Below are 144,179 nucleotides of genomic sequence, written 5' to 3'. Positions count from 1 at the left end.
CAAAAAGGTAATAAAAGTGATCAAAAGAGTCGCATGTACGCCGAAATAGTACCAATCAAACCGTCACCATATCCCGCAAAAAATGAGCCCCTACATGAGACAATGGCCCAAAAAATAAAAAAACTATGGGGACACTATAACATGATTTTTTTTTTGTTTCAAAAATGATTGTCATGGTCTTACCTTCGTTTGACATGTGCTGGCGGCCATCTTGGTTTCTGGGTTTCTTGTAGCCTCCCACCCTGCGGCTTCTCCTTCCCACTGGGAGGAGCTGGATGCCTAGCTCATATATATAGAAGGTCTGTGGCTTCAGTTCCTTGCTTGGTCCTCCTGTGTTCACATGCTTCTAAGACTGCTGCTGCTTCTGGTTCCTGATCCTGGCCTCGTCTGACTACCCCGTTGGTTCCTGATCCTGGCTTCGTCTGACTACCCCGTTGGTTCCTGATCCTGGCTTCGTCTGACTACCCCGTTGGTTCCTGATCCTGGCTTCGTCTGACCACCCTCCTGGTTCCTGACCTCTGTCTATGCAAGACCCTGCTTCGGTTTAGCCATCCGTTTGGACTTTTGCTACGGCTTGATTTCCAATAAAGCCTTCTTATTTCCACTCATCTCTGTTGTACGTCTGGTTCATGGTTCCATGACATTAGGACCAAGCCATGAATTCTGACAGTACAGGGCCATCCTCGCTACCTACGCTGGTTGCCAGACTTGATCAGCAGGATCACCTGTTGGGTCGGTTCGCTGTGGCGTTGCAAACCCTGCTTGAACGCACGGCTCATTTCGCTTCCGTTGCCGATGGGTCGGTTGTCGCTCCTGGGCCCGCTCCTACTGCCGCCCCGGTTGTTGCGCCAGAGTCTACCCCGACACCTGTTGCTGCGCCTGCGGTGTCTCGGGGTATGACCGGTTCTGCCCCCCTTCCACAGCGCTTTGGGGGAGAGCCAACTCAGTGCCGAGGTTTCCTTAACCAGGTGGGCATTTATTTCGAGTTGCTGCCACATGCCTTTCCTACTGAGAGATCAAAGGTGGGCTTCTTGATCTCGCTGCTCTCGGACAAGGCCTTGGCCTGGGCCAGCCCTTTATGGGAGAACAACAATCCGGTGGTTGCCGAGTTTTCCGGTTTTGTTGCTTCTCTTCGGAGGGTATTCGATGTGCCGGCTCGTGCTGCCTCTGCTGCGAAGCTCCTTATGTCCATCAGACAAGGTTCACGATCCGTAGCTGAATACGCCATTGAGTTTCGTACCCTGGCAGCAGAGGTGGGCTGGAATAATGAGGCTCTGGTCGCTGCTTTCTCTCATGGTCTCTCGGATGCCTTGAAGGATGAGGTTGCAGCTAAGGACCTACCAGTGGAGCTCGAATCTCTTATTTCTTTCCTGATTTTGATTGACACCAGACTCAGGGAGAGACCTTCCTTTAAGGAGAGCCTGCGGAGGTCTCCTAACAGATTGGCGCCTACGTTTGCTGTCCCACCCGTGCCTCCCTCTCCTCCCACGCCTCCTGGGGATGACTTGTCTGGGGGTGAACCCATGCAGCGGGGGTTTGCTCGCCTGTCCGAGGGGGAGAGGGCACTCCGGAGACGCGAGGGCCGATGCATGTACTGTGGTCTCGGTGGGCATTTTCGGTTGGCATGTCCGAACCGTCCGGGAGAACGCTCGCACCTGAGGTCCTGTCGGGGGCAGATCTTGGGTGGAGTCTCCTCGTCCCCGGTTTCCCGTGTTGACAAACCACTGATCACGGTTGTCCTCTCCTGGGTCGGGGGCTCGGTGACGACCCAGGCGTTGGTGGACTCTGGTGCTGGTGGTTTGTTCATTGATAGAGTGTTCGTTGCCGCCAATTCCATTCCTCTGCAGCCTCGAGGTTCCCCACTGGCTCTTGAGGCGATAGACGGCAGACCCCTTCTGCCGCCACACGTGACTCATGAGACCCTTCCAGTGGGGATAGCCATTGGTGCCGTTCACAGAGAGTCGGTCTGTCTCCAGGTTATTTCGTCTCCACACTACTCGGTGGTCTTGGGGTACCCCTGGCTCCAGAAGCATAACCCGACTTTCGATTGGAGATCGGTCGAGATCCTCTCGTGGTCACCGCAGTGTGGGGTTAGTTGCATCCATGGGCCTGTCAAGTTGCTGTGTACTTCCTCGGACTCTCTGTTGCCTCCTGAATACGAAGAGTACCGGGATGTATTCGATAAGGTGCGCGCGGTTGCCCTACCTCCGCACCGCCCATACGATTGTGCCATAGAGTTACAATCCGGTGCCGTTCCTCCTCGTGGCAAAGTCTATCCACTGTCGGTAGCGGAGAATGAGGCCATGGAGGAGTACGTGAGGGAGGCGCTTTCACGCGGACACATTCGCAAATCCTCGTCCCCGGCAGGGGCTGGATTTTTCTTTGTGAAAAAGAAGGGCGGTGAGTTGAGGCCTTGCATCGATTACAGGGGTCTCAATCGCATCACGATCAAGAACGCTTACCCGATACCCTTGATTTCCGAGCTGTTCGATCGCCTCAAAGGGGCCACGGTCTTTACCAAACTCGACCTGAGGGCGGCATATAACCTGGTAAGGATCAAGGCGGGCGATGAGTGGAAGACCGCGTTTAACACCAGGACCGGTCATTATGAATCCTTGGTTATGCCCTTTGGGTTGTGCAATGCGCCCGCAGTCTTCCAGGAATTCATCAACGATGTTTTCCGTGACCTGTTGCAGCAGTGTGTGGTGGTCTATTTGGATGACATCTTGGTATATTCTGAATCCATGGAGGCCCACATTATGGATGTCAGACGAGTGTTGCAACGGTTACGAGAGAACAGGCTGTTCGGTAAGCTTGAGAAATGCGAATTTCACCGATCCCAGGTAACCTTCTTAGGTTACATCATTTCCGCTGAGGGGTTCTCCATGGATCCTGAGAAGGTTTCGGCTGTCTTACAGTGGCCCCAGCCCAGTGGTCTCCGTGCCCTGCAGCGCTTTTTGGGCTTCGCCAATTATTATCGGAAGTTCATCAGGGACTTTTCCATGCTAGCCAAGCCTCTCACGGATCTGACCAGGAAGGGCAGTAATTTCCAGGTCTGGCCGCTCGAGGCCATCCGAGCTTTTGAGGCTCTAAAGTCCGCCTTTGTGTCGGCTCCGATTCTGTCGCATCCCAACCCTGGGTTGCCCTTTGTCCTCGAGGTGGACGCGTCTGAGACGGGAGTAGGCGCCCTTCTGTCTCAGCGTAGAACACCAGAGGGTCCTCTGCTTCCCTGTGGGTTTTACTCCCGGAAACTGTCTTCCGCGGAGTGCAACTATCAGATTGGTGACAGGGAGTTATTGGCCATCGTGCAGGCCCTTAAAGAATGGAGGCACTTGCTCGAGGGCTCGGTGGTTCCGGTTCTCATCCTGACGGACCACAAGAGTCTGACCTACCTTTCTGAGGCCAAGAGATTGACACCACGTCAGGCCAGATGGGCTCTGTTCTTGTCACGTTTTAATTACGTGGTCTCCTACCTACCCGGTTCCAAGAACATCAGAGCGGATGCCTTATCACGGCAGTACTCCGAGCTGTCCGGGGAGGAGTCGATTCCGACTTCGGTCATACCTCCGAATCAGATCCTGGCCGCCATTCGCACCAGCCTGACCTCTCCCCTGGGTGAGCAGATTTTGGCGGCTCAATCTGGTGCTCCCTCTGGGAGACCCAACGGCAGGTGTTTTGTGCCTGAGGAGTTGCGCACTCGGTTGTTGCGAACCTACCATAACTCCAAGGCCGCGGGGCATCCTGGAAAGAACCAGCTGTCCTGGGCTGTTTCACGTCTGTTCTGGTGGCCTTCTCTACGTTCCGACATCGCCGCATATGTAGCGGCATGCTCCGTTTGTGCCCAGAGTAAGTCCCCTCGGCACCTTCCGTTGGGCCTTTTGCAACCCATAGCCACCGGGGAGCGCCCATGGTCACACCTGGGGATAGATTTCATTGTGGACCTCCCTGCATCCCGAGGCCATACGGTCATTCTCATGATTGTGGACCGGTTTTCCAAAATGTGCCACTGTGTTCCTCTCAAGAAGTTACCCTCTGCACAAGAGTTGGCCACGATTTTCGCCAGGGAGGTCTTCCGGTCGCACGGTTTGCCCAAGGAGATTGTGTCGGATCGGGGGAGTCAGTTTGTGTCCAGGTTCTGGCGCGCCTTTTGCTCCCAGTTGGGGATTCATCTCTCTTTCTCCTCGGCCTACCACCCTCAATCCAATGGGGCCGCAGAACGATCTAATCAGGCCTTGGAGCAATTCCTTCGTTGCTATGTCTCCGATCACCAAGACAATTGGGTTGACCTCCTGCCTTGGGCTGAGTTTGCCAGGAACACGGCGGTGAACTCTTCCTCTGGGACGTCTCCCTTCATGGCCAATTATGGGTTCCAACCTGCCGTGTTACCGGAGGTATTCTCTCCCCAGGATACTCCGGCTGTGGAGGATCACCTTTCCGTCCTACGTGCTTCTTGGGTACAGATCCAGAGGTCCCTTGAGGTCTCTGCGCAGCGCCAGAGACTCCAGGCTGATCGCAGACGAGCGCCCGCTCCTTCCTACCAGGTCGGAGACCGTGTATGGTTGTCCACCCGCAACCTCAACCTTCGAGTGCCCACTCCCAAGCTGGCGCCTCGCTTTGTTGGTCCCTTCCGAGTGCTTCGCAGGGTAAACCCGGTAGCCTATGCCCTTGCGCTTCCTCCTGGCATGCGGATCTCCAACGTGTTTCATGTCTCCCTGTTGAAGCCGTTGGTGTGTAATCGTTTCACTTCCTCGGTTCCTCGGCCCCGTCCGGTCCAAGTGGGCAATCGTGAGGAATATGAGGTGAGCAATATCCTGGACTCACGCCTGGTCCGCGGTCGGTTGCAGTTTTTGGTCCATTGGCGTGGTTATGGTCCAGAGGAGCGTTCCTGGGTTCCCTCCGCAGATGTCCATGCTCCTGCTTTGCTCCGAGCCTTCCACGCACGCTTCCCTCAGAAACCGGTCCTTACTCCGCGGAGGAGGGGCCCTTGAGAGGGAGGTACTGTCATGGTCTTACCTTCGTTTGACATGTGCTGGCGGCCATCTTGGTTTCTGGGTTTCTTGTAGCCTCCCACCCTGCGGCTTCTCCTTCCCACTGGGAGGAGCTGGATGCCTAGCTCATATATATAGAAGGTCTGTGGCTTCAGTTCCTTGCTTGGTCCTCCTGTGTTCACATGCTTCTAAGACTGCTGCTGCTTCTGGTTCCTGATCCTGGCCTTGTCTGACTACCCCGTTGGTTCCTGATCCTGGCTTCGTCTGACTACCCCGTTGGTTCCTGATCCTGGCTTCGTCTGACTACCCCGTTGGTTCCTGATCCTGGCTTCGTCTGACCACCCTCCTGGTTCCTGACCTCTGTCTACGCAAGACCCTGCTTCGATTTAGCCATTCGTTTGGACTTTTGCTACGGCTTGATTTCCAATAAAGCCTTCTTATTTCCACTCATCTCTGTTGTACGTCTGGTTCATGGTTCCATGACAATGATATTATTGTGTAAAACTTACATAAATAAAAAAATGTATACATATTAGGTATCGCCGCGTCCGTATCGACCAGCTCTATAATAATATCACATGAGCTAACCCCTCAGATGAACACTGTAAAAAATAAAAAATTAAAACTGCTAAATAAACAATTTTTTGTCACCTTACATCACAAAAAGTGTAATAGCAAGCGATCAAAAAGTCATATGCACCCCAAAATAGCGCCAATCAAACCGTCATCTCATCCCGCAAAAATCATACCCTACCCAAGTTAATCGCCCAAAAACTGAAAAAAACTATGGCTCTTAGACTATGGAAACACTAAAACATGATTTTTTTTTTGTTTCAAAAATGAAATAATTGTGTAAAACTTACATAAATAAAAAAAAAGTATACATATTAGGTATCGCCGCGTCCGTATCGACCGGCTCTATAAAAATATCACATGACCTAACCCCTCAGGTGAACACCGTAAAAAAATAAAAACGGTGTAAAAAAAGCAATTTTTTGTCATCTTATGTCACAAAAAGTGTAATAGCAAGCGATCAAAAAGTCATATGCACCCCAAAATAGTGCCAATAAAACAGTCATCTCATCCCACAAAAAATGAGACCCTACTTTAGATATTCGTCCAAAAACTGAAAAAACTATGGCTCTCAGACTATGGAGACACTAAAACATTTTTTTTGTTTCAAAATTGAAATCATTGTGTAAAACTTACATAAATTTAAAAATTTTATACATATTAGGTATCGCCGCGTCCGTGACAACCTGCTCTATAAAAATACCACATGATCTAACCTGTCAGATGAATGTTGTAAACAACCAAAAAAAAAAAACGGTGCCAAAAAAGCTATTTCTTGTTACCTTGCCTCACAAAAAGTGTAATATAGAGCAACCAAAAATCATATGTACCCTAAACTAGTACCAACAAAACTTCCACCCTATCCCGTAGTTTCTAAAATGGGGTCACTTTTTTGGAGTTTTTACTCTAGGGGTGCATCGGGGGGCTTCAAATGGGACATGGTGTCCAAAAAAACTGTCTAGCAAAATCTGCCTTCCAAAAACCATATGGCATTCCTTTCCTTCTGCGCCCTGCCGTGTGCCCGTACAGCGGTTTACGACCACATATGGGGTGTTTCTGTAAACTACAGAATCAGGGCCATAAATAATGAGTTTTGTTTGGCTGTTAACTCTTGCTTTGTAACTGGAAAAAAAATATTAAAATGGAAAATTTTCCCCAAAAAGTGAAATTTCGAAATTGTATCTGTATTTTCCATTAATTCTTGTGGAACACCTAAAGGGTTAACAAAGTTTGTAAAATCAGTTTTGAATACCTTGAGGGGTGTAGTTTCTAGAATGGTGTCATTTTTGGGTGGTTTCTATTATATAAGCCTCACAAAGTGACTTCAGACCTGAACTGGTCCCTAAAAATTGGGTTTTTGAAAAGTTCAGAACAATTTCAAGATTTGCTTCCAAACTTCTAAGCCTTGTAACATCCCCAAAATATAAAATATCATTCCCAAAATGATGCAAACATGAAATAGACATATGGGGAATGTAAAGTAATAAATATGTTTGGAGGTATTACTATGTATTATAGGAGTAGAGAAATTGAAACTTGGACATTTGCAATTTTTAAATTTTTTGGGGTAAATTTGGTATTTTTTTATAAATAAAATTATTATTTTTTTTACTTCATTTTACCAGTGTCATGAAGTACAATATGTGCCGAAAAAACAATCTCAAAATGGCCTGGATAAGTTAAAGCGTTTTAAAGTTATCACCACTTAAAGTGACACTGGTCAGATTTGAAAAAAATGGCCTGGTCCCTAAGGTGAAAATGAGCCGGGTCCTTAAATTGTTAATCACATTTATTTACATTTTAGGTCTGTATTACACCAACAGATTATCTGACCAATTTCTGTCAAATCAGACCAGTAGTTCGTGGTTATAACAAAGATCTGTGTGTCAACAGCCATCTGACCAATGATTACACAGCGTCCCAACTTTTTCGGAATTTGGATTGTAGACAATAGTCCACACACCGAGCACATACCACCATTGTTACAGCTATCCCTTTTATTACTAAATCCATTATATAGAAGGCAATCTGCCTAACCATGAAAATAGTACAGTACATCTCATGTCTGCAAAGCCAGTAACATCTGTTAAAACTAGGCCACACTCATTGGGTGTTATAAGATATATGTAGCCACTCTTTTCCCATTATGCCTGTAGAATTTCACACAGGCAGGATCTCGACACTAGCATATGTGACCTTCATGCTTCCAGCCGGTTATCTTATAATTAGTTAGATGTTCTCCCAGAAGATCATACGAATGGCCCAGCTTTCATCAAGTAATTAATGTAAATGTCCTGAGGTAATAAAATCAGAATATGACCATTTTTTCATATTAACAAGCAACCTTTTCCCACCTGAAAACAACTTACTCAGACAACGTCATCTGGCCGCTTTAACATTTCTTTCTTTGGAAAGGGTCAAATCCTGTACTGGTTTGTTATGGTGTGTTTGCATTTCAGATGGCCACAGCTTGGCAGCATGTTGATGCATGGCAGCATGGACTAGTGGCTCTGTGCTTTAAACCAAACATGGAAATCTACCAGTCTTTTCTTTTCTTACCCACTTGTCTACAATGCATTCTTATGATTTCTCTTTTGTTCTCTCTCTTCTCTTCTTTTTTACTCCACATTGCTACTTTTGGTTTACTTACATCGTCTTTATATGTATGTTTCCACTATTCTGTGACTTTCCTTTGATGCCTATGTTTTTTATGATTTGATTTGCTTTCTTCTCTCTCGCTCCTTTTTTTATTAACGTTCTGTGTGTGTGGTGTGGTTTTTATTTGGTCATCACGTTTTACTTTGCAATTCCAAACTATCCTCTTCACAGCATTGGAACTCGAGAAATAGTCACCCAGAAGAACTTGAGTGGCTTGGTTCCGATCCGAGATTTCAGGCTGGACCCCAGCCTCCTCTACTCTATCCCATTGTTAGCATTCAGCCCAAATTTGCTAATAGTGTGGTTGTTCCTCAGCATTGCATACTTGGTTTCCAGATTTCGTTGCAAATGAAGACGAGTCAGAAACATTCATGCCTGAACATGCACAGTCCAGTGGGGACTGAGAAAATAATTTTTCACACTGTCTGATGTCCGATATTATGCCTTACAGTTTTCATGTTACATGTGGAGCTTTTTTTTTTCTAAATCTAGGGCAGCTCATTGGAATTGGGCAGACCATTCTTGTGTGTGTGTGTATGTATGTATATACAGACGTGGACAAAATTGTTGGTACCCTTTGGTCAATGAAAGAAAAAGTCACAATGGTCACAGAAATAACTTTAATCTGACAAAAGTAATAATAAATTAAAATTCTATAAATGTTAACCAATGAAAGTCAGACATTGTTTTTCAACCATGCTTCAACAGAATTATGTAAAAAAATAAACTCATGAAACAGGCATGGACAAAAATGATGGTACCCCTAACTTAATATTTTGTTGCGCAACCTTTTGAGGCAATCACTGCAATCAAACGCTTCCTGTAACTGTCAATGAGACATCTGCACCTCTCAGCAGGTATTTTGGCCCACTCCTCATGAGCAAACTGCTCCAGTTGTGTCCGGTTTGAAGGGTGCCTTTTCCAGACTGCATGTTTCAGCTCCTTCCAAAGATGCTCAATAGGATTGAGGTCAGGGCTCATAGAAGGCCACTTTAGAATAGTCCAATTTTTTCCTCTTAGCCATTCTTGGGTGTTTTTAGCGGTGTGTTTTGGGTCATTGTCCTGTTGCAAGACCCATGACCTGCGACTGAGACCAAGCTTTCTGACACTGGCTAGTACATTTCTCTCTAGAATTCCTTGATAGTCTTGAGATTTCATTGTACCCTGCACAGATTCAAGACACCCTGTGCCAGACGCAGCAAAGCAGCCCCAGAACATAACAGAGCCTCCTCCATGTTTCACAGTAGGGACAGTGTTCTTTTCTTGATATGCTTCATTTTTTCGTCTGTGAACATACAGCTGATGTGCCTTGGCAAAAACTTCGATTTTTGTCTCATCTGTCCACAGGACATTCTCCCAGAAGCTTTGTGGCTTGTCAACATGTAGTTTGGCATATTCCAGTCTTGCTTTTTTATGATTCGTTTTCAACAATGGTGTCCTCCTTGGTCGTCTCCCATGTAGTCCACTTTGGCTCAAACAACGACGGATGGTGCGATCTGACACTGATGTTCCTTGAGCATGAAGTTCACCTTGAATCTCTTTAGAAGTCTTTCTAGGCTCTTTTGTTACCATTCGGATTATCCGTCTCTTAGATTTGTCATCAATTTTCCTCCTGCGGCCACGTCCAGGGAGGTTGGCTACAGTCCCATGGATCTTAAACTTATGAATAATATGTGCAACTGTACTCACAGGAACATCTAGTTGCTTGGAGATGGTCTTATAGCCTTTACCTTTAACATGCTTGTCTATAATTTTCTTTCTGATCTCTTGAGACAGCTCTTTCCTTTGCTTCCTCTGGTCCATGTCGAGTGTGGTACACACCATATCACCAAACAACACAGTGATTACCTGGAGCCATATATATAGGCCCAATGGCTGATTACAAGGTTGTAGACACCTGTGATGCTAATTAGTGGACACACCTTGAATTAACATGTCCCTTTGGTCACATTATGTTCTGTGTTTTCTAGGGGTACCATCATTTTTGTCCATGCCTGTTTCATGAGTTTATTTTTTTACATAATTCTGTTGAAGCATGGTTGAAAAACAATGTCTGACTTTCATTGGTTAACATTTATAGAATTTTAATTTATTATTACTTTTGTCAGATTAAAGTTATTTCTGTGACCATTGTGACTTTTTCTTTCATTGACCAAAGGGTACCAACAATTTTGTCCACGTCTGTATATGTGTATGTATATGTGTGTGTGTGTGTATATATATATATATATATATATATATGTGTGTGTGTATATATATATATATATATATATATATATACACATATACATTCTGCTTACGACTTACCTCATGTCCTTGATGCTGCTTTGTACCTATAGCACCATACATGCAATTGGCGCTATGTAGCTTCTATACCAACCTTCAGTATTCTATTGAATTTTGTACTATTCATGCTGCTTTCATCACATACTTTGTAAGATATAAGCTATCCACCGAACTCCTCCTCAGTGGCCAAGCCATAGATGCTGGTCTGCTCGAAGCCTCATCCTTTGGCAGGCATGATGGTAGCTGCACATTTGCTTTCGAAGTCTGTTGATCAGTATAAAGCTTGATTACTCAGATGCATGCACTTTTAAAATCTATATTTTTAAGTATATTTTTTTAAGTAAAAAACAATCTTCCACACTTTCTGCCTATTGTGCTTCCAGTATATAGAAATAGTCCCGCAATATAGCTTGTGCACCTTCTATATTTTCCATTGGTCTGGGCACCTGTGCTGTTTTTCGCTCCAGAAAAGTGCCTTTTGCACAGAACTGCCCAATCTAAAGTTTGCAGTTGGATTCTTTAATGTACTATGCCTCCATTTTCCTATAAAACTGTTATCAGTAATGGGTTTTACTTTAAGTGTAAAGTTAGTAGTTATCTTATTCTGTTGGTAACTTAGTGTTCCACATAATAAACCATATAATCTTATTTGTGCACTTTTATATATTTAGATTCTGGAAACCATTTTTGTGGTAAATTGTCATTGGATGCTGTTTTAGACCCATGTATTTGTATTATTTGATATTGCTTGGCATTATCTTTTAGCTGCACTCTTATCCTTGCCTTTAGAATAAGAAATGCCAACTTGCATGTCATTGTCTTCACAAGGTGGTAAGAAGACCACATTTTAATAGGGTTCTGTACCTTGGAGATGCTACTTACCTTTTATTCTGATAAGGTCCTCAGCTTTCTGTATAGCCATGCTACTGTTGTGTACACTAAAGTACCTTAAGGCTGGCAGTAAAGATAAGTGGTTGGAACAGTACATGGCCCTACCATACCAACCACTGCCCATTGACCTCTCCTTTGGGACCAAATAGGCTGACATGTAAACAACAAAATAGCATCTACCCTGACCAACAGATATAGGAACTATATAAATATGCTGACTAGATTACTTGACCACATTTTTTTAGACCTAGTGTTTCATTTTATACATACATTCTTCTCGCTGATCTATGCATATGATTTTCAGCTTTTATGTAGTAATTCATGTGTTTTTAAAGAGACCTTTCAGTTTATGTTTCTGCATTTATTTGATGTCTTTTAAAAGCTAAGCTTGCGTTTGCTAAATGACCATGCAATCAATGGCTACTTCAGCTGTGTGCTAAATATTTATGGGAATTTCTGACTTCTGTTTTATGCAATATATATTTTATATTATTTTTTTGGTAGACAAAAAGTGTAGACATGGGGTAATATCTGAAGTCAGTTTGGTTTGTGTCTGTGTTGGTGAACTTTGCGCCAGGTTTATGAGATATGAAATGTAACATGTTTTTTTGATAAATTTGGCGCATCCTTAAACCTAAAACTTTTGTCTAGAAATTGTACTCCCTACACGAGTTAACATATAGCTAACTAAACACAATTGAGTGAGTTTTGTAGAAATTCAAAAAGTCACAAAATGCTAACTTTTGTCTAGAAACGGTACTCCCTACAGAAATTAACATAGTTAACTAAACCCAAATGAGTGAATTTTGTAGAAATTCAAAAAGTCACAAAATGTTTGTGCAAGTAACTGCAAAAAGTCACAGAGCCCTATTTTTTTGTTAAAAAACAAAAATGTTGTACTAAGTAATGTCACGAGAAGATAACTCCTGTCCTATTCGGGCATATGAACGTCCTTGAAGGAAGGCCCCAACTTCTGGGTCAGAACTCACAGGTCTGGCATGGTCCTAAAGCTGATGAGTTTAGGAGACATGCCATGCTGTTAGTTGTAACTCACCATCAGTCCACATGTTGTGTACCTCTGGATTAGGGTTTTTATACATTGGAAGTGTTTGAAAGGAAGAATGAATTGTGTTTTGCTTTCTACCTATCCTAAATGCCTCCAGATACCTTTACACAAAATATGATTTGACCCTTTTTCTTTTCTCCTCTCCTCTCCTCTAAACATAGCTTCTATAGTCCAGTTGCTGTCATGCTTTACATCTCACAACACAAAATATAATAAATTCCGCTTTAAAAAAAAATATATATATATATTTTTATTCCACCAGGGAACAGCTGCTGGATATGTTAGCTTGCACATTCCACTTCCCTTAGCATATGTCCTCATTTAATATGCTGCACTTGCTACTGCCTTTGCCCATGCTTTTCCTTATTTTATTTTTTGTATAGGTTTTCTTTCGTTGTGCCTGTTTTATCTTTTGTTTTTCCATAGTGAGGGCTGTCGTCGAGAAAACACCATGAAGAATGTCGGATGTCGCAAATATGCCTTTAACAGTCTGCAACTGAAAGCTTTCCCAAAGCATTACAGGCCTCCTGAAGGGACCTACGGAAAAGTGGAAACTTAGGTTCTGCAATTTGGAGTTCCTCTTGCAATATCTGTAGATTTGCATTAATTCATGTGTGTATATATAGAAGATTATGTTCTGTAATGGTTTCTGGAGACACAGTTTATATAAGAGCATGAAGATCATCTTGAATAATGTGTTGGGTGCACCTCTCAGCAACAAGGCTCTTATGAGCTGAAAACGTCCTAAGCTTCCTAGGGCAGAATGAAGAAGCAGTATACTGTAGTTATGTCCATACCACAGAAGGTATTCCATGGTTTTACTATTATCCCACTCGGTTCTTCTGTAGAAAAAAGAAGTGACTGTTTTGTCATGTTGGGCTGCAGATTTCATAGGCAGAACAGAGTTTTTATGTGTTCAAGCAGTTGGCTTTAAATATTGTAACTGATTTTGAAATGTAGGCAGTGACTATTTTACTATGTAATAAGTAATTCAGTAATGACAAGGGATATAAACCTGTTGCTTAGAACACTGTGTTCAGGAGAAGAGTTTGAGGAAAGTATGTGTGCTTTGTATGCACATAGACTTTCCTTTTGTCTCTTTGGAGCAGTACTAAAAAGTCCCATAACCACTCATTAAATATAACCTTACATGTACTTTAGTCATATCAACTGACCAGCACAAATTTGTCAAGATTTTAGTTTGGTTGGAACACTTTCTCATGAGTAAATACAGATTCACAGACCTCACCAAGTTCCATAGTCTTTTTTTACTGCCATTCTGTGTCCTAAGATTATTTTAGTTATTGGTGCTCGGCAATGATACTTGGGATTTTCTAAATATGTATGTCTATACATTTTGTCTGAACTTCCATGATGTGGACAAAACCCTGCAATACCTCAGTTAGTTTGTAAATTTGTGCTGCTGTTGCCTACCATTGGTGTGCTAAGTTGAAGACTCCACATCATGGCTGCTTCGTAGAAACCCAGCCTTTCCTAATAGACCTCTAGTTAAGTCACACTCAGCAATTTTTCTAAGTTGACTGTAGAAGTTGAATGCATGCTATGGTAAAATTAATGCCAATAACTTAATAAATTCCCAATAAAATTTCAAATTAAGCATTTGGCAATTTTTCTAAATAAGTAGATTATCAAAGAGACAGAACCCCCACAATTTATTGTTCAACATTCTTATCCTTTCTAATTGTTAAAGTTGTTCTCTGGGCATTTTAGGTAATCTGTCCTTCCTGCTATCCTTTGGAAGGAAGATCGTTTAGTTAATGCTTGCCGGTCCCTCACGCCGTCGATGCTGCTGTCTCCACCGCACCCAGGCTCTTCCACCTGGGTCACGACCAAATGTATGCCCTTCTCTTCCTGGTCAGTTGCATTTACTATTACAGCTGAAAAGGAAAAATAGGGCACACATCCAGCCAGGACCTGGGTGGAAGAGTCCGCAGCCTGTGTTAGTGCAGTGGCGATGACAAAATTGGCGGCTAGGGATTAACAAAACAATCTTCCCTTTACAGTATAGCACAAATAATGGATTACCTACAGTGCCCAGAAAACCCCTTTAATCAAGTTCACAGTTACTAATATTTTATCTATTCATAACTTAATAAGCATGCTGCATCAACGTAGAGGTCTATGTGATAAAAACATCTGCAATTTGCTGCTTTTTACCATCTACCTTTTGCATCTTACCTTCCTCCATTTCCCTTTTCACATTACGATATAGCCTCCAATACACACAACATCTGAGCTCCGGTTTTAATCTACAATCTATGAGAAAGTTCACCTAATTCATCAGTTAGTGTCCTGTATGTTATTCTGAATCCAGAACTGGGAGCAGTCAAGATCCGAATATTAATGCCAAGTTGGAAGTATAAAAATTACTTATTTGCACCTATAATTATTCTACAATGTTCTTGGATCACCTAAATTTTTACTAGCTAGTATATCCTAAATACCAATGCCTAATATATGAGATATATTTATTTAAAGAATGATTACGGATAAGAGTGCCTTTATAGAATATGGCTGCGCCCTTGTTACTATGTAATAGAAAAGTACATTTAATTTTATTAATGCTTCTTTCTTTTAGAAACAATAAGTTGTGATTGGAAAACAAATGTTTAAAGTATAGAAATAAAAAAGTTTACTGGTGCTCTTACTTAAAGGGGTTGTCCGAGTTCAGAGCTGAATCCGGACATACCCAAAATTTCACCCAGGCAGCCCCCCCCTGACAAGAGCATAGGAGCAGTTCATGCCCCGATGCTGTCCTTTGCCCTGCGCTTGATCACGCAGGGCAAAGGTATTTTGTGGATTTCCGGTGACGTATCGGGCTGCCAGGCGGAGGCTTCCGCCCAGAAGTGAGGCCGGTGACGTCACCGGTACTGATGGGCGGGCTTTAGTGCTGCCCTAGCCTGTAAAACGGCTAGGGCAGCACTAAAGCCCACCCATCAGAGCCGGCAACGTCAATAAACACACTGCTGGGCAGAAGCTTCCGCCCCAGCAGCGTGTTATAGTAAATAAAAGAGCCCTTGTCCTGCGCGATCCTCTGCAGGGCAAGGGAGAGCATTGGAGCATGAACTGCTCCGATGCTCAAGTCAGGGGGGGCTGCCTGAGTAAAATTATGGGTATGTCGGGGTTCAGCTCTGAACCCGGACAACACCTTTAAAAATGTTGTGAGTATGCTGCAAGGAAGGTTAGTGCCGCAATGACAATTAGAAGAAGTATAAGAAGAATTTCTGCGCTTACTCTCTGACTGCACCTCAGTACCAGTGACTAGATCGGGGTTTACCACGTCTGCTGTCCTCTAATTAATAAGTATCTATATGTGACACTGTCACACCTACCTGAACTTCTAGAGGAGAGTCTGTGATGTTGATGTGTAGTGGCGAATACTTGATAGTTATCCCGATCCTCCAGTCCGGTCGAAGCAGTCAGGCTGTGTAGTTGTAAAACGTGCCCTAGCCGGCAGCACGTCTCCTATTCAAAAGAGCTTGCGCTCCTCATGAGAGCGCCGGTGACGTCACACTAGCTTACAGCTGTGACGGCTGAAGTGCGTTTTCGAACTTCAAAGCCTGATTGCTTCTACCGGACTGGAGGATCGGGACAACTATCAAGTATTCACCACTACACATCAACATCACGGACTTTCCTCTAGAAGTTCAGGTAGGTGTGATGGTGTCACATATAGATACTTATGACAACTTAGAGGACAGCAGACGTGGTAGAGCCCCGCTTCTAGTCTCTGGTACTTAGGTGCAGTCAGAGAGTAAGCGCAAGAATTATTCTTTTAAATGTTTAAAGGTGTTTTCTGGGAGTTTAATATTGATGGCCTGTCCTTAGGATAAGTCATCAATATCCAATTGGTGGGGGTCTGACTCCCATCACCCCCAACGATAAGGGAATAAATGGGAGCAGCAGTGCAGGACCAGGCATCAATATTAATCTCTTGGGAAAGAAAAAAATAAGCAGTTTTCAAGGGGAAAAAATATAAGTAAAATGATAGAAAAAAGGCACCCTCACCTAAACAATCTTCTGCCATTCCCGTTCCAAATATGCCTGATCTCCTGCCATTCTCTACCTCCTGCTGCAGCATTGACATCCCGACACAGGGACATGTGACCTCTGCAGCCAATTACTAGCTATGACAGCCATGCTGTTTCCGTTTTCAAAGACATCTTAATGAATCCTGGCATGTGTCATTGACATAATGTAGTCAGGTATCTGTTGCAGGAGGTCCTATTCTTGCTATCAAAACCCGTGGAACCCCAGACAGATTACTAAAAATGGTGGGAACTGATTACATGAGCAAAAAATATTCCCTCACAACCTGTGCAAAAACATAAGTGTAAAGTATAATACATGAGCTGAAAATCTGACTACATACAAGGGTGAAATCCTATTACTTGGAACAAGTCAGCACATTGGTAAGACAACTCATTTTTTTTGCTGCATATTAGGTAATACATACATATTCTGGTGAAGTGTCTCATAGCGCAGTGAGGGCAACAACACAAAATACTCTATACCAACATGAAAGGGAACCTGTCAGGTCCGTCATGTCGCCCTCTCTGAGGGCAACATGGCGAAGTGATTAGGGCTGCAGTAAATGATTATTTTAGAACTCGAGTATTCTTTTTATTATTTTTACGATTAATCGAGATCTCTAATAAGAAAAAAATTAATTAATAGACTGTTTTCCTTTATTAAAACTTATCAGACACCCTGCCATCAGTTCCCAACACCCTTCTTTCCCCCCTGTGTAATCAGCCCAAGTGCTTCAGTGCCATCGGCTCCAGTCCCCTAGTGCCTTCAGCTCTCCCCCACCCCAGAGCATCAGCTCTCCCCCACCCCAGAGCATCAGCTCTCCCCCACCCCAGAGCATCAGCTCTCCCCCACCCCAGAGCCATCAGCTCTCCCCCACCACAAAGCATCAGCTCTTCCCCACCCCAGAGCCATCAGCTCTCCCCCCTTGTGCCAGCAGCTCTTCCCCCCTTGTGCCAGCAGCTCTCCCCCCCCCTTGTGCCAGCAGCTTCCCCCCCCCTTGTGCCAGCAGCTCCCCCCCCTTGTGCCAGCAGCTCCCCCCCTTGTACCAGCAGCTCCCCCCCCTTGTACCAGCAGCTCTCGCCCCCTTGTGCCATCATCTCACCCACCTTGTGCCAGCAGCTCTTCCCCCTTGTGCCAGCAGCTCTCCCCCTTGTGAAATCATCTCCCCCACTGCTCCTCCTGACACCCGGAGTGCACAGCGTCATTGGTTGCTATGACGCTGTGCACTCCGAGTGCCCGGCCTTAGTCGCACAAACTTACCTTTCCAGCAGGGGCACTGCCGACACTCCATCGTTCCGCGCTGTTCTGCGTCTGACGTCACACAGCGCGTCAGGTCACAACGTGTGTACGTCAGTGCAGTGCGGGACCATGGATGTGCTGTGGAGTGTCCAGAGGCCCCCTGCTGGAAAGGTGAGTATTGCGGGCCAGCGGGAGATCACGGAGTGGGAGTATTAGCAAGCTTCACTACCGCTCTGTGGTCACGTTACACAAACGAATCTTCGATGCAAAAAATTTGATTTAATCGAGTAATCGTTTCAGCCCTAGAAGTGATAAATCCGCTAATTTAAAGAGGACCTGTGACAAAATGTAATTTTATCTGAAAGCACTATGTTATAGAATGGGGGGAGCTGAGCAGATTAATATTTATTTTTGTAAGAAAAGATTCCGTAAAACCTGGAATTTATCATTGATATGTCTGCTTTTTCACCTCCTGTGAATACCTATTGGAGGTGTTATCAGTGGGATGTTCTGTTCGGATCTCCAACACATATTCTGTCAAATTTGATGGAAAAAATACTGCAGTATGCTGCGCTAATTCCTCCATTAACATGATGGACACCATCCAGGGTGGACTGGGAGCTTAAAGTGGCCCTGGAATAAAAAACCTAAAAGAGGCCCCATGTTATGGGCAGGTCCAAAGTTAGAGAAGATGGGGCAACACAAGTAGACGCAGTCAGCAATATCATAGTGCAGCACAAAAACAAATACCACAGTGCAGCACAAAATACTGCCGCCCCGCTGTATCACCATCCTGAGGACGGAGAGGCAGTTAAATTCACAAGGGCACCTGTGGCCACCAGCCAGGCACATAAGTACTTATTAAGATATGTCTTAAATAGGTAAAAGCTTTAGTGATTAACCTGTTGTTGCAATCACCCCCTACATGCCTACCTTTTACCAAATGATTTTGCCCTGAACTAATATTTAAAGGTTTGTATGGGATTGGAAAAATGTTTTTATTTTTTTCTAGGAATAAACCTGGGCATACACTTCTGGCGGCAGTCTATCTCCCGGGAGAACAAAAGGATCAGGCAATAAAATGAATTACACCTGATCCTTCTCTCCGCCAACATTATCTGTTAGGGGAGCTCCCTAAGACCCTTGGCAGGTTCAGCCAATTATACAGTAATGTGTATGGGGGCATTAACTCTGCCCCCAAGACAAGAGTGGTGCTCTGTCTGGAAATAAAAATTGGAATGTACAATTGCCATGTTTGAAGAATATTTTAACATTTCATAGTAACAAGACTATTTTACCGTACTACCAATAACAATGGGGCAGGCTTCTGAATGTGACACAGGTGCGGATGTAACTCCAGAGATGAGCCATTTGTGACTAGTATAGTATATCACCATTTTCATAGTTTCCAACATACCCAGGGACATTTAAGCCCCAGGACCACCCCAAAGTGCCCAGGAAAACCCCTTAGTCCTGCTTTCGGGCAAATTTGCATAAACTCCACCCCTTCCATATCCTTTTGTGGTTTTCCTGACCAGTTCCCAGGGCAGATGGTAACTATGCATTTTCTGCCACTTGTTTTAGCCTGCAGGTTGCACCCTTCGCTGTACTTGGGACAGATTTGGTCCACGGCTTGCAGAGTTAAGAAAATGTCTTAACTTGTACTGTGATATACAAAAGATGAAATCTCTGGCCCAGAGGTAAAAAAATAATACAAGATTGCAGCAAGTTGTAATTAATTCAAATATATCTTGATGGGGCGGATGAATTTTTACCTTTTGGAATTTATTTCCATGTAAACCAAATCAAGTCCTACAATACTACATACTCGTTAACAGTCGGGTATTAGGTTCTCCAACTTCTTCTAGTACGTAGCCTTTGTACAAATCTGTTAGTTGCTGTTTCTGTAGTGGGCATAAACTAAATACCATGAGGTCATTTAAGAAAAAAGTTGAGATTAGAAGTGCTCACATGCTCGTCTTGACATTAGTATGGCCTTTCAGACGTTGTAGCTGCCTGAAGAAGCAGAATGCCTTGCTGCTAAAGAATTGCATGTGAATTCCATTCAACTGACCTTAAATGGTTGAGTAATGAAACATACTGTTAGAAAGCAATATGGTATAAAGAACCATTTCTGCAGCCTCCTTTTACTTACAGTAGTAACCCTGGTTGTATAATATAATGTCACACTTATCCCTGGTACATGAAGGCAATGCCTACTAACGCAGCTGGAAGATATGTTAATTTGGTCATGTTTGTAACCCTTGCACTTGTAAAAAAAAATATTGTATGATACTACACACTTTGTTGAGGCCTTTTAATTTGCCAAGCACTGTATACTTTTTTTTAAATATATTTAATTTGGCCAGTATTATGTATATGGTTATTGTTTTCTGTACTTGTTCTTCACTTGGTCGGTGTATCTGCTGTAAATGTGCTAGTCTTGAAATAAACAACTGACAAAGGGTGCCCAGGCTTCATGGTATTCCTTTAGGGTTTTTTAGTCTTGAGAATTACTCAAATATATTGTTAGTTTCCAATAGAAATGGGAATCTTACCTCTATAAATCCCTCGTAATGCCACATCTTAAATATGGGATTCAGTTTTCGGCCCCACATTCCAAAAAGGATATAGGAGAGCTAAAAAAGGGTTTTGAGACAGGTGACTAGATTACTAAATGGGATGGAAGGTCTCTCTTGGGCCTCATGCACACGACCGTTGTTGTGTTCCGTTCCGCAAAATGGGGTTCCGTTGTTCCATGATCCGTTTCCGTGTGTCAAAACGGACGCGGATGTCAATCTTGTGTGCCTCCGCGTTTTTTCACGGTCCCATTGACTTGAATGGTTCCGCAAACCGTTGTCCGTGAAAGAAATAGGACAGGTTATATTTTTTTGACGGACTGGAACCACGGATCACGTCCGCGGATGACAAACGGTTAATTAGTCAAGTTTTCAACGGACCCATTGAAAGTCAATGGGTCCGCAGAAAATCACGAAAAACTGAACAACTGACATGGAATGAAACAACGGTCGTGTGCATGAGGCCTTATAATCAGAGGCTTACAAAATTGGGCCTGCAAAGCTTTGAAAAATACATATTAGAGGTGATCTACATGTGTGATCAATAACTGGGACATGATTTATTCATTCCATGGACTTTACAAAGGACCAGGGGACATTCTTTATGTGTGCAGGAGAGTGTTCTTAAAAGGAGTCTGTAAAAAACAGCCTTTGTGTGCATTCAGTTTTCTGTTCACACCATTAATAATAAATATTTATTCTGATTTGCAAGAACGGACCAGAATAGGTCAGGTAGTGAGTTTCTCAGATTGGGCACATGGATTTGTGTAAAAAAAAAAAAAAGAATGGAAATATGGGCGTGTGGATAGCACTCAATGGTTCTTTATCTGATATGCAATACTAAGTTAATACTACTCTTACCGACTTGAAGACGCAGGACGAGAATACTTGTCCTAAACAGCGGGTCCCTGCTGCATTAGGACGAGCATTCTTGTCCTGCAGTTAACCCCTTCCCAACACATGTGCACGCAATCAGTGCTAGGGGCCCAGCTGTTACTGACAGCCAGGCCCTTGCTGTATCAGCCAGCACTGGTGAAAACACAGATGTCGGCAGAGTAACTCCTTATATTTCATGATTAATGCTGACAGCGGCATATAGGAGGTTGGCAGATGAAGGGGGCTCCCTCTCTCACCCTATCGTTCCCGATTGCAAGGTCCCGATGGTTGCCATGGCAGCCCCAAGCCTTGCAAAGGCCTCGAGACCAGGCAGCTACGGAGGCCTATGAGGCAAATTCGAACAAGCAATAGGTCAGGACAGGCGACACAGGTAAAGGGCAGGCAATCTAGGTCTGCAACAGGAGAGTTGAGGCAAGCAGACAGGGATCAAACAGGTAGCGGAGTCCAGAAACACAGGCACGGGTCAGATAAACAGAAACACAAGCAGAGATAACAGCAACCTTTGCATAACACAAGGACCTTGATGCTCAGGCACCTGGGAAGGGGGCTGAGCCACTTATATAGATGCAGAAGGGTTAGGATTGGTCAGCACGGTCACATGTGCTAACCCATAAATGACAGGAAGTGAAGTGCGCCGACCCTTACGGAAGTGCTACAGGGAACAAGCTGAAAGCATGCTGTGCCCAGGGCTGGAAGGAAACTGTGCTGCGCATTTCAGGACGGATAATGCCTGCAAGGACAGAGCCCAGGACTGCGATGGTAAATGGAGAAACACCAGCAGCAGATCACCACCCAACATGGAGTCTGGGACCGCAGCTGTAAGCAGGGGAACATCAGCAGACAGCAACTGTTACACATAGCAACATGGCACCTGTAAATGAATCTGTCAACATTTGTGTTGCAAAAGCCAAAAGGTGGTCTTTCCCTTCTGAACCCTGCAGCCCACCCAGACAGTAATGTAGGTTCACATTTATGGCATTTTAGTACCCAGTATAACCTGCCTAACATTTTAAAGGACATGGTGTGTCTCAGATGGCACACACTGGGGACAACATATTGGGCAGTGAAATGACATATCTGTAAATAAAACTTGCAATTTTCATGGTCCACTGTGCATTAATTTCTGCTAAATATCTGTGCCTCAAAATGCTCACTCCACGCCTCAATAAATACATTGAGGGGTGTAGTTTCCAAAATAGGGTCACTTAAAACCATTTATTATTTCACCCCAAAGTCTCTACAGTTCTCAGCACAAGCTGCATAAATCACCACATTGGGCTTCAAATGAGCTTGGTGTTCATTTACTCCTGAGGCCTGGTGTATGTCAAGGCAAAAGATTATAGGGCCACATGTAGGGTGTATATAAAACCAGGAATCACGGGATAATTATGAGTGGACTTACTTTTCACACTGGCATACACTAGGAACAATATATTGGGCACTGAGATGGCATATCTGTGTACAATTGCAATTTTCTCTTTGCACCATCTGCTGTGAATTAATGCAGAACATCTGTGGGGTCAAAATGTTAATTACACCCCTTGGTAAATTATGTCAGGGATGAGGTTTCTAAAATGGGGTCAATTCTTGGGGGTTTCTTCTTCCTCAGAACCTCTTCAGTTGTCAGCCAGTGCTCTTCCTCTCTTTCTATAGCACTTTACAACCACATATGGGGTATGGGGTGTTGCCATATTCAGGAAGAAGTGGGTAACAAATTTTGGGGTCTATTTTTTCCTGTAATCCCTTGAAGATGAAAAATATGGGCCTAAAGCAACATTTTCTTGTAAAAAATTTAATATTTCATTTTCACAGCCAAGTGTTTTTAAATTCTATTAAACACATATTAGGACAAAGTGTTCACTACACCCCTTAAAAAAATTCATTGGGGGTGTAGTTTCCAAAATGTGGTCACTTTTTGGGGGTTTCTACTGAAGGGTTACCTCTGGGTCTCCTCAAATGTGACATAGTGCCCAGAAACCATTTCAGCAAAATCTGTCCTCCAAAAGCATATAGCATCATTTCCCTTCAAGCGTACCCATACAGCAGTTTATGTCCACATATGAAAAAAAGATTTTTTTTATTTTTACAGCCACGTGTTTCTAAATTCTAAACGCCTGTCAGTACACCCTTCAATAAATTTAATGAGGGGTGTAATGGGGTCATTTTTGGGGGGTTTCCACTGCAGTAGTACATTAGGGTCTCTTCAAATGTGACATGGTATCCAAAAAACATTCCATCAAAATCTGCCCTCCCCAGAAAATAGCACTTCTTCCCTTCTGAGCCCTGCAGTGTCCCCACATAGCAGTTTACAACCAGATATTGGGTGTTTCTGAAAACTGCTTAGTCCGGGTAATAAATGGTGAGGTTTGTTTTACTGTTAACTCTTGCTGCCTTACAGGAAAAAAGGGATTAAAATGGAAAATCTTCAAAAAAAAGTTTGTTTATTTTTTCATTTCACCTCCATTTTTCTTCAATTCTTGTGAAACATGTAAAGGGTTAACAAAGTTGGTAAAATCAGTTTTGAATAATTTGAGGGGTGTTGTTTCTAAAATGGGGTCATTTATGGGTGGTTTCTACTATGTAAGTCCCATAAAGTGACTTTTTAACTGAATTAGTCATTAAAAAGTGGGTTTGGGAATTTTTTTAAAACAAAATAAAAAATTGCTTCTAAAATTTTAAGCCATCCTAAAGATGACATTTACAAAATGATGCCAACATAAAGTAGACATATGGTGAATGTTATAAAATAGTTATTAATTAAGCTGAAACATATGCTAAAAAAAAAGGCACACACTCTACATACATGCATACATACAATCACATCAGGCAGGCACACACATGGACATTAACTGTATACAGGCATGCTCACTAATGCACACTCACTACATACCATCACAAATGTATATACTCAGAATACACACATACTTGCACGGGGCAGATTTGGCATTGCTGGGGCCTCTCCAATACACCAATAAAGCCCCACTGTCAAGCTGTGCAGCCTGGGCACTTCTGCTACTGCTTTAGAGTTGGGAAGGGTCCCGTCCCCCCTTAGGACTATGTAGTTGCACAGCCGGTATGTCTGCCCCTTCAGTTGATATAAAATAGATCATTTTACCTTTATATTTTAGTTAACTATGCATTTCTGATTGTTACAGACAGTGGGTGTCAACCAATTGGTTTGACTTTAGGCTAAAACTAAGGGTGTTATCCTTGCAGTCTCCTAGTATTCACCATGTAAACTCACGAGGGTCAGAGACACTGGTGCAGAGAAGCGAAGGATCAGGCAAAACTCTTTGCCAGTAACAGGACAAGGTTGAGGCAGAGTTCATGCAAACACGTGACACAGGTACGAGGTCAAGGCTGGCAGCAGAGGATCACAATGGTAAACAGGCACAAGTTGGTACAGTACAATGGCAAACAACAGAGAACAACACCTTAGCAAAGAACTAGCACGCTAGGAACCTAGTTGCTCAGGCAAGGAAATTACGTCAGCAGTACAGTGTTATGGAAGAAGCTGATTAGCAAATTGGAAACAGCCTAGCAGTAGCAGCAGCAGCAAAGTCAAGAAGGCTTTTTAATCTTTGCAGCATTGCAGACGCAGTGAGTCAGTGAAGAGACACAAGGTGGAGCAACGCTCGTGCTTGTCTGACATGGCAGGGCAGTGGTTGGCACAAACTGCCAATGTAACAATGATTTTGGCTTAAAATTGCATCAAAACTGATATGTAGAGGTGCTATTTAAGGCATTTTTTGGAATGGATTTAAAATGAGAACTACTAAAGGCATCTGTCAGCAGATTTGTACCTATGACACTGACTGACCTGTTACATGTGCGCTTGGCAGCTGAAGGCATCTGTGTTGGTCCCATGTTCAGATGTGTCCTCATTGCTGAGAAAAATGTTTAAATATATGCAAATGAGCCTGCAGGAGCAACAGGGATGTTGCCTTTACTCCTAGAGGCTCATCTCTCTCTGCATCTGCAACACCTTCTCCACTTTGATTGACAGGACCACTGGCCCTGTCAATCAAAGTGGAGAGGGCGCAGCAGTTACAGAGAGAGTAGAACCTCTATGAGTAAAGGCAACACCCCCATTGCTCCTAGAGGCTAATTTGCATATATTATTATATTGCATTTATCATAAACAATGCGGGCACATATGAACATGGGACCAACACAGATACCTTCAGCTACCAACTGTACAGAAATTATGACACGTTGATCAGTATTTAGTATGTAACATTTCCGAATTGGTTTATGGACAGACTAAAGTGAACACTAGAGGGCACCAGAGCCATATTTCTTGAGAACAAAAGTGTTTCAATCTGTTATATCCTAACTATATCCTATAAAGCACAGCCTCTTTTTTTTGATGGAGATGTAAACATTTTTTACATTATTTATTTTACAGCCTTAGGGTCCATTCACACGTCCGTTGTTTCTTTCCTGATCTGTTCCGTTTTTGGACCAGTTCTGTACCCATTCATTTTCAATGGGTCCTGAAAAAAATGCAGCTCAATGTCAGATTTTTTTTTTCAGGACCCATTGAAAATGAATGGGTACAGAACTGGTCCAGATCTGTTCCGCAAAAAACGGACGTGTGAATGGACCCTTAAGGCACATTTACTGCTCAGTTTCTAGAACTTAATTTCTATAAAATGTTTAGGGTGACCAGATGTTACAGCGCTCCCTGTAGTAGCTGCAAGTATTTATAATGCCCCTTGCAGTATCCCTAGTATTTATAAAGCCCCGCTGCAGTGCCCCCGCAATTATGACCCCCTGTAGTGCCCTCTGTATTATAATGCTCTCTCCCCACCACCATAGTCCCCCTGTGGTATAATGCCCCCCTGAAGAGGTAGTATATATAATGCTCTCACCCCCCCACACACAATCACCATCATAATTGCCCAGTAGTATAATGCCCCTCTGTAGTGGTAGCAAATATAATGCTGTTCTCCACCCTGTAGTGTAATGCCCCTCTGTAGTGGTAGTTCATATAATGCTCTCACCCTCTCCTCACTGTAGTATATATAATGCTCTCACCTACCCTCTCTTTCCCATAGTCCCTCTGTAATATAATGCCCCCCCCCCCCCTGTAGTGGTAGTACATATAATGCTCCCCCCTCCTCTTCCGTAGTGCCCCCAGTGGTGCCAATGTTTATATGAAAAAAACAAAAACTAAATATCACCAGTTCCATGCTGTGCTGCCGTATCCCAGCGCAGGCATCATAATGATGTCATTCTGTCCTCCTGCGCCATTCTACTGCCTTATAGACTCGCACGCCCCACTGTAAACTGCCACCCCCTCGGAGGTAGGTTGAACCAACTGAATCTCATCTCTCCTACTACAGTAGATTCAATAATCCTGGGGAGGACTTAGCCGTGCAAAACTCCAAGGGGCCTGGGCACTTGCGAGCCTTCATTTCCATATCTTTATAACCTCGTATTCTCACCTGTACAAAATCGGACAAGAACAAAGGTATCATTGCTATCATGTGTTTGTGTCCATGCACGCAATAGCAGCAGTATAAAACACAGAAAGTTGGTGGCAGACCTTTAATATCTAGAAGCTGCAAATGTACTCCCAGTCTAACATAGTTGAAAATTACACTATTGTAACTTTTCCACATATCTCAAAATGTACAGTTACAGCTTCCTTAGTCCTTGAGTTTGTGCGAGTGATCTTTTGCCTTGTTTCCCACTTTTAAACTCCCCCCTAAACAAACATTAACACCCAAAACATAAAAGAAATCCTGCCAGAACCAAAACCATAAGCATCCTCCATGATCTATCCAGATTCAGCGAGAGTTCTCTTATAATATATTTGTCCAAATAATGGCGTGATATTACTATACTACTCTTGTGCCAAACGGCCTAACGCCCCTTTCAGTTGTTCTTTCAGGTACCACTGTGTAAGTGTGAAAGGTCTCACTATATTTTCTATTTCTGAGTCTGAGAGAAATTGCACCAGAAAACCGCGCCATCTTTTAAAAAAAACTTTACTACTTTTCCTTCTTTACACCTCTCCACGTTCCAATGCCAGTAAAACTTTCAGATTTTGTAGGATATTTTCTCTAGAGGGGATCGAGAGTTGCAACCAATGTTGTAGTAAGCATCTTTCGTTCACCATGCAGATTGCATGAAAAAGGGCCAGCAGTCTTCATTCTGTAATACCCCTAACTCCCGTCTCTTCCCAATAGTGACATAAATATATCATAGGGTTTAGTGGAACAGTAAGGATCCATACGTCCTTGACTGTCTGAGCTACTTGCTGCCACAAGGAGTAAACCTGTGGGCAAGTCCAGAGGCCGTGATATAGGTTTGTATGCAGTGTGAGACATTTTGGGCAGCTGGTCAATCTATTGAGTCTACTGGGGGCCGTGGCAAATTAAAAGCGTACATGGCATTATGAATTAGCCTAAAATGCGTGTCTCTCCATCTTTCATTTAATATGGATGTCCTCATGGCCCACCATCCTTTCAAAATCTTATCCCCTGCCTCTCCATACTACAGTATCCGAGCCCATGGCCTAAATGTCTGCTGGGGCAACCCAGCTCCCAACACCTCTCTTATTTGGAAATATAGGAAAGAGATGGACTGAGAGGCTGTCCCCCTCAATAATATCTTATCAAAATTGTTTTTATTTACTTCCCTAGTAATGTCAGATAGCCTGTCGGTTAGAAATTTCTTGATTTGGGCAAATTGTGTGTTCTGGAAGGGGCTTAACTGGTATCTAAGTGCTTTCCAAGTTGCCCATGTGTGCCGGAACAATATTGAAAAATTGTGCATATATTTTGCCTACAGTTTTCCTCCAGTAATATCTCCGCATGGTGCACAGAGACTCCAAAAGTAGGGCTGAAAAGCAATTTAGAGTGTTATTTAATCCATCCCAGCAGTATAGGATCAAATAGAAATCTTCACAAATTCTGATACTGAAAGACACCTATTAAAAGCAGTCTGATCGCTTTGCTGACACATTTTGGACAGACATTGTATCATTCAATTAGTGAGTGATAATTATTTAAAATGTCATCTTGATTTTTAACATTGATAACCTATCCTAAGGATGGGTCATCATAAAAGATGAGCAAATCGATTCTAAGTGAATTAAATTTGACTCGAAGTTAACAAAAATTTGGATTCCTAACGAATCAGAATCCTTTGCCATTTGATTCGGGCAAATCACTCAAAATTTTGTCCGCCATTATAACCTTTTTAAGGTCGAGCACCGTACATGTACAGCACAGCAAGCAAAGCTTTTGCTCATTCCGCCCTAGAAGTACCATGCTCTGATTGAGCGGGCACAGGAGCCGTGTCTGCTTGATCAGTATATGGGTATGGCTGTTACTGTATCGGAGGCAAAAACCTCACCAGCTGAGCCAGAGGCTTGACTGTGATGAATAAAAGGAATTTCTTTAACTAAAAACCTTCACTAGTATTCATGGACAATTCACTGGTATCTACAGATACATCTCTATATTGCTGGAAACTCCTTCATCAATATATTTTTCAATTTAAAGAAGAGATCTTCTCAGGAAACTTGCCACTTTAATAGACCAACATGATGCCACTCAAGTTTCACCCCCAGAAGTGATGATTCTAACATCATTAGACTGGAGCGAAACGTATGCACTGAAAATATCATAATTAACGCCCATTATGGACAAAAAAATGAAGACTTTAAGGAAGTATGTACTAAATAGAAATTCAATATTCCTTCCTTAGACTGCACTTTCAAACTGGAAGTGACATTATACTAATAGGTGGTTAACACGCACTGTACCATTCAGGGTTAATATAAAGACTAGCTAGTCTGGAACCTATTGTGTGTTTTTTCTGTCCTGTGTAGACATGGACAGATGGGGGAGCTGGGCTCTGATTTCTTTGCTCAGCTATTTTATGTGTAGTTTTCTTTTTCTGCTGATCTAAGGGTTAAGTGAGGGTTTTTTCTGCTTATCCTTTGGATCAATATGGAACTAGGAACCTCAGAAGGCCTTTTAGCCTAGGTGCTCTGTTACAAAGGCTTACCCTAAAAGCCTCCAAAAAAAAGTATATACTAATAGGTGGTTAACATGCACTCTACCATTCGGGGTTGTATAAAAAATTAAATATTTTTAATTAGAATAATAGAAACTCATCATTATAAAAATGTCTGACATAGGTACAATCAACGAACAATTTCTCAACCCTAACACATATAATATACTGTTTCATATATACAATGGAGGTACACCTGTTCAGTGAAAACCCCCCATAAGTGACCTCATTTTGGAAAGCACAGTTCTGAAGGGGTGTACTGCGGGTTTTCACGGGATGATTTGCGATTATTATTGGTACTATTTTGTGATCGCTTTTTATTAAAGGTCATCTGTCAGCAGATTTGTACCTATGACACTGGCTGACCTGTTACATGCGCTTGGCAGCTGAAGACATCTGTGTTGGTTCCATGTTCATATGTTTTACTATATCCAAATGAACCTCTAGGAGCAATGGGGGCTCTGCTTTCTCTGCATTTGCCATGCCCCCTGCACATTGATTGATAGGGTCAGGATTAATGATGTTTTCACTGCCTTGTCCTGTCAATCAAAGTGGAGAGGGTGAGGCAGTTGCAGAGAGAGCTGAGCCTCTAGGTGTAATGACAATGCCCCCATTGCTCCTAGATGCTCATTTGCATATATTTCAACAGCATTTTTCTCAGCAATGTGGGCACATATGAACATGCCTTACCATTCCCTCCATAGAGTAGCAACATGTGGTGACGACTCGATGTGTCCAGGGTTGGGACCACCTCAAACCTGGTCATTGCATAAGATTTTCCCTTATGTCCTGCTAGCAGTACAATAATGGAGAATTTCTGCTCCTGTGTACTGACTGGTAGGACAGATTGAACTTCTACTTTAATAATATTTAATTGATTAACCTTCTTAAAGAGGTTGTCTGATTTTTACTATTGATGACCTATCCTCAAGATAGGTCATCAATATCTGATCGACTGGGGCCTGACTCCCGGTAGCCCTGCCAATCAGCTGTTTGAAGAGAAGACAGCGCTTATACGAGTGCCGCCTTCTTTGCTCTGTTTACCTGCTCACTGCAGCAAATGCAGTAGTGAGCAGATGTAATTCCAAGTATGGTGTCCCCATTCACTTCTGTGGGATGGCTCTGCCTGTTCAAGTGAATACTACAGAGCTGTCCTATAGAATTGAATAGGGACGCCATACTTACACCTGCTCATCACTGCAACCGCTGCGTAAGAAGGTAAACAGAGAAGAGAAGGCAGTGCTCATACGAATGCTGCCTTCTCTTCAAACTGCTGATTGGCGGGGAAGTTGGACCTATCCTGAGGATGGTGGACAGGCCCTTTAATATAAAGACTAGCTAGTCTGGAACCTATTGTGTGTTGTCTGATTGTTTGCTCAGCTCTTTTATGTGTAGTTTTATTTTCCTGCTGATCTAAGGGTTAAGTGAGGGTTTTTTCCTGCTTATATTTTGGATCAATATAGAACTAGAAACCACAGAAGGCCTTTTAGCTTCTTGTGGTTCTGATTGGCAGCTTTTAGCTTCTAAGGCAGAAGCTATGTGTATTTTTTATCTCTATCGGACCCTTTTCCTTCCTCTGCTTACTTTTTCAGTGCCTTCATTGATGCTGTTGTCTCGACACTCTGGTGAAGTGGCACAACATCACTTCCAATGTATATGGTGGCTCACCTGTCGTGATTTCTGGACTAAGGTGCTCTGTTACAAAGGCTTACCCTAAAAGCCTCCCCCCAAAAAAAAGAGTATATACTAATAGTTGGTTAACACGCACTCTACCATTCAGGGTTGTATTAAACATTTTATATTTTTAGTTAGCACAATAGAAACTCATCATTATAAAAATGTCTGACATAGGTACAATCAACTAACAATTTATCAACCCTAATACATGTAATATACCATTTCATAGATACAAAACTTAAAATATGTATAAAAAAGAAAAAAAGTAAATAAAAAAATTTGAGAATCCAGATCCCACAAGACAGTTCAATTTCCTGAATCAATAATTAATATTCTTTTTGTTGTTCCATAATTTCATCTGAATCAAATAGTTATCAGTTCAGGAAAGCAGACTCTGCACATATAGTGTGCTGCTCCTAGTATTGGCTAAGAGCCTCAGATTTTATATTATCAGAATTAGGGCATCGTTCATATATAATGCTTGCATCTATTTTGATAGTGTATTATTATTTATTTTCTATGATTTGGTTCTTAAAAAAAATTAAAATAGTCGGTTTTGAAAATTCTTTCGAAAATGTTAAAAATTGCTTATAAAATTCAAAGTCTTCTACTGTCCTAAAAAAAAAATATGACATTTACAAAATTATGCCAACATGAAGTAGACATATGGTGAATGTTAATTAATAATTTTTTTTATTAGGTATCACTATCTGTCTTAGGCTACATGCAAATCGCTGATCCGCAAAACAATGATGGCGTCCGTGCGCGGAACGGCATGGACAGCCTTTAATATAACTGCCTATTCTTGTCCACAAAGCGGAATGGACGTTCTGGAATGTCCATTCAGAGATGGCAGCTGCACGCTAATCGTGCAGCTGCCGAGCGGGGTCAGTGACAGCAGAGCACCCCAGACAGAAGGCAGGGACCGTTCCTCAGTGTCCCTGCCTTCTAGATCGCAGTATGCACTTCCTGTCCCGGAGAGTGCAGGAGCTGTCGGGTCTTCCACAGACCTCGATCAGCCCTGCACTGAGGCTGCACAGCATAGTTTTATGCTGTACAGCCTCTCTGGGGGGTGTACAGTGGGATGCGAAAGTTTGGGCAACCTTGTTAATCGTCATGATTTTCCTGTATAAATCGTTGGTTGTTACGATAAAAAATGTCAGTTAAATATATCATATAGGAGACACACACAGTGATATTTGAGAAGTGAAATGAAGTTTATCGGATTTACAGAAAGTGTGCTATAATTGTTTAAACAAAATTAGGCAGGTGCATAAATTTGAGCACCACAAAAAAGAAATGAAATCAATATTTAGTAGATCCTCCTTTTGCAGAAATTACAGCCTCTAAGTGCTTCCTGTAGGTTCCAATGAGAGTCTGGATTCTGGTTGAAGGTATTTTGGACCATTCCTCTTTACAAAACATCTTTAGTTCATTCAGGTTGGATGGCTTCCGAGCATGGACAGCTCTCTTTAAGTCACACCACAGATTTTCAATTATATTCAGGTCTGGGGACTGAGATGGCCATTCCAGAACGTTGTACTTGTTCCTCTGCATAAATGCCTTAGTGGATTTTGAGCAGTGTTTAGGGTCGTTGTATTGTTGAAAGATCCAGCCCTGGTGCAGCTTCAGCTTTGTCACTGATTTCTGGACATTGGTCTCCAGAATCTGCTGATACTGAGTGGAATCCATGCGTCCCTCAACTTTGACAAGATTCCCAGTCCCTGCACTGGCCACACAGCCCCACAGCATGATGGAACCACCACCATATTTTACTGTAGGTAGCAGGTGTTTTTCTTGGAATGCTGTGTTCTTCTTCCTCCATGCATAACGCCCCTTGTTATGGCCAAATACCTCAATTTTAGTTTTATCAGTCCACAGCACCTTATTACAAAATGAAGCTGGCTTGTCCAAATGTGCTTTAGCCCACCTCAAGCTGCACTTTTTGTGCTGTGAGCGGAGAAAAGGCTTCCTCTGCATCACTCTCGCATACAGCATCTCCATGTGTAAAGTGCGCTGAATGGTTGAATGATGCACAGTGACTCCATCTGCAGCAAGATGATGTAGGTCTTTGGTGCTGGTCTGTGGGTTGACTCTGACTTTTTAACAAAACTAAACCCTCAAACTGATTTTAAAATTGAGAGATTAGTCAACATGTCCTACGGTGTAGAACATGTCTAAGCCCGGGCACCACGTCAAGGTTTCTCAAGTAGCCCGAGACCTAACACTCTCCTACCTGAGCCGTATGGGCGATACCAGGAGCCAGTGGGCAAATTACAGGAGCATGAGGCCAACTCACAAACAGCTCACCAGTTACCTCCAGCATGTAACCATGCTTGCAATGGGAGGAGGGAGGAGTCTGCAAGTCCCACTCAAGACTGACTGATATGGGCCAGGCCTCACAGGTGCACCTAAATGTGGCCTGTAGATGGAAAACAGGCACATTTAAATTGGAGTTTATACACCTCCAGGAATCTATATATACAAACTAAAAAGACAGGGTGGCATTAGCAGGAGGTGCTCAAACCCACATGCAGTCGTGCATATATACAGGGGAGCAAATCCTGCACTTGTGGCCCGTTGCTAATGGCGATCCCCAGCAAAATGCATACAGTGGAGGATGCCCGCGGCGAACCACAAGTACCACAATAGACATCTCACACAAGGTAACAAGTGCGTATGTCATAATCAATATAACAATATAAAAAAACAATAACAAAGACAGGTGCACTCTGCAGTCTCACTAAACCCTCAAACTGATTTTAAAATTGAGAGATTAGTCAACATGTCCTACGGTGTACAACATGTCTAAGCCCGGGCACCACGTCAAGGTTTCTCAAGTAGCCCGAGACCTAACACTCTCCTACCTGAGCCGTATGGGCGATACCAGGAGCCAGTGGGCAAATTACAGGAGCATGAAGCCGACTCACAAACAGCTCACCAGTTACCTCCAGCATGTAACCATGCTTGCAATGGGAGGAGGGAGGAGTCTGCGAGTCCCACTCAAGACTGACTGATATGACATACGCACTTGTTACCTTGTGTGAGATGTCTATTGTGGTACTTGTGGTTCGCCGCGGGCATCCTCCACCGTATGCATTTTGCTGGGGATCGCCATTAGCAACGGGCCACAAGTGCAGGATTTGCTCCCCTGTATATATGCACGACTGCATGTGGGTTTGAGCACTTCCTGCTAATGCCACCCTGTCTTTTTAGTTTGACTCTGACTGTTCTCACCATTCGTCGCTTCTGTCTATCCGAGATTTTTCTTGGTCTGCCACTTCGAGCCTTAACTTGAACTGAGCCTGTGGTCTTCCATTTCCTCAATATGTTCCTAACTGTGGAAACAGACAGCTGAAATCTCTGAGACAGCTTTCTGTATCCTTCCCCTAAACCACGATGGTGAACAATCTTTGTCTTCAGGTCATTTGAGAGTTGTTTTGAGACCCCCATGTTGCTACTCTTCAGAGAAAAGTAAAAGAGGAGAGAAACTTACAATTGACCCCCTTAAATACTCTTTCTCATAATTGGATTCACCTGTGTATGTAGGTCAGGGGTTACTGAGCTTATCAAGCCAATTTGAGTTCCAATAATTAGTTCTAAAGGTTTTGGAATCAATAAAATGACAACAGTGCCCACATTTATGCACCTGCCTAATTTTGTTTAAACAATTATAGCACACTTTCTGTAAATCCAATAAACTCCATTTCACTTCTCAAATATCACTGTGTGTGTCTCCTATATGATATATTTAACTGACATTTATTATCGTAATAACCAACGATTTATACAGGAAAATCATGACGATTAACAAGGTTGCCCAAACTTTCGCATCCCACTGTATTTCCCCTGTAACTGGGGCTACTATGTCAGCCCCAGTTACAGGAGAAATCAACAGTAAAAAAAAAAAATGAAGTTAAATGTCCCCCAGAGGTCTTGTATGACCTTATGGGGGACACAAAGTGACAGGACAGAGTCAGTTAAGTTAATCATCTCATGTATGTTAACGGGCTGCAGCCACTTGTGCTTGCACAGGTTCTGCGCAGCAATATTTAAAGCTACAATGCTCCATTTTTTTTTATTGCGTAGGAGCCTGCTATCAGCCTAGTTTATATCCCAAAAATTCATGGCTGACATATTTTATGCACTAACGGCTCTGGACTCTATCCATCTCCACAAAAAACCTTCTTGCGCTTGCAAGTCTTCTTAAATGGATAAGTGTACCAAACCTAAATGGATGTATCTTGATGTGTCAGAGTGACCATATCTTGGAGTGGACCAATTGTGCATTTTTTCCCCTCCAAATTGTTGAAAGATTTCTTACATGAATAAGTGTACCAAACCTGACCAGGCATATCTTGCTGTGTGAGAGTGACTGTATATTGTAGAGGACTCTGCCCAATTGACCATGTTACATACTGTGCTGCGTCCTCTATTACTACCCTCCACAGCCACATATGTCCTACCTTGTCCTGCTCCTCTGAGCTGAATAGCACATTGAATAGCTTTCAGCTGAGCGAAGAAGGCTCTCTCAGGAGCCTGCTTGCTGTGCTAGTGATCATGCAGGATTTTACACTGGTTTGTACTGTACACGCCATACTTTCGGTAGCAGCTGTGCTTGGTATTGCAGCTTTGTTCAAGACTAATGTAGCAATGTGGTTGGTGAAACCTTCTGAATCATCAGACTATGATCATTTAATTTGCCACTAAAAAAAACAATAAAATGCTTATGTTCACAAGCTAAGGCCTCTTTCACACTACCGTTTTTGTTTTCCGTTTTGCGGTCCGTTTTTTTGCGTTCCGTATACGGTCCGTATACGGAACCATTCATTTCAATTGTTCCGCAAAAAAAACGGAATGTGTTCCGTATGCATTCCGTTTCCGTATTTCCGTTTTTCCGTTCCGTTGAAAGATAGAACATGTCCTATATTTGGCCGCAAATCACGGTCCGTGGCTCCATTCAAGTCAATCGGTCCGCAAAAAAAACGGAACACATACGGAAATGCATCCGTATGTCTTCCGTATCCGTTCCGTTTTTTGCGGAACCATCTATTGAAAATGTTATGCCCAGCCCAATTTTTTCAATGTAATTACTGTATACTGTATATGCCATACGGAAAAACGGAACGGAACAACAGAACGGAAACGGAACCACAACGGAAGCAAAAAAAACGGAACAACGGATCCGTGAAAAACGGACCGCAAAACACTGAAATGGACATACTGTAGTGTGAAAGAGGCCTAAGATACACAAAACTAAATGACATGGTTTCATGTATTCGTTATGACTGCTATTATGTTCATGCGTTGTATTAATTGTGCGCTCACATATATTAGTGCAGAGTGGTACTTGCCTTGTTATACTGCTATATTTGCACATATACATTGTTAGAATCTCCTCGGCTTAGAATTTGTCACTTGGTATCTAGGTTACTAAGATCCTATCAACACATGGTGACAGAAGCAGGGACCATGAGCAGGGAATATTGTATCTAAGCCCGAGGATGCACTGGCCGGGATTCATAATATCTGTAGTATATAGAGAGCAGTGATACCTTTATTCCTATTAAAGAGGGTGTCTCACTTCAGCAAAAAGCATTTATTATGTAGAGAAAGTTAAAACAAGGGCCAGGTATATATAGATGTACTGTGTAATATATGTGTCTATCTATAGGGTGGTGATCGCTCTGTACAGACTAGCCAATCAGAAGATAGAATCGCCGGCAAAAGATTCTGATCCCCATAGTTTGTCACTATGGTGATCAGAACTTTGTAATATGTTTGAATGACCCCTATACAGTGTACTGCAGTGTATTGTACAGCCATTAGACCCACTGGATCTTCAAGAACCAAGTGGGTCTGGGTACAACAAGTATTAAAAGAAAGTGGAAAAAAAAGTTTAAAAAAAAGAAACTTTTTCCCTATCTCTACACATTTATAATTGGTTTAAAATGAAAAAAAAATAAAAATATATATAACAGAATAGACTACACGTGTTTGGTATCGCCGCTTGTGTAACAACCTGGTCTACAAAAAGATCACATTATTTTTACTGCACAGTAAATGCCATAAAAAAGTCCAATATAGACCAAAATAGTATCAATCAAACCGTCACATCATCCCGCAAAAAATGAGCCAAAAAAATGGCTTTCAGAAAATTGAGACATAAAAACAAGATTAAAAAAAAAGATTTTATTGTGTAAAACCAAAATAAAAATATAAACATCTGTAACAACTTCCTCTATAAAAATATCACAGAATCTCACCTGTCAGGTGAACATTGTAAAAAATAAAAACTGTGCCAGAACAGCCAATTTTTTTTTTTGTTACCTTGCCTCAAAAAAAGTGTAATATCGAGCGTTCAAAAATCATATGTACCCCAAAATAATACCAATACAACTGTCATTCTATCCCGTGGTTTCCAAAAGGGGATCACTTATTAGGAGTTTCAACTGTAGGGGTGCTTCAAATGGGACATAGTGTCTAAAAACCAGTCCAGCAAAATCTGCCTTCCAAAAACCATATGACGCTCCTTTCCTTCTGCCTATACAACAGTTTACTACCATGTGTGGGGTGTTTCTGTAAACTGCAGAATATGGGTAATTTTCCTTTCATGTAGTTTCTAAAATGGGGCCATTTATGGGTGGTTTCTATTACGTAAGCCCCACAAAGTAACTTCAGAACTGAACTGGTCCTTAAAAAGTGGGTTTTGGAAAATTGCTTTAAAAATTCTAGCCTTCTAACGTCTTAAAAAATAAAATGACATTTACAAAATGATGCAAACATAAAGCAGACATATGGGATATGTAAAGTAATAAGTATCACTCTCTGCGTTAAAAGCAGAGAAATTCAGATTTTAAAAATTGATTATTTTTCAAAATTTTCAGGAAATTTTGATTTTTTTTTTAAATAAAGGTGATTTATATTGACTGAAATTTACCACTGTTATGAAGTACAATGTGTCACAAGAAAACAATCTCAGAATGGCTTGGATAAGTAAAACTGTTCCAAAGTGATCACCACATAAAGGGACACATGTCAGATTTCCAAAATGTGGCCTGGTCCTTAAGGTGAAAAATGATTTAGTACTGAAAGGGTTAAACAAAGGACGTATTATTTTGCCTATGTAAAAATAATTGCACGTACATAACATAGCATAGACCACAAAGTCTGAACGGCAAATGATAAACTGACATGCTGTGAATTATTGTATTACTTTGTCCGTGCAAAGATGTTTACAATAGGAGTAATGACCGCGTTTGTAGTTCCCTTTGGTATACACCTCTGTTGGAATCTCCCCCGCACCATCATGCAAATTCTTGCCTCTTCTTCTGCAAGAAGACTGCACCCCGATCCCAGAAAGAACAACTGCTGGTTGAAGTAAAATTCAAGAAGATTTATTCACCCTTGTTAGAAGACTGCAGTGCTTCAGCCTACATGTTGGGGATGTTTTCAAGCCCTCAAATTTTAACAGTCTATTTCAGTACTTGCTTCCATTTCTTCATGTCAATTGCAGTAAAGGGTAGCCCCACGTTTTACAACTTCTTCTTGTTAAGTCCCGGCTGACACAGCAGGCAGTTAATGGGAACAAACCATTCTTTTTCGATAATTGCCTCATCGTCAGTGCAGGTGAGAGCTGCATTTGTAACGCCCCAGAGGTGCATTACCACCTTTTACACCTCCCTACTATCTCCTACGGTTGACTCTGTGTCATCATGTGTATTTATTGCCAGGTCCTGCATAATGTGAATCTGTATTTCTGATTATGCAACTGTTAAGATTTATTGTGCCTGGTTCACCAGCAGATGGCGGCAGTTATGGCAGACCTAGCTTGCCTGGAATGAAACCTTCTATCCATTCTAGCCCTCTCTATTGAGGGAGGAGTTTAGTTAGTGAAGGGCAGTCTAACCTACCCCTTCTAGGGGAGAGGTCGAGTTTAGAGTACCCCCTGCTTAGGAAGGCAGTAGGCCCTCGTCCCTGCTGGACGAGCCTTGCTAAGGCCAACAGAGCACCATCAGCCCTGCTGGAACAAGAGAAAAGAGTAAAGAGTCTCAGAAGCCAGGAGGAGAAGTTCCCTGAATAAAGATAAAGATACAGATCAAGATAAAGACATAGTCAGACTACCAAGTTAAGTTCAGCAGAAAGGAAAAGTTTATATTTATTCCAGTATTCCAGCACAGCAGAGCTAGAAAAAGTGACAGATGTAGTAGAGCCGAATATGTTTGCCTGCCAGAAATTAATGCCAAAGCTTGCTGGTGACCAAGATGAAGTTGGAAAATTGTTTCCCTGATGAAAGTTTATTCAAGTAAAGCTGCTGTTCAACATTATACAAAGTCTGGATTCCATTTCTTTCTCCACTCCCTTCATCAATCATTTCATTTTCTGCAGGGGACCACAATGCCTGGGGTTCCAGGATATCCAGGTAGGAGCACTGTGACAAGTGCACAGCCACAACACCTAAACTGACATTTTAGGCTACCCTTACACCACGCTGGCATTCCTACACCTGTGTTCCACCACCACCATCTACTTAGGGGGACTCAGTCCCTCGTTGCTAAAATGCAACTGGCGTCACAACAAAACTCTTATAACACCTTAAAGGGACCCCATGGACATTGCCACCCCTGGGCGCTGCACATTTCCATGCAGCAATCATCTATTCTGTATTGGAAAGACGGATCACTACTGTGATCGCTCGTCCCCATAGAGAAGCATTGTCCCTGGACAGCAGATTCCTGTGATTTAGTAGCAATGCTTTTACCCGATGAATGAGCATTTGATTGTTCATTGGCAGCACCTTTACACATGGCAATTATTGAGAACAAGAATTCCTAGTAATGTTCCTTCCCGATAAATGCCTCAATTATTGTCCCATGTAAAGGAACCTTTAGAAAGTGCCTGTCTATAAATGCCCTGACAAGCTGGGTTCTTGGGGGGATCAGACTGCGGCTCATTTAATATTTCTAAGGCCTCATGCACACGACCGTATGCATTTTGCGCTCCACAAATTGCAGATCTGGAAAATACAGATAACATAGGTGTTGCATCTGCATTTCTTTTGTGCACCCATTGACTTCAAGTGGTCTGTGGTTAGCATTTTGCAGTATAGGACATACAGGTCCTTCTAAAAAAATTAGCATATTGTGATAAAGTTCATTATTTTCTGTAATGTACTGATAAACATTAGACTTTCATATATTTTAGATTCATTACACACAACTGAAGTAGTTCAAGCCTTTTATTGTTTTAATATTGATGATTTTGGCAAACAGCTCATGAAAACCCCAAATTCCTATCTAAAAAAATTAGCATATTTCATCCGACCAATAAAAGAAAAGTATTTTTAATACAAAAAAGTCAACCTTCAAATAATTATGTTCAGTTATGCCCTCAATACTTGGTCGGGAATCCTTTTGCAGAAATGACTGCTTCAATGCGGCGTGGCATGGAGGCAATCAGCCTGTGGCACTGCTGCGGTGTTATGGAGGCCCAGGATGCTTCGATAGCGGCCTTAAGCTCATCCAGAGTGTTGGGTCTTGCGTCTCTCAACTTTCTCTTCCCAATATCCCACAGATTCTCTATGGGGTTCAGGTCAGGAGAGTTGGCAGGCCAATTGAGCACAGTAATACCATGGTCAGTAAACCATTTACCAGTGGTTTTGGCACAGTGAGCAGGTGCCAGGCCGTGCTGAAAAATGAAATCTTCATCTCCATAAAGGTTTTGTATATATGCTGGGGTCAGAGTCCTGGCCCTCGCCACTCCTTTATATCAAACGTGGTGTAAAAACATCCGTGTGACAAATATTGTTGCACAGGCATTTGAAAAGTCGCAAAAAAAAGGGGTTGTGTGACCCCAAAAAGAGGAGTAAAACTGTTCATGAATGACATCCAATAGATCTGTATGGGGTTGAGCAATGCAAAGAGATTATTACAGCTCCCATTGAAGTTGTATTAATTCCAATTCACTGAGCTCCCCCTAGTGGTGGCTGCAGGCAGCCAGCTTCCTGATAGAAGGGAAGCAGATTTATCAGTGTAATTTTGCCAGTTTTCTGGTTGAAGTACATTGAGAAATACAGTGTTCAGAATGAGCGCCATTCATTTGAAGCATCCATTCCATTTTATTCCAACATAAAAGTTGGATAAAGTGGGTGAGTCCAAAGGCAACTTTTTATCATTATGAATTTGTATTCAATTAAAATTTCTTCCACTTTATTAAAAAATGTCAATTTGCCAGAAATCTGGGGCATTGCACATGTTCTGCATTGCCTGGGAGTGACTGATGCACATACACTGGGAAACTAGGTGCAGGAGGCTATGGGGCTCCATGAGATCTGTGTACGCCCCTGGCTGGAATCATATATTTAGTTTCTGAGGAGAAGAGGTAGGTTATTGGTGGCTCACCTGATCAATACAATGTATAGGTGCTCTGGTTTTGGACTGATTCACCCAATCAGAAGGGAGGTTTATGATAATAAAAATATATATTGAAAAACCGGCACTCTACATCTATCAGTTATACTAAGGGAACAATGTACACAGATATGGTAGTGAAAAATATACGTATTTATTTGTATGGGAATACAGTAAAAATGAAGGATAAGAGGTAGAAGTTCTAAAAATGAAGTTCTGAGAATGGAAAAATATATAAAGATAAAAATAAAAATTACAGTGTGCAGAAATTGGGGTGCACAATAAAAAATGTGTACAGACAATGCGGTAGTAGGACAATGCAGCGGTTGTCCGATGATGGTTATCACCTGCAGTGGGTTCAATAAGTCATTATGTCCATTTGTATGCAGTTCATAAAAAGAGAGAAGGATTTTCTGTCTTATGTATCGCTGATGGTCACACAAGAAAAAAAATATATAGTATATATAGTGGCAAAAAGATAAAAAGATATACATATATATATATATATATATATATATATATGAATGGTGTGTCAGTCGGGTGCTGCACTTTGTGTGGCGTCCCACACATTGGAAAAGGCTGCACCCTGACTGTTACCTCCATTATCAGGTGTAGATGTCCTGGCTGTTGGAGCGTCCTTGTTGTTATGGTTCAAAATATGAATGTGGTTTTTGGGTCCGATTTTGGATTATATGATTTGGATGCGGTTTTTGGGATTATGTGATTGGTGTGTTTGAGATTGCTATTATTTTTTTCTCTCTCGGTGTCTGTGGATCCATGTTGGGATTCTGTGATTTTTATATATTTCCTGCAGCATTGTTATAGTGCGTTTTTTAATATTTTTGTTTTGGGGTGATTTTGGTTGTGAGCGTGTTGAATGTCTTGGGAGTGTTGTGTGAGGTGGGATTTTGAGAGTTAGGTGTATAGGTGTGTGTGTTGGCAGGGGGTGTGTCTTGGTGTGTGTGTTGGCAGGAGGTGTGTCTTGGTGGCGACGTTGGGAATTTGTGGGAGTGTGTGTATTGTCCTATGTGTTCATTTATGTTTTTGGACCTATGGTGGGGTTGAGTTGTATAGATTGCTCCTTTTGGTCCAAGGATGGTATTCTGTTAGTGGGGTGTGTTTTAATTGTTTTTGACTCCCGATATTTTACTGCCTACCCAAAGTTCACAAAAGTTTAGAGAACCTGCCAGGCCGCCCAATAATTTCTGGAATAGGATCATTCACATCAAATCTTTCACAACACATCGACAGACTACTTCAACCAGTTGTCAAAAACACAAACACATACATCAAAGACAGCACACAGATAATCAAAACAATGGAAAACATGGAGTACAACCCGAACTGGATCCTGGGCACCCTAGACAGTCCAGTCTTTATACACAATAATAGATCACAAACACGGCATTGAAGTCATGACCATACAACTAGAAAAAAGCTATGAATTCCAAAAAGAACAAATAAACTACATAACTGAAGGAGTCGACCTAATCTTAAGACACAACTATTTTTCCTTCAACTCCACCTATTACCTACAGACCAGGGGCACGGCCATGGGCACCAGATTCGCCCCCAGCTATGCAAACCTCTTCATGTCACATTGGGAGGACAGCCACATACAGCATCGGCTGGGGACGGATCTGGTGCTATGGAAACGCTACATCGATGACGTGGTCTTTATTTGGCAGGGAGGAGAAACTGATTTAAATAAATTCCTGGAAAATTAACAACAACCAAATAAACCTGCAATTCACAGCCAACACAAACAAAACCGAAATAGAATTCCTAGATCTAAATATCAAAATAGAAAACAATAAACTCACCTGCTGCACCTTCCATAAACCAACAGCAAAAAACAGTTTCATTCTCTACTCCAGCTGCCACCTCCCAAGATGGCTCAACAACATACCCGAGAGCCAATTCAGACGTCTGAGACGCAACTGCACTAAAGACGACACATTTGAGAAAGAGGCTGAGATCCTAAAAGCACAATTCATTGAAAAAGAATACCCCCCTGTGAAAATCGAAACATCCCTCACAAAGGTAAGAAAACTAAATAGAACCTCCTTCTTCAAAGACAACTCTGAGAACAAAACGAAAACACAAACAAATGAAACCCCAAAGCTGATACTACCTTTCAGCACACAACACAAAAATATTGAAAAAATCATCAACAGCCACTGGCACCACATTCAAAAGGACAAAACAATAGGCCCCCTCATCTCCACAAAACCTCACATCATTTATACAAGGGCCCCAAACCTAGGCCTAAAAATTGCGCCTTCTGTCAAAATGCAACAGAAAAAACAAAACCTCACAATCAATACATGACAAAAACTCAAAGGATTCTACAGAGGCAACCAATGCTCCAATTGTAAAATAACTTCATTTAAGAAAAATGCGAGAAAGTACAATCCAAGTACAATCCACAACTACAGCACTAGAACACGAAATAAAGGAATTCCTCACTTGCAGCAGCACAAATTTAATCTACATCATCACCTGTCCCTGCAAAAAACAATACATCGGCAGAACAAAAAGAACCTTAAAAAAAACGAATATCGGAACACATAAACAATATTTAAAAAAGTTTCGAAACTCACTCACTCTCCAAACACTTCAAAACACACCACAAACAAGACCCATCAGGAATATCCTTTGCAGCATTGGAAAAAGTAAAAACAGATTGGAGAGGAGGAAATCACATAGCCAAGATGTCCCGCATCGAATCAAAGTTCATCTACGAGTTCAACACAATTATACCGGGGGGCCTAAACGCTGACTTTGAACTATTCGGGTTCCTATAAACTACCCCTGGAGTGGCCGCCCCCGGTCGACTCGCGGTAGGCGTCCGACTGTCTACTAGCACCCTTACCACCACTCGATACGTGGCTGCCACCCCACCATTGAAAACAACTCAATTCATATAAAATACCACCAAAAAGATTAAGCAACCCACCATCACACATTGCAAAACACCAAACGAGACCCATAATTGGATCTATGCCTCGGACCCAACAAAATCCTTAATCCAAAAAACCTCAACCCAACCATGGGTCCAAAAATATAAAAATAAAAAATACACAATCACAGTGGACAATACACACACCACCATAAAACTCCCCCACCAGCACACATCACGGAATACACCACCCCAACCCCCCTAAAAATACGCCACCACTCCACACAACACGCCCCAGATAAAACGCAGCAGCACTGCAAAAAACCACACTACCCAAACCAGGGTCCCTAGATAATATATTTGCTCAAAATTAAAAACAATTAAAACACACCCCACTAACAGAATACCATCCTTGGACCAAAAGGAGCAATCTATACAACTCAACCCCACCATAGGTCCAAAAACATAAATGAACACATAGGACAATACACACACTCCCACAAATTCCCAACGTCGCCACCAAGACACACCCCCTGCCAACACACACACCAAGACACACCCCCTGCCAACACACACACCTATACACCTAACTCTCAAAATCCCACCTCACACAACACTCCCAAGACATTCAACACGCTCACAACCAAAATCACCCCAAAACAAAAATAATCAAAAACGCACTATAACAATGCCGCAGGAAATATATAAAAATCACAGAATCCCAACATGGATCCACAGACACCGGGAGAGAAAAAAATAAATAAAATAATAATAATTAAAAAAAATAATAGCAATCTCAAACACACCAATCACATAATCCAAAACCGGATCCCAAAAACCGCATCCAAATCATATAATCCAAAATCGGACCCAAAAACCACATTCATATTTTGAACCATAAATTGAGTAAAATGAGGAAAAACCACATAGGGCAACACACACACCACCAAAAAGGCCCCAATCCCCCACCAGCACATACCACGAAACACACCACCCCAACCACTCACACCGCTTCTCACCAACACCACTACCAAACATACCCCTCGCCAACACACACACCCACACCTTACACCCTTATAGGACATCACCACTCCACACAACACTCCCTAGAACACCTTTCAAAAAACGCACCAGAGAGAAAAATACGCAGCAGTACCGCAGGAAGAACACTAACAAAAAAAGCAGCATTACTGCAGGAAAAACAAAAACAAAGACCACACAAGTTCTCCTAGATATCAAATATGCTCAAAAAACTAAAATGGACCACCGGTAGAAAACACAACAGCACCACAGGAAAGACTATAAACTACAGAACCATGACCAAACTAGAGACCAACCACTGAAAAAACGCAGCGACACCAGAGGCAACACAAACATTATAGAACCCAAATCAGGGTCCCTAAACAGGCCCAAAAAACAAAAACAAAAATGCACCACTGGTAGATAACGCAACGGTACCGCAGAGAACATAAAACACAACAAAAAGAACCCGCAGAACTAAGACTCAATTAGAAGTCAAAAAAGAATCAAAGCAATAACCAGCAAAATACCACACCGTCCACAGCAGAACAAACACAAATAAAGGAAGACACCCAATCAGCACAGCGGTCAAACATAAAATATCTAGATCCCAATTAAAAATACCGGATCCCATCCGACCCTTTTTAAACAACAAAAAAAAAACGGATTCCATCAGTTGCTATACAATAACTAAGCCAACCCCCGAAAAATACTGATCCAAAAACCGGATACTATCCAGACTTTCGATGAAACTACCACATTCAAAAGTTCGGACCATGCAAAAAGTGATCCAGTCCAGGTCTTTGAAAGATCAATAAGCAGTATAAAAGACAATACAATGGCAGTCAGAGGGCTACCACTGATGAAGAAGGCAGCTAAGACCTTCGAAACGCGTCTGGTGACTCCCCTCTAAAACCTGCAAGAAATTTTTATCCTGGAAGCGCTTCCAAATATTTATTTACATCCGACTCCTCTGGATTGAAATAGACCATCAGTGAAAGTCTACATACCAAGTCCGACAAAGACACGTGAGACGCCAGAGAAGTGACGTCACACCCACGTGGAATGCCAAAAGACCGGGAAACAGACACCGCAGAGCGCAACAAGGACGCTCCAACAGCCAGGACATCTACACCTGATAAAGGAGGAAACAGTCAGGGTGCAGCCTTTTCCAATGTGTGGGACGCCACACAAAGTGCAGCACCCGACTGACACACCATTTATATATATATATATATCTTTTTGCCACTATATATACTATATATATTTTTTCTTGTGTGACCATCAGCGATACATAAGACAGAAAATCCTTCTCTCTTTTTATGAACTGCATACAAATGGACATAATGACTTATTGAACCCACTGCAGGTGATAACCATCATCGGACAACCGCTGCATTGTCCTACTACCGCATTGTCTGTACACATTTTTTATTGTGCACCCCCATTTCTGCACACTGTAATTTTTATTTTTATATATTTTTTCATTCTCAGAACTTCATTTTTAGAACTTCTACCTCTTATCCTTCATTTTTACCGTATTCCCATACAAATAAATACGTATATTTTCAACTACCATATCTGTGTACATTGTTCCCTTAGTATAACTGATAGATGTAGAGTGCCGGTTTTTCAATATATTTAGTTTCTGTGACAGTTTTTTAAACCAAAACCTAAAATAGACACAAAAGAGAGGATAGATATTAAGATTTCCTTTATACTTTTCCCCCTTTTTTTTTTTTTTATCCATTCCTGGTTTGGCTCCAAAAACGACGTAAAAAAAACTGCCACAAAAACTTCATGTGTGATTTTCCCCTTAGAAAATTCACTTTCAAATACCTCCTTATTGCGTTTTCAGTTAAAGGAGTTGTGTATTGGGTTAATATTGATGACCTATCCTCAGGATAGGGCATCAATATCAGATCTGTGGGTGTCCAAGTCCTGGCACCCCCACCGATCTGATATCCTAAGGAATGGGATAGGTCATCCATATTACTCCACTACACTACCCCTTTAATAGAAGGGGTAGCTGAGAGTGAACTGTCAGTCTTGGCAAAAAAAAAAGAAAAACAGCCTGAGTCTACATTCACAGCCGGACATTTTCAGAACTAAATGAAGTCAGTGGGGCTATTCACATGGCCGTTTTTTAATGGCCACTGAATAGCGACCGTCAAAAAATCGGTCATCCCATTTTGGTCGTTTTCACAGCTAGACTGACCAGATTGAAATCAATGGGGCCGTGTGGACAGGAGTTCACCCGTCTAAAGGTTGTTAAAACCTTATCCATTTGCACACACAGGGACAGTCGCTCTTCACTTGAAGATGAAGGGCTTGCGCTCCCAGTGTGATTACTGATAGCGCATGGTGATGTCATCATGCTGGGAGCGAAGGTCATTCAGCATCAAAGGAAGAGCGACTGTCCCTGGATGTGCAAGTGGATTGGGTATTTTTTTAACACAAGCAGATCTGGGGGGCACTAATAGTACTGGGAGCCACTAATGATGGCTTTCATTATACTGGGGGCCACTAATAGGGATATTCTTTATACTGTGGGGGCACTATAGGGGCCATTACTCACACTAGCAGGCACTGTGCGGGGCATTATGTATACTGTGAGGGCACTGCAGGGGTTGAGATTTATTTTTTTAAAAGCCAATTTTTTTAAAAGCCAATAAAATTCATAAATTTTCAACGGCCATTAAAAGTGGATACAAAATGGCTGTTAAAAAACAGACGGCCAGAAAATTCTTAAAATTATTATTATTATTTTTTTTTACTGTTGTGAGAATGCAGCCTAAGGGCTCTTTCACACGGGCGGATGCAGTGCAGGTAATCTGCTGCAAGAAAAAGTGCCAAGCCCCGTTCCGGAAAGCAGAGACACGGAGCATTAACATGATTATTACTAAAATTGTCACTGTGATTTTATAGTAAAAAGGTCACAAAGAGGCAAAGAGCATTATCAATCATGTTAATGCTCCGTGTCTCCGCTGTCCGGAACGGGGCTTGGCACTCTTTCACGCAACGGATTCCACGCACGTGATCCGCTCGTGTGAAAGAGCCCTAAGGCCCCTTTCACACGGGCGAGAATTCCATGCAGGTTTAATGCATGATGTGAACGCATTAAACCCGCACTGAATCCGGACCTATTCACTTCAATGGAGCTGTGCAGATGAGCGGTGATTTATACGCATCACTTGTGCGTTGCGTGAAAATCGCAGCATGTTCTATTTTTCACGCAACGCAGGCCCCATAGAAATGAATGGGGCTGCGTGAAAATCGCAAGCATCCGCAAGCAAGTGCGAATGCGGTGCGATTTTTACACATGGTTGCTAGATGATAGGGATGAGCAACCCCGGACCCCATAAAAGTAAATTCCCTGTATAATTTTCTCTTATAACATGGTTATAAGGGAAAATAATAGCATTCTTCATACAGAATGCTTATTAAAATGTCGATTGAGGGGTTAAAAAATAAAAAAATGAACTCACCTTATACACTTGATCGCACAGCTGGCATCGTCTTCTTTCAGGACCTGCCAAAGGACCTTTGATGATGTAATCGCACTCACCACTGAATGAAGAACCCGCGCAATAGAAAGTGAACAACGCAATCGCAGTCAAAACTGACTAAAATTGTGTGCGCACTAGCGTGGGTTTCCCGCAATGCGGACGCACACACGGGACGCATCCCGAGCAAATCCGGGACGCCCGTGTAAAAGAGGCCTAAGAGTCTGTTACCATCACATATTAGTTCTCCTGTACACCTTTGTAGACATTTTTTTATTATTGCATTGTACTTATTTTGAGCTAAAAAATTTTTTTTTCAATGCCTGCAGTGTTTTGCTGTCCACTTGACGAAACTGAGCCAAACGGATCCGTCATGGCACACAATGTAAGTCAATGGGGTTTTCTCTGACACAATAGAAAACGGATCCGTCTTCCAGTTACTTTTAATGGAGCTCATGACGGACCTGTCTTGGCTATGTTACAGATAATACAAACGGATCCGTTCATGACGGATGCATGCGGTTGTATTATTGTAACGGATCCGGTTTTTGCAGATCCATGACGGATCCGGCCAAAACGCGAGTGCGAAAGTAGGCTTAGAAAAACAGTTAAAGGAAACCTGTCATCCCTTTCTAAGCCTATTTATCCACTCACTTTTCTATCAATACTTTTTAATACATTAATAATGATGTTAAAATCAATTCTGAACGAACTATCAGTTCAGAGAAAAACCTAAAATAAATGTTCCCGCCATATATGTAAATGCGGTGGGGGAGAATTATCTCAGGATGCCGATGATTCTTATGGTTAAAAACTGGTGACGGGTTCCCTTTAACCCTTTGTGAAAGAACAGCTCAATATTTTTAATAAAGGCCAATTGAAAATATGATTTTAGCCAAAAATGAGTGAAATGCATTCATAAACAAAAATTGCCTCCAAAGGTGTACATAGCCCTTAAATACCCTACCACTTTATTTTTGAGACAGAAAGTCTTTTGGACTCTATTTGCCTCACTGAAGGAATGGATCCGCGGAGGGATATACAGGTCCTTCTCAAAAAATTAGCATATTGTGATAAAGTTCATTATTTTCTGTAATGTACTGATAAACATTAGACTTTCATATATTTTAGATTCATTACACACCAACTGAAGTAGTTCCAGCCTTTTATTGTCTTAATATTGATGATTTTGGCATACAGCTCATGAAAACCCAAAATTCCTATCTCAAAAAATTAGCATATCATGAAAAGGTTCTCTAAACGAGCTATTAACCTAATCATCTGAATCAACTAATTAACTCTAAACACCTGCAAAAGATTCCTGAGGCTTTTAACCCCTTAAGGACACATGACGTACCGGTACGGCATGTTTCCCGAGTCCTTAAGGACACATGACGTACCGGTACGTCATGGCTTTAAATAGCGATGCCGGCGCCGCGGGGGTTAATCGGAACGGGATGCCGGCTGAAATCATTCAGCCGGCATCCTGTAACAATGCAGGGGGGGGTCATTTGACCCCCCCGCATCGACGATCGCAGAAAACCGCAGGTCAATTCAGACCTGCGGTTTTCTGCGTTTCCGGTCCATTCGGGTGTCCTGTGACCCGATGAACCGGAAAAAGACTGCGATCGGTGGCGTAATTTTACACCACCAATCGCAGTCCGAGGATTTGCAGAGGCGGAGCTGGCCCTGGTGCTGAACGCCGCTGTCCAGGGTGCTGATTGGTGCAGGGGAGAGAGGCGCGAGATTCAAACTTCCTGCGCTCCTCTCTCCCCTCCTCTTCCTGTCCAGCACCCTGACCGTGCAGCATCGTCCAGCACCAGCTCCTGTGTCCCCCTAATCGCCATCCATCACCCTCCTGCACCCATCGCCACCCAGGTAGGTTAGAGTCAGTGAGGGAGAGGCACCTTTAGGCAGGGATAGAAGGGAAAAGTTAGAAAAAAAAAAAAACACATTTATTCCAAACTTTTTTTTTTCAGCTACCAGACCCCAGACCCCCCTGCCACTTGCCCCCCCCCCGCATCCCCCCCACCACCAGCCCCCCCCCCTCATCACCAGCCCCCCCCCCCCACCAGACCCTTCCCCCACCACCACTTTTTTTTTTTCTGCGTGCGCTGACTGGCCGGCACTTTTTAGCGTCCGTCCACTGTTAGCGCATCGCCCGCCCCACCGCCCCACCACCCACCGACCGCTGATCAGCGTTGAACCGCTGATCAGCAAGTTTGAACATTTTTATTTATTTTTTTCTAACACTTGCCCATTTTTTTTGCCTGGACTTTTAGTACGTGAACACCCGTGCCCCCACACACACGCACATAGAATAAAGGTTTACACGCACGCACATACACACGCACACACACACACCCATGGCCCGCCGGGTGTTCTCGGCCGAGGAGGCATATGCCCAGATTGCCTCCGACTCTGAGAGCCCCAGTGAGGATGAGGATGACCCCACGTTCCTTTTGTCATCCGCATCCTCCTCATCATCATCGGATGACGATGAGCCACCAAGGCAGCGGAGACGCCGCCAGGCGGAGCCAGGGGCCACACATGCTAGGGATCCTGTGGCCCACCCTAGTACGAGCCGCCCTGGGGTTCGTACTGGTTTCCCGGCCCACCAAATAAGTTCACCGGAGCCCCCTGCCGATGAACTTAGCTGGTGTCCCCCAGTGGACTTTGAGCCTGAGATTCCGGATTTCGCTGGCAATCCTGGAATCCAGATTCCCACAGTGGGGTTTACTGAAATAGACTTTTTTAGTTTTTTTTTCAGTAACCCACTGGTGAATCTGATGGTGGAGCAGACGAATCTGTACGCCCAACAGTTCGTCGCTCAAAACCCGGGCTCATTTTTGGCTAGACCCGGTGGCTGGACGCCGGTCAGTGCAGCCGAGATGAGGACATTTTGGGGCCTCGTGCTGCATATGGGTCTAGTGCAAAAACCCAGTGTCAGGCTGTACTGGAGTGGGGACGTCCTATACCAGACCCCACTGTACAGTACGGCCATGACACGCTCCCGGTTTGAGGCCATCCGGAAATGTCTGCATTATTCCGATAATGCAGCATGTCCCCCCCGAAGTGATCCTGCCTATGACCGGCTGTACAAGATACGGCCGGTCATCGATCACTTTGGGGCCACATTTCAGCAGGCCTACGTACCTGGAAGGGAGGTCGCGGTTGATGAGTCTCTCGTTGCGTTCAAGGGGAGACTCAGTTTCCGCCAATACATTCCCACAAAGCGGGCGAGGTATGGCGTGAAGCTATACAAAATTTGTGAGAGTACCTCAGGGTACACTTACAAATTTCGTGTGTACGAGGGGCGAGATTCCCGGATTCAACCACCAGAATGTCCCCCCACTCTGGGTGTTACCGGGAAACTCGTGTGGGACCTTATGTACCCACTGCTGGATAAGGGTTACCACTTGTACGTGGACAACTTTTATACCAGCATTCCCTTGTTCAGGTCCCTTGCCGCCAGATCCACGTTCGCTTGTGGGACCGTGCGGAAAAATCAACGCGGCCTCCCTGCCCACCCCCTCCAGGTACCTATCCCCAGGGGTGAGACCCGTGCACTTACCAGTGGAAACCTGTTGCTGGTCAGGTATAAGGACAAGAGGGATGTCCTTATGCTGTCCACAATCCACGGTAACAGCACCACCCCAGTCTCTGTGCGAGGTACCACGGCAACGGTCCTCAAGCCCGATTGTATCGTCGACTACAATCGGTATATGGGAGGAGTTGATCTCTCTGATCAAGTCCTCAAGCCATATAATGCCATGCGCAAAACCCGGGCATGGTACAAAAAAGTTGCGGTCTACATGGTGCAGGTTGCCATGTACAACTCTTTTGTACTATCCCGAAGCGCTGGCAGCACAGGGACATTCCTCCAATTCTATGAGGCAGTCCTCAAAGACCTGATCTTTTCGGACCGGGAAAGAGCAGGCCGGAGTACCTCGGGAACTGGAGGCGCCCGGATCGTCCCTGGCCAACACTTTCCAGGTGTGGTCCCCCATACTGGAAAGAAGGGACGAACCCAAAAAAGATGCAGAGTGTGTCACAAGAGGGGGATACGGAAGGACACCACTACTCAGTGTGACACTTGCCCCGATCATCCGGGCCTCTGCGTTATCGATTGCTTCAGGGAGTATCACACTTCCATGGAGTACTAAATTTTTATAATCTCCAACAGTCCCCTAGAGAACATAAAACACTATGTCTCTCAGACTTTGGAGACACAGAAACAATTTTTTTTCCCCAAAAAAATATTAGTTTTAGTGCAGGCATCCTCAAACTGCGGCCCTCCAGATGTTGTAAAACTATAACTCCCAGCATGCCCAGACAACCTACAGCCATCAGCAGGGCATGGTGGGAATTGTAGTTTTACAACATCTGGAGGGCCGCAGTTTTAGGATGCCTGCTTAGTGTCTCCAAAGTCTGAGAGCCATACATATTGGGCATCGTCGCGTGCGTAAAAGTCGTCGCTATAAAAATAACATTTGACCAAACCCCTCGGATGAACGGTGTTAAAAATATAAAATAAAAACGGTGCCAAAACACCCATTTTTGGGCAAAATTTCCATTTGAATCCTTTTTTTCCAGTAATAAAGCAAGGGTTAACAGCCAAAAAAACTCAATATTTATGGCCCTGATTCTGTAGTTTGCAGAAACACCCCATATGTGGTCGTAAATGGCTATATAGCCGCACGGCAGGGCATAGAACGAAGGGAACTCCATATGGTTTCTGGAAGGCAGATTTTGATGGACAGTTTTTTTTTTTGACACCATGTCCCATTAGAAGCCCCCCCTGATGTAGCCTAGACTAGAAACTCCAAAAAAGTGACCCCATCTAAGAAACTACACCCCTCAAGGTATTCAAAAGTTACTTTATAAACTTTGTTAACCCTTTAGGTGTTCCACAAAACTAAATAGCAAATGTAGAAAAATTTTAGAATTTTATTTTTTTGTTACCTTGCCTCAAAAAAGTGTAATATAGAGCAACCAAAAATCATATTTACCCCTAAAATAGTACCAAAACAACAACCACCTTATCCCATAGTTTCCTAGATGGGGTCACTTTTATGGAGTTTCTACTCTAGGGGTGCATCAGGGGGCTTGAAAGGGTACATGGTGTAAATAAACCAGTCCAGCAAAATCTGCCTTCCAAAAACCGTATGGCGTTCCCCTTCTTCTATGTCCTGCCGTTTAGCCAAATAGTAGTTTACGACCACATTTGGGGTGTTTCTGCAAACTACAGAATCAGGGCAACCCATTTTGAGTTTTGTTTGGCTGTTAACCCATTTTTTTCAGTAATAAAGTAAGGGTTAAAATGGAAAATTTTCCAAAAAATAGAAATTTCTAAATTGTTTCTCCATCTGCCATTAACTCTTGTGGAACACCTAAAGGGTTAACAAAGTTTGTAAACCCAGTTTTGAATACCTTGAGGGGTGTACTTTCTTAGATGGAGTCACTTTTTTGAAATTTCTATTCTAGGGGTGCAACAGGGGGCTTCAAATGGGACATGGTATAAACAAAACCAGTCCTGCAAAATCTGCCTTCCAAAACCCATATGGCGTTCCCCTCTTTCTACGTGCTCCCGTTTGGCCAAACAGTAGTTTACGACCACATATGGGGTGTTTTTGCAAACTACAGAATCAGGGCAACCCATATTGAGTTTTGTTTGGCTGTTAACCCTTACTTTATTGCTGGAAAAAATGGGTTAAAATGGAAAATTTTCCAAAAAATAGAAATTTCTAAATTGTTTCTCCATCTGCCATTAACTCTTGTGGAACACCTAAAGGGTTAACAAAGTTTGTAAACCCAGTTTTGAATACCTTGAGGGGTGTACTTTCTTAGATGGAGTCACTTTTTTGAAATTTTTATTCTAGGGGTACAACAGGGGGCTTCAAATGGGACATGGTATAAACAAAACCAGTCCTGCCAAATCTGCCTTCCAAAACCCATATGGTGTTCCCCTCCTTCTATGTCCTCCCGTTCGGCCAAACAGTAGTTTACGACCACATATGGGGTGTTTTTGCAAACTACAGAATCAGGGCAACCCATTTTGAGTTTTGTTTGGCAGTTAACCCTTGTTTTACTCCTGGAAAAAATTGATTATATTGGAAAATTTTCCAAAAAATAGAAATTTCTAAATTGTTTCTCCATCTGCCAATAACTCTTGTGGAACACCTAAAGGGTTAACAAAGTTTGTAAACCCAGTTTTGAATACCTTGAGGGGTGTACTTTCTTAGATGGAGTCACTTTTTTGAAATTTCTATTCTAGGGGTGCAACAGGGGGCTTCAAATGGGACATGGTATAAACAAAACCAGTCCTGCCAAATCTGCCTTCCAAAACCCATATGGTGTTCCCCTCCTTCTATGTCCTCCCGTTCGGCCAAACAGTAGTTTACGACCACATATGGGGTGTTTTTGCAAACTACAGAATCAGGGCAACCCATTTTGAGTTTTGTTTGGCAGTTAACCCTTGTTTTACTCCTGGAAAAAATTGATTATATTGGAAAATTTTCCAAAAAATAGAAATTTCTAAATTGTTTCTCCATCTGCCAATAACTCTTGTGGAACACCTAAAGGGTTAACAAAGTTTGTAAACCCAGTTTTGAATACATTGAGGGGTGTACTTTCTTAGATGGAGTCACTTTTTTGAAATTTCTATTCTAGGGGTGCAACAGGGGGCTTCAAATGGGACATGGTATAAACAAAACCAGTCCTGCAAAATCTGCCTTCCAAAACCCATATGGCGTTCCCCTCCTTCTATGTCCTCCCGTTCGGCCAAACAGTAGTTTACGACCACATATGGGGTGTTTCTGCAAACTACAGAATCAGGGCAACCCATTTTGAGTTTTGTTTGGCAGTTAACCCTTGTTTTTTTCCAGGAAAAAATTGATTATATTGGAAAATTTTCCAAAAAATCTAAATTCTAAAAATGTATGTCCATTTGCCATGAAGTGTTGTGGAAGACCTAAAGGGTTAACAAAGTTTGTAAAAACAGTTTTGAATACCTTGAGGGGTGTAGTTTCTAGAATGGGGTCATTTTTGGGTGGTTTCTATTATGTAAGCCTCACAAAGTGACTTCAAACCTGAAGAGAATCTGTGGGATATTGGGAAGAGAAAGTTGAGAGACGCAAGACCCAACACTCTGGATGAGCTTAAGGCCGCTATCGAAGCATCCTGGGCCTCCATAACACCTCAGCAGTGCCACAGGCTGATTGCCTCCATGCCACGCTGTATTGAAGCAGTCATTTCTGCAAAAGGATTCCCGACCAAGTATTGAGTGTATAACTGAACATAATTATTTGAAGGTTGACTTTTTTTGTATTAAAAACACTTCTTTTATTGGTCGGATGAAATATGCTAATTTTTTTAGATAGTAAATTTGGGTTTTCATGAGCTGTATGCCAAAATCATCAATATTAAAACAATAAAAGGCTTGAACTACTTCAGTTGTGTGTAATGAATCTAAAATATATGAAAGTCTAATGTTTATCAGTACATTACAGAAAATAATGAACTTTATCACAATATGCTAATTTTTTGAGAAGGACCTGTACTTGACTACCATTTTCTCATACTCAGATGTATCCCCCGGCAGAAAGTTAACTAAAAAGTAACATGAACATACCTTCTTTCAATTATACAATTCTATAGATGAACAAAAAATTCTGGAGTATATTTTTTCGCAACTATATTATATCTTTGTACCATTCCTTTATTATTATTCTTCAAAATGTATAAATAAATCGACAACTAGGTGTTACCATCTCCTTGTTACTGGGCTATGTCTACGTTGATACCGTCCAATCAGTGCTGACCTTAGGCCTCTTGCACACGAACTTTGTGCATCCGTTCCGTGCATTGGGCACTGCAATTTGCGGTCCACAATGTCCATACGGCGGCCGGGACGGATCAAGACCCATTCATCTTGAATGGGTCCGTGATCCATCCGCACCGCTAAAAAAATAGAACAAGTTCTATTTTTATGCGGTGCGGAGGGACGGACAGAAACACCACGGAAGCACTCCGTAGTGCTTCCGCGGGGTTCCGATCCGTGCTTCTGTTCCGCATCTCTGTGATCGCGGACCCATTCAAGTGAATAGGTCCACATCCGTGATGCGGAGTGCACACGGGCCAGTGCCCGTGTATTGCGGACCCGCCATGTGCGGGCTGCAATACGGCCACACAACGTTCGTGTGCAAGAGGCCTTATAGGGACATGCCCGGTCAACCAAGTCCGCTGCCTTGGGGTAACCTTCGATTCTGCTCTGTCCTTAAAACCACACATTCAAGGCAAGCCCTTTCCACCTCCTGCCGCCTCTAACTCAAAAATAGCGCTTGGATCTGCACATTACTCAATCCAGAGTGTGCAAAAATGCTTGTACATGCCCTCATCATCTCCCACCTAGACTATATCCTCCTCTGTGACCTCCCATCTAGCAATTTCGCACTGCTCCAATCTATCCTCAACTCTGCCGCCCAACTAAACCACCTCTCCCTGTTACTCCTCTTCTCTCTGCCAATCCCTTCACTGGCTCCCATTGCCCGGAGAATCCAGTACAAAACACTATTAAATACAAGGCCGTCCACAACCTGAAAACTTTAGGCCCCTTGCAGACAAGCGTTCCTCCCGCAGCGAGTCCGCAACGCAGCTCCTAGCCTGACCTCACAGCGCTGCCGGGGTTACATAGCATTATATTGATTTATGATGCTATGTAACCCTTACAAATCAATTCTGGAATGTATTGGATAACACTGGCAGCATTATGCCAATAAATCAATATAATGCTATGTGACTCCCAGCAGTGCTGGGAGGTCAGGCCGGGAGCTGCGTTGTGGACTCGCTGCGGGTGGAACGCTTGTCTGCAAGGGGCTTTAATCTTCAATCATCACAAGACCTCCTTCTCTCCTCTTCCCACAATCACCTCCAAGATTTCTCCCATGCATCCCCTGTACTCTGTACCACAACATATCAGACGCTCACCAACTGTGTAAACCTTCAAAAGAAACCTACTGTATCCCTTGTAGATTGTAAGTCCTTTCAGGCAGAGTCCTCTCTCCTGTGTCGGTTTATAACTGGTCTTGTTCATTGTACTTGTTTTTTATTATGTATGGACACCATTTTTCATGTGTACAGAGCCATGGAATGAATGTCACTTTAAAAAAATAAAAATAGGGACCTGCGCTATTGACAAAGAGAACAAAAACACTCGGTTGTCAATTTATTCAATAATACCGGTCCGGATCCAAACTCGTGTTTTTGTCCCTGACAAAGCGAAGCGAGACCCTGGTCGGGCCTTTCAGTGAAGTTTTATACAATGATGTGGAAGCTGCTATCGGGCGGTTTTTATCGGGTGGAGTTTTATATGCGATTTCGAGGCTGCTATCTTGTAAGTAAATAAATGTCTATTTTGCGCAATCTGCTGTACCAGAGAAGAAGACAAGGGATGGTGTGAATTAAAGGGGTTGTCTCATCATAGACAATGGGGGCATATCACTAGGTACAGTGATGGCTAACCTTGGCACTCCAGCTGTGATAAAACTACAACTTCCCAAGGTGCCCCCCTTGCTTGGCTGCTCTCAGAACTCTATTGAAATAAATGGAGCATGTTGGGAGTCGTAGTTTCACCACAGCTGGAGTGCCAAGGTTAGCCATCACTGCACTAGGATATGCCCCCATTGTCTTATAGGGACCTGCACCTATATCGAGAATTGAGCCCTGCAAGGTGGTGGCTGGAGGACTCCGGTCCGTCCACCACCAAGCCGGCCCCCCATAGAAGTGAATGGGAGCGTACCGCGCATGCGCAGCCCCCGCTCCCATTCATTTTTATGGGGCTGACGGAAAAAGCAGAGCCAGCGCTCTGCTACTTTTGCCAGCCCCATAGAAAATTGAATGGAGGAGGGCTGCTCCCTCCTTCACTTGAGGGGCTCCGTTCTCGATATAGGTGCGGGTCCCACCGCTGGGGATATGCCCTCCATTGTCCATGATGAGACAACTACTTTAAGGCGTGGATTCCTCCTAAAGCGGCAACCAGAATTAGGGCTCTTTCACACGAGCGGTTGCAGAGTACATTGTGTGTCAGGACGGATCCGTTTGGCTCAGTTTCGTCAGACGCCCGCATCCAAAGCGCAATGGAGGCGAAACTGAGCCAAACTGATGCATTCTGAGCGGATCCTTATCCATTCAGAATGCATTAAAGGGAACCTGTCACCTCCAAAACACATATAAAGCTGACATCATTACCTTACAGTAGCCCCCAGTGTGTTCACAATGATGTTTTTCATTCTTCCATCGGTTGCTGCATACTGTAAAAAAAACGCATTTTTAATCACCCTTCTTGCTATCTTCAGAGTCACCTTGAAGTCAAGGAGGCAATGGCCTCCTTGCTTCAAGTAAAAATAAGCCCGCCCCTTACCCTTTGTTCTCACTGCGCATGCCCCGGCCATTTCAAGTGTGCACACGTGCCCGGCGTTTCTTTTGAGGTAATATAATATTTGTGCCCCTGGATAATGCGCCTAAATAGTGTAATACCTGATGCTGGTGAGGTCAGGGGCGAAGCGTGACCACTGGCTTGCGTTCTCCTGCGCCTGAAGCCAGCGATCACGCTGACGCTGCAGACAAGAAACGCCTGGCGCGCGCGCATACTCTAAATGGCCGGCGCATGCGCAGTGAGAACAAAGCTGCCGGCTGGCTGCGGGAGCCGGGAACGTGCAGTAACATGGAGCGCATGGGGCATGCGCGATTCCAGCCTCTAGTCAGGATGTCAATCAAAGTGAATAGGACAGGTAAGGGCAGGCTTATTTTTACTTGAAGCAAAAGGGCTGTTGCCTCGTTGACTTCAAGCGGACTCTAAAGATAGCGAGAAGGGTGATTAAAAATGTGTTTTTTTACAGTATGCAGCAACTGCTGGAAGAATGTAAAACATCATTGTGAACACACTGGGGGCTACTGTAAGGTAATTATGTCTGTTTTAGGCTACTTTCACACTGGCGTTTCTGGGTCCTCTTGTGAGATCCGTTCAGGGCTGGTGCAAGGATTTTTGCCACCCTAGGCAAGAGGTAATTTTGCCGCCCCTTGACTCCGCCCATTGACCACACCCCTTTACCCGCCCCCCAGTGCCCCCACTAAGTAATATTGCCCCCACATACAGTGCACAGTGCCCTCCATTATGTGATTTGCCCCCCAGTGCCCCTCCAAGTAATACTGCCCCCACATACAGTAATACTGCCCCCACATACAGTGCCCTCCATTATGTAATTTGCCCCCCAGTGCCCCCACATACAGTAATACTGCCCCCACATACAGTAATACTGCCCCCCAGTGCCCCCACATACAGTAATACTGCCCTCACATACAATACTGCCCCCCAGTGCCCCCACATACAGTAATACTGCCCCCACATACAGTAATACTGCCCCCCAGTGCCCCCACATACAGTAATACTGCCCCCACATACAGCAATACTGCCCCCCAGTGCCCCCACATACAGTAATACTGCCCCCCAGTGCCCCCACATACAGTAATACTGCCCCGACATACAGTAATACTGCCATCACATACAGTAATACTGCCCCCCAGTGCCCCCACATACAGTAATACTGCCCCCACATACAGTAATACTGCCCCCCAGTGCCCCCACATACAGTAATATTGCCCCCACATACAGTAATATTGCCACCACATACAGTAATATTGCCCCTAATACTGAACTGACCCCACAGTTGGTGCGAGATCCCGCGAGACCCGTGACCTCCTCCGGTCTCGCGGGATCTCGCGCTGAAGCGACTGAACAGGGGCAGCACATCCACCATGAAGATCCGGCCGGCGGCGGCAACTAAGGAACAGCCGAACAGGACGGAGGAGGAGTCAAGAAGCCGGCGCAGATCATTAATGCAGAGCAGGCGCAGCAGTCAGATGATGTCAGACATGGATCACAGGTAGGGGGCGTGGCGCGGGCGGCGGCTAGTAGGAAATTAGATGGATGGATCTCACAAGTAGGGGGCGTGGCACGGCGGCGGCTAATAGTACTCGGGATTCGGACTCCAGAGCACCGGCGCCCCCAGGCAGAGTGCGCTCTACGCGGTGGCCTACTCTGCTTATGGGTGGCGCCGGCCCTGGATCCGTTTCAAGGCTCTCACAAGCGGCCCCAAAACTGATCAGTTTGGCCCCAATGCATTCTGAATAGATAAGGATCCGTTAAGAATGCATCAGCTTGCCTCCGTTCCGCTCTGGAGGCGGACACCAAAACACCAGAGTTTTGATGTCCGCCTGACGATGCGGAGCCAAACGGATCCGTCCTGATTTACAATGTAAGTCAATGGGGACGGATCTGTTTTTACTGACACAATATGGTGCAATTGAAAACGTATCCGCCTCCCACTGACTTTAAGTGTAAGTCAAAACGGATCCGTTTGCATTATCCAAATTTTTTTTTGTTCATTGTAATGCTAACGGATCCGTTCTGAACGGATACAATCGTTTGCATTATCGGTGCGGATCCGTCTGTGCAGATACCAGACGGATCCGCACCTAACGCAGGTGTGAAAGTAGCCTTATATGTGTTTTGGAGGTGACAGGTTCCCTTTAAGTGCAAACCTGATCCGTTTTCGACCACCTGTGAGAGCCCTGAACGGATTTCAGAAACGGAAAGCAAAACGCCAGTGTGAAAGTAGTCTAAGGACAAAAACGTTTTTGTTATTTTGATTGTTGGAACACCGAAACAATGCAGTGTTCTAAGAGAAGAATTCCATGGGGAATACAAGTATTTGCCTGCAGAACGATGAAATTCAATTCTATTTGTTTCAAAAATACAATGTAAGGAATAAACAAACTTCTTGGTTCTCATAGGAAGGTGACAAATAACGGGCAAATCCTCTGTGCCCGTATCTAACGGCACAAGGGAGAAATGACAGCGTTTTGCCCAATGCCCAGTCAGTACGCGCCATCTCCGTGACGTCACCACGCACTGGCGTATTCTTAGCGAATCTGTCAGCGGAGCGGCTTCCCTTTTAGTCATGCACATCTGCGCATGCTCCGCCTACGCCCTGCCCGAACCATAGAGAGAAACTGCCTTACAACTTCCGCCTCCCCTTCTGGACTGTCACCGTAATGAGTGAAGGTTAGTCTAAAGTCTATGGTACCGTGCTGCGCTGCACTTTGGGATACCCCCGCCCTCCCCGCCGGTCCTCCGAGTTTGCGCTGCCCGAGGTCCGTGTCTTCTAGCAAAATGGCGGAACTGGGCTCGGGGTGACCAGACGAGAGGAGAAGGAAGCCGCCAGCGAGCCCTACAGTAGTCGGTGACCGTGTGTGACAGCCGTAGTGTGGCCGCGCTGCCCCATGTCCGTGTGACAGTGTCGCTCATTCATCTGTCACACGCGCGTCACGTCCCTGTGTGCATGGCCCTGCTGGACTAGTTGTGTGCCTGCTGGATTGTGTCGGGTTCTCGCATGAGTTCCCCGGACCAGAACCGGCAGCAGGAGAGAGAGGGAGCCCCGGAGCCCGAGGAGAGGAGCGCGCTCGGCGGAGACAGGTCGGACACCTCTAGGACCAGGCCTAGCCTCAGAGGGCTGCAAGTACTGACTCTCTACTGCAGGGTCAATGACCGCCTACTGGGGAGAAAGGGAAACTGGCTTCGTTTCCCATAGCAACCAGACTCCACCTTTCAATTTTCAGCTCTTTTGGAAAATGGAATCTGGTTGCTATGGACAACTAAGCCAGTTTTTTTTTAACTTCAATTTTGAGAACTCTCCTCCATTATCATGCGCTGTGGTGGCGGCTATGTTCACATCACCGCCAAAAATAACGGAAGCTTTGTTTCTGTCAAATGCCTAGCGGACCAGATTTGAACACAGACTAAGGGCTCATTCAGACAACCATAGTGTTTTGTGGTCCGCAAAACACAGATACCGGCCCGTGTACGTTCTGCAGTTTGCGGACCACATATAGCTGGCATGATAGAAATGCCTATTACAAGAAAAGGACATGCGCTATGTTTTTATAAGGGGCAAAATTGCGGAATGGATGCGGAGCCATTCATGCAGTCGTGTGCGTGAGCCCTAAGGGGGCCCTCGCATTGCCACAGTTTCGGTCTGCATTTTTTGCCAATCAGATGTGGACCCACATCCACACGTCGATTCTGCAAAGATAGAACATGTCCTATTATTGTCCGTTTTGCAGACAAGGATAGGACATTTCTAAGGAAGGGCAGGGCGTGCTGACCCTAAAATGCACACGGGCGGTATCCGTGTTTTGCAGATCTGCAGTTTGTGGACTGCAAAAAGGATAAGGTGATGTCAGTCCTAAGACAGTCCTCAAACAACGGATGTGTAAAATACAGATACCTTCTGTGTGCATTCTGCATTGTTCTCACTCCAGTCAATAGAAAGGACTATTGTCATCCGCAATATGGACGCAACTTTCTCATGTGCACTGAGCTGGTCAGGTAGGCTTGCCGATGTGACAGGTTCCCGCCTTTCTCCACTCTGAGATTGTAATTGGCCGAGAGCAAGGAGTTAGCGGGATCACCCTAACGTGGTACTGCCTACTTTGTCGCCCCCTGGTCCTCTCGTTCCTCTGTTGTACATGTGAAGTGTTTTTTCCGAACGTCCAGTAAACCAGGCGTGTAGCTAAGGCTACTTTCACACTAGCGCTTGATCGGATCCGTTCTGAACGGATCCGATCATATTAATGCAGACGGAGGCTCCGTTCAGTACGGATCCGTCTGCATTAATAACTTAGAAAAATTTCTAAGTGAGCAAGATGCCTGAGCGGATCCGTTCAGACCTTCAATGTAAAGTCAATGGGGGACGGATCCGCTTGAAGATTGAGCCATATGGTGACATCTTCAAGCGGATCCGTTCCCATTGACTTACATTGTAAGTCTGAACGGATCCGCTCGCCTCCGCACGGCCAGGCGGACAGCTGAACGCTGCAAGCAGCGTTCAGCTGTCCGCCTGTCCGTGCGGAGGCGAGCGGAGCGGAGGCTGAACGCCGCCAGACTGATGCAGTCTGAGCGGATCCGCATCCATTCAGACTGCATCAGGGCTGGACGGAGGCGTTCGGGTCCGCTCGTGAGCTCCTTCAAACGGAGCTCACGAGCGGACTGACGAACGCTAGTGTGAAAGTAGCCTAAGGCTCCGTTCACATGTGCAGTATGAAATCTGGCAGGCTGGTCCGACAGAACGACCTACTAGATGCCGCTGTTCACCTCCAGATTCCCATTGACTATAGCATGGACGGATCCGTTCAGATAATGCAACTGTCTGCATCCGTTCAGAACTGATCTGCTTGTATTATCTTTAACATAGCCAAGACAGATCCGTCATGAACACCGTTGAAAGTCAGTGGAGGACGGATCCGTTTTCTATTGTGTCAGTGAAAACAGATCCGTCCCCATTGACTTACATTGTGTGCCAGGACGGATCCGTTTGGCTCAGTTCGTCAGACGGACACCAAAACGCTCCAAGCAGCATTTTGGTGTCCGTCTCCAAAGCGGAATGGAGATGGAACGGAGGCAAACTGATGCATTCTGAGCGGATCCTTTTCCATTCAGAATGCATTAGGGCAAAACTGATCCGTTTTGGACCGCTTGTGAAAGCCCTGAACGGATCTCACAAACGGAAACCAAAACGCCAGTGTGAAAGTAGCCTATAATGGAATCCGGTGATCCTGGCGCTTTCCAACATAAATGTCGGGTTTCAGTCGGACAAATAACGTTCCATGCAGCGGTTTTTGTCCAGTCGACAGCTGTCATTTATGCCTGACCAGGATGCAGGATCGCCTGAACACCAGCATAAAAATAGCAAATTGTCACAGTCTCCCCTGTAAAAAATGTAGCCTCTTCCATGTGTTAATACCCAGGTCAACTTACTTAAAGGGCTTTTCCAAGAGTTTTTTTCTGATGACCTATCCTCAGGATAGGTAATCAGTATCTGATCGGCGGGGTCCAACACCCGGGACCTCTTCCAATCAGCTGTTTGAGAAGGCATCGGCACTCGCAGTAGCGCTGCGGCCTTCTCCAGCTTTTTCTAGGCCAGTGATGTTACGTGGCCTAGGCGCAGCTCAGTCCCATTGACGGCTGACCTGCGATACCAAGCACATCCACTGTACGACGCTGTGCTTGGTAAGCAGAGAGAAGGCTGCAGCACTACTGTGAGCGCTGGTGCCTTCTCAAACATCTGATCAGCAGGGGTCCTGGGTGTCGGACCCCCACCAGTTAGATACTGATGACCTGTCCATCATTAAAAACTCTTGGAAAACCCCTTTAACATGTGACAGTAGACAGCTGGCTGCATTGTTGTAGTGTCCATACCGACCAGTGTGGCTGTCACATGTCCGCTATGGTATGTCATCCTTCTGCCAGAACCATGAAACCATCAGCGCGTCTGATGCCAGGCCAGTAACATTTTATTTTAGCAGAATTTGATGTTGTTCAGGAATCGGGATGGGACACAACTAATGATATACACCTTGTCCTCACCCTAAGGCCCCTTGCACACAACCGTATGGCTTTTTCAGTATTTTGCGGTCCGCAAAAAACAGATCCACAAAAAATACGGATGACGTCCGTGTGCTTTCTATTTTTTAACAGCTGGCCCCTGATAGAACAGTACTATCCTTGTCCGTTTTGCGGACAATAATAGGAAATGTTCTATCTTTGTACGGAAAAACAGAAACGGAAGGCATATGGAGTACCTTTAGTTTTTTTGCAGATCCATTTAAATGAATGGTTCTGTATAGGGAACGCAAAAAAAGGAATGTAAACGGGGAAAAATAAAAACGTTTGTGTGCAAGAGGCCTAAGCCAGACACGGGGGTTCATGAAGCCGTGTCTTATGTCCTGGTGGTCTAATGCAGTCAGTACTATCCTATGGCAAGCAGCTCCTGCTCTAGGACGGGCTTTCTGCACATGGGGAGCTGTTCTTAGGATGAGATTTCCAGGGCGTGTTCAAGGGGTGAATTCACATGGGGCAGATTGTATTGCTGAAGCTTATGTGGCCCATTCATCTAAAAAAAAAACGTACACATGCCGCAGAAACGACTAAATCCAGATTAATGGAATTTGTCACAGAAATGTCTGCTGCATGTGAATGTTCCCTGACCCAGCCCCGTGATACGGAGAGACCTCCAAAGTCGGACGCTACTCTCTGGACCACCATTGGCGGCCCCTTTGAGCTGTTTTTGGGGTTCACGTGCTGGAGACTTTCTCCACTTCCACTATGTTGGTAGATTTTCATTGCAGTATGTGGATGAGATCCGCTCCAAATGTAAATGCTACAGATTTTCCTGCATACAATTCCACTGTGGAAAATCCAGTGTGTTTATGCCACGTGCGGCCTTACCCTGGGTTGTCCACCACTGCCTGGGTGGCAGTAGTGTGCCGGTAGTTGTATGCACAGGGACATGGACAATACTTTACAACCCCGCACCTTTCCAATCAGATGGAAACCTGTTGTTGTCACCAGAATCTCCCAGCTCCAGTAAGTTCAATTCCTCAAATCTCGACCTGGCCAGGTCCGGCTGATCACATGTAAGGGACCTCCCTGCTCTTCGCTGACAGACCATGTTGGAGGAAAGAAAGGTAGGCCATGTTGAATTACAGTGCCAGATCCATTTCTTCGCAGGGGTGCGTGGCAGCGGCCTATTCCCCTCTCCCAATTCAGAACACATGGTGAGCCTGCATGTGTATGAGGGAGCAGTTGGTCAGTGTATGGGCTACAGTTCTTCCAGGTCTATTAAGCTTTATTCAGCCTCTGCTGTCCTACACGTAGACGCATCTGTTCTCGTATAGGACTTTCTGCAGAAAGGAGAGTGGTCTTTTTGTACTAGAAATCTGGGTCTCGCTCTCCTTTTTACTAAAATTCACATCCCCACCGATCCCTTGTTTGAACCTAGAGGCTCTGCTCTCTCTGCAACTGCTGTGCCCTTTGCACTTTGATAGACAGGGCTAAGCGTGATGATGATGTTTACACTGCCCGTCCCTGTCAATCAAAGTGGAGAGTGTACAGCAGTTGCAGAGAGAGCAGAGCCTCTGGGTGTAATGGTAACGCCCCCGTTGCTCCTAGAGGCTCATTTGCATATAATAAAACATCATTTTTCTCAGCAATGTGAGCACATATGAACATGGGACCAACACAGATGCCTTCAGCTGCCAAGTGCACATGTAACAGGTCAGCCAGTTTCATAGGTACAAATCTGCTGATAGAAGACCTTTAAGACTGAACTAAAAAATGCCATGATTGATGCATGCCCCACTATGTGTGAAATCACTCAGAAACTTAGAGGGGATTTCTTATTTCAACTTTAAAGGGATTCTGTCACCAAGTTTTGGGCTATAGAGCTGTGGACATGCACAGCTAGATCGCCGCTAGCACGTCCTCAATATACCTGTCCTATAGGGCTGTGTGCTTTTATTTTCTTTAAAAAAGGATTTTAGAGCTATGTAAATGAGTCTTGTATGTGTCCAAGGGGCTGTACTAACCTTCCTGGTGCCCAGCCGTGCCCGCCTGTGAAGGAGCCCAGCACCGCCTATGTCCTCCGAATCTCCTCCTTTCATCAACGATAGATTGCCGTAATCTCGTGATGTGCAGTGCCGGTAGAGTGTTCCTGTGCTGGCATCAACCTTAGGGAAAGAACTGCGCATGCGCGAGCTCGCGCATTGCAAGATTACGGCAAACTATTGTTGATAAAAGGAGGAGATTCGGAGGACATAGGCGGTGCTGGGCTCCTTCACAGGCGGGCACGGCTGGGCTCCAGGAAGGTTAGTACAGCCCCTTGGACACATACAAGACTAAAGAAAATAAAATCACACAGCCCTATAGGACAGGTATATTGCGGACGTGCTAGCGGCGATCTAGCCGTGCATGTCCGCAGCTCTATAGCCCAAAACTTGGTGACAGAATCTCTTTATTGTGAGAAAATGCAGCTAAAGAGCTTTTTCTCATAAAAACAGTCCCTGTCCATAAGCCCTATTGAGGCATCTGGAAGGGCGTCCCTCCCTCTGGACACCTATGAGCTAGCACTCTGTAAGCGTGTCCATACATATGTGCTTGTCCATTCATGTGCGAAGGTCAGAGAGACCACCCTTTTATGGTATATTCAGACCTGCATAGGGTGTAACTAAAGACTGAAGTTTGCGTATGTATGTGGAAAATGTTTTACTGCCTGAATATACGCTTTAAAGGAAATTTTATTTTTCATATATTAAAATCGTGGCGAGCTTGCCACATGTAGGATTTGTCAGGCTAAGCCTGGATGAGTGGCCCACTCCACAATTGTATGGGTACAGCCACTCAAAACAGGCTTGTAAGACGTGCAGAGCTGGAATATCAGTATGGTCCGTACTGGATGCCTCTTCTGATAATTCACAGATGCACTCCCATATATTCACTAGTGGTGCTTGGATTCCCAAAGATGTGTCAAGGGTACCAGCAACAAAGTTTGCAGCTTCAGTGGTCAGCTGCAACAATGTTTCCACATAGTGAACATGGGTAGATAGAGGAAAGGATAGATGAACTGTGGGTGAGAGCCGTTATGTACGAGCTCTACTTACAACCCAGCTGATTAGCATCCCTAATATCCGATCACTATCTTATTGAGAACCGTCTCTGCAAATATAAGCGTCTGCTCGACGCGTTTCTATGTCACTCTATGTATGGTGACATTTCTTCAGGAGCAGAAGTAACAGCGGCATGTGTGTAGATTATTATAGTCATGGACAATTCTACACTCTGCACACTGATGGAGGACGCTGCACGCTGCTATTTGCGCGCGTGCAGCTTCAAGAGATACAGCCTCCGGCGATGTGTTTAGCAGCCGTCTCGCGGCCGCTCAGCCGCCGATCTCATATTGAAGTCGCCACTCCCACTGGGCGGAGCTTCATCGGCAGGCGGTGACGTCACCCAGGAGGGGTAAGACGTTCTGTTTAACCGCTCTGCCTGATTTACTGTGCTAACCGCTGTTGTGGGTATTCTTTTAATGGGCAGAAAATTGCCTACCATCGTAGGGGGACACTGGGGGTTGGTGCCCTTATCACAGGTGATGTTTAGAACAGTATTTGCCAGCATATATGAGCTTATACTAGTAAGTCCCATCTAGCAGTTAATGCATGTGATATGTAGCAGGGCTTGCACATACAGAGCGCAGAGATGGGATCCCATAGATGCATATATAGAGCTGGATGCCGCTCATGAGCTATTTTGGGGTATCCCATATATCTCGCTCTTTGTATCCTATAATGATTGATGCATGGGATGGATATAAATCCCCATGTCTTGTACATACAATAGGTCCCCTGTATACACATCCAGAGCTGAACCCTGCTCATGTGATTTTTTGGGGAAGCTTATGTATCTCATTTTTGTATGATGTGATGATTATATATGTGTTATTCATGATAGAATACACATCAAATAAAGCAAGTGTACGATATATGGTCATTAAGACCAAAAGGTTTCAATGTGCGTAGTGTGAAGGTCCATTGGGCCTCTTTTTTGAGTAGTAGATTGTCAATATCTCCACCTCTTGGGGATGATCTGACATGTTCTATGCCCTGAAAAGAGATGCATTGTTGTATTCCTGGGTGGCACTCCGCAACGTGCTGGGCAATGGGTGTGTCATCTTCATTTGTGATATTTAGCAGATGTTCCCCAATGCGCCTCCTGAACTCCCTCTTTGTCTTGCCTACATATTGTTTAAGGCAGATACATGTGGCCACATATACCACTCCTACTGTTTTACAGTTGATGAAGGATCTGATAGTGAACTCGCGTCCCGTGGTTGTGCACTTGATCACATTGCCCCTTTTGATGGTTTTGCAAGCAATGCATTTCCCACATTTGAAAGTGCCAGGTGGTCTATTCGGGAGCCATGTAGTTTGTGCTGAGGGGCTGTATAGGCTATGCACCAGTTGATCTCGTAGGTTACTACCTCTTCTGTACGTGATTAGTGGCGCATCACTTATGAGGTGTCCGACTACTGGGTCAGATTTGAGGATACTCCAGTTTTCTTTGAGGATGTTTCTTATCTCCTTGTTGGCTAGATCATAGGTGCCTATAATCCTTATTTTATTATCTGAGGCTCTTGTTCTGGGGACCAGGAGGTCGTCTCTATTGCTAGCTGAGGCATGTTGATATGCCTTAGCAAGACAATGGCCAGGATATCCTCTCTGGCTGAACCGTTGTTGTAGATCAGAGGATGCTCTCTCAAAGTCAATCCATTCGGAGCAGTTCCGACGAGCCCTCAAGTATTGTCCCTTGGGTATCCCAGATTTTAGATTAGTGGGGTGTGCACTCTCCCATCTGAGTAGGGTGTTAGTAGATGTCGGTTTTCGAAACATTTTAGTATTGATCTTTCTAGATTTATCAATGCTAATGCATAGGTCCAGGAATGTCAGTTGCATATTGTTTATCTCGCTTGTGAAAAAGAGTCCCAGATCATTTAGGTTGAGTTCCTTAACGAAATTGTTGAAGGCCGTGCTTGTACCATTCCACAGAATGAACACGTCATCTATATATCTTAGCCATAAGACAATAGATGACGTCCATTGTTCCATTGTTTCACTGAAGACGTATTCCCTCTCCCACCAGCCCAGGTAGAGGTTGGCATAAGTCGGGGCACATGGACTTCCCATGGCCACTCCCCTGAGCTGGTGGTAGAATTTGCGGTCAAAGGTGAATACGTTATGGCTCAAAATGAACTCGAGTAGCTCGATCACAAAGCCATTATGGTTGGTCATATGTGATCCTCTTTCAGTGAGGAAAGCACTCACTGCCTGGCAGCCCCTGTCATGGGGTATGGAGCTGTATAGTGCCTCAACATCGAGGCTCGCCAGTAGGGTGCCTGGGTCACAATAGATGTCATTCAGGCGTCTCAGGACATCCATAGAGTCTCTAACATATGATGGAAGATTTAACACAAAGGTTCTCAGTACCTCATCTACATATAGGCTGATTTTTTCAGTTAGGCTATTAATGCCAGATACAATGGGTCTGCCCTTTAGCGGGCTCAGCCCCTTGTGGACCTTAGGCAAGCTGTAGAAAGCTGCTGTCACCGGATGTTCTGGTAGCAAGAAGGCAAATTCGTTCTTGTCTATGAGGTGTTTCTGCATGCCTTTATTGAGGACGCCTCTGAGTTCATTTTTGAAAACTTCCATAGGATTATGCTCTAGACGCCTGTAGCAGGATTTATCATCAAGGATCCGGGTGCACATCTCCACATATTTACTATCATCTAGAACCACCACATTGCCCCCCTTATCCGAGGGCTTGATCACTATTGTGGTGTCCTTTTTTAGAGTATCTAATGCATTTTTTTCTTCTATTGTCACATTAGATATGTGAGATCTGTGCACATTGAGTGTTCTTAGTTTTTCTGTGGTTATGGTAAGGAATGCATCTAGAGGGGAATATTCATTTATGGGTGGAGGCTTCCGCGAGGGTAGGCGAAGGTTAGTGAATGGGCCCTCACCAATACCTCTTTCACCCTCCTCAAAAAGGCCTGCTAGGAGTCTTACATCCTTTAGTTCTTCAGGATCAATGCCTAACTTCTGGCATTGTTCTTTATCGTTGGTGAGAAAGAATTTACGCCATTTCAGCTTGCGTATAAATAAATTTAAGTCCTTCACCCAATTGAAGGGATTATAGTGGCAGTCAGGGACAAAAGATAGGCCTTTACAGAGAACGTCCATTTCCACGTCAGATAGGTGGCGTTTGGAGATGTTAATAACTTGTAATTTATCGGTGTCTTTCAGTTCTAATTGCCCCTTCTGTTCCTCAGTGGATATTCTGAGGTCATTGGCATCGATCCTAAAAAAAAACCTCTGTTTCCCCTATCACTGCCACCACGGCCACGGCCACGATTTCTATATCCACCTCTTTTTCTCCCTCTATTACCTGAGTTATTTTTAGATTGGCTGTCAGATTCAAAATCACAGTCTGAGGACGACTGTTCAGCTTCACTGTCACTTATAGTTTTTTATCTGTTTTAATGAAGTCAAATATTTTTCCTTCTTTAAAGTCCTTTGTGTCCCTTATGAATTGGAAATGTTTCTTTTCTTTCAGGAACCCAGGTAATAACTCAGGTAATAGAGGGAGAAAAAGAGGTGGATATAGAAATCGTGGCCGTGGTGGCAGTGATAGGGGAAACAGAGGTTTTTTTTTAGGATCGATGCCAATGACCTCAGAATATCCACTGAGGAACAGAAGGGGCAATTAGAACTGAAAGACACCGATAAATTACAAGTTATTAACATCTCCAAACGCCACCTATCTGACGTGGAAATGGACGTTCTCTGTAAAGGCCTATCTTTTGTCCCTGACTGCCACTATAATCCCTTCAATTGGGTGAAGGACTTAAATTTATTTATACGCAAGCTGAAATGGCGTAAATTCTTTCTCACCAACGATAAAGAACAATGCCAGAAGTTAGGCATTGATCCTGAAGAACTAAAGGATGTAAGACTCCTAGCAGGCCTTTTTGAGGAGGGTGAAAGAGGTATTGGTGAGGGCCCATTCACTAACCTTCGCCTACCCTCGCGGAAGCCTCCACCCATAAATGAATATTCCCCTCTAGATGCATTCCTTACCATAACCACAGAAAAACTAAGAACACTCAATGTGCACAGATCTCACATATCTAATGTGACAATAGAAGAAAAAAATGCATTAGATACTCTAAAAAAGGACACCACAATAGTGATCAAGCCCTCGGATAAGGGGGGCAATGTGGTGGTTCTAGATGATAGTAAATATGTGGAGATGTGCACCCGGATCCTTGATGATAAATCCTGCTACAGGCGTCTAGAGCATAATCCTATGGAAGTTTTCAAAAATGAACTCAGAGGCGTCCTCAATAAAGGCATGCAGAAACACCTCATAGACAAGAACGAATTTGCCTTCTTGCTACCAGAACATCCGGTGACAGCAGCTTTCTACAGCTTGCCTAAGGTCCACAAGGGGCTGAGCCCGCTAAAGGGCAGACCCATTGTATCTGGCATTAATAGCCTAACTGAAAAAATCAGCCTATATGTAGATGAGGTACTGAGAACCTTTGTGTTAAATCTTCCATCATATGTTAGAGACTCTATGGATGTCCTGAGACGCCTGAATGACATCTATTGTGACCCAGGCACCCTACTGGCGAGCCTCGATGTTGAGGCACTATACAGCTCCATACCCCATGACAGGGGCTGCCAGGCAGTGAGTGCTTTCCTCACTGAAAGAGGATCACATATGACCAACCATAATGGCTTTGTGATCGAGCTACTCGAGTTCATTTTGAGCCATAACGTATTCACCTTTGACCGCAAATTCTACCACCAGCTCAGGGGAGTGGCCATGGGAAGTCCATGTGCCCCGACTTATGCCAACCTCTACCTGGGCTGGTGGGAGAGGGAATACGTCTTCAGTGAAACAATGGAACAATGGACGTCATCTATTGTCTTATGGCTAAGATATATAGATGACGTGTTCATTCTGTGGAATGGTACAAGCACGGCCTTCAACAATTTCGTTAAGGAACTCAACCTAAATGATCTGGGACTCTTTTTCACAAGCGAGATAAACAATATGCAACTGACATTCCTGGACCTATGCATTAGCATTGATAAATCTAGAAAGATCAATACTAAAATGTTTCGAAAACCGACATCTACTAACACCCTACTCAGATGGGAGAGTGCACACCCCACTAATCTAAAATCTGGGATACCCAAGGGACAATACTTGAGGGCTCGTCGGAACTGCTCCGAATGGATTGACTTTGAGAGAGCATCCTCTGATCTACAACAACGGTTCAGCCAGAGAGGATATCCTGGCCATTGTCTTGCTAAGGCATATCAACATGCCTCAGCTAGCAATAGAGACGACCTCCTGGTCCCCAGAACAAGAGCCTCAGATAATAAAATAAGGATTATAGGCACCTATGATCTAGCCAACAAGGAGATAAGAAACATCCTCAAAGAAAACTGGAGTATCCTCAAATCTGACCCAGTAGTCGGACACCTCATAAGTGATGCGCCACTAATCACGTACAGAAGAGGTAGTAACCTACGAGATCAACTGGTGCATAGCCTATACAGCCCCTCAGCACAAACTACATGGCTCCCGAATAGACCACCTGGCACTTTCAAATGTGGGAAATGCATTGCTTGCAAAACCATCAAAAGGGGCAATGTGATCAAGTGCACAACCACGGGACGCGAGTTCACTATCAGATCCTTCATCAACTGTAAAACAGTAGGAGTGGTATATGTGGCCACATGTATCTGCCTTAAACAATATGTAGGCAAGACAAAGAGGGAGTTCAGGAGGCGCATTGGGGAACATCTGCTAAATATCACAAATGAAGATGACACACCCATTGCCCAGCACGTTGCGGAGTGCCACCCAGGAATACAACAATGCATCTCTTTTCAGGGCATAGAACATGTCAGATCATCCCCAAGAGGTGGAGATATTGACAATCTACTACTCAAAAAAGAGGCCCAATGGACCTTCACACTACGCACATTGAAACCTTTTGGTCTTAATGACCATATATCGTACACTTGCTTTATTTGATGTGTATTCTATCATGAATAACACATATATAATCATCACATCATACAAAAATGAGATACATAAGCTTCCCCAAAAAATCACATGAGCAGGGTTCAGCTCTGGATGTGTATACAGGGGACCTATTGTATGTACAAGACATGGGGATTTATATCCATCCCATGCATCAATCATTATAGGATACAAAGAGCGAGATATATGGGATACCCCAAAATAGCTCATGAGCGGCATCCAGCTCTATATATGCATCTATGGGATCCCATCTCTGCGCTCTGTATGTGCAAGCCCTGCTACATATCACATGCATTAACTGCTAGATGGGACTTACTAGTATAAGCTCATATATGCTGGCAAATACTGTTCTAAACATCACCTGTGATAAGGGCACCAACCCCCAGTGTCCCCCTACGATGGTAGGCAATTTTCTGCCCATTAAAAGAATACCCACAACAGCGGTTAGCACAGTAAATCAGGCAGAGCGGTTAAACAGAACGTCTTACCCCTCCTGGGTGACGTCACCGCCTGCCGATGAAGCTCCGCCCAGTGGGAGTGGCGACTTCAATATGAGATCGGCGGCTGAGCGGCCGCGAGACGGCTGCTAAACACATCGCCGGAGGCTGTATCTCTTGAAGCTGCACGCGCGCAAATAGCAGCGTGCAGCGTCCTCCATCAGTGTGCAGAGTGTAGAATTGTCCATGACTATAATAATCTACACACATGCCGCTGTTACTTCTGCTCCTGAAGAAATGTCACCATACATAGAGTGACATAGAAACGCGTCGAGCAGACGCTTATATTTGCAGAGACGGTTCTCAATAAGATAGTGATCGGATATTAGGGATGCTAATCAGCTGGGTTGTAAGTAGAGCTCGTACATAACGGCTCTCACCCACAGTTCATCTATCCTTTCCTCTATCTACCCATGTTCACTATGTGGAAACATTGTTGCAGCTGACCACTGAAGCTGCAAACTTTGTTGCTGGTACCCTTGACACATCTTTGGGAATCCAAGCACCACTAGTGAATATATGGGAGTGCATCTGTGAATTATCAGAAGAGGCATCCAGTACGGACCATACTGATATTCCAGCTCTGCACGTCTTACAAGCCTGTTTTGAGTGGCTGTACCCATACAATTGTGGAGTGGGCCACTCATCCAGGCTTAGCCTGACAAATCCTACATGTGGCAAGCTCGCCACGATTTTAATATATGAAAAATAAAATTTCCTTTAAAGCGTATATTCAGGCAGTAAAACAATATATTCAGACCTGCGTAAAACATGCCTTCTGTTTTTGCTTTCCTGTTAAAATAAATAAATAAAAAAATAAAATCCATGGCAAAACCATTTATTTTAATACAATTTCAATTGAATATAATTTTTGCACGTATTTATTATTATGCAAAGTTCCTGCAGAATTTGATTTTGTTCACAGCTTAAGATGTTAAGTCTGTGGAAGCTGTGGAGAACTTTAAGCTAGTGCGGCAGGATCCATAACTGCCATAGACTTGAGGGAAGAGAAGCAAATGCTTTTCCATTCATCCCTTTCTAGAGGTGGCAGCCACTTGGGGAGGGGGTCCTGAGAGTAAGGTCCTATGATGGGGATCCCCATCTATTAGATATTTTTTGTGTACCCATATGATAAATATAAATCTCTTTGGTGGGAAAAAAACCCTTTAAAGCTGCCCATATATGTTGTGAGTTTCCTTATAGAAAGGATTCTCAAGATGGTAGCCTAACTAAAAGGGATTGATTGCTAATAATCAATTACATTAAACCTAAATGCAGCTGTATGGTGCCATGTGACTGGGCCGCGGTACCTGCATGTGGATTATCACTGATTGCAAGTCTACAGGTCATCATCGATTAAAGAGCATCTCTCAGCAGGATCCACCCTATAAACTCAGGCATACTGCTCTGTAGGGTTGATTCTTCTCAGTGAAACAACCTTGGCAGTGCTCCAGACTAAAAAATAAAATAAACAGGAGCCATATTAAATTAGTCGCCAATTTTAAGGAAAAAAAAAAAAATATATATATATATTAATAATTATTAATAATAAAAAAGACTTGGAACAGCACTACATATAGGAGAATACAGCACCACATACCTCTTACATCCAGTGACCTCTCATGTAGACCTTCTCTTGTCTCTTCTCATCCATTTGACCCAGACCTCCATGACCAATTCTTTCAGCTGCATCGCGTCTCTACAGAGTTTGTTACTGACACGTTAGATTTTTAAATTTTTCCATCAAACCCCCCATCCTGGTGTCCCAACAATGTCATCCTGCTGCCATTCCCAATACTATGCCCGTGGTGCTCCCCAATGCCCCAGGTACTATACTACCCAAAAAAATTGTGACCCCACTAGAAATAATGTCCCCATAGTGTCTACAGCAATTATAAATGCCACCTAGAGTGCCCCCAGTAATAATAATAAAACCTTAGATTAATCCCCCCCCCCCCCACTGCTCTCACATAGTAATTTACCCCCCCACACACAGTGTCGACACAGAGTAATTTCCACCCACACTGCCCGCACAGTAGTAACCTCTTCCACACTGCCCCCATATAGTAATTTCCCCACACATAGTAATTATCCCCCCAGTAATGTCCCCCCAGGGCCCCCCTCATGGACGGTCGTGTGTCCCCCCGCCAGGGCCCCCCTTACGGACGGTCGTGTGTCCCCCCCCCCCCCCCCCCCCCCCCCTTATGGCCAGTAATGTTGGCACTAAAATAGAAAAAACAGCTGAAATCTTATACTCACCTGTGTCCTTTCGCTTGCGCTCACTAGCTGCTGGTACTGCCGGGATGGTACGACGCAGACGCGCACCCCTCAGTGCTGTGCTTCCCGGCACAGACGGGCATGATGATTTCATCATTCCTGCCTGCCCTGGGATTTCACTACCAAATATACCTCAGGCCTGTAGCGTAGGTGATCGGCGGCGGGGCAAGAAATTATTGGCTCCCATGCCCTGCTGCAATATTCAGCTACAGTGCTGCAGCCCAGTTGCAATTGGTGACAAGGTTAAAAATGGTCGCCATCTGGAGCGCTGCTTGGTCTTGTTCAAATCCATTTTAGAGAACTTGATCTTTAATTCCATATGCTAATGAGGCCTCAGTGCATCTTAGGGCAGCTGCCATCCACCTTAGCCACTCCCCCTTTCCTTGAGTGTCAGGGCTAGGCATACTCACGGTCTTCCAGCCTGGACCTGTAATCACTTACATGTACTGAAGAATCTTCAACTGGCGCATGCACAGTACATCAGCTTTCACTGGTGCCCTAGCACATGCGTTGGGTTACAGGACCAGACAGGAGGGCAGTGAGGGACGGCTGCCCATGTTAATGCAGAGGGAGTGCCCAAGGTGGGAAGGCAGAGGAGCTGCAGTGCACTGAGGGGCTAGGGTTGTTTCAGCAGGATCGACCCTATCATGCCTGGTTTAATAGAGGTGATCTTGCTGACAGAACCTGTAAATTTGGATCTGTATGGCGGAGCATGGAAGCTGCTTTGAGTGTTTGTGTGCTACGTATTCCTAGTAACTGCTCGCCTGGCCTCATGACAAGCATGTACTGCCACTTTTATGTCTGGTGCTATGTAACATCTGTATCGGTTTACTGGAGAGGAATGCAAGTGTGCAGTTTGTCAGTCACGGCCTCCTGATATAGTCCATAATGTTCTCAGTTAGCTGTGCCTCAGCGGCTTTTTTAGGCTTCTACTTGGAGTTGGTGGAAGGCCTCATCATGAAATCGACACACAAAAGCTGGTACGGTTAGCTTACTCTTTCTTTTTCCAACCATTTTTAGTGTGCCGTTGTGTCTAAAATGAGATACGGAGCAACTTTGTAATTGGCCGTAGTTAAAAGGCTTTTCTGAGAGATTAATACTGATTGTGGGGGCCCAGGACCCTCGCCGATCAGCTGTTTGAGAAGGCACCGGAGCTCCTGCGATTTTCTGAAGTCAAAGTCTATGGGGAAAACTGCTGTATACAAGGTGAAAAATTGCGCAAACAATTGACATTCTTCAAATTTTTTAAATCTGCATGGCAGGTCAGTTTCTGCACAGAAGTAACAAGCAAAGTAAACAAGAGATTTGTCAAGTCTCATTCACAATGCTGGTAAGGTATTACGATCTGCTTTTTCCAAATGAAAGTCAACATGGAAGAAAAACCTCAAAATTTTGCCGATCAGATGCGGAAAGCAACATACGGCCGTCTGAATGAGCCCTTATTCTGTGTTTTCCCCTAACAAGCATGACCTTATTCTCATGCGCCGATGCGCTCCCTTGCCCTGCGCTAGATCGCGCAGGGTAAGGGCTCTTTTGTTTATGAAAAACACACTGCCAGGCGGAAACTTTCGCCCGGCAGTGTGTTTGGTGATGTCCCTGGCTCTGATGGGCGGGCTTTAGCGCTGCCCTAGCCGTTTTATTCGCTAGGGCAGCGCTAAAGCCCGCCCATCAGTGCCGGTGACGTCACCGGGCTTCCTGGCAGCCCCATGGAGAGCCCCGGTACGTCACCGGAACTCCGAAAAATGCCTTTGCCCTGCACAATTTTTAGCACCGGGCAAAGGAGAGCATCGGAGCATGAACTGGGGCTGCCTGGGTGAAAATGGAGGTATGTCCGGGTTCAGCTCTGAACCCGGTACAACCCCTTTAAATAAAGTGACCCCAGCATTTTGCTAAGGAGACCTGTCACTAGTTTGTTTCCCTTAAGGCCCTATTACACCTGAAGATAATCGTTCAGATTATCGCTAACAAGCATTCGTAGTAACGTTAGCAATGATCTGGCAGTGTAATGGGAATCTTTTAGCAGGTTTAAAAATCTTCATTTGCCGGCAGCAGATTCTGCCATGTAATCGGCACTCTGCTGCCAGCAAACTGATTCAGTATGGGGATGAAAGATGGCTTTAGCGATCACTCCTTCTTATACTGTGGAGGAGATCACTGAATGTAACAGTCTCCTCCACTAGAAAGAAGGCGATTGCAGAGAAGGAACTCTTGCTTCCCCACAATCATCCCCTTTATCTGCAGGTGAAATAGGACCCTATTTTAGGGCACCTTGAAACTGACTGATTCCCTAAGATGCTCAAAAGAAACAAAGTCTATCTAATTGCCCTTGCAAACTAGAATGAGAAATAAAGGTAGCGGTGTGCAGATGCCATATGTCATTGTATAACATGAAATGCCTCAGTTAAAGGGGTATTACCATCTTGGACATTTATGGCATATCCACAGGAGTGTGGGTCCCACCTCTGAGAACATAGCTCCACTGAATATTAGAGATGGCCATGCATGCTCCGCTCCATTCTCTTCAATAGTCAATGACAAGGCCTCTTTCTTCAGGTAGCAGAGGGTCTCACAGGTGGGACCTGCACTTCTCAGACATTAATGGCATATTCTGTAGATATGTAATGGGTGTCCCAGGTAGGACAAGCCATTTAAGGCCAATTTTACATAAGATATAATATAGTCTAAAGTTCTGGTCCAAACACAGGTTTAACAGCATCACAGAGTACGTGCCTGTCTTACCCTTGTTTAGTAGTAAGGTGTACTTAAATGTAACAGTATGTCTGGTGTAAGGCATTATTCCTGTACTGAACTACTTTGTAAGATACATATAAAGCACTGATGTCTATGTTTTACAGATTACCAGGAGATCCTAATTCAGAAAACCTAGAAAATAGCCGAATGTAAGTATGATGGAACTTTTCAGAAACATACATACTGTGTGGACTTAAATCTACGTCCTTGAGACCTGGTTAAAGGGAACCTGTAACCACAAAATGCAGCGCCATCTGCAGGCAGCATGTTATAGAGCAGGATGAGCTGAGCAGATTGATATAGAGTTCTATAGGAAAAGATTCAGTAAAACGTGTGATTTTATACCTGCTTAGCTCCTCCTGCTCTATAACATGCTTCCTGCAGATTGCACTGCATTTCGTGGCGACAGGTTCTCTTTAAAGTGGTTCTGCACTTTGTTTAAACTGATGATCTATCCTCTGGCTATAGCAGCGCCGCGGGATTGTCGCGGTTTACTGCTGTCCCAGTGACGTCACGACTAGTATCAACTTGCCTGGGCGCGTCTAAGTGCAGAACCCCTTTACCTAGAAAGTCACAAACTAGATGGCGCCGTGCCTAACTGCATGCCCTCTTCAGATCTTGATGCATTGTTCTGTTAAGACAAACGGAAAAGATTGAAAAATGGACAGTCAAAACTACCAATTTAGCTACATTCAGGGTTAAGTTTTTTTTCCAGGAGTAGAATATTGATGACTTATTCTGATTGGTGGGGCACCCAGCACATGCGTTGATCGGCAGTTTGAAGAGGTGATTGTTGTGGCCTCATTCTAGACTTGTGATATCATGTTCATCAATTATTTAGCCTATGTGCGGCTCAGTCCCATTCAAGTTAAAGTGGTATTCCCATCTCAGACAATGGGGGTATATCGCTAGGATATGCCCCCATTGTCTGATAGGTGCCGGTCCCACCGCTTGGACCACACCTACAATGAGAATGGAGTCGGGAAATGCGCAGCTGCCCTCCATTCATTTCTATGGGGCAGCCGAAAATAGCTGTCTGTCCCATATAAATGAATGGGAGCATGGGCCGAGCATGCGCTGTCCCGACCCCGGGAAATCCTCCAGCCACAGCGCTCCCTGCTTCGTTCTCGTTGTAGATGCGAGTCCCAGTGGCGGGATTTGCACCTATTAGACAATGGGGGCATATCCTAGCGAGATGTCTGAGATGGGAATACCCCTTTAATGGGCTTCTATACAATGTACGGTGCTGAAAGAAAGGCCGCAGTGCTCACAGGAGTGCTGTAACCTCTTCAAACAACTGATTGGCGGCACAACCCCCACCGATGAGATATTGATGACCTATCCTGAGGATAGGTAATCAGTGTTCTACTTGTGAAAACCCCCAGAGCAGTAGGACCCAACCGCCCCACCACACACTCCATCACTATTGTGGACCACATTACATCTTCTTGGCAGCCTGTGTGACTCAGACAAGCCCCCTTTATAGTTCTGCTCTTATGCTTACGTATTTGGCATGCTCACACAAGTGTACCTCCACTTTTATTTTATTGTCACATGACCAGCGCTGTAAAGGTAGTCATAGAGATGACATTAGCACTGACCGATCAGTCTGATAACAATCAGACACAAAGATTTACCTCAAAAGAAACTGAACTTTTTTTAAATTTTTTTATTTACTGTTCAATGATCGTACTATAAAACTACATTTTATTGACCAAATAATTGAACTGATTAGCAGGGTGCTGAGTGTTGGACCCCTGCTGATCTACTATTGATGTATGTTATGTCTACCCAGAGGATAGGACATTAAAGGGGTTCTATGGGAATTTAGAAAATGAAAAGCTTAAATATTACTTTTATTGTAAATATATTCCCATATACATTAAATTATTTATAATGGCTAATTTTGTTTAGGGAACAATCATGTGGTTTTTTTTTTTCCCCCAAAACAAAAGACCTACTTTTTTCTGTCTGTGCATGCCTGGCAGGTGCGTAGTAATGAAATCACAGGAGCTCCCCTCCTTTAAACTGGCATTCATTTGGGATCTCAGCGTTTTCCGAACCACTTTTCAGTCATAGTTGATCTGTGAAGTTTGTATTTCAGATGAAAATGCCTTAAATGCTTTGGAGGTGTTTGGAGCTTTTTTTTATTTTTATTTTGCATTGTACTCATTCCTGAGTGTTCTAGCTCTAGCTGCATTCAGGAGAAAGCGGCATCTAAAGCAGCCCTCCCCCTCCTTTTTCTGCCAGAGCCCAGGCACTCAAGGCTGTGCTCCTCCTCCCAGTGCTCTCCCCAGGCACTCAGGGCTGCGCTCCTCCTCCCAGTGCTCTCCCCAGGCACTTAGGGCTGCGCTCCTCCTCCCAGTGCTCTCCCCAGGCACTTAGGGCTGTGCTCCTCCTCCCAGTGCTCTCCCCAGGCACTTAGGGCTGTGCTCCTCCTCCCAGTGCTCTCCCCAGGCACTTAGGGCTGTGCTCCTCCTCCCGGTGCTCTCCCCAGGCACTTAGGGCTGTGCTCCTCCTCCCGGTGCTCTCCCCAGGCACTTAGGGCTGTGCTCCTCCTCCCGGTGCTCTCCCCAGGCACTTAGGGCTGTGCTCCTCCTCCCGGTGCTCTCCCCAGGCACTTAGGGCTGTGCTCCTCCTCCCGGTGCTCTCCCCAGGCACTTAGGGCTGTGCTCCTCCTCCCGGTGCTCTCCCCAGGCACTTAGGGCTGTGCTCCTCCTCCCGGTGCTCTCCCCAGGCACTTAGGGCTGTGCTCCTCCTCCCGGTGCTCTCCCCAGGCACTTAGGGCTGTGCTCCTCCTCCCGGTGCTCTCCCCAGGCACTCAGGGCTGCGCTCCTCCTCCCGGTGCTCTCCCCAGGCACTCAGGGCTGCGCTCCTCCTCCCGGTGCTCTCCCCAGGCACTCAGGGCTGCGCTCCTCCTCCCGGTGCTCTCCCCAGGCACTCAGGGCTGCGCTCCTCCTCCCGGTGCTCTCCCCAGGCACTCAGGGCTGCGCTCCTCCTCCCGGTGCTCTCCCCAGGCACTCAGGGCTGCGCTCCTCCTCCCGGTGCTCTCCCCAGGCACTCAGGGCTGCGCTCCTCCTCCCGGTGCTCTCCCCAGGCACTCAGGGCTGCGCTCCTCCTCCCGGTGCTCTCCCCAGGCACTCAGGGCTGCGCTCCTCCTCCCGGTGCTCTCCCCAGGCACTCAGGGCTGCGCTCCTCCTCCCGGTGCTCTCCCCAGGCACTCAGGGCTGCGCTCCTCCTCCCGGTGCTCTCCCCAGGCACTCAGGGCTGCGCTCCTCCTCCCGGTGCATTAGGGTATAAAAATTAAAAAATCTGCAGTTACACTGTAAAGGGCTGTTCTGGTTAGATGAAGGTATCCTCTATCTTCAGGACAGGAGATAATTATTAGATTGGTGGGGGTGTGACTGTTGGATGGCCTATCCTTAGGGAAGGCAATTCATATCTGATCGGCAGAGGTCTGAAACATCCACACCCCTGCAATCAGCTGTTTCTGAGCATCCCCAGTATCAGAACTACACAGCTCAAGTTAGGGTTATTTCACACTAGCTTTTTTTCTTTTCCGGCACTGAGTTCCGTCCTAGGGGCTCTATACTGGAAAATAACTGATCAGTTTTATCCCCATGCATTCTGAATGTCTTCAGTTCAGTCATTTTTACTGATCAGGCAAAAGATAAAACCGTAGCATGCTAAAGACTTGCCTGAATGCCAGGGCTGTGGAGTCGGTAGATAAATGCTCCGACTCCGACTCCTCAGTTTTTTGTACTTCCGACTCCTCTGTATTTAATATGCGAATGTATTTTATACATTCCTTGAAGGAAAGAAAGAAGTTCTTCTAAGCTCTTCTAGCACAGAGAGGTAGTTGGGCAGAAGCTGCTGCCTTCTCCTTTGTGTGCTGATCTTCTGCTGAAGACAGGGCAGTGGGAGGATCCAGGAAGGGACATTTATTTTAAAACATGATTTCCCTAGAAGAATCCCATAGTCATGTTTAAAGTTTAAGATAACATTCTGAGTTTACACGTTTTATAGCCTTAGCTGAATGACAGCAGTTTTTCCAATGGTTTACAGCTTCAGTCTTGAACTATTGACCCTCCATTCCCTTCACTTATACAAGTGTCTCTAGTCCTGCAAAACACATATTTACTTAATCCCTTATCAGTGAGAGGCTCGGTAAACCATGGGCATTGTGTTCCCTGTAACATCAGAACACAACACAATGGAAAGTATATGTATTGCCACTCCTAATTGTGCATTGCGTGCCATATAGTGAAGCATATGAAAAGCATGCTTCTTCACATCACTGAACGCGTTTGTTTTGCGGTTACGTGAGGCACTGCATGCATTGGCCTCTATTCTTACAGTAGAGAAGTCATTCATTATAACTGTTTATGAATTCGGACATTTAAACTTGCTTTTTTTTTTTTTATTCCAATTTAAATTTAGTAGGAGTCGGTTCATTTTTTGCCGACTCCGACTCCAGGTACCCAAAATTGACTCCGACTCCGACTCCACAGCCGGCATTTTTCCCCATAGGAATTTATTAGTGCCGGCTCCGGCATTCAAAATACTGGCATGCCGGATCCGATGGGCAGACTGGTAAAAATGTGAAAAAAGATACAAGACGCATCCGTCTGTCCGCATGACAAGCGGAGAGACTGATCTGTTCTTGCAATGCATTTGTGAGACGGATCCACATCCGGATGCGTCTCACAAATGCTTTGAGTCACATCCAGATCGGCGGATCCGGCAGGCAGTTCTGACGACGGAACTGCTTGCCGTATCACACTGTTGCAAGTGTGAAAATAGCCTTAGCGGACATAGTTGGTTACATCAGCCCTGCTCCTGTTCATTTCAGTGGGAGCTACCTGCTCTACCCACCACACTATGGAAGGAGCGGAGCAGTTCTGGCGATGGAACTAATGCAGAACAGTTGATCATCCTGACCTGAGGATAGGCCATCACTTGTAAAATTCTGGAGAACCCCTTTAAGACCTGGAGAACCCCTTTTGACAACATTGGCAACTCTCATACCTCTCTTCCCTGGCATCCTTATGACTAGTTTCACCATAATTGCAATTTCCAGCGTGCAGAATAAAAAATAAAGCTTTACCCTTGCTTTTTGATTTTGATGATGTGGGGTGGTGATGCCACCAGATCAGTCTTTTCCTGTGCACTTGCTCTATGATGTGCTGTGAATTATTCGAGTCTGCTCTTCACATGGATTTTGCGGGTGCATTATACATGCGTATAGCTATGTTAAGCATGAGAGTCCTGCATGCAGAAGCTGTGGGAATGTGGCCATCAAGGGGACATCACAGAGACCAAGCACGTGCTATTCAAGGCTGTATTTATAGAAGTGACTTCTGGCTTGTGTCCATATTCTGTGTGGCTCTAGACGTTGCTAAGCTTGCTTTAAAGGGGACTGTGTGTATGTAAAATTTCTGTTGTGTCTAAAATACTCCTGTCAGTCGTTTTAATAGCTAAAACCTTGAAGCCCTTTTTATCAGAATCCACAACTTGCCAAGAGCTGTTCAGTGTGAAATTCCTACAAGATAGGCCTCATGTACACCACCGTTGTATGTTTTGCAGATCCGCAAAACACTGATGGCGTCCATGTGCGTTTCGCAATTCGCGGAACGGCACGGACAGCCATTGATATAACTGCCTATTCTTGTCCACAAAACGGCCAAGAATAGGACATGTTATATTTTTTTGGTGGGGCCACGGAACGGAGCACCGGATGCGGACAGCACACGTTTGTGTGCATGAGGCCATACAAGCACAGTAAAAAAAAAAAAAAAGAAAATCCCAAGACTTGCAAAATAGCCCAGGAGTGTTTTTCATATATTCCATATGAGGGAGACAAGAGTGAAATAATCCCTTTAAACATTTAGGATAGTGGCTCTTCTGATATGGTGACAGTACAGCTTTCAGCCACAGCTGGACAGACATCAGTTGCAAGACCTACTCCCTCCACTGGTAATACCCAGTTGCAGATTCATTAATAAACTTATAGTAGCAATAACCGAGGAACGGATCAACATGGAGTTATATAAGATGTTCCAGAATCATTCTTGCTTGGCAGTACAATTATTTTGTAAAACGCATCTGGTGGGGTGACTGGTCCTCTTTAAAGAAACCCCCAAATTTGGGGTTGAACCAGTGTTGGCTATACAGCCGGCTGGATACTGCCGTTTACAGCCAGATCCCGTTGACTACAATAGAATCTGATGGTGATCGGTCTGGATTTGGTTATGAGTACCGGATTTTGGCTGGACAAAAACTTTCATGCGTAGTTTTTTGTCCGGCTGAAACCTGGCACTCATTCTGGAAATCGGCCGGATCCCATCATGGTCAGTGTAATCCGGTGGTGGACGGCAATATATACGGCTCGCTATTCCACTGCCAGATTTAAAGTTTCTCAAAGCAGGCATACATTTAATTCATAAAATCTGACATGACCAGTCCTTCTTTTCCCTGGATGAATCGGGACACCCTCATACACAGTACATACTGGGCCGCTGATGGCTATGTTGTGTATAGCCAGCTCAGCACTCAAGACCTTGATTGTTAGTAGTAGTAAGGACATACTATGAAAGTGTGGCATTGAGTAAGCATTATAATTACTGTTAGGATTCATAATGTTCTTGTTACCTGCTTTTAACCTGTCTGATCTCTCCTATATTATTTTTTCTGCTAATTAGCTGTTTCTAGTTTGTTGAAAAGCACAGGTAATTTATTATAGACCAGCCAAATTGTATTGTAGTTTATTAGAAAGCTGTTACTCACTTGATACTGTACTTAACATGAATTGGCCGGGTTTTAGGTATTGATGACTTGTCCTCCCATTCCCTTGAATGCAGCTGAACCTGTGGCCACTACGCAGTGGACTGAGCTTTCTGATTCTGGCCCCATCTACCGTGTTTAGGTCATCAGCATCTAGAACATGGATAGACTCTTTTTTTTTTTTTTTTTTTTTTTTTTTTAAAGAGAACCTGTCTCCTGACATGCTTATTTTGGAAACTACTTGCATTCCCCATGTAATAATAATTCAGGGGCATCTATTTTTAGGACTCTGTTGTACCGTTCCTCTCTTATTCCTACTATTAGTTTATTAAATGAATTGCCAGCAGTCAGCAAGAAAGGTCCATATGGGTGACCCCGCACAGTCTCACATTGGCAGCTCTGATTGGCTAGTGTCATACTTTGCAGGGACACAACACCCCCGCCCCCAACTGGTAGCACCTATCTGGCACTCCATTGCAAATTGCTAGCGATGTATTCATAACTCCTAGCAGGTTTAATAAAGGAATGTAACAACATAGTCATAAGAATAGATGCAGCAGAACTGGGAAATGTAAGTAGTTACTAAGGCTAGTTACACACTAGCGGTAAGAGACTGCCGGGACAGCTTTCTCTTTTGTTTTCCCTTTCTTTCTTTTTCTCTTTCTTTCCTTTCTTTCTTTTCTCTTTCCTTTTCTCTCTTTCCTCTCTTTCTCTTTTTTTCCTCTTTCTCTTTCTTTCCCACTTGCTTTACTCTTTAAGCTCAGAATTATCATAGGGTCGGCCGTTCAGAATCCGATTTTGTCCATGAAGCTAAAAGATCTGATTGGTTGAGTCCTGTGTCCCCATGATAAAACTGAGCGACCAGAACAAAGGTTGAGGAAGTATGCACCAAAATGGAATCTACAGCAGCTGTGAGCAGAAAATTGGCCCAAATGAATATAAATGTCTCGGGCCCGCTGACCCTGCCCTCGCAACACCCCCTTTTTTGGTAAATGGCGAGGGCAGCGTAAAAACTTCACTTTGTCACTTTTTTATGCCAAAAAAGTGGTTCAGGGAGATAAATGTCTCTCAAAAACATTTCTCACTGGAGGAACTGTAACTAAAATCCAGAAAAAAGACTTACTGAAGGGCCGTAAATATCTGAACGTTCGCTTTTTACTTGGAAGTAAAATACTTACTCTTTTAAGCTTTCATTTATGTTGTAAATGTGAAACCTTTAATGATTTGCCAGATATGATTTCTGCTATGTCAAAGATGTTACTGGGTTTTCCAGTTGTTAAAAATGGATGGCCTCTCCCTAGGGTAGGTCATCGGTATTAAATTGGTGAGGGACCAATTCTCATCAACTCCTGCCAATCAGGTTTTGGAAGGGGTTACAGTGCTCTGTCGATAGTGCAGAGAATAGGTTTTGCATTGATCTATTCCTACTGATAGGCCATCAGTTTTGAACAACTGATAAACCCCTTTAGAGTACGTCCAGAAAGGATAGATACGCTACGGGTTTGCAGTACTGGTTGTGTGGATGCGATAAAAAAAAAAAAAAATTGACCTGTCGTGCAGATTTTAAATCCACAGCATGCCAATTTATGCTCTAATATCCACCATGATTTCACAACTTGCAATGCATAGTGATATCCATGGCAGATCTGCAGGGGAAATTCCTCCCCTTGTGGCCGTACCCTGAATGTAAAGCTATGCCCCAAAATGTATGACTACTAAGTACTTGACTGATGGTGTATCCAGAATACCATTCATGGGTTTACGTCTTATCGGTTTCTTCTAGACCACATTATGATAATTATGATTTAAAATCTATTTATATTTTTAACTTAAATTTGAATGTCTATTAAAGGGAAAGTAACTCTTGTAAAAAAAAAAAAAAAAAAAAAAAAAAACTTAAAGGAGCAGAAGCGCTGCTCACTCTGCACCTCAGGCTTTCATTGGTTTAAAAGGAACCTGTCATCAACTTTATGCTGCCCAAACTAACGGCTGAATAAAGTAGACACAGGTGAGTTGAGTAGGTGAGGTGTCATTTATTAGGCTGCTTTCCGTTTGGGAGATCCGTTCATGGCTCTCACAAGCGGTCCAAAACGGATCAGTTTTGCCCTAATACATTCTGAATGGAACAGGATCCGCTCAGAATGCATCAGTTTGCCTCCGTTCTGTCTCCATTCTGCTCTGGAGGCGGACACCAAAACGCTGTCTACAGCGTTTTGCTGTCTGCTTGACGAAACTGAGCCAAACGGATCCGTCCTGACACACAATGTAAGTCAATGGGGACGGATCCGTTTTCTCTGACACAATCTGGCACAATAGAAAACTGATACTTCCCCTATTGACTTTCAATGGTGTTCAAGCCAGATCAGTCATGGCTATGTTAAAGATAATACAAACTGATCCGTTCAGAATGGATGCAGATGATTGTATTATCCGAATGGATCCGTCTGTGCAGATCCTTGACTGATCCGCATCAAACCCGAGTGTGAAAGTAGCCTAAGTTTAAAAGTAAGTGGTTGCCGAGAACCAACATCACAATTATTGCAGACTGGGCCTGGAAAAGAGTCCTGGCCACCTGAGAAGAGTCCTGGTTATTCATGATTTCCTGCCCACCTGCTGATGACTGACAGTCTTCTTCCTAGTTTTCTCCCTTTCTCTCTAGGAGAGAACTACCAATCATCAGCAGATGGTGAGAGAGCAGGAGATTATGAATAACCATGACTCTTCTCAGGTAGATTTGACTCTTTTCAAGGACTGGGCTGCAATGATTATGATGCTGGTTCTCTGCAACCACTTTTAGCTCACGAGTAACACGCCGCTGAAATCAGCATTTCTGTTACTAATTTATGCTGCCCTTAGTGAGGTTAACATAAAGTTGATGACAGGTTCCCTTTAACTTAGCTGTGCATCCATAGAATGTACCGTATATGAGGTCCGTACTGCACAGACTCTAACATCCAAGCAGATGTTATGAAAGCCAAAGTTGCAGAGTGCTCAGAACAGCACTTTTGCCCCTTCTTGTGTGTTTTTTTTTTTTTTTTTAGTTTACATTCCTTTTTAATAGAGGACCTGTACAGTAGTAGTGGTTATTATGTATGTTCCAGACTAACGAGGCTTTACTACTAATTTGAATGAGCTTGGTATATGAGAGCTGTACTAATCCACATGCCTGTTTGAATGTTTGCTACAGGAAGCGAGCAGCTGCAAAGCATCTAATAGAACGCTACTACCACCAGTTAACTGAGGGCTGTGGAAATGATTCCTGCACGAATGAGTTTTGTGCTTCCTGTCCCACTTTTCTTCGTATGGATAACAATGCAGCAGCCATTAAGGCCCTCGACTTATATAAGGTTAATGCAAAACTCTGTGATCCTCATCCCTCCAAGAAAGGAACAAGCTCCTCTTATCTAGAGAACAACTCCAAAAGTGCCCACAACAACCCGTGCTCGGAAAGAAAGATGAACAAGAAGGAAGTACACGGACCCAGGGATGACTTCAAAGGTAATGAGTTACAATGATGAGCTTGAATACGCACTGCATATTATTGACCTGGGCTAGTTTGAATTGTGTGTGTATATATAGCCAAAGGGCCCTTTACACTGTCTGAAAATACACTAGATAATCGCTAACAAGCGTTCATAGGAACATTCATTAGCGATTAGCTGATGAATGAGCGAAACGCTCATTCATTGGGTAATCGCATAATTCATGTGGACACCTAAATCGTCATTTGAAGGCAATAGATTGTGCTGCATAAGCAGCCTCTGCTGCCGGCAAACAGTGATCCTTTATGGGGGGATGACATTAGTGATCACTCCTCCCAATACTGTGGAGAAGATCATTTACATGTAGTGGTTTCCTTCCCGACAATCTCCTGACAAACCCCTTTTAAGCCAGAATATTGGTGCATTTAACGTAGTAAATCTTCCGTTTTTTCAGTATTGGGGTACATTCACACGACCATATTTATGGGCCCGCATATGTTCAATAATTTTGCGGAACAGATGCAGGCCTATTCATTTTAATGCAGCCCCACAAAAGTACTTCTGTTCCACTTTCCGCAAAAAAAGGGGAGCAGGTTCAAGAGCAGTTGCGGACAAGAATAAGCTAAATGCAGAACGCATGAGGCTGGTAACCTTGTGTTGCGAATCCACTATTTACAGACCACAAAACACATATGATCATGTGAAAGAGGCCTTAGTTTAAATTGGCTCAGGAACCTCCGGCACTCCAGCTGTTGTAAAACTACATCTCCCAGCATACACGCTCATTTGGCTGTGATTGGACCATGCTGGAAGTTTTAGGTTCACAACAGCAGGAGTGCCAGAAGTTGCTCACTCTTGTTTTAAATGATACCCCGTGGTTACTTCCATTGAATTGGCTGTTATGGGCAGTTTGTATTTTATGGCCTGGTGCTCTGTCCTGTAATGTTTGGGAGGAGCAGGCACATGTGATGTTAACATACATCCTTTTCAATATTACTATTGCACAAGAAGAGCCCAGCAGCCTAAGGGTCCATTCACACGTCCGCAATTCTGTTCGGCATTTTGCGGACCCATTCATTTCTATAGGGCCACACTATGTGCTGTCCGGATCGGCACTTCCATGTCCGCAATTTCGTTCCCGAAAAAATAATAATAATAGAACATGTCCTATTCAGTACTTCCAGCATGGTCCAATCGCAGCCAAACGAGCGTGTATGCTGGGAGAGGTAGTTTTACAACAGCTGGAGTGCCGGAGGTTCCTGTCCGCATTTAAATTAGGCATTTTCTATTATAGTGCCGGTTAGGTTTGTTGCGGGTATCGAAATTTCGATACCCAATCAATACTTTTGTCCATACCGGGATTTCCGTTTTTTCGATAAGTCACATTCGCTGCTATCGGCGCGCTCATGTTCTCTCAGCAGCACGAGAAGGAAGCAGTCCTCCCTCCCCCTGTGCTGCTGCCGCTGCCACCAATGAGAAGAGAGGGGCGGAAGGAGGGGCGGCGCACTGCGCCACCAATGAGAATAGAGGGGCGGGCGCACTGCGCCACCAATGAGAATAAAGGGGCGGAGGAGGGGCGGGCGCACTGCGCCACCAATGATAGGATTATTCCCACACAGAGTGGCGCCCAGCGATGTCTCGGCACTCGCCATTAGTCCTGGGCGCCGCTCCGTTCGCCCGCAGTGCCCCATTACTGTCTCCTCTCCTGCTCCACATGCTGCTAAATACTATCGGAGCGATGGGAGGAGACATCAGCTTTACTAGTGGGCGTTCCTTCTCCCTGCGCTGCGATTGGACAGCGCTACAGCCAGGGAGAAGGAACGCCCACTAGTGAAGCTGAAGTCTCCTCCCATCACTCCGATAGTAATCAGCAGCATGTGGAGCAGGAGAGGAGACAGTAATGGGGCACTGCGGGCGAACGGAGCGGCGCCCAGGACTAATGGTGAGTGCTGAGACATCGCTGGGCGCCGCTCTGTGTAGCCTAATAGTGAAAGTCTGGACTCGTATACAGTAGTCATTCTTTAACACATTATAAAGGAGGCGGGTGCCTGCAGCAGAATCGCATTGCCGACACCCTGCCCCTGACAGGGAGCTGCGATCAGCGGCAGTTAACCCCCTCAGGTGCGGCACCTAAGGGGTTAACTGCCGCTGATCTGCCAGTACCCGCCTCCTGTATAAAGGGGTAATTATCATTGGTGGTGCAGTGTGTCCCCCCCCCCCCCCCCCTCAACCTCCCATCCCATTAAAATCATTGGTGGCACAGTGCGCCGGCCCCTCTCAACCCCCCAGTATTAAAATCATTGGTGGCAGTGGCCACAGGGACCTCTCCCCTCCCCCTCATTGGTGGTGCAGTGGCAGCTTCTGATCGGAGCCCCAGCTGTGTAAGCCTGGGGCTCCGATCAGTTACCATGGCAGCCAGGACGCTACAGAAGCCCTGGTTGCCATGGTAACATCCCTGATGCTGTGTGCACAAGGCACAGAGCAGCAGGGACAGTGTGAAGTCCCAGGTTCTAGCCCCTAAGGGGGAAAATGGTTATTAAATAAAAAGTGTGAAAAAAACCCCCCCCACCAAAATATGAAGTATAAATCGCCCCCTTTTCCCAATTTCACATATAAAATATATAAATAATAAACATATTACATCGCCACGTCAGAAAAGTCCAAACTATTAAAATATAAAAAAAAAATCTTGGTGGTGAATGCCGGAACAGAAAAAAAATAAAATGCGCGATTCGCCACTTTTCAAAATGCGGAATGCACGTGGCTTTTTTGTTTTATTTTTTTCGCGTGGTATCGAGTATCGCAATACTTTTTCATGGTATCGAAACCGAATAAGAAATTTGGTATCGCAACAACTCTAGTGCCGGTGATGTGCGGTCCGCAAAATGCATAATGCACATTGCAGGTGTCCGTGTTTTGTGGATCCGTAAAACACATACGGATGTGTGAATGGACCCTAACATTGGCATATTGGCTACCAGGCATGTTGTTCACAGCTTGTGCATTGTTAATTGGCCAAGAAACTGTACGAAGAAGTGATTATCGCTGTCAGAGTTTGTAGCTGTTCTCATATCTGATTCTTTTTATTTATCTTTTCTAACACTCAACACTGATATTACATTGGATCTGAGCTGGATTTGTTTTACAGCTCATTGTCGTGTTAAGCCAGCCATGCTTTAAGATAACATCTGTCTCTTCTGATTTCCCCCATACATATGGATGCTCAGCTCAGCATGTGGATGGGAGAGTGGAGAAAGTTGATGCCACACTCCCCTGGCAGCATTATTTCTCTGAGAACAAAAGGATCGGACATGTTGAACAACACATCTCTCAGTGGAGAGCCAGGAGGCTGACATACATCTGAGGCTACTTTCACACTAGCGTTTGATCGGATCCGTTCTGAACGGATCCGATCATATTATTGCAGACGGAGGCTCCGTTCAGTACGGATCCGTCTGCATTAATAACTTAGAAAAAATTCTAAGTGTGAAAGTAGCCTGAGCGGATCCGTTCAGACTTTCAATGTAAAGTCAATGGGGGACGGATCCGCTTGAAGATTGAGCCATATGGTGACATCTTCAAGCGGATCCGTTCCCATTGACTTACATTGTAAGTCTGAACGGATCCGCTCGCCTCCGCACGGCCAGGCGGACAGCTGAACGCTGCAAGCAGTCTGAGCGGATCCGCATCCATTCAGACTGCATCAGGGCTGGACGGAAGCGTTCGGGTCCGCTCGTGAGCTCCTTCAAACGGAGCTCGCGAACGGACCTATGAACGCTAGTGTGAAAGTAGCCTAATGTATACGGCCAGGTTTAGTCTTCCAAATCTCATGTCACTGTCTTCAAAGCATTTACCACACTGCTTCCTTACTGCAGCTTAAAACATACCCTGGTTTCTGTCACCTTACTTGTAACAAGCTAACAAAGCTACGGTTGTAGTCCACAGTAAGTTAAAATAGCTTTCACAATATATGCCTTCTTTTCAGAAAAAGCTGCCACCAGTCTGGATCCCAGTAAATGGCTAATTTTGCTAGTGAAAACAGTATCCAGAGAAGGGTAGTAATACATGGCAGCATTTAAAAAGAATGCACATCCATGTAATACTTAGATGGCTCCTCCAGAACTGCATCTGCTCTTGTAGACTGGCTCTCTACAGGGTGAGTCCTCAGAAGAACACCCCCTAGGACGTCCATCTGCTCTGGTATGGCAATGTGGAAACGTTAAACAAATACATCCACTGGAGCCTCCTGCGCCGTGCTCCTGTCCTTCTCACCAGGGGTTGTTTTCCTGCTTGCAGTGGGGATGTCCTGTACACACCACATCACTGGTCACATGCCCAGTCTGGGATAGTCATCCTCTACATTATATACTCAGACTGACTTTACTTTTTGAGTTAATCTTTTACCTGTACTCTTTAAAACAGGGATCAGCAACCTTCAGCACTCCAGCTGCTGTGAAACTACAACTCCCACCATGCAAACATGCTTGGCTGTTCTTCTAACTCCCTTAGAAGTGAATGAAGCATTCTGGGAATTGTAGTTTCTGAACAGCTGCAGTGCCGGAGGTTGCTGTTCCCGGCTATAAAAATTACACATTCAATTAAGAGTAGATGATTTAAAATATTATTACACTGCCTTAAAAGGCATTCAACTGATCAAAGGTACTTATTATTCTTAAAGGGGTTCACTTAAAGAGGACCTTTCATCGGTCCAAACATTGTGAACTAAGTATCATGACATATACAGCGGCGCCCGGGGATCTCACTGCACTTACTATTATCCCTGGGCGCCGCTCCATTCTCCCGTTATGTCCTCCGGTATGTTCGGGGACTTGGTTATAGTAGGAGGAGACTGCCCTTGTTCTCCTGGGCGTCTCCTTCTCCTAGGCTGTAGCGCTGTCCAGTCGCAGCGCAGATACTATAACAAAGTCCCCGAACATACCGGAGGACATAACGGGAGAATGGAGCGGCGCCCAGGGATAATAGTAAGTGCAGTGAGATCCCTGGGCACCGCTGTATATGTCATAATACTTAGTTCACAATGTTTGGACTGATGAAAGGTCCTCTTAAAGAGGTTACTGAGCACAGCGCCATATATTGTATGGTGGCTGTGTTTGGTATTGCTTCTTATCCCCATATACTTGAATGGTACTGACTTGCACCTAGGCCATGTGACCGATGTAAGGAAGAGGCCCAAGCGCTCACTGAGCACCCCACGACCTCTTTGAACAGCTGATTGGCAGGGGTGCCGTGAGTCAGACCTCCACCGATCTGATTTTGATGACGTATCCTGAGGATAGACCATCAATAATAATATTAGTCTTTATATAGCGCCAACATATTCTGCAGTGCTTTACAATCCCTTAAATGTTTAAGTCCCAAAGAACCACCTCCGTATGCTGAATGGTCATCCTGGACGTTTTCTTATGGACTTCCATTCTACTCTTTCTGCCGATGCTGACTTATCTTAGAAACTCTTCTATCTTCTCCTTTTCAGATGTGACTTTCCTCTCTGAAGAAAAGGTGTATGAAATTCTTGAACTATGTCGAGAACGGGAGGATTACTCTCCTCTTATTCGGGTGATAGGTAGAGTGTTTTCCAGTGCTGACGCCTTGGTTCAGAGCTTCCGAAAAGCAAAACAACATACTAAGGAGGAGCTGAAGTCTTTACAGGAGAAGGATGAGGATAAGGATGAAGATGAGAAAGAAAAAGCAGCTTCATCTGCTGCTGCTATGGAAGATGATTCTGCAGCTTCATCCTCCAGACTGAATGATGGTACACAGGGAGATAACAATATACCGAAACTAGGCCCAGAAGAAGTATCTCTAGACATTGAAGCAGTTAGACGGGTCTACCACACGTTACTTTCTAATGAGAAAATAGAATCTGCCTTTCTTAATGCACTTGTGTACCTATCTCCCAATGTCGAATGTGACTTAACTTATCATAATGTATATTCAAGGGACCCCAACTATCTAAATTTATTCATAATAGTCATGGAGAATTGTAATCTCCATAGCCCAGAGTACCTGGAGATGGCTCTACCATTGTTCTGCAAAGCTATGAGCAAATTGCCATTAGCGGCGCAAGCAAAGTTGATCCGGCTATGGTCAAAATACAGTGCCGAGCAGATAAGAAGAATGATGGAAACGTTTCAGCAACTAATAACTTACAAAGTGATAAGCAACGAGTTTAACAGTCGCAACTTGGTGAATGACGATGACGCCATAGTGGCTGCATCAAAATGCCTGAAAATGGTTTACTATGCAAATGTTGTCGGAGGAGAGATTGAGACAGATCACAATGAAGAGGAAGATGACGAACCCATCCCAGAATCTAGCGAGTTAACCCTGCAGGAGCTTTTGGGAGAGGAGAGAAGAAATAAGAAGGGGCCCCGAGTAGACCCCATTGAAACAGAACTTGGTGTAAAAACTATTGATTGCAGGAAACCCCTCATCCCCTTTGAAGAATTTGTTAATGAACCACTCAATGATGTTCTTGAAATGGACAAGGACTATACTTTCTTTAAAGTAGAAACTGAAAATAAATTCTCTTTTATGACCTGTCCCTTCATCCTGAATGCTGTAACGAAAAATCTGGGACTGTACTATGACAACAGAATCCGCATGTATAGTGAAAGAAGAATCACTGTGCTTTACAGTCTTGTTCAAGGGCAGCAACTCAATCCATACTTAAGGCTCAAGGTTCGAAGAGATCACATCATTGATGATGCTTTAGTCAGGGTAAGTTTTACTGACTTTCTTTCCTTAAAATTGCATCTTTAAAGGGAACCTGTCGCCTAAAAAACGCCTCCCAAACCACCAGTATTACCTTAAAGTAGCCCGCAGTATGTTCCTAAAGATCCTTTTCTTCCTCCGGCCAGATGCACCAAAATCCAGAAAAACAAACTTTAATCCCTTGCACGCGTTATGTAACAGCAGAGTTTGAAGTCAAGGGGGCAGCAGCCTCCTCGCTTCAAGTCAAGATACCCGCGCCCCCTTCACCTCTGACAGCTGCGTACTGGAACGTCTCTCACACACACACACACACACACACACACACACACACACACACTCGGCTGGCTTTGCTGAACATCTGAAAGCTATAGGGCTAGGCTGTCGATCAAAAGCGAAGGGGCAGGGAAAGTGGGCGTGGTTATCTTGACTTAAAGCGAGGCGGCCGCTGCCCCCTTGATTTCAAACTCTGCTGTTACATAGCGCGTGCAGGGGATTAAAGTTCGTTTTTCAAGATTTTGGTGCATCTGGCCGGAGGAAGAAATGGATCTTTAGGAACATACTGCTGGCTACTTTAAGGTAATGCTGGTGGTTTGGGAGGTGTTTTTTTAGGTGACAGGTTCCCTTTAAATGGATTCTCCATTAATGATTTAAAATGGCCTCCAGCAACCTTTTCTGGAATATGAGTAGGACTGGTTGCTTGCACTTGCGGAGCTGCCTAAGGGGGTGATGTGGAGGGGACCTACAGTGCTCTATAATACATAATAATGATGTGATCCTACCTACGATATGTCATCATGGCTGAGCAGCCTGACAGGAAAGCTCAGTAATGTGTAGTATATGCAAGAACCTGAGCGTAGTGTATAGTGAAGCCTCACCTTTCCATCCCCTATGCAGCTCATCAAGTGGAGGCAACCAGTCCTGCCTACATTCTAGAACAGGTTGCTTGTGGTCATTTTAAATCATTCCTAAGAGAACCCGTTTAAAGGGGACATGTCCTCTCTCCTGACATGTCATCTATAGTAAATGATTACATTTTCTGTATTATAACTACATTATTCTATTTCCCTTTTGTTCTTAGTAGAAATGTATGAATAAATTGATAATTGGATGTGATCAGTTGGGGGTGTTGGCACACTCTCAGGATGTATTACACCAGCAGATTATCTCATATATTTTCTGACCAATCATTGGTCAGATGACCGGCGTTAACACACACAGATATTTTTTTATAGACCCCAACTATTGGTCTGATTGAACAGAAATTGGTCAGATAATCTGTTGGTGCAAATGCACTCTTATACTGTCAAATAAGCGCTGGTAATGTTAACAAGCACTTGTCCATTTATTCATAGTTATCCAGGGTAGGGTTGCACCGGGTATCGAAGTATCGATACCCAATCAATACTTTTAGATCAGGATTTGATACTTACCTTATCAGTTAGTGAACATGGCACTCGCCGTTCTCAGAGCGTGTCCTGTTCTTCTAAGCAGCAGTGGAGAAGGAGGCAAGTCTGTGCCTCCCTCCGCACTGTGCTGCCACCAATGAGAGGAGGAGGGGAGGGGCAGGGCAATGGCCACCGCGCCACCAATGAAGATAATTAACCTGTTAATACAAGTGTAGGATGCGGGTGCCAGCAGTAGTTTCACATACCCGACACTCAACCTCTATGACAGGGCGCTGCAATCCGTAGTAATTAACTCCTCATTAGTGGCACAGTGTCCCCTCTCCCCTCCTCATTGGTGGTGCAGTGGCAGCTTCTGATCGGAGCCCCAGGATTAGGGCTCCGATTGGTTACCATGGCAGCCGGGACGCTACTGAAGCCTTGGCTACCATAGAGCTCTATTAGGGGGAATAGGACAAGGGATCAAAAGATCACAGGTTTTAGCCCCTAAGGGGAAAATAGTTATTAAATAAAAAGTAAAAAAAAAGTATAAATCGCCCCTTTCCCAATTTTACATATAAAATATATAAAAACAATAAATTAACATATCGCCACGTCTGAAAAGTCCAAACTTTTAAGATATAAAAAAAATCTCCTATGCGGTGAGCGCCGTAACAGAAAAGAAAATAAATAAAAACTGCGCGATTCGCCATTTTTTTTTTGTCAACTTTTCCCCCAAAACATAGGATAGGACTGTTAGATTATGGGCCGAATGTTCAAAAAAATGCAGAATGCACACGGCTTTTTTGGTGGTTTATTTTTTTTCGCGTGGTATCGAGTATCGCAATACTTTTATATGGTATAGAAATCGAATCAAAATGTTGGTATCGTGACAGCCCTACATGTATGCATTTACATGAGTGCGGTCTTTGATAAATAGACAGCAACATACTAAGCCAGTCTTTCTTTACACCAGTTTTGATAAATCTCCTCCAGTATGTTCAGGTTATAGTCCTCTTTCCTGGGCCATCATAAGGCTACTTTCACACTGGCGTTTTGGCTTTCCGTTTCTGAGATCCGTTCAGGGCTCTCACAAGCTGTCCAAAATGGATCAGTTTTGCCCTAATGCATTCTGAATGGAAAAGGATCTGATCAGAATGCATTAGTTTGCCTCCTTTCTGTCTCCATTCCGCTTTGGAGGTGGACACCAGAACGCTGCCTGCAGCATTTTGGTGTCCATCTGTCGAAACTGAGCCAAACGGATCCGTCATGACACATAATGTAAGTCAATGGGGACTTTTTCTATGACACAATCTGGCACAATAGAAAAGGGATCCGTCCCCTATTGACTTTAAATGGAGTTCATGACTGATCCGTCCTTGGCTATAGAAGACCTAATGCAACTGTATCCGTTCATGACGGATGCATTATTGTATCGGAGGCGTTTTTGCAGATCCATGACTAGGGTTGGGCGATATACCGCGGTATAAAAATAAAAAGGCGATATGGCGATATCGCTGTGTCCTAAATACTGCGGTATTTCGTGACTTCATAAAAGCGGTCATGTGCCCCAGCATGAACCGATACTGGACATTTGCAGAGTACTTGTACTCGTGCAAATGTCCCCAATACCTGCTGCCCGCTTGCGGCGGCGCTCTCAGCAGTTCGGCCGGCATGGGGGAAGGAATGCAGAGACTGAAGAACATTCCCGGCACCCGACCTCTGAGAGGACGCTGTGATTCGCACCTGAGGGGTTAATTGGGCGGATCACTGCGTCCTCTCAGGTCGGGTGCCGGGAATGTTCTTCAGTCTCTGCATTGGTGGCAATGGGTTGTGGGCTCTCCTCCCCCCAGTATTAATCATTGGAGGCCACAGGGTCGTCGTCCCCTCCCCCCATCATTGGTGGCAGTGGGCAGTTCCGATCGGAGTCCCAGCAGTGTAATGCTGGGGCTCCGATCGGTTACCATGGCAGCCAGGACGCTACTGAAGTCTTGGCTGCCATGGTATGTTAGTGAGCAGCATTATACTCGCGTGCGCCGTGGCCGCCGGTCGCTCCTTCTCATAGGTCTGTGCGGCGCATTGCTAATGCTATAAGCCGCACAGACAGAAGAATTTAGACAGAGTACCGATACTCTTATTTAAGTACTCACCGATACCAATTATAACAATTAAATAAATAACACATTTATTTTGTGACCACTGACAAACCAAAAGTCCAAAAAACAGCCCCCAGCCTCTCCCTCTGATCAAACCCCCCCCCCCCAGTATTAATCATTGGTGGCAGTGGCCACAGAGTCCCCCACCCCCCCTCCCATCATTGGTGGCAGTGTGCCCCCACCCCCCAGTATTAATCATTTGTGGCAGTGGGCAGTGCGCCCCCCCCCCCCTAGTATTAATCATTGGTGGCAGTGGCCACAGGGTCCCCCCTATTTTTTTTTTTTTTGTGCACTCCCCATAACTCCCAGCGTTTCCCCCTCTTGCTTGAGTGACTGTCTGAGATCTCAGAACCAATAGCAAGAACATAGGGGAAGCCAGGTGCACCACATTAAACAGCCATGCCCACGGTGTACCGAAAACCTTATTTACATAGAAATATAAAGAGCCAATTTTCAGGAGCAGATTGTAAAATATATGGTCATGTTTCAGAGCACATACCCTACATAGCACTATGCTAACTTTGAAGCCGGCTTTGGGGGTGACAGACTCCCTTTGTGATTAGAAGCTTTTACTTAGAAAGGAATCAGTTAAACTGTTTTTCTTTGACCGCATCAACTTCCGACGAATGAAGTGACATGAATTTTGCTAATGACTATATATCAATATGCCTGTTCCCTCCCTTCAGCTAGAGATGATTGCAATGGAAAACCCGGCAGACCTAAAGAAGCAGTTGTATGTGGAGTTTGAGGGCGAGCAGGGAGTAGACGAAGGAGGAGTTTCCAAAGAGTTTTTCCAACTGGTTGTTGAGGAAATATTTAACCCTGATATAGGTAAGTGTCACTAGTCCTAATGTATTTCAGTACTTATGCTTGTAAATGAACATATGGGTTGTTGGTAGAGGTCGCAATAACGCCTGTACTAGCGTCATACGCAATAACGCCTGTACTCCCTGGAAAAAGTCTAAGGCGTACCAATACGCCTTAGACTTTTCCCTGCCATTCATCAGTGAGCGCTGTGAACGGCCCAGGCAGTGCAGCAATGCTTCTGCCTGAAACAACCAATAACAAAGCTCTTTACAGTAAGGCTCCATTCACACGTCCGTAACGCATTTTGCGGACCGCACATTGCCGACCTTAATAGAATATGCCTATTTTTGTCCGCAATTGCGGGAACGGAAATGTGGACCCAGAATCGGAACGAAATTGCAGACGTGTCACGTGTGAATGGACCCTAAGGAGCTTAGTGATTGGTCAGTTTGGGCAGGCTGCCGGAGCTTATGGCACACGGCTCTGAAGTAAGGAAGGAGGCGCAGGATCCTCACTGGCGGGGTAAGGGGCCTTGCTGTGAAATATAGTGGGGGTCCCGGATCTGAGCGCCTTGTTTTTCTCTATAATGATGAGTGAAGCGCTCAGCCGAGCGCAGTCTCTCCTCCCTGCTGAGTGCGGTACTGAAGACTGCCTCAATAGAAGGTCTAGGGGACCGTCTTCACTACTGCGCTCAGCAGTGAGGAAAAGTGGCTGAGCGCTTTAGACTCATGCTTTATAGAAGTCAGCGAGGGTCTCAGCACTAGACACGCCAACAGGAGACCAGCAGCAAGCAACACCAACCTCAGACTTGGGTCTGACCGCCAGCTGCAAGGCAGCGAGGACACGGCAGGGAGACCCTCATGGCAGGTCATTCTATTGTCCCGTAGCCAGAAAAATAAAGGAAGAGCAGCTTATAGATGCAGCAGACTGTGATGTGCCTGTGTACCCGGTGCGGGGCCCAGCACAAACCTCCTGGCTGATACACCGATGTCACAGCATGACTGACTTACAGATACCCCTACTCTCATTGCCAATGCAAATCCTGGAGATAGCATGGGGAGAAGAGAGGATGCTGCAAGCACCATGAAACAGGAGGCTGCATGAGGGGCAGAGTCGGGTTCACACACAGACAGTAGTGGCCAAGGAAAAGCATCACTGTCCCACTATATACAATACACTATTAAACAATGTGACTATAGTCCAGGACACTATCACACTATATACCGTATACTGTATCACTATGTACACTATAATAGTATAACAGTACACAATCACACCTACCCTAAGCCTACCACCCAGATCCTGCAGAGATCTGTGCCACCCTAAGCCTACATAGCAGGGATGGCCAACCTGAGGCTCTCCAGCTGTTGCAAAACTACAACTCCCAGCATGCCCAGGCTACCTACAGCTATCAGCCTACAGCAGGGCATTGTGGGTGTTGTAGTTTTACAACAGCTGGAGACCCTCAGGTTGGCCATGCCTGCTACATAGCCTCATACTGTGCCAACCTGACCCTGCAGAGCTGTGCCACCCTAAGCCTATTTAGCCTCATTTTGTGCCACCCTAAGCCTATTTAGCCTCATTTTGTGCCACCCTGACCCTGCAGCACTTCATACTGTGCCACTCTAAGACTACGTAGCATTAGCATCCAATCTGAGACCGCTGCAGAGGGGGAAGCCCTTATGAGTGCGGTGCTTTGTACCAAGTTGCCCCTAAACTACATTTCCGCTGAGTGTAACAGTGTCCCCAGCTTTAGGTGTTGGAGGAATGACTGTAATAAGGTGTCTACTGTTCGCATCTATACCTGCAAAAACTGGCACTGTTTAGGTGGCTGTGGTCTTATGTTTTGTATAAGATGTCAGCTAAATTTTAAATGGTCTAAATGTGCTATTTATGCCGCGGCTTTCTCACTGCTTACCCTAGGTAAGAGATGCCATGACCATCAGTCATGTGGCCTGGGCGCAGCTCAGACCCATTCTCTTGAAATAGTCGGATAACCCCCTTTTAAAACATCATATTGGCCCAAATCTGTCTGTGAAGGTTGCTAGGAGGACACATGACTCAGCACATCACCCATCAATGGCCGGGTCTGCTTTGGACCTCATCCATTTAGAGATGACGTAACATAACTTTAGCTGTTGAGTAGTGGTGGCTATTACCTTAGTTGAAAACTAGCTTTCCATAGAAAAAGAAGGAGCAATGCAAGGAGGAAATGTAAAGAACACGTAAGGCTTAAGGGCTTCTTTTGGGGCATTGTATTTTTACTCATTTTGGAATAAATCACATTTTTTCAACAGTTTTTTACAGCTTTCATTTTTTAATGCCTCTTCTCAGTGAATCCACTCTCTGACGGCTGGCTCTTTAGCCCTTGTGTCAACGCCTGACAGCCCATAAACACTCATTTAAGCAAATTGATGAAAATTGAGCTGTCTAGGAGCGTTTAGGAAAGCACAGATAAGGCCCCTTTCTCGGAACCGAATTTTTGGTCTGCATCTAATCTGTATTTTTTTCGGCTTGGCTGTGGACCCATTGATTTTAATGAGGCCGCAAAAAATGCAGACAGTACACCGTGGCTATCCGTATATATGCTCCGCAGTCCCGCAAAAAGGATATAACACGACCGTTCAGTTTTCTCGCCCAGTTTCCTTGGGGGACACAGAAGACCTTGGGTATAGCTCATCTCCCTAGGAGGCGTGACACTAAGTGAAAACTGTTAAGCCCCTCCTCCACAGCTATACCCTCAGCCTGGAGAGAGAGACTGCCAGTTTTTGCTTAGTGTCCAAGGAGGCAAGACACTCCCTGCTACTGCAGGGCTGTTTTCTCCTGTTTAGTTTTAGTTTTGCTTTTTACTTTTTTTCTTTTCTTTTTCTTCAGATCATCAGGGACAACAGAGACGCACTAGACCTCTCTGTTTCTCCCGGGGTTGAGCTGCGCCAGTGCCGGCATCCGCACTGCTGCCTCCCCCACAGAAGACAAGGTGGACCAGGGCAGCCTAGCTCCCCTGCATCCCGCCAGCGTAAGGGTCGCCCGCACGCCAAGTCCCTCTTCCAGCGTCCTGCCACTACGGTGCCAGTAGCTGAAGGGGCGACCCTGCTGGAACAGACCGAGGGTGAAGACGGCTATGGTGAGAGATTGGCTTCTCCAGCCCTACGTCCCCCCCCTCACCCCTCACCCCACCCCGGTCTCCTGCGTGCCTGACCCCCATACTGGGCCTCTGGACCCTTCTGTCCCTGCTAGACTAGGCTGGCCCCTGGGCTGCCGCAGGGCGACATTCTGCTCCCTCTCTCCTGGTCTCCATAGGACATTAGCACCTTCTCTCTGCAAGAAGGATGCCTAGGGAGCTGCAGAGGTCCGCACCTAGCTGCCCCTGACGGAGGGGTTATGCAGGCTTCCCACCCTCACTGGCACCCGGTCTCAGGTCTCCCTCTCTTACCGGCCACTGCTTCAGGGCCAGGGGGCCCGCGCCTTGCTGCCCCTGACCCTCCTCTACCCTCATGGGCACCGGTCCAAGGGCAAGGTGGTTGTGGCTGCCGGCCATATGGTGCAGTGAAATGGCTGCCGGGCGCAGGGTCCTCGCTTCCGGGCAGCGGGGTGGGCACCCGCGGCCTGCAAATGAGCGCTATGCTTCAAGCCCCCGGCCGACCGTCGGAACATTCCGGTCGGCCGGGCGCAGCGAAATCAGGGTCCCCGGCTCTTCCGGCCCGCGGGGTGGGCATCCGCGGCCGGTATGTGCAGGCGCCGCTCCGTAGGCCCGGCCGGTATTTGAATACTGTGCGGCCCCGGTCAGCCGGGCGCCGCTACAAATTTAGGCCCCGGCTTCACGGCCTGCTAGGCCGCAAAATTCCGGCCTCTGTTGGAGGGGGCTGGAACTTCTCCAGGCGCGAATTCTTCGCGCCTGGAGGTTCCCCCGCCCCCAGGGGATCGCAGCGCCGCCCCCCAGGCCGGATCCCTGTTAACCCTTTGGGTACAGGCCGGCTTCGGATGGGCCTGTGTGGCTGCCCCCCCCTTTTTTTCCCTGCTTCTCAGGGATTCTGTGCCCCTATAGGTGGCTCACCTTTCTGCCTCAGTGAGGCTGTTATAATAATAAAAAAAAAAAAAAAAAAAAAATATATATATATATATATTATTTATTTATCTATTATATATACCTTGTGGGCTGCGCAGGACGCTGCAGCCTGATCTCAGTAGTGCTGCCTGTATACATGCCCCCCTTCCATAGGCGGCATGTCGCGCTCCCCGGCTGCGGCGCTGCCAGGGTCATTTTCCCCTTCTAGGCGTTTTTCTTGCCCTCTTCCGCGATACGGCGCTGGTCAAGTGCATGCGGCCCTTTCTGTAGGCAGGATTCGTCACCCTCTCCAGTTATGACGCCTGCCATGTGCAGGACCCCCCTCCTCGGCGGGATACTGCACTCTCCCTGGCTGCGGGTTGGCCTTGTGCATGAACCCCTCTTCATTGGCAGACTACGGCAGTTTCTCCGGATACGGTGCTGGCCATGTGCACGGCCCCCTTCCACAAGTGGGACGCTGCCTCTCACTGGTTTCGTTGCCGATGATGTGCATGACCCCCATCATTCTTAAGCGGAATACTGCACTCACCGGATACGGTGCTGGCCATGTGCACGACCCCCTTCCATAGGTGGAACGCTGCACTCTCACTGGATTCGCTGCTGACCATGTGCGTGACCCCCTTCCATAGGCGGAACGCTACACTTGTGCGTCGCTGACGCCCATAGGCATGGCTCCCTTCCGTGGACGGCATTCGGCACTCTCACTGGATTCACTGCCAGCCATGTGCATGACCGCTTTTCCATAGGCGGTACGATGCGCTCTCATTGGATTCGTTGCCGGCCTTGGGCATGCCTCCTTCCCTGTGGCGGCATACATACACTCCCTCGGTCGGTGGTTGTTCTCTAACCGGTACGTTGTTGGCCATGTGCATGAACCCCATACGTGGCGGGGTGCTTGCACTCTCACTGGATCCGCTGCCGGCCGTATGCATGACCACTCTTCCGTGGGCGGTGTACGCACTCTCACTGGTTTCGCTGCCGGCCATGGGCATGCCTCCTTCAGGTGACATACACACATTCTCACCGACTGCTCGCACTCTCCCTGGATGCGATGCTGGCCATGTGCATGACCCCCCCCCCCCCCCCACTTTTTTCTGGGCGGCATACTACACTCTCACCGGATACGTTGCTGGCCTTGAGCATGGCCCTCTAACATGGGTGGAACGTTTACGCTCCCTTTGTATACGGTGCTGGCCTTGTGCGTGACCACCCCTCATTCCTGGGCGGAAATTTGCACGCTCACGAGGTTCAAGGCTGTTCTTGTATGTGCTGTGTTGGACTTGCACATGTTTCCCTTTATTAGCGGAGTTGTTACACTCTCACGAAATTTCGGTGTTGGGTGGATTGTTGCACACTCACTTAATGCTAGGATAGCCCTGTGCATGTCCCCCTTTCACTAGGTGGACTTCCTGCTGGATACTGTGTGGCTATGTGCATGGCCCCCTTCTGGGCGAAGTATGGTACGCCCTACTTCTCTGACGTAGGTACGACCTTGGGCATCACCCCCCTTTTTGGGGCGGGCCTTTGCACTCTTACAGACTACAGTTTGCCAGGTACATTTCCCCCCTTTCGGGGCGGTCAGTTTGCGTTCCATCGCATAAAATACTAGTCTTGTGCATAACTCTTTTTCAGTTTGCACTTTGCACTTCCGTAGATTCTGTGGCGCTCTGTGGCTGGCCCTCTTCGCTGAGTGATATTTTTGCAGTGAGCGGACGCTCTCGTGCGTTGTTCGGGCCGCGTATGCCTCCTCGTTCCGTAGGTGGGTTGGCCTCACTGCTTACGGGGCTACTCGTACGTATGCCTCCTTTCCTCCTGCGACATATTTATTATCTTGGGAGTCGGTGGTTGCAGCAAGACTTGCATTATTCTCTACAGAGATCATTCTGTCCACCTGTGTGAGCCTCAGGTGTTGTCCAATGAACAACAAATGAATACCTTTTATATATATAAGTAAACGGGCTCTACCTGCTCGCTACTGCACCGAGCTGGGCGGTGCTCATTCATTTCGTTGGCCCTTCCGCCCGGGGAGTGTTCGTGGTTCCTAGATACGTACCCATTCGTCCTCCCGTGGCATTGTTTCCCTGCGCTGGTGGTTACATGGTCGAGAGTGCTGTCTGCAGCGCCCGTCGCATTCTATGTTGGCTCTGGCGGGTCTACAGTCCCCTCACCTACTACTATTTCCTCCTCTGCGAGTGCGGTGTGGTATGATTCTTTCCGGTTGGCGCCCTCGGCGTTCAGTCTGCTCTGCTACCAGGTTCGGCCACTCTTCTTGGGAAGGTCATCCAACTTCTCTTGGGTGCTCGCTTACCCAGGTCCGGAGGACCTCCACCTTGGGTTCTTCAGGGTATTCGCCTTCTGCGAGGCGGTGAACCGGGCGTCTCAGTGTAGCGGGGTTCTGCCTTTGAGCTGTCCTATGGCTTCTCTGTTACCCACTCCTCCTTTCGTTTGGAGGGTGTTATGCCGGCCTCTTTCTCGACTGCCTTTTCTCGCCGTCTCTGTTTGGCTCCCACTCGGTACGGATCACTCCGAATGTGGCTTCTGTTCCGGCCACGCTTCAGAGGCTGTTCCTTCACTGCCCTCCCCTCTGGGGAGAGCATGGTTGTTCATGTTGATGGTTCTGGTGTTCCTTTTGGCCTCGTACTGTCCCCCTTGTTCAAACTGGCTGTACTTGCTGTGTGCCTATTTACCGGGTCTACCGCGTTCTGTCCTCCCGCTGGGTGCAGATTGCGTTTTTTCCATTCTAGGCAACGTTTCTGCTATGGACTTACCTTCTCGGTAACTTGGGAGGACTACCATTTAGTCAAGATTGTCTTTAGATCCCCCACACCGGGACTGTAGTCCGTCTTCCTGTGGTGGCTACATCGGCTTGGGCTTTAGCCTGTCTTGTACTGGCATCTGGCGGTTGCTGGACGGACCCTTTGGTCCCTGTCTGTCTGTCCTTCTGCTCCCCCACTCCGGTGGATACGGAACACCTTTGTTCGGGGCCGACGGGACCAGTTCTACGACCGTTCTGCCCGGGTTACTGGTCTGCGCCTGTTCATTGGGTTTTCGCCCGCTTGCCCAGGCGACTATTGTGGGCTCGCTAGTGTCACTCCTGGCCGTGTTTTCGTCCAGGATCTGTGGTAGGAATTAGGGCTTTCCTTGGGGTTCTGTGGGAAGCTGGGCGTTCCCCCACTCTGCCTTTCTCTCTCCATGGTTCTGTCTTTCTCCAGTCCGGCCTGGACCTGGGACTGGGACTCTGTTGCTTGAAGTATCAGTGTCTGCGCTGTCCTTCCTCTTTCAGCGTTCCCCGCCCCTCTGGGCCTGTCAGGACCTTCTTCCGTGGAGCGGCTCTTGGTTTCCTTTTGTACTGCCCTCCGGTACCGCCCTGGGAACTACATACTGGGCTCTTGGCGCTCCAATCTTTCCCTTGGAACCGTTACAGCAGTTCTCTCTACTCCTTCTGTCCTGTACGGTTGTGTTTCTGTAGTCATCGTGTCTATGACGGGTGCCTGAGTGGCGGCCCTTCTTGTTCCGAGCCTTCTGTCTTTCCCCAGGACAGGGCTGTTCTCCATTCTGTCTCTTCCTTCCTTCTGAAGGTGGTGTTCGTCTTTCCTTTCATCAAGGCAGTCGTCCTCCCCTTCTCACCCCCGGGAACGGACACTTCACCGTTTTGGACGTTGTTTGGGCCTTGCAGTTTTTCCTTGGGGATCTCCGACTCTTGTCGACGTTTGGTCTCTTGTGTTTCCAGGAGGTCCGCGCAGAGGGTGGATGGCCTCCAGGGTGGCTTTCCTCCGCTTTCTCGGAGTGGCTTTTGCTGTGGTTGCCGCACCAAGGGCAGGGTTCTGCTTTTGGTGTCGCCATTCATTTCACCAGAGCTGTCGGTTCCTCCTGGGCCGGAGACATTAGGCTTCGGCCATGCATTTGTGCAAGGCGGTCACTGGTCTTCCTTGCACACCTTACCGAGTTCTGCAGGGTGCATACTCGGGCTTCGGCGTATGCTGCCTTGGGCCGCCTGGTCGGCAGGCGGCGGTTTTTTGATGCCTTCGGGTGCTTCGCCTTGGTGCTGTGGTCCCTCCCCTCTTGGACTGCTATTGAACGTCCCAAGGTCTTCTGTGTCCCCCAAGGAAACTGGGCGAGAAAACGAGATTTTTGTATAACTTACCAGTAAAATCTCTTTCTCGCTCTTTCCTTGGGGGACACAGCACCCACCCATTCTTTGTTTTTCTTGGCACGGTTTCCGAGTTGTTTTACCCTTTGGGTAGTTGGCTTGTTGGTTCCACTTTTGGACTTTGCCTTTTTTTCACTACTTGGACACGCAACTGGCAGTCTCTCTCTCCAGGCTGAGGGTATAGCTGTGGAGGAGGGGCTTAACAGTTTTCACTTAGTGTCACGCCTCCTAGGGAGATGAGCTATACCCAAGGTCTTCTGTGTCCCCCAAGGAAAGAGCGAGAAAGAGATTTTACTGGTAAGTTATACAAAAATCTCGTTTTTTTAGGTCTGCAAACCGCGGATCCGCAAGAAGCGGAAGCCTATTGTTGAAATGCCTATTCTTGTTTGCAAAACTGACAAGAATAGGACATGTGTTTGTGTTTTTTTGTTTTTGTTTTTTTGCGGCCCCACGGAACAGAGCAACGGATGCGGACAGCACATGGAGTGCTGTCCGTATCTTTTGTGGCCCCATTGAAGTGAATGGGTCCGCACTCGAGCCGCAAAAACTGCGGCTCAGATGCGGACCCGAACGGTCGTGTGCATGAGGCCTAAATCTTTTGAAATATTGTATTAAAGACTAATTCAAGTGATTTAAAAAAAATTGCAACAAAGGTAGCACTCTTGCACCCCTCCAATCTATCCTCAACTCTGCTGCCCGACTAATCCACCTCTCATCCCGTTACTCCTCTGCCAATCCCTTCACTGGCTCACTATTGCCCAGTCCACAACCTGTCCCCTCCCTACATCTCTGAGCTACTTTCCTGATACGTCCCCACACGCACTCTCCGATCCTCACAAGACCTCCTTCTCTCCTCTTATCACCTCTTCCCACAATCGCCTCCAAGATTTATCTCGTGCATCCCCTATACTCTGGAACTCACTACCCCAACATATCAGACTCTCGCCTACTGTGAAGTCCTTAAAAAAAATAATAATAATAATAATTTAAAAAAAACTCTTCAGACAAGCCTACAACCAGTGACCCTGCTGCCTCCATGACCAGCTTCACCCTCACCTACTGTGTCCTTCTCCCATACTATGTAGATTGTAAACCCTCACGGGCAGGGCGCTCTCTCCTTCTGTACCAGTTTGTAACGCATCTTGTTCATGCTCAGTGCAGTTGTCTGTATTATGTATGTATAACCCTTATATGTACAGCGCTGTTGAATGAATAGCGCTTTAACAATAATAATAAGATATCCATAAATTTTGTGACTAGTTTCTTCTCTTTGGAGAAGGGCTTTTTGCATATATCCCAAGAGGGACTGCCTGAAATCTGCAAGTTCTGATTCTCCCTAATGAGACTAGCAATTTTCCAAAAAATTTTCATCATTTTATTTAAACAGGTTTTCCAGGGTTTACATGACCTTTTGTGCAGCTCGGTCCCATTCAAGTGAATGAGATTGAGCTGCACTACACAATGTAGGACATTGTGCTTGGTACACCATGAAGAGTTTGCAGAACTGCCCCTTCAGACATCTGAGGGCAGGTCATCAATAAGTCCCAGAAAACTTCTTTAGATGAAAATTATTGTATGGCTGTTCAGTGGCATGCCTAGGTTGTTTGGCTTCCGGGGCAGATCCCCCACCCCCAAATACTTTGAAAAAAATCGTACCCCCTCACAGTAGTATTGCCCTCATTGTACAACCTTCACAGTAATTTTGTACATATGTGTGCCCCCCTAACAGTACTTATCTCTACATTGTGCCCCCTTCACAGTAGTTATGGCCTCTCTGTGCCCCTTTCACAGTAGTAATGTCCTATCTGTGCCACCTTCATTGTAATAATCCCCATTGTGCCCTCTTCACAGTAATAATCCCCGTTGTGTCCTCTTTATAGTAGTAATCCCCATTGTGCCTCCTTCACAGTAATAATTTCCCTTAATAGTAATAATGCCCATTGTACCCTCTTCAAAGTCTTCCTGCTTCACCATTCAGCGCGCTGCCAGCCTGAAGGAAAGGAAGAGAGCAGGGAGCTGAGCAGTGAGTGACCGGACCACAGCTCCCTGGGCTCCAGCAATGAGCGCTTCTGTCTGTATTGATGGAAGCGCTCATTGCTTATGGGCTCTGGCACCCCCTGAGAGTTGGCACCAGACGGTAAAGGGTTCTCCTCCTCTCCCCCCCCCCCCCCCCCTTTTTTTTTTTTTTTACTTGACATGTGGGTTTATGATGGCATATTGTCTTTTAGGATAAACCCAGGGAGGTGTCGACTAAGACAAAGCATAAGGAATGTGGAATATGTAAAGCCAAAGTCCCCCTTAGTGTTCAAATGTATGAAAAACTAATTGGAGAAGTGGGTAATGCCCTTAAATCCCCTTAAATCTAAAAAAAGAAGGCAATAGAAGGAAAGACAGATCCTTTTCCGTGCAGAAGTTTTCGGATGTCTCTAGTTCAGATGAAAATACCTTAACGGTAGAAAGTGGGGAAGTTTTATCCGACTCGTCCTCTGAGGAGTATAGGGGTGTCAGACCGTTCTTCCCCATTCAGGATGTTGATCAACTTCTGAAAGCCGTTAGAGCTACGTGTACAATGAATATTGAGGACCCCAAGGAGGTGAGATCAGTACAGGACGTAATGTTTGAGGGGTTGGAAGGGAGAAAAAAATATATTTTTTTCATTCACAAAAACGTGGCAGCTATGATAATGAACGAGTGGAAGAATCCGGACAAGCGCAGCTTTATTCCCTCATCTGTTAAGCTCAAATACCCCTTTCACAACACGGATTCAATACTCTGGGACCGCGCACCGAAAAGTGATGTGCCAATTGCGACGATTTCGCGCAGATAGTCTTTTGCCTTTTGATGTTCTAGGGTAGCATAAAGATGCCATAGACAGGAGAGCAGGTGGTTTCCTAAGGCAACCATGGGAATCAGCGGGGGCTTCCCTTAAACCATATATCGCGGCCTCATGTACTTCTAGGGCCCTTATTTTATGGGTTAAGCAGTTAGAGGACCAGATTAGGGATAAGACTCCTAGAGACCAGTTATTAGAAGCCATCCCTGTTATTGCCAAGGCAGCTGACTTTCTGGCGGATGCTTCTGCCAATGCTGTTAGATTGTCTGCTCGTTCATCCCTAGCTAATTTTGCTCGTAGAGCCCTTTGTCTTAGTGATTGGTCAGGGGACGTGGAGCGGTATCTACTTTGTGGGCAGAGAGAACGGTTGCATCTATCCACGATATTGCAAAGCGGCTACCTTGTCTTCTGCTCTAACCTTCTATAGGCACTATAGACTAGACCTCTCTTCTGTCTCTGACCTTTCTTTTGGTCTTAAGGTCTTGCAGGCTGTTATCCCACTATAACTTTCTATCTCTGGGATCTCTCCTGGTGCTGTTATAGGACGAAGGGAAAAATGATGAGTCCATGACAGCACCATTATATTCCCTCCCTTTGTTGTTAGTGTTGACAATGGGTCTTGGTTATGGTGCACATGGTGCGCAAATAAAAAAAAAGTTTGAATTAAACTCTATGGATTCCATAAGCCACATTACCTACTATACTTGGGGATTTCGTTGACTAAGTCACTCGACTCTCTCTACAAAACTAACTATCCTCCCATGTTTAATCAGATACGGAAGGACCTGCAATCTTGGGAATCCCTCCCGGTATCTTGGGTGGGAAGAATCCACATAGTGAGAGTGGTGGCTCTTCCGCGGCTCCTCTACTTGTTCCGTACTCTCCCGATCCCGGTCCCAGCATCTGACCTAATGGCTCTTCAGGCAGACATCTTAAAATGTATTTGGGCCCATAAACGATCTCGCATTTCTAGGCTTATTATGTGCCGCCACAAGGCTCATGAAGGCCTTTTAGTGCCGGACATATCTCAATACTACAAAGCAGCTAGATTGGCCCTACTATTTCTAACACACCTTTCTGCGCAAGCGCAACCTCTAAGGGTTACCCTTGAGCAATCATTGATAGCACCGTACTCTTCGAGAGTGCTTATCTGGACCACCTCCTCGTTACCCTCTTCGTTCCGCACCAAATCCCTGCTCTCCGACTACTCTTATCCTCCTATGGAGATCTATTAGATTTAAGCGCTCTCTTCAGTCTAAGCCGTCCCCCTTAGAATATCTTCTTGGTAATCCAGCTTTCCCCCCTGGTCTCCAATTTGGGGCCTTTTCATGGTGGGTTAAAAAAGTTATGCTCTCTCCGGGCATTCCTAGTACAGGGTACATTGCTGTCCCTGCCAGACTTCACAGAGAAATTTTCCCTGCCTGTCAGGGAGCAGTTTAACGTCCGGAGAGTCTTGTCATTTCTTCACTCCTTAAAAGAAGGATTCCAAAAGATTGATTATACTCCTTTTGAAAGGCTAATGTCTTTCTCTCTATATAAACAGGGGTCTACTGTCCCGGATTTATACTATTCTCAATGTGCCCCCAGAGGACGCCAAGACAATGCTACTTGTTGGAATGGGAGGCTGATTTATTGTGTCTAGATGGTATCAACACTCCCAGACGCTCTCCAGGGGGTCGTGGCAAGTCACCCTGGCAGAGACCTCAATCAAGACCCTCCATCGGACATATCTAGTACCGGTCAAATTACACCACATATACCCTGAGGTCCCTTCTATTTGCTTCCGGGGGTGTGGAGAGGAGGGTATGATGTTACATACTTGGTGGACATGTCCTAAAGTCTCCAGGCTGTGGAGTCGCATTAGCGATCTACTTTCATCCCTGCTGGGGCACACCCTCCCCCCTATACCCTCAGTCTTTCTTTTAGGCGATATGCCATCAAAGTTGACAAACGCCAAATTTAAATTGACCCAATATATTTTGTTAGCTGCCAGGATCTATATTGCCTCCCAGTGGCGTTCCCTGTCACTAAACTATCAGGCAGTGCTAGATAGGATCAACAGGATTTACCAGTACGAACGGCTGACAGCTATTCGTATGGATACATTTGCCCTGTTTGAGAAGGTCTGGGAGCCTTGGTCGTCCTCCCCCCATTCCGCCAACCTTTCTCTATACTCCGAGCTCTGATAGGACTCAGTATGTATTACACTCAACTGGGGGTTGGATGGGTTTGTGGGTCACCTCACTAATGTGCGTCACCCGAGAAGATGCCTAGCCGACTCGTCATTGCTTGATTATTACCCCTGACACTGTTTTTTTTTTTTTTATTTATTTGTCCGAATTGTTTACTTGACTGGACAATTTGTCCTTTACTATGTACACACTGTACTCTGAACCTTTTTGCTGTGTAAAACTTTAATAAATACCTTTGAAACATAAACTCTATGGATTCGGATGAATCAGAAGTCTAGATATCGGGGATGCTCTCTTTCGTCTCTGAAGACCACTGAGCAATGGAGAGGCCCCTCCTTCTTAAATATCTGTGGGTTTCCTGTCCTGGGCAGAGGATCCTCTCTCCTGGTGTGTAATCATCAATTTCCCTTCATGTGGAGTTTTTGCTCTAATATGGAGACTTTTTACCCAGGTTCAGTGTCGGACAGTGTTTTTTTGTTTTTTTTTCCATGTATGATTCCACTAATTTGCTATACTGCATTGTGTTAACATCTCTCTGATTCTCTCTAATTTGCAGGCATGTTTACCTACGATGAGTCCACAAGATTCTTCTGGTTCAATCCATCTTCATATGAAACTGAAGGACAGTTTACGCTCATTGGAATTGTTCTGGGCCTTGCAATTTACAATAATTGCATTCTAGATGTGCATTTTCCAATGGTTGTTTATAGAAAGCTGATGGGGAAAAAAGGAACGTTTCGTGATTTGGCCGATTCTCACCCTGTAAGTCTCGTTATAAATGTCTTACTGCTTTCTGAGGTTGTATGTTCTATGGACCATAAGATGCCTGTAGCAGTGCAGTTGATGTAGGGAAGGAAATGCTTCCGTGGTTTTTGAGTAGATTTGATGTTAAATACATAAAAAGTGAAATGAGCTGTGTATTCTTTGTCATTTTAAACGGGTTGTTCAGCACTAGTATATATTGATAACAACCTATCCTGAGGAGAGGTCATCAATATCAGATCGGCAGGGGTCTGACTCCCGACAACCCCGTTGATCAGCTATTTGAAGAGGCCGTAGCGCTCTTGTGTGTGCTCCAGCCTCTTCACTGTTTAACTGCACACCATCTAACTTGTAGCGGCGGATCAGTGCAAATACAACTGCTCTTCACATTTGCTTGGATGGGACGAGCAGTTGTAGTGACACTGCACCGCTTCTACTAGTTAGATGGCCTGCAGTGGACAGTGAGGAGGCTGGAGTCCTCGCACAAGTGCTGCAGCCTCTTAAACGGCTGATCCTGAGGTCGCTGGGAGTCAGAAACCTGCCGATCTGATATTGATGACCTTTCCCGAGGAAAGGTAATCAATATACTAGTGCCTTTAATGTATTTTGCATACATTTCTTATTTTTGTTCTTGCTGTTGGCTCTTTTTAGAGGAATTTTGAACATTTAATGGATAACTGTCATATTTTCACTCAAAATGTAATTTTCATATGTTGCTGCTGTGGTGGTAATCCATAATCACTAAGGCTACTTTCACACTTGCGGCAGTGTGATCCGGCGGGCAGTTCCGTCGTCGGAACTGGCCGCCGGATCCGCCGATCTGCTGCTGACTGAAAGCATTTGTGAGACGGATCCGGATGCGGATCCGTCTCACAAATGCATTGCAAGGACGGATCCGTCTCTCCGCTTGTCATGCGGACCGACGGATCCGTCTTGTACATTTTTCTCATTTTTACCGATCTGCGCATGCCGGAACGACGGATCCGGTATTCTGAATGCCGGATCCGGCGCTAATACATTCCTATGGGAAAAAATGCCGGATCCGGCGTTCAGGCATGTCTTCAGCTTTTTTCGCCGGAGAGAAAACCGTAACATGCTACGGTTTTCTCTTGTGCCTGATCAGTCAAAACGACTGAACTGAAGACATCCTGATGCAAACTGAACGGATTACTCTCCATTCAGAATGCATGGGGATAAAACTGATCAGTTCTTTTCCGGTATAGAGCCCCTATGACGGAACTCTATGCCGGAAAAGAAAAACGCTAGTGCGAAAGTACCCTAATTATTGTGTTCACATACCACTTGTTTAATAAAATTCTGTCCATGGCAACCGCTCCTCACAAGACTTCTTTCTGACTATCTTCTCAAGATGGCCACCGATGCCCTTACCCTGAGACTAAGGCCTCCCTCCCTAACTACCCAGAATTCATTTGGCTCTTCTCAGGAACGCGCACCCCAACCAGTCGTCTTTCTCCAGACTTAATTACGCCCTCTTCCTCCTGAGTAGTTGATCGCGAATATTCTATCGGGCCCCTCAGAGATAATATACTTGCGCCGCTCCTGGTCCCCACACCACCGCTGCTGCTTCTCCCTGCACACCGATGAAAATATCTGGCCAATGGCTGCTCGCCCCCTGACACCGGATCAGTGTGCGGGGGCCAGGAGCGGCGCAAGTATATTACCTGTGAGGGACCCAACACATTGGGGAGGAGGGATTGTTTCTGAAATCGGATAAACCATTGTTTCTGGGTGAAATTCAATATCGAGGACTGTTTAAATCTTTTACTCTGCTTCAGGAAGTATTTGGCTTGTCCAAGACTGCATTATTTCAATTTCTCTAATTGAGGCATGCTTGTCATACACCATTTCCGAAGGGGATGGTGGTTGCCACCCCCCTCCTGTAGTGAAACAGCTACTGTAGGGCAGGTCCACAAAAGGTGTGATATCACGACTCTATAACTTTATACTTGACGCCAATGCATCCTCAACTCCCTCTTGGTAAAAGGAAAATTGGAAGAGGACGTAGGAACAATATCTCAAGAACAATGGACTGACGCTTTGGCTTTAACAACTAGTCTTACATTGAATGAATCCCAAAGGCTGTCCCAGCTATATCTAATACACAGAGTGTATAGAACACCAAAATTTATATTCAAAATTGGCGCTCGACCAGACTCCTCATGCCCTCGCTGTGGAGTAACAGAAGCAACATTGCTTCATATGGTTTGGAACTGCCAAAAACTGAAGAAATTCTGGGAAGATATACGTGAAATCATAACCGTTATGACCCAGATACGATTGCCTAATGATCCAAGGGTCTGTGTATTCGGTATTCTAGAATCTTCAGAAATAGGACAATAAACTGTCACTGTGCATCCATAGAATGCTGTTCCAGGCAAGGGTTTTACTTGCTAAATACTGGATAAGAAGTAATCCGCCAAACAGGAGTATATAAATAGGCTGAATACAGTTTTACGCCTCAAAAGAGGAGTCTATGTCAAAAGAAAATGTCCCTACAAATTCCTGTCGATATGGAGGGGCTAGGTGGAGAATGGGAGTTGGGTTTCTGCGGCTCCTATCAAGAGATTGCATACGAGGGCAGTTTTCCCTATTGGGTCAGTTATCATAGCACAGGCTGTTGAGTGGGGGATGTTGCTAGATCACTTTAATCTCAGCTCTCATTGAAATGGCCTCCCTGAGACGTAATTAATAGAGAAATAAAGGTGCTGCACCGGTCTCTCTGTTGGATCAAGTAAAGGGGGGAGGGAGGGGTGGGTTAAATGTTAAGTTTTACAATAATCTAATAATAATTATATAATGTCCTGTATCCTTATAATAACATGTACCTGTCTTTCTATTCTGTACTATGACGCTTTCATGTTATTATGGCGACAGCCTCATTATGCTGGAAAGACTCTAATGTATGGACTGACAAGATATTTGTTGATGTATACAAAATTTATATTTTTGTTAATACCTTTATTTAAAATCAATAAACTATTTTGATCAGAAATCGGATAAACCCTTTTATGAAATATGCAGTTCTCTGCCTTTCTCTATGGAGAATGTACTAATCTGCGTACGTTTCTGCATTTTATTTTTTTTAAGCTGATAAATTATATGTAATAATAAGACGTGTTTTGCAGGTCCTCTACCAAAGTTTAAAAGATCTATTGGAGTACGAAGGCAACGTTGAAGATGACATGATGTTGACATTTCAGATATCTCATACTGATCTCTTTGGAAATCCACTGATGCATGACTTAAAAGAAAATGGAGATAAAATCCCAATTACAAATGAGAACAGGAAGGTAATGACGTTTGGCACCTGACTAATGTCACACACATTTACTAGAACTTTCTTTGTGTGCACTGAAAATTTGGGACGAGCACTGAGCCACTGCAAATGTCCAAACTATGGCAGGCGGCCATTGTGTGTATTTAGCAAATTCTTCTTCTTACACAGTTTGCCGCACTTACAAGTGTGACTACCCGTGAGTCAACTTGTCACTGGAGGGATTTTCTAACTTCTATTTGCAATTTTGCCATGTTTAGCTTTCAGTTCAATCTTCCCTCCTGAAAAGAATGTATCATCCAAAAATGATACATTATTTAAAGGGGTTGTCCCAGTTCAGAGCAGAACACGGACATATCCCCGTTTTCACCCATATCACCCTCCTGCTCTCTATTGCCCTACACTTACCCATGGAGAGCCGAGTATGCCACCGGATCTCCAGAAAAAGCCTTTGTCCTGTGCGATTCAGGGCAGAGGAGAGCATCTAATCCTGAAATGGTCCAATGCTGATATAAGAGGGCTGCGTGGGTGAAAATAGGGTTCCTTTAAAGGAAATGTGTCATCAGAAAGTGACCTATTGTTTAAATTACATTTTTATGTTTAACATATCTTTTAAAGGGTTCCTATCACCTCGTTTTGACATAATTAGCTATCAGACACTAGCGATCTGCTAGTGTCTGCTTTACCAAGCAATGCTATTATAATACCTTTGTGTGCAGCCGTTTGCCTAAAAAACGAACTTTTATTGATATGCTAATGAGCCTCTAGGTGCTATGGGGGGCGTCTTTTCAGCACCTAGAGGCTCGGTCACTCGGAATTCGTCCGCTGGCTCAGAGGGAGGATCGCATTCCAGAGGAGATGGTCGGGCTGGAGGGACGCGCTGGGCGGCATTTTGTGTGAGTGACCGAGCCTCTAGGTGCTGAAAAGACGCCCCCATAGCTCATTAGCATATTGTTTAGGCAAACTGCTGCACACAAAGGTATTATAATAGCATTGTTTGGTAGAGCAGACACTAGCGGATCGCTAGTGTCTGATAGCTAATTATGTCAAAACGAGGTGATAGGAACCCTTTAAATAATTTTTTTGTGAAAAGGGTTCCTAATTTTCCATGTCAATATGTATATTTAAATAAAAAATATAAAATCCTGCAGTTTTCATACTGTCCACTAAGAATGATAATAGATGCCACATCTTGGTCTGTACAGATCACTTTACTGCATTTATCTGCTTATCTGTATAGAGGTGTGATATCATTATAGGCAGGATTAGAATGATAGATAAGACATGATCCAGCATTCACAATAGGTGATTGTCAAAGCTGATCTATTCTTTTCTCGTACAATGACCTTTGCACAGGTCACAGAGCATGTCTAGAAAACTCTCCCATAGAAGTCAATAGGGTCCCCTACTGACCATTGTGTCTATGGACCATGGGGCTGCTATAAAGCAATTTTATATAGAAAAAAAATCTGCAATCGGAAAATAAAGAGATTAGCAAAACAAAGGATATGTGTTTATATCGGTTTTAAATGGAAGAAAAAATGAAAGTTGTCATTAGCATTCACACTATAAGACACACAAAATTTGACGGAGTCTCTTCATTTTATTTGTAGGAATGGAATTATATTCTATCTATTTTCATGTTTTTGACATTTCTTTGACAATAGACATCTCACCTCAGTGCATGCAAAATGCGCTATGAATGTCAAGTGTTTTCCATAGGTTTTTTTTTAGAAATGTTTTTGGTTTCTTTTAAAACATTTAAGACACTTTTTTTCCCAAGTCCTTTAAAGAAGCCTCGGAAAATACATACAGCATGCTACAAACCCACAAAAAAAAACAAGAACCTTGTGTCTCTAGACTTCTCAAGAATTGTTCTATAGACATTAAGTGACATGTGGGTGCGGCAAAAAAAAACAACTGTTTAAAGCACCAGCAAAAATATAGAGAAACGGGTCAGATATCCAAGTCTTCTATTTTTTTATGAATTTCCTCATATTTTTTTCTTCCAGGAGTTTGTCAATCTCTATACGGATTACATTTTAAATAAATCTGTGGAGAAACAGTTTAGGGCTTTCCGGAGGGGATTTCACATGGTCACCAATGAATCCCCTCTCAAATATCTGTTTAGACCAGAGGAAATTGAACTGCTCATCTGTGGAAGTAGGGTAAGTGATTTTTGTGTATTTCCAGTGTCACACAGCACATTACATCAATCAAGACAGTTGCTTATTCCTGTGTTTTATCCACAGAACTTAGACTTCCAAGCTCTTAAAGAAACAACTGAATATGATGGAGGCTACACCAGAGATTCTCAAATTATTAGGTGAGGGGACCAATGATTACAGTGTTACGTAAAAGGAATTTGTCACCTTAGACAAGTCCTAATAAGTACAGTAATACATGTATTGCTGACTCCAGATCTGTAATTTGTATGTCAATATTCACCCCCTTGCTCTGTGCCCTCAAACCAGCCATAGAATGCATTGAGAGGACTCCTGTGCATGCATACATACAGTTGCAAGAAAAAGTATCTGAACCCTTTGGAATGATATGGATTTCTGCACAAATTGGTCAAAATGTCATCTGATTTTCATCTAAGTCACAACAATAGACAATCACAGTCTGCATAAACTAATAACACACAAAGAATTAAATGTTACCATGTTTTTATTGAACACACCATGTAAACATTCACAGTGCAGGTGGAAAAAGTATGTGAACCCTTGGATTTAATAACTGGTTGAACCTCCTTTGGGAGCAATAACTTCAACCAAACGTTTCCTGTAGTTGCAGATCAGACGTGCACAACGGTCAGGAGTAATTCTTGACCATTCCTCTTTACAGAACGGTTTCAGTTCAGCAATATTCTTGGGATGTCTGGTGTGAATCGCTTTATTGAGGTCATGCCACAGCATCTCAATCGGGCTGAGGTGAGGACTCTGACTGGGCCACTCCAGAAGGCGTATTTTATTCTGTTTTAAGCCATTCTGTTGATTTACTTCTATGCTTTGAGTCGTTGTCCTGTTGCAACACCCATCTTCTGTTGAGCTTCAGCTGGTGGACAGATGGCCTTAAGTTCTCCTGCAAAATGTCTTGATAAACTTGGGAATTTATTTTTCCTTCGATGATCGCAATCCGTCCAGGCCCTGACGCAGCAAAGCAGCCCCATACCGTGATGCCCCCAGCACCATACTTCACAGTTGAGATGAGGTTTTGATGTTGGTGTGCTGTGCCTCTTTTTCTCCACACATAGTGTTGTGTGTTTCTTCCCAACAACTCAACTTTGGTTTCATCTGTCCACAGAATATTTTGCCAGTACTGCTGTGGAACATCCAGGTGCTCTTGTGCAAACTGTAAACGTGCAGCAATGAAATTCATTCTTCTTTAGTGTTTTACGTATCGTAGATTCGCTAACAGGGATGTTAGCATATGCCAGAGACTTTTTAAGTCTTTAGCTGACACTCTAGGATTCTTCTTCACCTCATTGAGCAGTCTGTGCTGTGCTCTTCCAGTCATCTTTACAGGATGGCCACTCCTAGGGAGAGTAGCAGCAGTGCTGAGCTTTCTCCATTTATAGACAATTTGTCTTACCGTGGACTGATAAACAGCAAGGCTTTTAGAGATACTTTTATAACCCTTTCCAGCTTTATGCTAGTCAACAATTCTTAATCGTAGGTCTTCTGAGAGCTCTTTTGTGCGAGGCATCATTCACATCAGGCAATGCTTCTTGTGAAAGACAAACCCAGAACTGGTGTGTGTTTTTTATAGGGCAGGGCAGGGCAGCTGTAACCAACACCTCCAATCTCATCTCATTGATTGGACTCCAGTTGGCTGACACCTCACTCCAATTAGCTATTGGAGATGTCATTAGTCTGCAATGTGAATGTTTACATGGTGTGTTAAAAAAAAATAATGCTTTGTGTCTTATTAGTTTAAGCAGACTGTGATTGTCTATTGTTGTGACTTAGATGAAGATCAGATCACATTTTATGACCAATTTGTGCAGAAATCCATATCATTCCAAAGGGTTCACATACTTTTTCTTGCAACTGTAATTGAGAGGACTCCAGGAGAAGTATTTTCTATGCATTCCACAGCCGTTTGCTTGCACACAGCAGAACAACGGGTATCTGCATACAAATTATTCATCTGGAGTCACGACACGTGTCGTCATGTAGCCTTAACCTTATAGGGCTTTTCCTTTCATCTGGGAGGCATTAAAGTGAACATTATATACTTTGCTTCATTGCAAAGGTTCTTCTGCAGGTTTTATGTACACGTTTATGTACACAAACACACTACTTTTAGGTTCTTTTTATACAAATTTATAGACATGCTCTGGGGCAGATTCACTCAGACTGGCATCTTATATGCCAGCTTTAGTGAGCACGCCGTTGCAGTAAGATGCAGCATATTTCCAGTATTTTCTGGAGTTCCATGTGCAGATTATATTGCAAACATGGAATGCACCATATTTGTGCCCTTTTATTCCCACCATAAAAGTGTACAATCTGATAAATCTTCCCCTTTGTATCTAACAAAAGCAAGAAACAGTTGCCGGTAACACAGAACATTGGAAAACACTTTCCTGTCTTTTTTATTTTTTATAGTTTTATTGAAATAATTGTTTGTAAGATTGATAAGAGTAGACTTGTACACTTTTCCATATTTAAAATGTGTGACCCATTAATACATTTTCATGATTCTTTTTTAGACAATTCTGGGATATAGTACATTCATTTACCGATGAGCAGAAAAGATTGTTCTTACAGTTTACAACTGGCACAGATAGAGCTCCTGTGGGTGGACTAGGAAAACTAAAGATGATTATAGCCAAAAATGGCCCAGACACAGACCGGTAAGGCCCTTTATGTATATATAACATAGTGATATGTTATGGTGATACACACTTCATGTGCACACGAAATGTAATACGGTGCTTGATGATCACCTGAAAGAGAATGGGTAATTATTCTCTAAAGGGTGTATTTCACCTGCCGGCAGATGATTGCTAATGTGCGTTTGAAGTAACGCTCATTAGCGATCATCTGGCAGTGTAATATTGCCGTCGATTGCCCGATGAACAAGCCCATGGGGCAGTACAAATGTTTTGACAAGTTAGAAAATTGTTTGCAGGCAGCAGATCGTGGTGTGTAATCACAATCTGCTGCAGACAAACAATGATTTACTATAGGGAAGAGCGATGGTGAAACGATCGCTCCTCCCTATACTGAGGAGGAGATTGCTGCATGTAATAGCAGCGGTCTCCTCCGCTAGTGAGCAGACGATTGCCGGGAAGGAACTGAAATATTTATCAAGATGATTCACTTAAGTCTGTGGAGAAGTGAAGTTTCTAGCCTAGACAGAAAGGCTAAACGTCTAATACATACAATATATATCTTTTTCATTGGGTGTTTACATATGGATGTCTGTTTAGGGTGATATATATATGAGCCAAAAGTCTGGACATACCCTTTTAACTGGTGTCATTTGTAGAAAATAGACTTCCAATGTGTGACAGTTTTAAAGGGGTTGTCCGGGTTCAGAACTGAACCCGGACATACCTCTATTTTCACCCAGGCAGCCCCCTGACTTAAGCTTCGGAGTAGTTCATGCCCCAAAGCTCTCCTTTGCCCTGGGCTAAATTCGCTCAGGGCAAAGGCATTTTCAGAAGTTCCGGTGACGTACTGGGCTCTCCATGGGGCTGCCAGGAAGCCCGGTGACGTCACCAGCACTGATGGGTGGGCTTTAGCGCTGCCCTAGCCAGTAAAACGGCTAGGCCAGTGCTAAAGCATGCCCATCAGAGCCGGTGACGTCACTGAACACACTGCCGGGCGGAAGCCTCGGCCTGGCAGTGTGTTTATTGTAAACAAAAGAGCTCGGCCCTGCGCGATCTAGTGCAGGGCAAGGGAGCGAATCGGAGCATGACATGCTCCGATACTAACTTTAGGTGGGCTGCCTGGGTGCAATTATGGGTAATGTCCGAGTTCAGCTCTGAACCCGGACAACCACTTTAATTGAGGGAGGCTACATTATTTGGTGGAGGACATATTTTTGGCTGCTCTGGTGCTCAGTGGAAATGGTTTGTGCGATAGATATGTCTTGGCTAGAATTTATTTGGAAACACCCGAAGTTTCAGTTTTGACCTATCTTTACCCGTTTAGAAGTTGAACCAAGGTCAAGGCTTCCTAAATTTCTTTAAATGATGTGTTCCATGTGTCCCCATTCTTCTGGATGCACATACAGGTGAAACTCGAAAAATTAGAATATCGTGCAAAGTTAATTTATTTCAGTAATGCAACTTAAAGGTGAAACTAACATATGAGATAAACTCATTACATGCAAAGCGAGATATTTTAAGCCTTTATTTGTTATAATTTGGATGATTATGGCTTACAGTTAATGAAAACCCCAAAGTCACAATCTCAGGTACCCTTTGCTTAGGGGGTATGGATTAATTAGCTGACTAGAGTGTGACACTTTGAGCCTAGAATATTGAACCTTTTCACAAAATTAGAATTTTAAGCTGCATTAATGCAATTCCTTTTCATTTGCATTACTAAAATAAATGGAGTTTTGCATGATATTCTAATTTTTTGCGTTTCACCTGTAGTTAAACATTTAGTCCAGCCTTCGTGAACACACTGAAGAACCGCAGGATATACTTCATGGTACTGTAGGTTTCTCTCCTTTTAGGTGAGCTGTATTGGCTCCCCTGAAATGGCTCGCCTAAAATGAATACAATCTAACCAAGATTGATATATCACATGACTTTCTTCCTATTGGAAGAACAGGAGCCGAAATCAATACGAACTTCAAAAAGGCATCCAAAAATGATTCCTCCACCAAATAATGCAGCCTTTGTCCCAATTAATACTTTCGTACATTGGCAGTAAATTTTCTACAAATTACACCAGTTAAAAGGCTGTGTCCAGACTTTTGTCTCACTCTGTCCTCTCCTTGCGTATAGCAGCCAAAACTAGTGTTTTTCATTTTATCATTTAAAAGTGGCATACACCTTTAACCCCTTTAAGCAACAGAAAATTTGCTGGAGACCCATTTTTTTTAAAATTTGACATGTCACTTTATTTCAAATTTTGTGATCTGGGTGGGAATCTATTCTTAACTAGTGTTGAGCGAACTTGTGTTTTAAGTTCTGCGCCCAAAGTTCGGGTTACCGAAGAATCCCGTTATGGATTCCGCTACCACGGACCATAACTGAATTTGGAATCCATAACAGGATTCTTCGATAACCTGAACTTTGCACGCAGAACTTAAATTAAAACACAAGTTTGCTCAACACTGCTCTTAACCCAAGTCACTATGTTAGGAGATGTGTTAGCTTACTAATCAAAAATCCTTTTACTCGCTTATCTGAAGCACTTTCTCCCCTTCCTGTGGATGGGCAGCAGCTCACATAAGACGGTCAAGCACCTGCATCTCCGTGGATGCATTGCAATTAGCTTTTGGTAACCCCTTCCTCCCAAGAATAGAAAAGTCTCCTACATATGGCATGTAATGTCCCCAGAGTTTCCTTCTCCACTGTCTAGAGAGACATATAGCTAGATATTTTTGTAAAATACCGGTATGTCCAGGCACATCTCAGTAAATTAGAATATCATTGAAAAGTTAATCTATTTCAGTAATTCAATTCAAAAAGTGAATTTTTTATATTATTTAGATTCATTACACACAGAATGATCTATTTCAAGCGTTTATTTATTTTAATGTTGATGATTATGGCTTGCAACTAATGGAAACCCAAAAGTCAGTATCTCAGAAAATGTGACTATTGTGAAAAGGTTAATTGTAGACTCATGAGGTCACACTGTAATCAGCTAATCAACACACAACACCTGTAAAGCTTCCCTAAGCCTTTAATTGGTCCTTCAGACTGGTTCAGCAGGCTACACAATCATGGGGAAGAAAGACTGCTGACCTGACAGTTGTCCAGAAGACCGTCTTTGACACCCTTCACAAGGAGGGTAAGTCACAAAAGGTCATTGCTAAAGACGCTGTTCAGAGTGCTGTAACCAAGTGTATTAATGAAAGTTGAGCATAAGGAAAAAAAAAAGTGTGGTAGAAAAAGGTCCACAAGCAACAGGAATAACCACAGCCCTGTTGGGATTGTCAAGAAAAGGCCATCCAAGAATTTGGGGGAGATTCACAAGCAGTGGACTGCAGCTGGAGTCTGTGCTTCAAGAGCTACCACACTCTGACATGGGCTACCACTGTCACATTCCTTGTGTCAAGCCACTCACGATCCAGAGAGAACATAAGAAGTGCCTTACATGGGCTAAGCAGGTAATACTGGACTGTTGCTCTGTGGGCCAAAGTCCTGTTTTCATATGAAAATAAATTTTACATTTCTTTTGGAAATCAAGATCCCAGAGTCTGAGGAAGAGTGGAGAGGAACACAATACCAAGTTGTGAAGTTTCCACACTCTGTGATGGTTTGGGGAGCCATGGCATCTGCTGTTGTTGGACCACTGTGTTATATGAAGTCCAAAGTCAGCTCAGCTGTCTACCAGGAAATTTTAGAGCGCTTCATGCATCCTTCTGCTTTATGGAGCTGCTGATATCCTTTTCTAGCATGACTTGGCACCTGCCCACACTGCCAAAGTACAAATACCGTTTTTAATTACCATGGTATAACTGTGCTCGATATCATCAGAAGGCAGATGAGATACTAGACCCAGCAATGCAGACAAGCTGAAGGCCGCTATCAATGCAACCTGGGCTTTCATAACAACTTGGTTGTGCCACAGGCTTATCGCGTCCATTCCATACCGCATTGATGCAATATTCATGCAAAAGGAGCCCTGACCAACTATTGAGTTCATATACTGTACATACTGTCGGGATCTGTACTCAGGATGGGGTTGACAATGACAAACTTCAGGAGAGACGGCAGGTTAAAGTCCAAAAAGTTTATTTCTCTCTCGTATCATTGGGGGACACAGAAAACCATGGGTATAGCTGTTACCACTAGGAGGAGACACTAAGTAAAAAAGTGTTAGCTCCTCCTCTCGGCTATATTTCTTTTGCATACACTGAGCTAAACCTTTTTTTTTTTTCCTTTTAGTTTATTTTACCTTTTTCCCACTTGGGCATAGGAAGCAGAGACGCCTGGCCTCTCTGTTTACCCGGGGAGGAAAGCCAGTGTCGGTTCAGAGTATGACAAAAGTAACTGGGCACTCTCAGGATATCTGAACCATATGGAATTTATTAGCATATAAAACTAATAAAATGTAGTTCAATTTGCGGCAATATATAACAGCGGTCAATGGTGAGGAATATACATAACTAAAATGGCATACCTGAAGAGCATAGGCTAATAGCAGGAAGCAACAATCACTAAAAATACATCGTAAAAACTAATAGGATACAATATATCATAAAAAAATCGAGGAGTAGTTAAAATGGAAAAATCGATTCACAATAGGTTGATGTCGATTAGTGCAAATCGTATAAATAATTTCAAATGGGAAAGAATCTAATGGCAGCGATTATTGCTAATGTCCTAAAATATGCCTAATTCGATAAGTTAGCGTAGTAATCGGATGTTCGAATGTCCCAGTACAGTATGAACAGGCAAGGCGTAGCGGCGTCCCGCTAATTACATGGACCAGCGGCGTCCCACTGGAATGTTAGCAACAAAAGTTTTAAATTCTGCCGGAATAAAATTGAACTGTCTTACCGTATCACTTGTCATATCACAGTGTGAAGACCAATAGTATACGAGCGATATTCGTTCGTACTTCCCACGCTGGCAAATGTTTGGCACATGCAGTCAGACCTTCACTATGGAATCAGGTCTTGCGTGTTGCCTTTCGAAATTACCATTCGTGTGGCGGACGATGTTTCTGTGCGAAAATCCGTTAAGTTATTCCAGCTCCTCGAGTAGTCCTAGACTTGGGGGTTCTGTCTTAGCTAGACGCGTTTCGGGGTATCAAATAACCCCTTCCTCAGTAGCTACCAGTCCCCCAAAGACACCTTTCTTATATAGTGGGTAAGGCTACTTTCACACTTGCGTTTGTGGTTCCACTTGTGAGTTCCGTTTGAGGGCTCTCACAAGCGGCCCTGAACGGATCCGTTCATCCCCAATGCATTCTGAATGGATAAGGATCTGTTCAGAATGCATCAGTTTGGCTCCATTCCGCTCAGGAGGCGGACACCCAAACGCAGCTTGCAGCCTCTTGGTGTCCGCCTGGCCGTGCGGAGCCAAACGGATCCGTCCTGACTTACAATGTAGGTCAATGGGGACGGATCCATTTGACGTTGACACAATATGGTGCAATTGCAAACGGATCCGTCCACCATTGACTTTCAATGTAAAGTCAGGAGTCCCTATTAATATACCATCAGAGTTTTCTCCAATCCGATGGTATATTTTAACTTGAAGCATCCCCATCACCATGAGAACGCCTCTGTTAGAATATACCATCGGATTTGAGTTAGATCGTGAAAACTCAGATCCGACAGTATATTCTAACCCAGAGGCGTTCCCATAGTGATGGGGACGCTTCAAGTTAAAATATACTAAGAACTGTGTACATAACTGCCCCCTGCTGCCTGGCACCACCTGATCTCTTATAGGGGTCTGTGATCCGCACAATTAACCCCTCAGTGCCGGACAATGACAGACTTCAGGAGAGAAAAAAGTTTATTTCTCGTATCATTGGGGGACACAGGAAACCATGGGTATAGCTGTTGCCTCTAGGAGGAGACACTAAGCAAAAAAGTGTTAGCTCCTCCTCTCGGCTATACCCCTTTTGCATACACTGAGCTAAACCTTTTTTCTTATTTTAGTTTTTTACCTTTTTCCCACTTAGGCATGGGAAGCAGAGACGCCTGGCCTCTCTATTTACCCGGGGAGGAAGGCCACCCGACCTGCTCCCCTGCATCCCAACCGCCATGGGGTAACCTGCATTTCTGCAGTCTTCCCCTCCACTTCAGCCTCACTACCACCTCAGTGCTAGTGGCTGAGGAGGTGACCCTGCTGATACCCCGAGGGGGGGGAGAGTGAAGAGAAGAGGATGAAGATGGGGTGAGTATATTTCCCTCCATCCACTCCACCACCCCCACTTGCCACCATCAACATCCCCATTCACCACCATCACTCACTCACTCCACTCCCCCTTGGCTAGGTACTCCCCTTCCTTCTTTAGCCGGGTGCTTGAGCTCCCCCCTCCCATCACCTTGTACTGTTCCCTCCACCTTCTTCCCTCCCAGGACGCTCGTGCTGTTCCAAGATTCCTTTCTTGGGGTGACGGCCGCCGCATTCACCCTGAATATGCCCATCCCTGATCTTTCTCGGTCCCATGGTTTGGGCAGTTCCGCGGCTGTGCTTACCGCACTCTCAATAAGCAGGGTAATTACTGCTGGATACCGTACACCCTGTAGCATTACCCCCTTCCATAGGCAGAGTAATGGCACTACCACTGCATGCTGTCGCATTACCCTGCTTCCATAGGTGGAGTACTTCCACTACCACGAGATGCTGTCGCATTACCCTCTTCCCAGAGGCGGAGTGATTGGGCTACCACTGGATGGTGGAGTATGTGCACTACCACAGCAGGATGCAGTACATGCTGTAGCATTACCTTCCTTCCATAGGCGAGTATTTGCACTACCACTGGATACTGTAGCATTACCTCCCATCCATAGACGGAGCACTTGCACTACCCTTGGATGCTGTACACCCTGTCACATTACCCCCTTCCACAGGTGGAGTGATGGCTCCTGAACTGAAAAATGTAGGCACCAAATCTAATTTTTAGTCGCCAAATCGAAACCGAATAAAAATTTTGGTTTTGTGACAACACTACCCGGATCAGATCGGTGTAGGGTTGTTTTGATACCAAAATTTTGATTTGCTTTCGTCACCATAAAAAAGTATTGTGATACTCAATGCGTGAAAATCGCAACATGCTCTATGTTGTGCATTTTTCACGCAACGCAGGCCCCATAGAAGTTAATGGGCCTGCGTGAAAATCGCAAGCAAGTGCGAATGCGGTGCGATTTTCACGCATGGTTGCTAGGATGAAAGTCTATTCACTGTATTATTTTCCCTTATAACATGGTTATAAGGGGAAATAATAGCATTCTTTAATTCAGAATGCATAGTAGAAGGTCAATATGATGAACATTGGTGGCGCAGTGTGCCCCCCAACACCCCAGTATAATAAACATTGGTGGCCCAGTGGGCAGTGCCAATGAGGGTTAAAAATTATTTAACTCACCTCCTCCAATTGATCGTCTCCTGTTCTTTCTTCAGAACCTGTCAAAGGACCTGTGGTGACATCACTGTGCCACCAATGTTTCTTATACAAATACAGGAGGCGGGTGCCGGAATAGCCGGCACGCAACCTTTGTGACAGGGAGCTGCGATCAGCGGCAGTTAACCCCTCAGGTACCGCTGATCGCAGCTTCCTGTCACAAAGGTCGGGTGCCGGCTATTCCGGCACCCGCCTCCTGTATTTGTATTACAGGTCAGTTTTCTCCATTGGTGGCGCAGTGGCCACAGCCCCTCCCCTCCTCCTCCCGTCTCTCTTCTTATTGGCGGAGGCGGCGGCAGCAGCACAGGGGGAGGGAGAGACTCCTTCTCCACTGCGCTGCTGAGAAGAACATCGGCGGCGGGGCAGAGAACTATCATCTCCTGTGGCCGCCGCTGTATTCAGCTGCAGAGCTGCGGCGGTGGGTATAGTCGCAAATGGCAACAAGACTAAAAAGTCTTGTCACCATTTGTAAATTCTAAGTCGCATTGGCGACCATTTTGTTCGCCATCTGGAGCCCTGAGGTGGTGTGATTACACCAACATTGGATATTGTGAACACTATGCCACAGTGGAGTATTGGTCCCATCAGCAGCTCCTATACTTCCTGTAATATTCCCCTAAAACCCCCCCTGCCCCACCCTGTTCCCCTTCCACAGGTGGAGTGACGACACTACCGCTAGATGCTTTATATTCTATCCCATCACTTTCTTCTGCAGGTAATCACCTTAATGAGTGGAGTGATTACCTAACTGTTAAATACTGTGAGTGCTATGCCACTGTGGAGTATTGGTCCTAACTCTGGCTTCCATACAACCCGTCATATTCCTCCCCCTTCACAGGTGGAGTATTGAAAAGAGACGTTACCTACTATTGCCTTATCCTCTTTAGTAGGTGGAGTGCGGTTGACACCACTGGATACTGCGCTACTTCCAAATAATCCTCTTCCTCAGATAAATCTTATGTATGTTGGTGTTGGGCACCTACATGTGTCCTCTGCCTGCTCGGGGTGTTTCCCTACACCACAACCTTTCTTGTGCTTTAAGTCCCGGTTGGAATCCACTTTACAATGGTAGTCATTGTCACCTCCAATAGGTGGAGGAGTGCTAGCACAGAATACGGTGGTTACGTCCACATTCACCCGCTTGGCGGGTTGTGTAAGGCTACTTTCACACTAGCGTTCGGGGCTCCACTTGTGAGTTCCGTTCCAAGGCTCTCACAAGCGGCCCCCGAACGCTTCCGTCCAGCCCTAATGCATTCTGAGTGGATGCGGATCCGCTCAGAATGCATCGGTGCGGAGGCAAACTGATCCGTCCAGACTTACAATGTAAGTCAATGGGGACGGATCCGTTTGAATATGACACACTATGGCTCAATTTTCAAACTGATCCGTCCCCCATTGACTTTCAATGTAAAGTCTGGACGGATCCGTCTGAGGCTACTTTGACACTTAGAATTTTTTTTACAATATAATGCAGACGGATCCGTTCTGAACGGATCCACCGTCTGCATTATATGAGCGGATCCGCTCTGAACGCAAGTGTGAAAGTAGAGTAATTCGTTGGCTCGGTATGCCATCTCCAAGTCCAGCTCTCCTCCTTCTCAGGTGGAGTGTTTGCGCTACCACTACATACCACCATGACTGCTACTGTATGGCCTCTTCCTCAGGTGGAGATTTGGTGGCAACTACTGCAGGCCCTCCTTAGACTGAGTCCTATGCGGACACTAAATACCGTGGGATATGGCCTCCCCGTCAGGTGGAGTATTGCACTAGCCTTAGGCGCTGTGGCTACTACTGTATGGCCTCCCTCTTGGGGAGTGTGTTGCACGAGCACTAGGTGCTGTGTTCTCTACTGTATGCCCCCCTTCTCAAGTGGACTTTTTTCAGAAGCCCTACAATTTATGCCTAAAACTGTATCGTTCCTTCTCAGGTGTATTGCCTATGTTCTTCCTGAATGCTATCATGGCGCCCATGTTGCTTCCTCCCTTACATGGCACATTTGCACTGGGTATTGGATCTGTGATGTCTACCACATTGACAGATCCAGCTGATTAGCAGATACTTAGATCTACCTAGGTTAATTATCAAAATACCAAATTCCAGCAAATTATAACCCTAAAATATAATATACTTTATTTCAATTAATTTAAAATCTGAGAATCTGTCTCCCAAAAAAAGGACAGACAATGATCACTGAAGGTCTGATCGATGAGGACCAAAAGTAAGCGCCTAAAAACATATATTGTAAGGGAAATGGGGAAACTATCTTTAGTCTTTCCCTACTCCTTTCCACAGCCCGGGTGGAAAAAGTGGGGACTCCCTGTCCTCGAACCTGGGCTGTTATTACCCTCAAAAGACCCTGAGGGGTATGGAAAGGAGGGTGAGTAAATTGATAACACCCTAGAAAAAGGGAAAGTGCTTACCAACAAAACGGATGCAAGAAACAAAAAACACAACACCCAACCCTGTGTAAAAGGGCTTAATGGTGGATAACATTCATACTATCAGTCATGATGTTGTCGGGGACCAATGAATGTATAATCCACCTCGTGATTAAGATGATATATGCAAGCCTGACGCGTTTCCCCCTTTCACAGGTTCATCAGGGGTAATAGGATATGGGTGATGGACACCAAAATGGATAGTATGGCATCCGTAGCTAGATAAACAATATCAAATGATATAATACCAAGGCGCCAATAATCATTGACAGGAGGAACTTTCATATGTTAGACAAATGTTAGACAAAAAAAATACTGACAGTATGACCAAAGGACCAGCACAGGTCGGCAGTCATGCCTGCCCCGGGCCTATGTGAAGTTCACTTCAGATATAGTCTGCATAGATTGCCATATAGCGTAACGGGCTCACGGGTACATCCCAAGCATTCCTTCAGTCCATACAGATGGCCTGTAAGTATAAGGATACGGTAGTCCCAGTGCCTCCTCAGTCACTTACGGTAAGTGTGCCCTTAAGGCGATTAAATATATAATTTAAACTTGTGCTGTCTTGTATCTCGATTGCAAATCCCCACGTCCGTGTTTCGGCCTAGTCATAAGCTACCGCGGGTTGGTTTCTCACCCTATATAATCCCGTTAGCGGACCGGGCTTATAACAAACGAGAAGCTGGTGGCAGTATACCCGGGCTGAGAAGGCGCTGTTTCACGGCGGCAGTGAAAAGGCTCTCAGCTCATTGCATCTCTGTGCCCGCGTGGACAGGAGGTGTCTGTGTAAACTGTACTAAGCTGACCTTACCTGCCCCTCTCGCGGGCATAGCGTCACGCTTTGGTAACAAGTGACCATACTGCGTCTCGTGAGCTTGATGTAGGTGACGTCAAGCAGGCTCGAGGCGTGGTATTCGTCAGTCTTCTTTTAACTGTCCCGGTATGTTGAAAGCTAATCTTTGTAACTAGTGAGAACCTCTTTAATCCTGTTTTCTGTAGCAGTTCTGAGATGAGTGCAGCCATTCCTTCCCAGTGCCTTTTTCCTCTGATCTGTAGCGGAGGAGCTTTACTACTGAGCATCTACATAAAGGACAGTACACATTCATCTCAACTAAAAGCCTAGATCTTTAGATCAGGAATAGAACAGACAGTCATAGGACATTTCATCATTTTTCCAAATTCTTATGAAAATATATTCAGCACATACTGCATTGAACTAAGGCTACTTTCACACTAGTGTTTTTTGCGGATTCGTCATGGATCTGCAAAAACCCTTCTGTTACAATAATACAACCGCATGCATCCGTCATGAACGGATCCGTTTTGTATTATGTCTTCTATAGCCGAGACGGATCCATCATAAACACCATTGAAAGTCAATGGGGGACGGATCTGTTTTCTATGGATCCTATTCTGTCAGAGAAAACTGGTCAGTCCCCATTGACTTACATTGTGTGCCAGGACGGATCCGTCTTGCTCCTCACCACAATGCAGACAGAAAAACGCTGCAATCAGCTTTTTGGTGTCTGCCTCCAGAGCGGAATGGTGACTGAACGGAGGCAAACTGATGCATTCTGAGTGGATCCTTTTCCATTTACAATGCATTAGGGCAAAACTAATCTGTGTTGGACCGCTTTTGAGAGCCCATGACGGATCTCAGAAACTAAAAGCCAAAACGCTAGTGTGAAAGTAGCCTAACTGTACCGATTTATTATATATTTTTGGACTCCGATTCCACAGCCCTGCCTAATGGTACTGGTCGTCCGCATTAATTTCATCACCAGTATGTGCAATTGCATGAGCTGCTATAGCTAACGAGTCCCTCAGCTGGTGTGACCCCCTCGTTGCTGTGACGCTCATCTACCGTATGGTTCCCAGCACAAGTGGGTCATTGACGCTAAAGGTTGACTCTGTGACAGCTTCAGCATTGCATCTCTTGGCTGATTGAGTAATGGCTTGGACATGTCCGGCTGTAGCGGACATACCTATTCACATGCTGTGAGTTGACTACATTCTCCTCTCTCCAGTCGAGCGGTTGTGCTGTCATTGGTTGTCGCCGCTCATGGGGGATCTGTTGCCATAACGAAACACCCTTTCTATTTTATGCCCTTCCACAGGCAAAGTAGTTGCAAAACAGCTGCTGTTTCTGTCCCTGACCAGTATTTATGTCTCGGGTTTACCCATGACTGCCTGGAGCGCCGACGCTGCCGCCATTTTTTTTTCTACATGACTGTCTTTTCACTTTTACTTCTGTGGAGGTGGACATCAACTTTACTCCCTTTAGGGCAGTGTATTCACCCATTTCTGGCCTCTTTGTGCATTCCTCTGGGCGGGAGATGGTCTGATGAGACTGCCCTCCTCCCATGTTTCTGGCGTCGTCATCACTTCAGCCTGCCTTTAGTGCTGTCCGGTCCAGACAGTTTCGTCTGTGGTGTATCTCTTGTTAGGGAACTTACAATGATCCTCTGCGGCTCTGGGGGCATCTGCCGGCCATATTACCTTCTCAGGGAGTTTTTATTTTTTTAACAGGTGTACGCTGCGATTCTTAATCTGCTTCCATAAGTGTACTCATAGCAACATCCCCAGATATCCCTGGTGTAAGTCTGTGTTCTCTCACGCCTGCTCTCTTTTCTCAGTGCAGTTACCCTGTCTTTGTTCTGCTTCCTAGCAGCTATCATGCTGTTGTCCAGGATCCGGCATCATTCAGTCTTCCTTTTGTCTAGTGACGGCAGTTCGTGTCGCTCTTAGGCAGCTTTTTCTCTCTTTAGCGTGGCTGGGATATTACTGTTCCCTGAGGACACTAGTTTTACTCCTGGACTACTCGCCATTTGCATATGGTTTTTCCATACCACCTATTCCGGTTCCCTTTGTGGATTAATCTTCCGTGGCCATCCCTATTTTCGCTTACGAATTGGCCTACAGATGTCTCCTCCTCTACCGGGGAGGTCACTGCAGAACTGGTCCTCTGACTATTGCCTAGTTGATTTCTTTCAGATTGCCATGTTTTTTTCCCTATGTCCCTTCTTGGGACTTACACATTTGATAGAGTTTTGTCTGGGTCCTCCTGTTGCTTGTTGGCCTCGTCTCAGACATTACCGGATCTAACAGACCCATTTTTATTGGGTAGACCTCACTCTGTTTTTCCGTGCTGCCTACTGTCATGCAAGATATCCTGGCTTTCCAGTCCAGTCTTCCACAGCAGTTCTGTGGTCCTCGATAGCCACAGGTTCCATCCGGACATCAATTTCATTCGTCAGAATTGCTTATTCCTCTTGTGGATATTCTGTGCTGCTATCCACGTCTTCTGATGTAGCTTAAGCCCTCTGGCTTTATTTCACTGGGTTTTCTTCTGTCGCCCCGGTCTGCCGCTGCATGTTATATTCTCTCTGGCTGTCCTGCCTAGTCTTCCTGTCCTATTCAGGGTTCCTGTGCATCTTTCCCCTCATTTTCTGGTGGGATCTTATTGCCAGCCTTAGATTTGTTCTTTCTTTTTGTTCCCTCCCTATAGCACTGCTTTAGAACGTCCCATGGTCTCCTGTGTTCCCCCAATGATACGAGCAAGAAAATAGGATTTTTTGTGCTTACCTGTAAAATCCTTTAATCACCAAGTTCATTGGGGGACGCAGCTCACACCCAAAAAGTACATTGCTGGCTCTTCCTGATGGGTCCCATCTTTCTTGGTTCTGACCCATCATCAGCTCTCTTCTTACTCTTATTTTTCATTGGCTTCTCCTGGCTGCTCCTACTGCCTTTGTACAAACTGATTAGCTCTGTGTATGCAGGAGGGGTATAGCTGAGAGTAGGAGCTAACACTTTTTTGCTTAGTGTCGCCTCCTAGTGGCAGCAGCTCTACCAATAGTCTCCTGTGTCCCCTAATGAACTCGGCGAGAGAAGGATTTTACAGGTAAGCACAAAAAATCCTATTTTTCTGTTACACCGCATAACAAAAACTGCATCCAAGTTATAACTTCACTTGGTTGAATGAAGCTGTGGCACCAACATAACATAAACAACAAAATAAACTCCTTCCTGTCTGGGCACTACTGTGACAGGTCGTCTATATCTCACCATTAAAGCACAGTCCACACAGGGAATCTGGCTCAGACAGCTAGTAGGTCAGCTAGCTTCCCGGGCTTTCTGACACTGACAATCTGAGACCTAATAATAATAATCTTAATATACAGTGGATATAAAAAGTCTAAACACCTTTTGTTAAAATGTCAGTTTTCTGTGCTCTAAAAAAAATTAGACAATGATCATTTCAGAACTTTTTCCACCTTTTTAATGTGACCAAACTGTACCACTCAATTGAAAAACAAACTAAAATCGTTTAAGTGTGCACACCCTCTTATAACTGGGGATGTAGATGTGTTCAGAATTAAGCAACCACATTCAAAATCATGTTAAATAGGAGTCAGCATACACCTGCCATCATTTAAAGTGCCTCTAAGTAACCCCAAATAAAGTTCAGCTGCTCTAGTTGGTCTTTTCTGAAATGTTCTTAGTCGCATCCCACAGCAAAAGCCATGGTCCACAGAGAGCTTCCAAAGCATCAGAGGGATCTCATTGTTAAAAAGTATCAGTCAGGAGAAGGGTACAAAATAATTTCCAAGGCATTAGATATACCATGGAACACAGTGAAGACAGTCATCATCAAGTCGAGAAAATATGGCACAACAGTGACATTACCAAGAACTGGACGTCCCTCCGAAATTGATGAAAAGACGAGAAGAAAACTAGTCTGGGAGGCTACCAAGAGGCCTACAGCAACAATAAAAGAGCTGCAGGAATATCTGGCAAGTACTGGCTGTGTGGTACATGTGACAACAATCTCCCGAATTCTTCATATGTCTGAGCTATGGGGTAGAGTGGCAAGACGAAAGCCTTTTCTTGCAAAGAAAAACATCCAAGCCAGGCTACATTTTGCAAAAACACATCTGAAGTCTCCCAAAAGCATGTGGGAAAAGGTGTTGTGGTCTGATGAAACCAAGGTTGAACTTTTTGGCCATAATTCCAAAAGATATGTTTTTAAGGTTTTGCATACAGCCAATTGTTCAGATATATCCTATTGTCATATAATGTATGGTTTATTAATACAGTGAAATCAATCATACTTTATCCAAATCAGCACATCAATACCAAAAGATATGTTTAGCGCAAAAACACTGCATATCACCAATGGCCCAGCCAGAGCCCAGACCTGAATCCGATTGAAAATCTGTGGGGTGATCTGAAGAGGGCTGTGCACAGGAGATGCCCTCGCAATCTGACAGATTTTGAGTATTTTTGCCAAGAAGAGTGGGCAATTCTTGCCAAGTCAAAATGTGCCATGCTGATACTCATACCCAAAAAGACTGAGTGCTGTGCCTGTAATACAATCAAAAGGTACGTCAACAAAGTATGAGTTTAAGGGTGTGCACACTTACGCAACCATATTTATTTTATTTTTATAGTTTTTGGATTGTTCCATCAGCCCCCCTAATAGCACTCGGACCGGTTTGGGAATTGTGATTCCTGAGTTGTCTGGCCAGCGAAGTGTGAGGTTTTTTCCCCCGAGAATAATAACGCTGTTGTGTGTAGAGTAATAACTTGCTGACACAACCTAAAGCTAGACTCTTCAATTGGATCCTGGTATCAACAAGTGTGCACCGGGAGGGGTGAGCAGCCATCTTGTCTTCTAGTGTTAGAAAGCGAGACGTAAGGGTCTTGACCAAAGCAGTCGAGTCCTTCTTTAATTTTGTGCTTATTGTAATACAATGTCCCCTCATGACCGCTTTATGCGCCTCCCGCAAAGGACGGACATCCCCCACTGATCCCTCATTTAGTTCAAAGTACGTTTTCAGGTGTTCGCGGAGTTCCTCACTAATGATAGGCTGCTTCAAGAGGGAGTCCTTAAATCTCCAGTGGCAATGGCGAACGTGGCCCGACTCACTACTAATGTCCACTAGTACAGGAGCATGGTCTGGACAGGTGTCATTTAAAGAGCTCAGACAGGTGCTACGAAGTTAGATTAATAAGTGGAGTAGAGGTGGACTTTTTATAGGCACAGTAACAGGTCTTTGAGAATTTTTGTTGTTTCTCAGGTGTTCAAATACTTATGTTCAGCAGTGCAAGACAAATAAATTCTTTAAAAATCGTACAATGTGATTTTCTTTTTTTTTTTTTTTTTTTTGTTCTGTCTCTGGAGTGGGAATGCTCCTACAATGTGAATTTCAGACCCCTCCATGATTTTTAAGTGGGAGAACTTGCAAAATCGCTGGGTGTGTGTAGATGGATAAATAAATAAATGATTATATATATATATATAACATATTCTGCCACGCTTTACAATTCAGGGGTTCATGTACAGTCATAAATAACATAGTGAATAATTAGAACAAGGGAAATGAGGTTCCTGCTAGCAAGAGCTTACACTCTATCAAGAAATCTGTGAGGCCAGATGTTGTTCCCCAGTAATGATCCTAGCAGTCACACCTGAGATTACATCAGGCTAGGGGAAATAGCCATGCTGGAAGGGTGTGGATTGGTAGATCCAGCTCCCACCTACCCACCAGTCCTACTAAGGCCTCTTGCACACGACGGTACGGCTTTTTCAGTACTTTGCCGTCCGCAAAAAATACGGATGACGTCGTGGGGCATTCTAAATTTTACGGAACAGATGGTCCCTGATATAACGGTACAATCCTTGTCCGTTATGCGGACAATAATAGGACATGTTCTATCTTTGAACGGAAATACGGAAACGGAAGGCATACGGAGTACCTTCAGTTTTTTTTTTTAGTTTTTTTTTGCAGATCCATTGAAATGAACAGTTCTGTATACGGTCCGTAAACGGGGAGGGGGGGGGGGGGGAGTTTGTGTGCAAGAGGCCTAAGGCTCCATTCACATGTCCGTATAGTGGTTCCGCATCCGTTCCGCAAATTGCGGAATGGGTGCGGACCCATTCATTCTCTATGGGGACTGGATGGATGCGGAGAGCACACGTTTCCGGAGTGCTCCCCCGATCTTCTAGTCCACGGCTCCGGAAAAAAATAGAACATGTCCTATTCTTTTCCGCAATTGGGGACAAGAATAGGCAGTTCTATTGGGGTGCCGGCCAGGTGTATTGCGGATTCGCATTTTGCCTAAGGGTCCATTCACACGTCTGCAAAATGGCTCTGCATTCGTTCTGCAATTTTGCAGAACAGGTGCGGACTAATTCATTTTCAAAGGGGCCTGAATGTGCTGTCAGCATCTGCATTTGCGGATCCGCACCTCTGGATCTGCCCTTCCATTCCGCAAAAAAATAGAACATGTCCTATGCTTGTCCGCAATTGTGGACAAGAAAAGGCATTTTCTATGAGAGTGCCGGCGATGTGCTTTCCGCAAAATGCGGAACACACATTGCAGGTGTCCGTGTTTTGTGGATCCGCAAAACACCTACGCATGTGTGAATGGACCGTAGATCCAACCCAGACTAGAATCTACCCAAACCTGTCTCGGCAAACTACACTTTGCTGAAAACACTGTATCTTTCTGGATTTAATGTACCTCACCGATCTGAGGATTCTGGGTGAAATATACACCTTACCACAATACTTTTCAGTGGGCTAGCATTGGCACCCCCGCTTATCAGCTTTATAAAGAGACGCTGTGTGCAAGTGCCGTTTCCAGTCTGTCATCCTGCTCCTTTATCTACGACAAAGCAGCAGCGAGCGAGACTGCATGTGCAGAGTCTTCTCATGCAGCTGATCGGCGGGGGTGCCAGGTGTCGGACCCCAGTCAATCTGATATTGATAACATCCTAATGATAGGTCATCAATATTAAAATCCCGGAAAACCCATTTAAAAGAAATAAATGCTTGAAATAAATCACTGTATATGTAATTAATCTATAGAATAGATTTCACTTTTTGAATTGAATTACTGAAATTAACTTTTCGATGATATTGTAATTTGAGATGCACCTGTACGTGAATGAAGGATGACTGAGCCGCTTCACTATGATATCACTACATCAGCACTGAGGCAAGGAAAAAAGGAGCTGGGAAAGTGGTGTTAGTTCACCGCTGAATGCAGGAGTAAGTGGACCAAAATGGTAAACAGCAGGGGGCGCTACTAGAGAGAAACTTCTAAAATGTACTTTAAAAAAATCTTACAATATTTTTATTGCATGTACTGTATATTGCAATAATACTTCATCTGAAATGTCCTATTCATTACATAGGAATACTTTTCCTGGGATAACCCCTTCTTAGGATGAATTTTGGGGGGGATTTCTCATTTAACTGGCTTTATAAAATGTCAGTGTCGCATGAATGTTTAGGTTGTATCAAGATAGATTTCCTTAAAATAAGGCCTCATGCACACAACCATATTTTGTTTCAGTGTCCGTTCCGTTTTCTTTTTGCGGATAGGATGCGGACCCATTCATTTCAATGGGTCCGCAAAAATGCGGACAGCACACAGTGTGCTGTCCGCATCAGTATGTCCATTCCGTTGCTCCTCAAAAAAATAGTGCATGTCCTATTTTTTTCTAGTTTGCGGACAAGGATAGGCATTATTACAATGGATTCGCAAAAAAAACGGATGCCATACGGAACGTCATCCGTTTTTTTTTATTTTTTTGCGGATCCGCAATTTGCGGACCGCAAAACACATACGGTCGTGTGCATGTAGCCTAATCCTCATTAAGAAATGATCAGCCAAACAGATGCTGGTAACGTGACTTAACCCTTTGCTGTATGTTTCCCTGCAGGTTACCAACATCTCATACATGCTTTAATGTCCTCTTACTTCCGGAGTATTCAAGCAAAGAGAAACTGAAAGAGAGATTATTAAAGGCCATCACGTATGCCAAGGGATTCGGCATGCTGTAACATGCAAGTCAAAGGAAGCTTAACGAAAGGGATAACAATCCGTGGTATTGAAGTCCCTATCCACAAAGGCCATAAGATAGTCAGCTACATGTAGTCAACTGTATGTGTGCCTCCCTCCTCCACTGGGACATTGGGCTGGAACAGCAGATTTCTGCTGCTTATATGAACAAAGTCTTTCTCCCTCCCCTTGCGTGAAAGTGTTGTACAATCTTTCACATGTATGTACAGAGAGGTTTTCCTAAATATTTATTTTAAGGGTTAAATCACTTTTGCTTGTGTTTAATACTGCTTGAAATTGAGCCTACTTGAGTCTTCGACCGATACTCTCATGAAATATGCTATCATTTACAGGAATTTCAAGACTTTCAAGTTACGGCTTCAGTTTGTCCTGCATCTACTTACCGTAAATCATGGACTGTTTTTTCTTTCTTTCTTTTTTTTTTCTTTTTACCTTTTCCCCCTCCTTTTTTTTCTTTTTTTTTTTTACAGTTTGCTTATAAAACTTGAATTGATGGAAACTGTGTGAGACGATTACTGCTGTTCTAGCCCCAAAAATCATGTAGTCAATAAAGATGGAAGGGAGTACTTGGAATGTTCTACTACAGCCTTGCAACCTTTTACTTTAGCCACAGCACAAAAAAAAAAATATACAAATTAAAGATATGGAAAAATAACAACATTTCATAATTTGTTGTCTTCACGTCTTGTAAGGTATATTGTGTTTCATTAGGAGATCTTTTATCTGGGTCTGTGAAAGGGGGTAGAATTTAGCGCTGTTTTACTTTTCTTTTCTTTTTTTTTTTTTTTTTTTGGGATTTGTGTTTACTGACAAGTGCATTTTCAGCCAAACTATGTACAGTAGATGGTGGGATGCCTGAGGAAAAAAACTAAAATGAACATTTGCACCCTAAATGAAAAGATAAGCTTGTGAAAGTGCACTTACATGAAAAATATGAATTGCATATTAAATAAACCTTTTAAATAGACAATCCAAAGTCTTCCCTATACATTGTCAGTATCCTATTCTTTTCATATGACTTGTACCCAAGGCACTAGAGCAGTGCCGCTGTATCGTCAGTAAGGATTGAACATGGCACTGAAACACACAACCTCCTTTTTTCAGGCCAATCTCTTTAAAGTGATGTACACAATTTTTTTATAGACAATAATTATAACTAGACTCCTGATCTGTAATTGGATTAATTGTAGGTAACCTCAAAAATACTATACCCGAATGTATTTGTTTTCTCTTTCCTGGACTTCTTCGTGTGTATTGTTAACTCCTCATGTTGCAATATGAAATAAAGGGAATATCCATTTTTAACTGACAACATAATTGGTTTATCATTTAGAAATCTACTGTGCATGTTAGGGTCCATTCACACGTCCGTAAGTGTTTTGCGGATTGAATAGACCCTTAGAGTAGCGGATTATGATTATCTGTAAAATGAACAGTAGCTTTAGTCTACTTTCACACTCGCATTTTGGCTTTCTGTTTGTGAGATCCGTTCAGGGCTCTCACAAGCGGTCCAAAACGGATTAGTTTGCATTCTAATGCATTCTGAATGGAAAAGGATCCTCTCAGAATGCATCAGTTTTGCTCCGTTTAGTCTCCATTCCGCTTTGGAGACTGACAGCGTTTTGGTGTCCGTCTGATGAAACTGATCCGTCCTGGCACACAATGTAAGTCAATGGGGACGGATCTGTCTGATAAAACTAAGCCAAACGGTTTTCAATGACACAATCTGGCACAATAGAAAATGGATCCGTCCTCCATTGACTTTCAATGGTGTTCAAGACGGCTCCGTCTTGGCTATGTTAAAGATAATACAAACGGATCTGTTCTGAACGGATGCAGATGTTTGTATTATCTGAATGGATCCGTCCATGACGGATCCGCACAAAACGAGTGTGTGAAAGTAGCCTTAGGAGAATAGAAAGCCTAACTGAAAGCTGGTGATCCTTTCCCTGTGTTTTTTATTTATTTATTTTTTATGCTGTATATACAGTATACGTATAATTGAAATCACAAAATAGTGCCATTTCTGTATGATGGCTACTAGTGTTGAGCAAATTGAAG

General features: G+C 44.7%; 2 protein-coding genes across 14 annotated transcripts in view; both read left to right on the top strand.

Annotated features, from left to right (window-relative positions):
* The window catches only part of INPP4A (inositol polyphosphate-4-phosphatase type I A), a 393,978-nt gene extending 380,268 nt beyond the window's left edge, over positions 1–13,710 (top strand). For all 8 annotated transcript variants that reach the window (XM_044288374.1, XM_044288381.1, XM_044288378.1 and 5 more), the window contains one exon: positions 12,889–13,710. In XM_044288374.1, coding sequence (XP_044144309.1) covers positions 12,889–13,021 — 133 coding nt within the window. In that variant the 3' untranslated portion in view covers positions 13,022–13,710. The remainder of the gene's footprint in view (positions 1–12,888) is intronic.
* A 48,091-nt stretch (positions 13,711–61,801) lies between these two features.
* Positions 61,802–143,085, top strand: UBE3A (ubiquitin protein ligase E3A). 6 transcript variants are annotated; one of them, XM_044283828.1, is made up of 11 exons: positions 61,802–61,901; positions 79,978–80,022; positions 89,844–90,154; positions 95,633–96,879; positions 101,098–101,242; positions 115,016–115,221; positions 118,368–118,532; positions 120,529–120,684; positions 120,769–120,842; positions 123,234–123,377; positions 141,979–143,085. In XM_044283828.1, coding segments are annotated over exons 2-11 (2,571 nt in total). In that variant the 5' UTR covers positions 61,802–61,901; positions 79,978–80,020; the 3' UTR covers positions 142,100–143,085. The 6 variants fall into 6 exon arrangements, with proteins under 6 accessions (XP_044139763.1, XP_044139767.1, XP_044139762.1 ...); XM_044283832.1 differs by having other exon boundaries at positions 61,883–61,901; positions 90,040–90,154; XM_044283827.1 differs by lacking the exon at positions 61,802–61,901 and adding an exon at positions 61,955–62,312.
* Positions 143,086–144,179: the final 1,094 nt, after the last annotated feature.

The sequence above is a fragment of the Bufo gargarizans genome, chromosome 3, assembly GCF_014858855.1.
Source record: "Bufo gargarizans isolate SCDJY-AF-19 chromosome 3, ASM1485885v1, whole genome shotgun sequence".
NCBI lineage: Eukaryota > Metazoa > Chordata > Amphibia > Anura > Bufonidae > Bufo > Bufo gargarizans.
Note: the sequence above shows the minus strand (reverse complement) of the source record. Positions and strands in the feature narration are given on the sequence as shown.

Bases quoted from the DNA above. Each gene is read 5' to 3' on its own strand.
- UBE3A (XM_044283827.1), top strand. From the start codon at position 62,230: ATGAGTTCCCCGGACCAGAACCGGCAGCAGGAGAGAGAGGGAGCCCCG. The intron at 80,023-89,843 runs GTAAGTATGATG...TGTTTGCTACAG, and splicing joins AACCTAGAAAATAGCCGAAT to GAAGCGAGCAGCTGCAAAGC. The intron at 120,685-120,768 runs GTAAGTGATTTT...TTTTATCCACAG, and splicing joins TGCTCATCTGTGGAAGTAGG to AACTTAGACTTCCAAGCTCT.